The sequence below is a fragment of the Camelus ferus genome, chromosome 18 (genome assembly GCF_009834535.1).
Source record: "Camelus ferus isolate YT-003-E chromosome 18, BCGSAC_Cfer_1.0, whole genome shotgun sequence".
NCBI classification, from domain to species: domain Eukaryota; kingdom Metazoa; phylum Chordata; class Mammalia; order Artiodactyla; family Camelidae; genus Camelus; species Camelus ferus.
The window spans coordinates 18,165,112-18,288,694 of NC_045713.1; the positions used below are offsets into that span (position 1 = coordinate 18,165,112).

At 50.4% G+C, this 123,583-nt stretch overlaps 11 protein-coding genes across 23 annotated transcripts; 6 read left to right on the forward strand and 5 right to left on the reverse strand.

The window, feature by feature from the left end:
* Positions 1–7,165: 7,165 nt before the first annotated feature.
* Positions 7,166–9,084, forward strand: LOC102513340 (apoptosis-associated speck-like protein containing a CARD). 2 transcript variants are annotated; one of them, XM_006181480.3, is made up of 3 exons: positions 7,235–7,508; positions 7,753–7,809; positions 8,166–9,084. In XM_006181480.3, the coding sequence occupies exons 1-3, from the start codon at positions 7,235–7,237 to the stop codon at positions 8,420–8,422; spliced, it is 588 nt and encodes a 195-aa protein (XP_006181542.1). In that variant the 3' UTR covers positions 8,423–9,084. The 2 variants fall into 2 exon arrangements, with proteins under 2 accessions (XP_006181543.1, XP_006181542.1); XM_006181481.3 differs by lacking the exon at positions 7,753–7,809 and having other exon boundaries at positions 7,166–7,508.
* Positions 9,085–14,327: 5,243 nt separating this feature from the next.
* FUS (FUS RNA binding protein) lies at positions 14,328–24,401 on the reverse strand. 2 transcript variants are annotated; one of them, XM_032460395.1, is made up of 15 exons: positions 24,299–24,401; positions 22,704–22,728; positions 22,459–22,613; positions 21,557–21,698; positions 21,173–21,351; positions 20,745–20,955; positions 19,107–19,141; positions 17,584–17,616; positions 16,682–16,785; positions 16,163–16,292; positions 15,809–15,910; positions 15,546–15,669; positions 15,123–15,223; positions 14,835–14,982; positions 14,328–14,529 (listed from the first exon to the last, which is right to left on the reverse strand). In XM_032460395.1, the coding sequence occupies exons 1-15, from the start codon at positions 24,309–24,311 to the stop codon at positions 14,490–14,492; spliced, it is 1,542 nt and encodes a 513-aa protein (XP_032316286.1). In that variant the 5' UTR covers positions 24,312–24,401; the 3' UTR covers positions 14,328–14,489. The 2 variants fall into 2 exon arrangements, with proteins under 2 accessions (XP_032316286.1, XP_032316285.1); XM_032460394.1 differs by having other exon boundaries at positions 21,557–21,701.
* A 10,884-nt stretch (positions 24,402–35,285) lies between these two features.
* Positions 35,286–44,603, forward strand: PRSS36 (serine protease 36). Its single transcript, XM_032460396.1, has 15 exons — positions 35,286–35,337; positions 35,638–35,673; positions 35,863–35,898; positions 36,109–36,271; positions 36,718–36,998; positions 39,114–39,280; positions 40,842–41,091; positions 41,202–41,331; positions 41,668–41,924; positions 42,010–42,176; positions 42,572–42,809; positions 42,915–43,056; positions 43,330–43,595; positions 43,673–43,794; positions 44,064–44,603. The coding sequence occupies exons 1-15, from the start codon at positions 35,301–35,303 to the stop codon at positions 44,340–44,342; spliced, it is 2,571 nt and encodes an 856-aa protein (XP_032316287.1). The 5' UTR covers positions 35,286–35,300; the 3' UTR covers positions 44,343–44,603.
* Positions 44,604–46,782: 2,179 nt separating this feature from the next.
* On the forward strand, positions 46,783–50,968 carry PRSS8 (serine protease 8). The gene is made up of 6 exons (XM_006181552.3): positions 46,783–47,121; positions 47,375–47,392; positions 48,904–49,066; positions 49,358–49,629; positions 49,707–49,873; positions 50,004–50,968. Exons 1-6 carry the CDS (start codon positions 47,037–47,039, stop codon positions 50,322–50,324), a joined length of 1,026 nt encoding a protein of 341 aa, XP_006181614.1. The 5' UTR covers positions 46,783–47,036; the 3' UTR covers positions 50,325–50,968.
* Positions 50,969–51,021: 53 nt separating this feature from the next.
* Positions 51,022–61,076, reverse strand: KAT8 (lysine acetyltransferase 8). Its single transcript, XM_006181486.3, has 11 exons — positions 60,049–61,076; positions 58,692–58,766; positions 58,437–58,612; positions 54,952–55,005; positions 54,686–54,850; positions 53,845–53,934; positions 52,222–52,362; positions 52,037–52,130; positions 51,791–51,941; positions 51,493–51,647; positions 51,022–51,196 (listed from the first exon to the last, which is right to left on the reverse strand). Exons 1-11 carry the CDS (start codon positions 60,257–60,259, stop codon positions 51,132–51,134), a joined length of 1,377 nt encoding a protein of 458 aa, XP_006181548.1. The 5' UTR covers positions 60,260–61,076; the 3' UTR covers positions 51,022–51,131.
* A 1,480-nt stretch (positions 61,077–62,556) lies between these two features.
* BCKDK (branched chain keto acid dehydrogenase kinase) lies at positions 62,557–66,879 on the reverse strand. The gene is made up of 12 exons (XM_006181488.2): positions 66,732–66,879; positions 65,778–66,145; positions 65,583–65,651; positions 65,376–65,486; positions 65,037–65,084; positions 64,839–64,958; positions 64,658–64,756; positions 64,387–64,460; positions 63,923–64,051; positions 63,743–63,832; positions 63,124–63,282; positions 62,557–63,031 (listed from the first exon to the last, which is right to left on the reverse strand). The coding sequence occupies exons 2-12, from the start codon at positions 65,970–65,972 to the stop codon at positions 62,887–62,889; spliced, it is 1,239 nt and encodes a 412-aa protein (XP_006181550.1). The 5' UTR covers positions 65,973–66,145; positions 66,732–66,879; the 3' UTR covers positions 62,557–62,886.
* A 6,513-nt stretch (positions 66,880–73,392) lies between these two features.
* Positions 73,393–75,558, forward strand: VKORC1 (vitamin K epoxide reductase complex subunit 1). Of its 2 annotated transcripts, XM_006181490.3 has the most exons (3): positions 73,483–73,770; positions 74,531–74,640; positions 75,096–75,558. In XM_006181490.3, the coding sequence occupies exons 1-3, from the start codon at positions 73,598–73,600 to the stop codon at positions 75,302–75,304; spliced, it is 492 nt and encodes a 163-aa protein (XP_006181552.1). In that variant the 5' UTR covers positions 73,483–73,597; the 3' UTR covers positions 75,305–75,558. The 2 variants fall into 2 exon arrangements, with proteins under 2 accessions (XP_006181553.1, XP_006181552.1); XM_006181491.3 differs by lacking the exon at positions 74,531–74,640 and having other exon boundaries at positions 73,393–73,770; positions 75,096–75,201.
* A 131-nt stretch (positions 75,559–75,689) lies between these two features.
* On the forward strand, positions 75,690–82,473 carry PRSS53 (serine protease 53). Of its 5 annotated transcripts, none has more exons than XM_032460402.1 (11): positions 75,715–77,376; positions 78,312–78,332; positions 78,439–78,601; positions 78,918–79,183; positions 79,284–79,474; positions 79,617–79,836; positions 80,629–80,779; positions 80,864–81,108; positions 81,195–81,340; positions 81,559–81,775; positions 82,084–82,473. In XM_032460402.1, exons 1-11 carry the CDS (start codon positions 77,319–77,321, stop codon positions 82,101–82,103), a joined length of 1,698 nt encoding a protein of 565 aa, XP_032316293.1. In that variant the 5' UTR covers positions 75,715–77,318; the 3' UTR covers positions 82,104–82,473. The 5 variants fall into 5 exon arrangements, with proteins under 5 accessions (XP_032316291.1, XP_032316293.1, XP_032316295.1 ...); XM_032460404.1 differs by having other exon boundaries at positions 79,320–79,474; XM_032460400.1 differs by having other exon boundaries at positions 75,690–75,825; positions 76,413–78,601.
* On the reverse strand, positions 82,391–91,745 carry ZNF646 (zinc finger protein 646). Of its 5 annotated transcripts, none has more exons than XM_014556553.2 (3): positions 91,645–91,745; positions 84,289–89,687; positions 82,391–82,990 (listed from the first exon to the last, which is right to left on the reverse strand). In XM_014556553.2, the coding sequence occupies exons 2-3, from the start codon at positions 89,603–89,605 to the stop codon at positions 82,869–82,871; spliced, it is 5,439 nt and encodes a 1,812-aa protein (XP_014412039.1). In that variant the 5' UTR covers positions 89,606–89,687; positions 91,645–91,745; the 3' UTR covers positions 82,391–82,868. The 5 variants fall into 5 exon arrangements, with proteins under 5 accessions (XP_014412039.1, XP_014412037.1, XP_014412038.1 ...); XM_014556551.2 differs by lacking the exon at positions 91,645–91,745 and adding an exon at positions 91,317–91,564; XM_014556552.2 differs by lacking the exon at positions 91,645–91,745 and adding an exon at positions 90,926–91,138.
* A 33-nt stretch (positions 91,746–91,778) lies between these two features.
* On the forward strand, positions 91,779–99,841 carry ZNF668 (zinc finger protein 668). The gene is made up of 3 exons (XM_032460399.1): positions 91,779–91,901; positions 97,304–97,970; positions 98,410–99,841. Exons 1-3 carry the CDS (start codon positions 91,853–91,855, stop codon positions 99,620–99,622), a joined length of 1,929 nt encoding a protein of 642 aa, XP_032316290.1. The 5' UTR covers positions 91,779–91,852; the 3' UTR covers positions 99,623–99,841.
* Positions 99,842–113,051: 13,210 nt separating this feature from the next.
* On the reverse strand, positions 113,052–118,600 carry STX4 (syntaxin 4). 2 transcript variants are annotated; one of them, XM_032460416.1, is made up of 11 exons: positions 118,285–118,600; positions 117,995–118,096; positions 117,783–117,882; positions 117,573–117,647; positions 116,753–116,823; positions 115,145–115,253; positions 114,996–115,072; positions 114,623–114,760; positions 113,588–113,698; positions 113,400–113,498; positions 113,052–113,305 (listed from the first exon to the last, which is right to left on the reverse strand). In XM_032460416.1, exons 1-10 carry the CDS (start codon positions 118,312–118,314, stop codon positions 113,418–113,420), a joined length of 894 nt encoding a protein of 297 aa, XP_032316307.1. In that variant the 5' UTR covers positions 118,315–118,600; the 3' UTR covers positions 113,052–113,305; positions 113,400–113,417. The 2 variants fall into 2 exon arrangements, with proteins under 2 accessions (XP_032316307.1, XP_032316308.1); XM_032460417.1 differs by having other exon boundaries at positions 118,423–118,555.
* Positions 118,601–123,583: the final 4,983 nt, after the last annotated feature.

A 123,583-nucleotide genomic window follows, 5' to 3' on the forward strand; every position in this document is an offset into this window, starting at 1 on the left:
ATCTCATTCAGCATAAAAACCAAAGTCCTCACAGGCCATCATCACTCACCCCTCCCCCTGCTCACTCCAACCTCGGCCTTTGCACTCCCACTCCCTCTGCCTGGAACACTCTCTCAGACCCAGTATTGCATGCCTCCCTCCCTCACCTCCCTCAGATCTTTCTACCCTGTGTCACTTTCTCACTGAGGCTTTTCCTAACTCCCTGGTTTTAAATCTCACATCTCCCTGCCCTGCTTTATTTTTTTTCATAACATTTATCACTATCTGACACATGAGATATTTCACTTGTTGGTTTCTTGTCTGTCTCCTCCTACCGGAACATAAATCTTGTTCACTGTCTCCAACTTCAAATAAAGGCACACAGCAGGTGCTCAATAAATGCTCGATGAATGAGTAAACACACAAACTCACTCGGTGCTTCTCTTCTGCCTCTCAGTCACAATCCCTCAGCCTTTTCCTGGATTTGTTCATTTCTCCCTCCACCATTCTCTGCCTCTCTTAGTTTGAGTTTTTGTTTCTGTTTCAGTCTCTTAAATTGCCCTTTGGACCCTCTCTTTGCCTCTCTCTTGGGTTTCTTATGATCATTTTTATTAATTTTATTCCAAATGTGCACACGAGGTGTTCTGGATCAGAGACAGGATTCTTATTAAATACCTCACAGTAAATAGTAAATATTTTGCCCCCCTCCCCGTATACTAGGATGATTCCAAGAGAGCCGGGTCAATTGTCCTATAAGAGTAGCCTGAATCCCACAGGTGAGAAATGAGGAAAAGTTATTTTCCCTGCTTATAAAAGAGAAGGAGGCAGCTGTCCCCCTCCCCTCATTTTTTTATTCTTTCCTAAAATTTTAATTAAAATAATTTAAAGAAATACAGCACACAAAATGTTACAAAAATACAGATTATAGACAAACAATGAATAATGAGATCTTTTTTTAAGAGATACACGATAGGGTATAATGGTTTTTATATATTATTTACACATTAATTAAAAACCATGGCAGCAAAAGCTTTCTGAACATTGGCAAGAAAAGGCAAAAAATTGTTGGTCTTCCTAACATTTTCTTGAAATTCTGCTGGGCATTAAAGATGAGGAGCACTGTCTCACACTTCACGGTCCCTGGCTGCATTTAGGCACAGGGAAAACGTAAATGGGCTCTCAGGATGCTTACGCTCAATATTAGTGAATATAAATTGCAATTTATCACCTGCTGGTCTGGGAGGATCTCCTGGGGAGGTAGTGGGTGGCCATGGCTCACCCTAGGGACATACACGCAGTGGCATCAGGAAGTATTCATCTGTGTGAACCCTCCTTCCTGGAGGCTAACATCTTGCTTGGGTCATTGGCACCAAGACCTGGCCCCACCCAACATCCTGTAGGATCCGCACCCTACCCCACAAAGGTCTCCTTACTCCAACTTTTTGGTAAATGACTCTCCCCAAGAGCCAGCCAGGTAGCTCCTAGCAAGTCTTTACTTCTACAACTTGTTTCCAAGCTCTGGGGCTCATTCCTTCTTAAATGCTTAAAGTTTTCCATACTGCATGCTGATTCTCCTAGGAAGCTGTTCCATGCTTCCTGGCACCTTGGGGGCTTAACCTAGAAACTTTGTTCAGGCTGTAATCACTTGAGCCTCTCAGGAAGAGATAAGAGAAGCTTTATTATTCTTTGGGATCAGAGCAATTAACTATCCTGGCTATGTGAAGAGTCTCAGGAAGGTAGGGCTTTTTATCGGAACCCTGAGAAATCCAGAGGTCGATTGCCCCAAACAGGAGAGGGTTGGGGATGAGAGCACATCTGGATTTGGTCTCTGAAACCACAAGCCACTTCACTTCAGCTCAAAAAGTCAGCATCCGAAAGTAGATCTCACCTGAAGTTTCCACCTCTGCCAGGCTAGGGCTGAAGGTTTTGGTCACTAGGAGTGGGTGCCCAGGACAGGGAGGTGACAGTCAACTCAGTCCCTTACTGTAGATGAGCCAGGTCTGACCTCCGACCCAAGAAGGGACACTGATCATCTACAGCAGGTTGGAGGACGAGAAGGGGCCTGAAACCATGCCCAGGGGAGAAGGGGTGAGGACTAGTGTTGCTGACCCTAAGACAGAGCTCTGTGAGGTCCCTCAGGCCTGGAGCTCAGAGGGAGCAGATTTCAGCTTCTCCTAAGGAGAGCTTCCTAACAGCTGGGGTGATAAGTGCGTGGGAGGTGAGAACTCCTCCTACAGGGTAAATGCAAATAGAAGCCAGAAACCCCCCAGTCAGGGCCACTGCAGAGGCAGGTCCTGAATGCTGGGGCCACAAGCTCCTACTGGTGCCCCCAGGAAGACCACTTGCTTTTCTGGGATTCAGCATCTTCAGCTACAATATAAGGATAGGTAGGCATAATGATGCCATCCCTGTAGGGCTGTTATGAGGATGAAACTAGATAATATACTAAATCAACACCAGGGACAGTGTGCTGGCACCCAAGGGCTTTGGAAGTGGTGACTGCCACCACTAGGTTCAAATCTTGCCTCTGCTCTTTCCTCGCTGTGTGACCTTGGGCAATTCACTTAACCTGATTTTCTCATCTGTAAAGTGGGGATCATGTCAGGATTATTCTCGAGATTATTGGATTGTTATGAAGATTCAATAAGCTAATCCCTATAAAGCTTTTAGCACAATGCCAGACTCATAGAAAATGTTCAATAAATGTTGATAGTGATATTACTACTACCAATTGTTCCAATGAATCTTCCCTACAGCCCTGTAAATTCAATAACATCATCCCCATTTCACAGACTGGGAAACTGAGGCTAAGAAACTTTAACAATAACAAAAGCACCTGCTAGATGCTGCCAGGTCTGTTTCAAGCACTTCATAATTCTTAATCCATTTATAACCTCAGAACCTCTTAATAACCCCCATCATTGTTCCTATCTTATCAGGAAGCCATGAGGCACAAAGAGATTAAGTGACTTGCCCAAAGTCCTGGCAGTCTATGGTCCTTCTGGCCCTGGGAAGTGCAATCTGTCTCCAGCAGAGTTATTTTGGGGAGGGTGGACAGTGGTAGGTCACAACCAGGAAGCATCTTACCACCAACCACTCTGGTCTAGTCCAGGGACCAAAGGTGGGCCTGAGGTGAGACTTGGAAGTTCTTTCCTGCCAGGGATCAAAGCTCAGAACTCTGAGTACTACCCCCAGAAAAGAGGGTCAAAGTAGAAGGGATTACCATGGCTTCCCGGAGAGTTGCCCAAGGCTCTTATTCCCCTCTTCTCCAGGGGTAAAGCTGCACTGCGGTCTCCAGGAATGAGCTGGCTCTGAGCTTACCTCCCTGGGGTACGCTGGACAAGTTGCTGCCCTTCTCAGGGCACCAATTCCCTGTGGCTGGTGATGTGAGTGCATTATTGACACAGGATGCAGTCCCCAGAGAAGGGCTGTGACCTCCCCAAGTCACAAGCTAAGAGGTAGAGGGTCTGGGATTAGAATCTGAGTGGGTCTGATACCCCTCATCTCCTGCTCTCCCCACTATTCCACAATCTTCTAAATTGTGAGTTCTAGAGCATTCTGCAAAGAGGAGGAAGTTAATACTATTGTTGCTATTATTGCAACATCTGCCCTCCTAAGGGTGTGTGCAGACAGCCTGGAGGAGGCACACATTTCCGTATACATTATCTCTCCAAGCCATTTGTCCGTTCTTGAAGACAGAGAGTGGGATTTCTAGGACGTAGGTTGGAATTTGGGACCCAGAGTCAGATGCTTCAGTCTGAATTTCCTCATTTACTGCTAGTACAGGCTTCCAGAGTAATTTCTGAAAACTACAGTTTTCTCCTCTGTAAGGTGAAATAACACACATACCCCACAGGGCTGTTGGCAGAATTAAATGAGACTGTGCACGTTGAGTGTTTAGCATAGTGCCTGGAATCTAGTACATTCGAAAGCTGGAAACTGTGGTTACTCTCATTAGCCTCCCATGGCACTTCCATGAGATTGGGCATCTTTTTAAAATAAAATAGATTCTTCAAAAACGTTGTTCCCTTCTGAGTTCAGAGGCTCCAGTGTGCTCTTGGAGCACATCCACCTGCCAAAAATATGTCACTTGTCCTCACTGACTTCTGGCCCGAAACCTCTGCAGGATTGAGGCTTCCACTTCTATGAGAGGACGCGCCTGCACTGTCAGCTCCTTGTCCCTTCCCTCCCTGTGACATCACACTGAAGTGCTGGTGCTTGCTCTGAAGTGACATCAGGTGGAAAATCACAGCCAGGATCTTGTCTCAGTCTGAACATGTGTGAGCAGGAATGTGACTGGGGTCAGATGCCAGGGGAAAGCTGGGCCCCCAAGAGGAAGGGTCCTGGGTGGTGATTCACAGGAACAAGGAAAGGGACACTGCGTCACAGCATGACACACGTACTCAGCTCCCTCTCCTCCAGGAAGCCCATCTCCTCCTCTGAGTCATGAGACAGTCTCCCAAGTGCAATTTCCTATAGCCCCAAGGTTTCCATGGAAATGTGTGACTTTGGTTTCACTCAAGGCCAAGGCCACCCCATCCGAACAAGCATTCAAGAGATGCAGTCAAATGGTGGCCATATATATGCTCAAGGGGATCCCTGCTCATTGTGGCGTTGAATCAGGCAATTGTTTTTTAAATTGGGATCAAACACCCAAAGCTTCTAAGATTCTAACACATGTGAAAGGAGCAGGTTTCTACGATTCTACATTCTAGGATACTTTTGTTATTCCATAAAGGCTTCTCAAAGTTGGATCTGTGCCAAGCCCTGTGTGGGTGCTGTGGACCTGAAAGGGTCCTCAAGGAGTCCTCAGTCTGGTGGGAAAAGCAGAGTGAAGAGACACACTTATGGTGTGATAAACACTGTGGCATCATAGGGACATCCGGCAGACATGACCAAGGAATAATTCATTTTGCAGAGAGGCTAGAAATCTCAACAGCAAAGAATATCCAGAGGACAGACTCAGGAGCTCTCCAGACAAGCTGTATGATCCCTCAACTCTGTGACCTTGGGCAAATCCTTCAACCTCTCTGAGCCTCAACCTTGTTCCTTGTAAAATAGGGCTACTATTTCCTAAACCAAAGGGATTGTTGTAAGGCTTAGAAAAAATGCATGTGAAGGATCACAGCCTGTATAAATAGGGGCTCACATTTTTATTATTTCTTTAAAAATGTGACTCCTGATGCATGTTGGAGAACAGGCAGGAAATCCCCAAGCAGATCAGGAGGGAAAAGGGGCCAAGCAGAGAGGCAGGTGCCACATATGCAGAGGTCCAGAGGCCAACAGGGTAGAAGGTGCTGCCAAGAAAGTTGGCAAGGGCCTTGAAGGCCAAGCCAAGACACTTGGACTTGATTCTGTGGGCCCTGAGGGGTCACAGGTTTCTGAGCAGGGGAGGGACAGGATCAACGTGTGGGCTAAGAAGATGCAGCCTTCTGGCCACAGTGCACACAATGGAGATTCTGAAAGGATGAGGACCAGTGACGAGGCACAATAAACAGCCATGTGCCTGGGAACACTGGCCGTGGGACCAAGGATGTTGACACACAGTACGACCCAGACGGGATTGGGCAAAATGCGCAAGGATGGGGAGCAGGGCCCTTGAAAACATGTTACAGGCAGCATGGCCTCAGTTATTCGACATTTAGCAGTTCTTCACTGAGCACCTCCTATGTCCCGGGCACTCTCTTGATGCTGGGGATCGTGTGGTGGGGAGATGGATGCCCAGTGAAGAAATGAATGTCCGAAATGTCAGGATCACATCCCTAGAAGGAAAGGTGATTGTTACAACCCAGCTGAGAGGGGAAAAGGAAGGCTTCCCAATACCCACCGAGGAAGGAGATTCGGGATTCAGTCGAGACTGTATGGCTTCAGTCCAGTCTTTCCGCTTCTGGAAGCGGCCTCTTCCTTATATGGAAGGCACACCTTCAGTTCCTGGTATCCCCATTGAGCCACAAGGCCTATTCATCCATTATTGATCCCATGAAGATTTAATGAGTACCTGCTGTAGGCCCAGCACTCTTCCGGATGCCACAGATATAACGATGATCTGGACACGCACATTTACAGACTGTCAGGGAAGACCAATGCTAAACAAATTCACAAAGTTAGTTACAATTTAGTCACAATTGCTATGAGAGCTACAAATAAGTAGGTGTTTTGAACTGGAGGGATTCTAAACCTGGTCTCCTGGAGGAAGCAGCATTTAACTTAAGACCTAAAGCCTCCAGAGTTTGTCAGGCAAAGAGTGAGGAAAAAGAGCTCCAGGCTGAGGGAACAGCATGTTTAAAGGCTTGGAGAAGCAAAGGAGCCTGGAGCGTTTGAAGAACTGAGAGGCCAGTGTGGTTGAACTCAGAGATGGAGGCGGGGCAGGGTGTGGTGCAAGGCAAGGCTGGGTGAGGTCCAGAGGGGCAGACTAGCAGGGCCTTCAGAGCCATGTTAAGAGCAAGTTAAGGATTCTGGGCACAGTCTGGCTTCCAATTTCAACCCATGCCAACTTCCAAATTCTCTTCTGGGCCAAGCCCCCTAGCCCCAGAGTAGCTCTCCACCCATGACTTTCCCTCCAATAGACAATTTTCTCAACCATTGCAAGTGTTTCTTGTCATCACTTCCCAAGGATTTCAGCTCCTCAGGAACCAAATCCTGGCTCTCCCAGGAAGGTTTCAGGCACCATCAGGTAGCCCATGTTATGCTGGTATATTTACTAAGTGGCTCAGTGAAGTGTTATTATCCCCATTTTATAGATAAGGAAACAGGCTCAGAGAGAGAGCACATACACTTAATCTCTACCCTCTTTTTCACACTTCATTTCTCCCATGTGAAATTTGGGAAGCTACATGGTTCTGGCTCTTAGGATTCTATGGTTCTGATTCTATGACATGTGAGAGAGGATGCTAAGCTTTGGGAAAATATGGAGATTTCAGCGTTCTAGAATTCAAAGATTCTAAGCCTTGGCGCTCCAATAAATTAGGTTCCTAGTCTGTCCTAACTAGTGCAAGCCTGGAGAGGCAGGCACCAGCCACAAGCCCTTTTCCACCTGGTCTCTTGGGTCCCACCTCCCGGACCCGCTGAAGGAAGTGGTCTGGGCGCCCCCCGATGGCCAGGAGTGGATGGAAACGAACGGGGTACACCCCAGGGCAATGGGCTGGGACAAAGTTGAGAGTTCAGAGAAGGCGGGGAGTTTCAGGTCCCGCCCTGGAGCAGACTTCCCGCTCGGCAGACACCCGAGGTGAGAGGCACCAGCGGGGATCCTGGAGCCATGGGGTGCACGCGCGATGCCATCCTAGATGCACTGGAGAGCCTGACCGCCGACGAGCTCAAGAAGTTCAAGATGAAGCTGCTCTCGGTGCCGCTGCGCGACGGCTATGGGCGCATCCCGCGGGGAACACTTCTGCCCATGGATGCCATGGACCTCACCGACAAGCTGGTCAGCTACTATCTGGAGCCATATGGCGCCGAGCTTACGGCGCTCGTGCTCCGTGACATGGGCATGCAGGAGGTGGCAGAGCAGCTGCAGGAGACCATGCGCAAGGGTGAGCGTGCCCCACCCCCACCCCCACGTTCCGCAGAGGTCCAGACCCCCAGGGCTTCTCTAGTATCCTGCCTACACCCTCCTCCCAACCCACTCGGGTTCTTTCACTTCCTGTTCCTCCTACCCCTTAATACAAGCTCTTCTTGCTGGGAAAGGAGTCTTCCCCCATTTGGTAGTGACTTTGGCTTCCGGACTAAGGGGCCCCTTACCCCAGAGATTGTAGACATCATTTGATTTTCTTACAGCCCCCGGAGCAAAGCCAGCTGGGATCAAGGCCCCTCCCCAGGCAGCAGCCAAGCCAGGTGAGGCCTTCATAACCAAGATCACCTGCCAGGGCACCTCCCCAGATGCACCCCACTGCACTCCTGTGCAGTCTACCTGTTGTCACAAGGCCCAGAACACCCAGGGAGCATGACACTAGGCCAACCCTTCCCACCAACCCACTCACACACTTCCTGGGGCTGAGCCTGGCTGGGAGAAAGGGAGACAAAGTTACATACTTCCCACTATACCCAGAGCCCTGGGGAATGCCCACCTTGAGCCCTGTCCCTTAGGGGTGCATTCAAGGCAACTTCTGAAGAAAGCAGTGTTCAACAGGGATAGGCCCCAGCACCCACGCCGGGTGCCAGCTCACCTGCTCTCCTCCCTCCTGCCCCAGCACCGCACTTTGTGGACCAGCATCGGGCGGCCCTCATCGCACGGGTCACAGACGTGGATGGGGTGCTGGATTCCCTGTATGGGAAGGTCCTGACAGAAGATCAGTACCAGGCAGTGCGGGCAGAGCACACCAACCCAACCAAGATGAGGAAGCTCTTCAGCTTTGCTCCAGCCTGGAACACGACCTGCAAGGATCTACTCCTTCAGAGCCTAAGGGAAACCCAGCCCTACCTGGTGGATGACCTGGAGCGGAGCTGAGCATCTTCCCCAGCAGCAGCCCTACATATGACCCTTCACTGTTCCATCCAACTTACCTGGAATCTAATTTTTTTTATATCTACAATACATGAAAAACCAGCTCGTACTTGTGTTTTCCTACTTCCAGCCTGAAAGCACACACAGAGCTAAGCTACGTATCTAGATGCCACCAGGGCTCAGGTGACCCTCTACTTCACTGCCCGTTCTCCTGGTGCAGCAGGCTCCACACTTCATCCTTCCTGCCCCAGTCACCATACAATGGTTCCTCCAAATGCTACCCCCAAGGGTCTGCCCTTGAGACAATACAGTTAGCCCTGTGGCCAAGGTCTAAAGGTTAAAACAGAGATATGTACAAAGGATCTGGGACTGTGGAGGGCCAGATTTCTCAAATGCATTTAGAAACAGACTCAGCTACATTGCTTCTCTTTCATTTTCCAAGGGGGAAAAAAACTGTAAAATTAGAGCAACTTTCAGGGGAAGAGACAAGAGTATCACGTATACACAGGACAGAAGAGCACAGGCCACCAAGTGTCACTGTATGGCCTCTTCCAGCACGGACACTAGCAGGCTTCACTGCTCCCTCTGCTCCCTCCCACTTGCTGAAAGGGGTTTCTTTTGCTCAGAAAACATGCCAATCATAAAAGCAAAATTTTAGGAAATGAGTTCTAGTAGTTTTTCTTCTCTTGATAGATTTTTGGATTTTTGGCCAACAAAGGAACATAGTATTTCTCTCCAGAAAACAGCACTCCCCAGGGTCTTTCCAGAGCCCTTCAGGGAACCAGGACCCTAGGACAATACCCTGTGTAAAATAGGCACCTAGCCTGGGCAGCAGCGGAGAAGGATGCAAAGCAAAGGGAGGCCCCCAAGAAAGCCAGCCTACCCTAAGCAGTCAGATCATCAAACACAGGAATCCACGTTTGAGGGTACAAGGTGTGCCATCCACGACGACACACTGGCCCAGAATGAACAAAGCTGTCTGAAGACTCCACCTGGGACACCCTCACTCCCTAGATGCCACAATTAGCAAATGCAGTGTTTATGTACATCCCACCCCCAACCCCCAACCAGCACCACAGTCTGTGTAACATTTCCCTATTCTGGTTACTGGATCACCAGAGCAACAGGAAAAAACAGTGATAGAAGGAAGCTATCTAGGAGCTAAGAACATGACCACTGTCAAAGCTACACAGTCACATGGGACTGCTCCTAATGCTGTTCAGGACTCCAGGAGGAAAGCTGAGCTTCCCGAAAAGTGGGAACAATCCCTAACACTCAGGATCCTGTGGGGGCATCTTCTTTAGCCAGCCACACCATAAAATAAATGCTGATGCTCCCCATTCCGTCCCTTTTCTACCAAATGTTCTTGAGTCTTACAATCTAAGACTTACTCAATCCCTGAGATGAACATTCTGAAAGGACCTACCATTTCCCAAACTGAAGTTGTCTTCCTCTCACCATCCCTGTATCCTGACATATGGCAACAGCAGCAGCCTAACCAGAAAACAAGAAACCCTGACATGTTCCATAAAGCCCAGATTTAGTTCATCCTGCTGATGCCAGCTCTTCCATGTCCAACTGCCTTCTTCCTCAACTTCACAGCTCCCACCTGTCTTATGCCTTACAACAGATCTCTTGACTCTCCCTGCTTCTAGTCAACCACCTTCAAGGGCCTGAGTGATCAAAACTGATCACGGAAATAGACTGTCTCACGTCTAACATTAGGACACTGAGGCTCCCCTTTCCAGCCTGGCCCTTAAGGATCCCATTGAACCTCTCTCATCTGCCTCTTCACTTACCCCACGATCCCAACACTTGCTCACGCCCCACGCCCTAGCACATGCTGGTCCCGTAACTCCAGACACCCTGAAATCCAGCCGTCCCAGCACACCAAGGCGGCCCTCCTCTGCGCTCCAGTGGCACTTCCCACAGGGTCTGTGGTAGAGCGAACCGAACTGTCATGTCTGTTTTCACACAGGACTCTTCCGTTAGAGTGCGCCCCATAAAGATGTCTTTTCAACCTCTGTACGGTGCCTTGGATGTAAAAAATAAGTCACTGTGTATCTCTAGTGTCTAACAGGATTTCTTTTAAAACCACAGGAACCTAATACTTCTCATGGGATGGAGCTACCACTTCCTTGCACTGATTCTCAAGCAGAGCAGCTGCAAAAACCAGTGCAGACCTGAGGCAAAAGAAACGGTTGGAAGAAACAGCTCCCTAAGTTCAAAGGCTTCTTGGGGGCTTTATTTTTCCTTCTCATGGTGGGGCGGGGGGGGGGGAGCTTTAAGAGTTCTATCAGCCACTGCATGGTGGTTAAGGACACAACTTCCACAGCCAAAGGACAGATTCAAATCCCTACTCTACCCCACTCACCCTTAGTTATGAGACTAAGGCTAGTTTGTACCTCAGCATCCCCTTCTATGAAGTAGGAACAACTGGACCGCTCACCACCGAACAGCAACTGGCCTGCAGCAAGTACATTAGTGTCAACAACGATCTCTAGGATGTTTGTGTTCCTAGAGTAACACCTCAAAACAAAAATTGACATTTGTTGCCCAAATCTCCAAGCATCACAAGACAACAAACAATAGTCAGTGTTCACTGGGCCTGTGAGAATTAGAAAACCCAAAGGAGCCAGCCTTCTGTGAGTGACCTTCCTCTTAGCTCCCAGCTCAAACTGTCCACATACAGAATCAAGTTCCCTTTCACAGGGAAGGTGGAGGGGATACAGAACCGGAGTCTCTGCGGAACTTCAGAGCAAGACTCTAAAAGTGTGCTGCTGAAACAGCAAGTGTCAACACCGCCAGAGAGCTTGCCCCTCACCTGGACCCATACACCGAATCAGAATCCACATGCTAACCAAACTGCCAAGAGATTCACGTATGTATTCAACTTAAGACACACTGCTACTGGGAGGATTTAGCTCTGCCACCTCAGACTGTGGCAGGTCTGCAGAGGTCTTCCCACAGAGGGATTTGCCTTGCTTTTCACTCAGGAAGACAGTACACAGGATGGGCTGGCTTTCCCTCAACTTCTGAAAAAAAAACGAAACGAAGAAAATAGCCCATTGGGACAGATCTGACAGACAGGCCCCCACCCTGCAGCCAAGCCCTAAGAATCCTGCACAGAACAGCTACAGGGAATCAGCACAGCTGTGCAACACTGCCACCCTGCGGTGCACGTGCAGGGCGCTGCCTGGAAAGCCCGGCTCCTTCTCCCTTCAGTGATGCGTGCTTGTCTGTTCCCGCCTGAAGAATGTTGGGTATCTTAGATCCAACGGTCTTTGAAAGCCCTTACCTGTGCTACCACCACAGGACTGAGGGCCAATTCCTACCAGCCCTAAAATCAAATCTCCTGGCAAGATCCATCTGACACTACTTCCCTGCCTCTCACGCCCCAGCACCACAAAGATTACTGTCCGCATGGGGAGGTAAACAAGGTGATTTCTGTGGAAATCTTCCAAGTCTGAGTCATTTCAAAATAAAAAGTTAAAGATGAAAGAAAAGAGGCTAAGTATTGAAGGCCCAAAGGTACAAAAGGGAGTCTGAGTTCTGCAGACTGGAGAGGAATGGCTGCAGGTGGGATCCCACACATCACACTGAGTTGAGCATCTGGCAGACTAGTCCAGGGATTGGGGCTTGGTTTCAAAACCCCTGGTGGATGACTGATTGGAGACTGAAGTGGGAAGCAGCACGCCTAGATAAAGATGTGATGTACTGAATCATATGCACTGGACCCATCCATGACTTAACCTCAGCCCTATATCCAAGTTACTGAAATAGATGAAAGACTGGAGAACTAAATCAGGAGGCAGAGATCTGCAGCACACTTCTCCCCATTCACATCCCACCCTCACTTCTTCCTACTAGTTAGCCTGTCTCAAAAAAGCCAGGTACCTAGTGCTCCAACACTGAAGACCATTTTCAATAATTCAGTAAGAATAATGTATTCTTTACAACTCAAGAGATTAGCCTAGGATCCTCATCAGAGAAACATGAGTGGCTTTTTACTGGCCTAGTGCTTACAAGGGAATGCAGCAGAGCAGAGGGCCCAAAATCCAAGCCCTGGGGGGTGAGACGCCTACTTTCTCACCACTGATGAGTTGGCACCAGAATCAATGCCTCAGAACCAACATTCTGTTGTCTTCATCCATTCTCCTGGAAAAGCCCCCCAAACTGGATCTACCCACTAGGTACCTGGGGCCCAGTTTTCTTTTACTTGAGCGTCAGGCCAATCAATCACTGAAGCCCTTTAAAGGACATAAGAACTAAATGCTAACAGTCCCAGTCAGTACTCAGGTCTCACCAAGAGTTTCAACCCCCCTTCACTACTAGCAGCAGGGATGAAGGAAACACAACCAAAGCCTAACCCCTACCAGGTGAACACGTAAAAAACTTTTCAAGAGACATGGATCAAACCATTCAAACAAAACATCGTTATAAGCAGCAGCACATCAACAAAACAGCAGAGGCAGCGTGACCACAACAGGGAGAGAACCACCGCCACAGCCACGTCCTTGGCTTCTCACGTGTACCAAGCTCACTGCGCCTAATCAAACGGCTGCCTGGAGAACGTCAGCCATTCTCCACCTACTCTTGGTAAAGCACGCCTACTCAGCAGGGAGGGGAAAGCAGCTATTCCTTTTGACAAAGCTGCAACTTCCATCTCCAGTCAACAGAGATTTGAGGATGAAATCAACTCCTCCAAAGAGCACACTGGACTATTTTATTAAACAAAGAGAAAAGCACTTCCCAACCAGGGCTCCCAGGTACTTGAAAAGCTGTGCTTCCAACAGCTTAGAGCCTTTTCTTCCGCTGCTGGCTGTTAATTTTCAGTTCTATGTAACTAAAATTCATGCTGCACAACTGATCAGAAGGCCTGGGCAAGTTTTTTAAACAGTTTGAGCTGAAAAAAAAGAAGGGACGGCTGGGGTCAGCAGAAGTATGCAAAGTGGAGGGGCACTATTCTGAGGTTTCATCGGCTCCACCTTTCTTTCTCAAAATACCAATGACAGTCCTCTGTGTATAGGCAGGATGTGAACGTTACCCAACTAGACCATAGTCTCCCTACAGCAGATACCTGCCAAAGGAAAATTGGGGGGGGGGGGGCGGGGGCCGCGAGCCCATTCACCTTGAAACAGAAAAAACTGCCTCTACCTCAGTTTCCCAGATAACCTGCCCCCTTTTCATCTCCTCTCATTCCCAAGCCTCTTTCCCTAAAACCTGGCATCCTCTTAAGGCCTAACCGAACAATGTTTGAGACAGGAGTCTGTCCCCTTCAAAAGAAAGATTTCAGAATGAAATGCCAATGAAAATGAAGTCAGCACAGACTCAATCCAGCATCTACCATTTTCTGATTGAGTCACATAACCCATGCCCTTCGCTTTCTGCCAGGAGTAGAGTGAGCAAAGCCACAGAACACCTACCATTAAGTAGGTGCTCTCCTTCCTGTAAAAAACCCAACTGGCTTAACATCGTGCTCCAGTCAGAGTGAAGCTTGAATACTGCCCCAAAGGAACCCTAATTTGTTTGAGCCCCACCCTCAATAAAGTGTCACAAGAGCCAAGAGTCCTTACAAAAAAACAAAACCACTATAAATAATAAACTCACTAAAATCAGTGTATAAATTAACACGGTAAAAGGAAAACCTCCATGTAGTTGGACAAACCTGGGGCAATACATCGTGTATTTTTTCATTTACCCTTTCATTCATCCATGTTTTTGCCATGACAGGAAAGTTTGATCTCTACTTTCAAGGCTACCACTTGACCTCTTCTCCCCTGGACCAAGTATCGAACACTTTATTCCAGTTCCTGCTAGGCAGGTTGACCTGCAGAGGAAAACTCCCCACATTCTTGACCTGGACATCAAACCTCCAGCAGAGTGAAGAGGGGGAAGAGAAAGAAAATTTAACTAAAATGATGGTTTTTAATGGGAACCAGAGGTATGGTTACAATTACATAGTCCGACACAAAAAACCCGTGGGTGATCAGGAGTTGGAAGGTTACAAAATAATGAGGGTAACACTGGGTACAGGAAGAAAAGCTGCTCCAGAACGTCAGGAGCCAGGCTAATACGGCCTCTCCCTGCGATCCTGTCTGTGCTCACCCCTGCAAGAAAGAGCATCCATTAGGTCTGAGTCACCAACTTCTCCACCCACCCCACCCCCAAAATCCTATCTGCCCCTGCTACCTAACCCCAAGAAATACTTCATCTCTATACGTTATAGGGTGTAAATGGGGGTCTACAGATAAGTTCCCCAGACAATGTTCCTTCCCTCCTCCCCCACCCAATGTGGTTACAGTCTCAGCTTTCCAACCTAGCCCTCAAAACCAAACCACCTTCTAAAAACCTTGCAATCCCATGACTTCTGTTCAGTTGCTCTACTTTCACTTCAATTTAGAGTCTGACTTACCTGGAGTCCATCTTGCCAGGGCCAAAGCCACCTCTGTCCCCACCACCCCGGCCCCCTCGGAAGCCCCCACGGTCCCCTCCTCGGCCTCGGTAGCCGCCCCGATCATAGCCTCCTCTGCCACCACGACGATCATCTCCGTAGTTACCCCCTAGGGAAAAAGAAACAGGGTGTATCACATCCCCGTATCATATCCCCCAAATCCCTCCTACCTTCCCCCTTTAGCCTCCTTGCTAAACAGTAAGGTCTATCTGATCCCAACTCTTCTTACCAGCTCTGCCTCTTCCTTACCCATGTGAGAGCCTCCTGGTCCCCCTCCTGGGCCATCTGGTTTAGGGGCCTTACACTGGTTGCATTCATTCCTCCAAGAGAAGTTCATGTTCTCACACGTACTGAAGAAAATAAGACAGTTAGTTTGGGGGAGGGGGAATAGCCAAGACCTAGAATAAGGAAGACTGCAAGGAATTTAAGGACACACAAGGAAAACTGAGGCCTCAGAAAGGCAAAAAAAGGCTTGTTTCTCAGGAGCAGAGCCAGACAAGAACTGTGGCTTACTGAACCTAGTCCAGTGCCTCTCCCACTATAGCCACCTTACCTAGGTAAGCCTGTCCCCATCAGCGTAGCCTTGACATTTACTAGCTGGAAAACAAATTCTACCATAATATCAAAGAGCACACAGGTAAGAGGGCTGAGAGAAAAAGAAATTTCACTCACGGATTAGGACACTTCCAGTCCCCAGCTCGCTGCTGTCCTCCACCGCCACCACCGCCGCTGGGGAATCCTCCTCGGCCACCACCACCACTGCCACCACCTCCGTAGCCTCCACGGCCCATGGGTCCTAGTGGAGATACAAGTATGGATCTGCTCCCCTTCCAAGTATGGCTAAGCTAACCTTTTCCACGCAAGCCCTTAACACCCACCCTGCCTCCCCTCTCTCCCCATCACCTATTATATGAGCAGCAGAAATAGCTTCTCACCTCCTCGCCCTCGGCCTCCACGACCATTGCCACCACCCCGATTAAAGTCTGCTCGTCGAGTAGCAAATGAGACCTTGATGGGATTCCCAGAGAATTCTTTACCTAAAGAAATAAAGGAGGTATATATTAAGACCTGTGGTTCCAAAAGCACACGGTACAATCAAGGGAAGACCCTGCCTTCCTTTAAGTGGACTTCCTTTAAGTTCATACTCTCATGAGACAAACAAAAATAAGACTACACCAGAATAGTAGAAAGTGTTAGACAACTTAAAGAAATCCTCAAAATGTAGCCTGCTTCCCAATGCTGGTTGCCCGATCCCCCACCGCCACTGCCAGCCTCCTCACAACACATACCATCAAACCAGTCAATAGCTGCTTTAGCGGAAGGTGGGTCATCAAATGATACCGTTGCCTCGCCCTTCAGCTTGCCTGTTTCCCTGTCTGTGTACAGATTAATCATGGGCTGTCCCGTTTTCTTATTTGTCTGAAGAAAGCAACATGAGATAACATCAGTCTTACAGGATATAGCACTACCCACCTTCCACCTCCACAACCTGAGGTCTATCATAACCATACTTCCGTATCTCACCTGTAACTTAAAGCTATCAACTATAATTGTTTCCCACTTCAATATTAAAAGATGAGACTAAAGGTTATAGACTACAAATTCAAGTTTTAGACATTCCCTTTTTATCAACTGGGTCAGTTATGCCTTTTTGGGTTAAAAGGTGATGTCTTTTTAAAAATGGCAACAGTTAATGTTCTTTCCTCAACAAATTATGCAGGCAGCCCTTAAGACTTTCATTCTTACTAAGGTGTGAAATCCAAAAGCCTGCAACACTTGAGAGAAAGCACCCACTGCTCCACAGGTACCTTAATGATACCAATCTGCTTGAAGTAGTCAGCCACAGACTCAATTGTAACATTCTCGCCCAGGCCTTGCACGAAGATGGTGTTGTTGTCTGAATTATCCTGTTCTGCTTGTAGAACGCAGGAGGTAACATGAATTTGAAGAGAGAAAAAAAAAGATAAAACAAGTCAGTGACTCTTAATAACCTAACTTTAAGGAATACTTGATACTAAGCTTTCAAAGAAAAAAATTCTGAAAGCAAGCAATATATTTTGGTTTAAGTCAGACAAATGAAAGAAAGCCCCATTCCTCATGTTCCATTATCTGAGTGCCTGTATGCTAGCCACTTCACAAATTAAAGCTTAATTTTACAACTACCCTTTGAAACATGTTGCTCATTAAAAAAAAAACAGGGCTCAGGAGCTACCTGCCCAAGACCACAAAGTACACCACTGTTTGTCAACTTTCAGTTGAAGAGCCAAGTTAAGAAGCTTATCTTACACTAAAATCCAGTATACAAACATTATTAAAACAAAAAATACACTAAATGTTTCCCTTTATGTCTTTTTCGCTCACTAATTTGGTCATGATCCATGTTCACAAAAGCACTAATTAAACCAGCAGTTCAGGATTACGGTCCACACACAGATGCATCGGCATCTCCTGAGACTTGTTAAAAATGCAAATTCTCAGCTCCTCCCAGGCCTACTTAATTGCTGGGTAAGAAAATCACCCTATCAGTTATTTCTGATACATGCTCATTTATAAACCACTGCTAAGTACAACTACACCTCAACTCTCTTCCCCGCATTTCCCTTCTTCTCTACTCCTGCTTTTTCAGATTCCTTTTTTTAAGTTTCAGAGAACATCCAGTCAAAGTCCTGCTACCAGCTTAGCCATTCTTTCATGCCACCTGTGGACTTACCAGAGTCGTGACGTGATCCTTGGTCCCGAGGGCCTTAAGTGACATGAAAACAAAAAAACAAAAAAAAAAAACAAAAAACAAAAAACAAGGAAAGAGGAGCCGTCAGTCAACAGGTAGAGACCTCAAGAAAAAAGATAACATCAAATCCAAACTTTTGCAAAGTATCGGGTAAGTGCTCACAGCCTCACTCCAAACCCTGTCCTGGGCTGCCCGCCCAGAGAAAATCCTAGGCAGGTCTGGGGAAGACACAGGCCCCTTTTCTTAAGATCTGTATGTAACTTGAGTCCCCACAGGGACAACTCCACACTTCAGAAAATGCTGCCTCCCCCAGCTCAGGCTGGTAAATGTCCTCAGCACAGATTGGGAGGGCCAGGAGGGAGATCCATTGAAGTTAACAAACCAACTCATAGCTTGGCCCTGTTCTCTCACCCGAGAGAAATGGGCTCACCACCAGCAATGTGATATGCGTCCAGTTTCTCCAAACTTTTAACACCAAAGACACTTATCTCTCATGGAACAATTTTTAATTTCATCTTTAGAAACCATTCTTAAAACCATGTTGTTTCCCCCAAAACCACATGAAAATAAGAATCATACATAATAGCTATTGTATTTTTAAGCATGTCCCAGGGAACAGACCAGAAATCTTATTTCCATAATGCAGCCTCTATTTTTTTTTCCAGAGACCATCTTTGACCAAAGTTTATCTGAATTCACCATATATAAGTATTGTACCCACACTCAATGACACCTAAATCATGAACCCAAGCCTTTGGCTTTAAATGTTGAGACAAATCAAGAAACCTTTTGTTAGTTAACCAAACCAGAAAAGTTCCAGCTTACTGGGAGACTTCTCAAATTTGCCATTTTTCCATGAATTCAAGTTTGTGCTGTTATAAGACCTGGTTATTTCCCGTGAGCCACACATGCTCCCAACCTTTCTTGGAAGTAGTGCACACCTTCCTTCCCAGAGCTAGTTTCTATTTGCCCATCTGAGTTGAGTTTAAATACATGTATGTAGAATTGCATTGACACCATTCAGTATTTAACGTATAAATATATACCAACATCACCATCCTCAGGGCAGGGCAATATTTCACATGCCTCGTCCAGAATTAAAACATTTGGAGGTTGTTACACACACACACTAGCCTTGGACACACTGATCAAAAGGATCCTAAAGCCAAGTTGGCACCACGTGTTCCAGCACACTCTCTCCAGTTTCTCGTAACGGTGATCACTAAGTGCCAGGTGTGGCAACACTCCTGTCAGAGGCCTACTAAACGCCTCTTATTAACCTGGGTCAAACCAATTTGGTACCAGATGACTGCTGAGTCTTACCCTTGCCTGCCTCCAGGCTAGCACACATTTGGCAGCAGGTGGCATTCTACCCCACACCTTTCTAGAGGTGTTCTGGACACTTCCAAACCTTTGACACTTAAAACACGCTAAGACATCTGCAAATGAACAATCAGACAAAGCATTGCTGGGAGTTGGGAATTTTGGAAACTCTGTTCACTTACCACCAAATTTATTGAAGCCACCTCGGTCACTTCCGCTGGAGAAGACAAGTTAGAAGAAAGGACATGAAGCTTCCAACGGCTACAAAGGGCGTTTTTTGATTTTGTTCAACATTCCCCAAACAAGGGTAGGTGTTTTGGGAAAATGATACAAAGTGGCTACTAAAATACATTCCCCTTCCTGACCACCCCTTGTCTGACCTTTGAGCATGTCACACACATGTGTGCAATTTCTCAGACACAATTTTTAAGAATTCTTGCTTTAAAAGGTTATATGCCTATTTCCTCTGGAAAAAAAAGACCCGTTTTCCTTGGTCGTTCTTCCGATGTAGCAGATGTTTTTTCCTCTTGTCGCGAGTGGTTGACAACCCAGTAGTTGGTTTAAAAACCCTACACCCCCGGATTTACCCAGAAGACATTTCACACCAGACTGGGGTAGCCCTGAACACATTTTTGTGGTTTTTGCTTTGAAAGCAGCAAGCAGACCCAACCCTATTCCATAAAAAGTCAAAACCAAAGGCAATTTCCCCTTAAAGCGAGACAAACTTAGCTAAGCCCTACCCTAACTACTGAGCTGTTTTTGATCTCTCCCCACCCCCGGGGTCACCCCTTCTACACTGCGAGAAGAGCGGAGTATTTTGCAATGTCACCTTTCATACCTGTGGCACATAAAATGCAGAGCAAGTTAACAGTCACATAACAGTTGTTTTTCTTTTTAAAGTTTTGCATTAAACACACGCACACAACAGAGTTTTCCTCAGTTTTGTACAGTTTTTGAGACTGCCCCCACCCACCTCTGAATACTTACCATATACAAATTCGCTTAAAAAATCCTACTTTTTCCCAAAAAAGAGTAACACACTGACATTCCTCCCCTTCTCAAGGGAGACAGAGTAGGGTCCTTCAAATCATATTTACCAGATTTGATAAATGCTTTAACATCAAATCTAAGGTTTTACTTCAACTTCAGCAGGAAGGGGAAGAAGGTCCAGTTGGACAAGTAACCAGGGGAAGGGGGACAGTGGAGCAAATAGGTGGGATACCACTGTCAAGCATATTGTATTTTGTCCAAAAGGTCTGCACACTTCAGATAGACCCATAAACCAAGTCACACACAGATCATTACTGTCAGTCAAAATAGTGCAAATAAATCAAGCTCGTGGATTCAAGTGACTACAGAATAGGGGAAGAGAGAGTAGCAAATTCCCGGAACCTCAAGTAGGTCAACCATTAACTCCCTTAGAGGACACGTGGGAATACAAGTAACAAGTTTCCCTACTACCAGGAGTGGGATCATCGGTTGCCCTTGCAAAGAAAGAAGCCTTTACTTCCATGTTTCTTGCCTAGCGTATCAATGACTCCAATCCACATACCCCCAGGTTTTTCCTTTTTCTTTAGAAATTGAGATGTCAGTACTCAGGTCTCTATATAGAAGTGTGGGTGTGGAAGCTCAGGCTCCCAAGTTCTCACAAAAATAAAACGGGGATGTATGAAGAAGAAACAGTCAATGTTCCCAAATCAAAGCCCTCAGAAATCCCTAGAATAAGGTTAACCATGCACTAACAGACTGGCTTTAAGGGAGATTCATGCAACCCTCCACACTTCCCACTAATGTTACTCCCTGGCTCACAAGACACCTACCCCATGCCGCCTCTGCCTCCACGACCGCCTCCACGACCTCTGGGTTCATAGCCACCACCACTGCGGTTGTAACCGCCGCCGCCACCGCCCCGGCCGCGGCCCCCACGGTCCTGCTGGCCTCCCCCGTAGCCACCGCCGCCACCACTCTGGTCCTGACTGCCATAACCGCCGCCGCCACCACTCATGGAGGACTGGTCTTGGCCATAGCCACCTGTCAGGAAAGAAAGGATGCTTTAAGAAAAAAAAAGACTGCGAAGTGGCACAAATCAATTCAACAGTGCCTAGAGATAAATGGTAACAGAAAACAATAAGAAAGCTAGGAAACAAGAACGTAAGATTTTTCAAGAACACTTTTAGGGTAAGGGTCAAACAAAACACAAACCCTTACAGAAAACAGGTATGAGAAAAAGCTGAAAACACCTTCTCACCTCCACCACCCCCTCCACCACCGCTGCTGTTGTACTGGTTCTGCTGTCCATAGCCCTGAGGGGGGTTATAGCTCTGCTGCTGTCCATAGCTCGGCTGCTGTCCACCATAGCCAGACTGCTGGCCGTAGCCCCCGCTCTGGGGCTGGCCATAGCCGCTGCTCTGAGAACTGCTACCGTAGCTAAGGAAAAAGAAAAAGAATTATAATGTCAACATGTCCAAAACGTCCTTTCACTTTTGGCACAGTCCATTCTCTGTACCCAATAGAGACCCCTCCCTCCCAATTACTTCCCATGATTACTCCTATTGCTGATCACATAATCATTCCTTGCTAAGTCACCCCTAACCTTTCGGTCCTCTCCTTCTCCCCCCCAACAACTCCTTACCTTCCCGAGGTGCTACTAGGAGCTGGCTGCTGGCCATAGCCAGGGTATGAGGACTGCTGCCCATAAGACGACTGAGAACTTTGGCTGCTGCCGTAGCCACTAGTTGAGCCATAACCCTGGGGAGCTGACTGTGTGCCATAGCCTGCTACAAGGTAAAGAAAAGGAAATCACAAAAGCCATGAGGGAAAAAAAGAGGCAAGGAATGGGTTGAAGAAAACATTATATACGACCTAATGCTACCCATACTTGAAAGTCAGCCTCTAAAAAGCTGCCTGGAAACCCTGCAACTCAGAGTTACCCTTCTCTTCTACCCGAAGCCAACGTTCCAAAGTCTACCAGCTCCAGAGTTCCCATCTCATCCCACCCGCACCAAAGCCATACTCCAGGACCACTAAATCACAACCCAAGAAATCCCTACTCATTAACAGCATTTAACCTCCCTGTTTGTGTGCAATACAAATAGGACAACCCATATTGTTTACACTTCAGGACCTCAGGGAAAATTCCATCTCCTTGTGTTTCATGTAATATACAGCAGTCTAACTTCAAACATCAAACAAATCATTTTCTCCCTTTAAGTATCAAATGCCTAAAACTTTTCTCCCTTTAGGGAATACTCTCACTCACATTTCATTTTCATGCTTAGGGGAAATAGTAAAAGTGCAGCATAAATAAAAATAAAAAGTCAAAACAAAATAAAAGAAAACAATTACAACCCAATTAGGTTGGTTTCCTTTCTGTTTGAAAGGACTCAAACTCCAAAGAGCTTTAAGGGTCATAGACTCGTTAAGGGAAAAACAACATGGGACAGTTTCAACACTTCAGCACTGCTTAGGTTTAAGAAAAGCAACATTCAGAAAGAACAGGAAGAGGCGGGGTGACCCACTAAAAAAGAGACTCACTGTTCTGGGTCTGTCCATAAGAACTACCATAGCTGCTCTGGCCATAGCTTGAAGTGTCCGGTGATTGGCCATAACCACTGTAACTCTGCTGTCCATAGGGCTGATTGCTCTGCTGGGAATAGCCCTGCCCAGGCTGGGTAGGGTAGGCCCCATAGCTGGAGGAAAAAAAAACAGCGTTCTCAGGAAAAGACACTTTAGCCACCCTGGCCCTCTACAAACTCTGGAAGCCCAGGAATGACACTCACCTTTGGGTTGCTTGTTGACTATAGTCTGCAAAAGAAAAATACGATTATATTACCTTCAGCCATCCCTAAGAGAGTAGACTAGAACTAAAGGCCTTAATCCAGCCTCAGGGCTCCCAGATAAGAAAACAAACAAAACTATGTTACCCAAAAGGGCATAAATTCCCTCATGAAACCCTAGTTGAGAGGGGTAAGCTGGCAGACCAAAGTCAAGTTTTCTTACAATAAAGAACCGCAAAGAAAAACTGCCTTTCTAGACAGACCAAGAAGCCTTAAGTACTGGAAAAACCAAGAGTCTTGGTGGACAGCTACAATTTTCTGCAACTTAAACTGATGTCAAGAACTGCACAAATTTACAAGCACTTACTTCTCACACCTGCTCAACGAGGAAGGTGTCACCAACAATCAGGCTGAAGTCACACACATGCTTCAGCAGGACAGGTTTTAATTCTAGCCAGAGGCAGAATTTGGAATGCAGCCTCCACTTTCTCAACCCAAAGAACAAGAATGTCTCAAAAGAGGCCATTCTTCATCCATTGCCAGTCTTGGGAGACCGGAAAAGGGGGCTTTTAGTGCAAAGCCAGCTGATCAGAAGAGAGCTGTTTGATCCCAAACGACAGAGATCATCGTCAAAGCGCTTGCCTCGGGAGGCAAGTTAACCAGTACTCAAGTCCCCGGCCCTATGGCTCCCAACGAGTCCGTTTCTCATTTCCCTTGCCTGCCCCGGAGCTGTGGGGAGACTCGGGGAACCCAAGGTAGCGAAAGCGCTTTTAAAACGCCACATGGAAGACGCACTGACCAGATCAAATCACTTCCTCCGTACAGGAAACGAGGCGCTTCCCCCGCAGGAAAAGGAAAAGGATCGGGAGAGGGTGTGGCCTCAGGCGGCCGTTCCTTTCAGTTCCTACCTCTCCAAGAGTAAATTTAGGCGGGAAAAGCCTCGGGCCGAGTCCTCATACCCACAGGAGGACCCCCCCCCCATGCCGTTAAGGGGGCACGCGGCCCTGATCCCGATCCTCCACCCCCGGCCGCGTGGCAAGCCAGGCGGGAACCAGGCCGTCCCGCCCCTTCCCGAGGGACCCCGGGGGCCAGGCCCACACGGGACGCGCGCCGCGGAGCCTCAAGCCGAGGGTCTCGCGACAAAAAGCCCGGCCTAAACGAGGCGGGAAGGGGGGTTCGCGCCGCCAGAAAGGGGGGAGGGGCTAGCAGAGCGCGTGCGCGCACCGAGTGCCCGGATGCAGCACTGCGACAAAGCGGGCCCAAGCGTGGGCCCGGGGACCACGGGGAGAAAAGGCTACGGGGGCTGAGCATTTCCATCCGTTTCTCACGTTTCCAATCACTAAGAAGAGTCCCTCCCAACCCCCACCTCAAGGAAAAAAGCTGCGAAGGGGGGACCTCCCGCCCCGCGCAAGGCGCCAGAGGGAAACAAAATGGCGACATTGGCCTCCCCCTTCAACCCCTCTCGCTGCTCCCCGCCAGCGACGCGAGAAGATCCTACACGCGATCGCCGCCTGAGTCCCACCGAAAAACAAAAGCCCAAGTGGGAGGGAACGAGGCCCCGGGCCGGCGCGCCACCACCGCCTCGCGCCCTCACCTACCGTTTGAGGCCATGTCCGCGCACGCGCGCACAGGCCGAGTAGCAGTAAAATTCCAACGCTACAGAGCACCGACGCCTCGAGGACTGAGCAACCCCGCCTCCTGCGTCGAGGTTTATGTACGCCTCCCCGCCTACGTATCCCGAGGAATGCACCAAATGCGGAAAGGAAAGGGAGAAGCATGGCCGGACTCCTGCCACCCTTCAGGGAGGATGGAGGATCCTATCAGGGAGAAAGGAAACTTAATAACTAAGAACCTTGCAATAACATACATAATCCTATTTTTTGTCAGAGAACTTAGATTTCCTCTGCAGGACTAGCCTCACGATTCACGTCCACCCCTATGAGGGCATAATGGTACGGACCGATTACCCCCGGGGGCGGGGCGAGGGGCCGAGGGCGTCTGCGGGCGGAACTGTAGTCAAAGCTGGGAGTCGTGGGGCGGGAACCGAAATTCCTCTGGCTGGCTCCTTTCACTGGGCCCCACTTTCATTCACGATGGGGAGCTCCTGCGCTCCATTGCTCTCCCACTGCTTCAGACTCTTCCTCCCTCCGGCGCCAACTCTAATGTTCCTCCCCCGACTACACACACCGACTCTCTCCCTACGTCTAGGTTTTCATGCATCGTCTTTCAGGGTTGCGTCTCCTTAGTCCTTACCAGGGTTTGTGGATTGTGACGTTTGATATGAAAGAAAGCATAGAGTTTAGCCCGGACCCCTGGGTCCTAGTCTGGTCAAGCACTGATCACCCACCAACAACCTCACGGCCTAGCCCCTGAGTAGCCATGGAATGGAAAAACCCAAGCCCTCCGGATTTCAGAGAGCGTTTAGTTTAAATCTGGAATCTCCCAGCCTTTTACTGATAGAGGGCTACTTTTTATTTTCCTGAACCAATATGGAGAGCCACTAGTAACTGATACTTGTATAGGGCTTAAGTTGTTTCAAAATGCATAATTAATTGCTTACCCATTACAGTCTCATGAAGAAAGTAAAGATATCTCCATTTTATAGGTAAGAAAAGTGAGAGTCAGAGAGGCCAAGTACAATCCATGGTTATAGAACAACTAAGGATCAGGGGTCCCAATTCAAATCCAGGCATGTGTGACTGCAAAACATTCCTTTTGTTGATTATATGAACACTTTACAGTGTTCTGAAGCCTGTTCACTTCCTGTGAGAGCAAGGACAAAAAGTGAAATTCAAATTTACTTGCAACTTGCACTCCACTTTCCCACAGGACAAGGGGCAGCTGAAACAAGAAGCAACTGGGCATGTGCGTGCAATTGACCAGAGTCTCCCTTACTCCCTGTTATTCCTGACATGGAAGCCAGTGTCAATTGCCATTAATATCAGCCACAATCACAACCAAGAACTTCAGTTTATACAACTGTCATTGCAGCATTGTCTATATATCAAACTGTTAGAAACCACTTAAGTTCCTACCAACAGAGGATCTGGTTAACTTAGTTATTATACAGAACACGGTATCAATCTCAGCACTCTTGGCATTTTAGACCAGATAATTCTTTGTTGTGGGGGACTATCCTGTGTATTGGAGGATATTTAGCAGCATTCCTGGCCTCTATCTGTGTTAGGTATTTGTAACAATCCCTCATTGTAATAACCAAAATTGTCTCCTGGCTGGAGATGCAGTTACATCATCACCTCAGATTGAGAACCACTGTGATACAGCCATACTATGAGATTAAAAAAATGAGATGGATCTAAGTGTACAGATATCATGAGATTTTTTTTAATGAGGTGGATCTAAATGCAGAGATATAAAAACTATCTAAGCTCTATTATTACTGGGAGAGAGGAGCAAGGTACTACGCAATATGTGTGTAATATGTTATTCTTTGGGTTTTAAAGTGTAGGGGGTAGAGTAACTGATATATATGTTTGTTCATACATAAAATACCTCTGGAAGAAGAAAAAGTTAGTATCAGTGGTTATGTCTGGAGAAGTCTAAGAAACTTGGGACTGAGTGTACGAAAGAAACTTACTTTTCCCTGCATCCTCCTTTATATTTTAATTTTTTACCGTGAATGTATATTGACCAATTCAAAAAGAAATTATCTCTTACAGAGTGGCATAGTGTAGGCAGAAAGAGGATGTTACAGGGTGAAACCAATCAATAGGCAGAAAGAGGATGTCACAGGGTGAAACCAATCAATAGGCAGAAAGAGGATGTTATAGGGTGGGGCCAAGGAGGGCTGATCAGTTTTGCAGTGAGTAGGGTGGGGACGATCAGCTTTCCCTGTAACTGATGTGATGGCATGTCAGCTGGGAGTCTACCAGGTGAACAAAGCATCTGTCAGCCCAAGAATGGCATGAACAGAAGAAGGAAGGAGGAGCCAACTTGACCGCAGGTCTGTCTTCCTGGCACTGTGGCTGGGTCCTTGTCTACAGGGCCCCGGGTTGCTGGGTGTGGGGGAGAGCAGGCAACATCCCTCTTCTCAGGAGCCTTGAGAGGGACAGAGCAGGGACTTTGGGCCAGACCTCGGTACTTCTAGGCTGCAGTGCATTTTTGTATGAATTGGGAAAATGTCCCTTCCTCTAGACTGATGCAGCCCATGCAGGGCCCAGGGCTTAGCAAGTAGAGTGGGAGCTGAATTTCTTCAGCCCCAATTTGGCTCTCAGAGACAACACTTTTGCAGGACAAAACCGACACCACCCTAAGTAGGGGTCCTAAGGTATAAGATGACTCTGCTATTTTATGTCACTCAAAACAAGAATGAAAGAAAGTGACCTTGTAGTATAACATGAAAATCAAATGATATTTCCATCTGCAGAGCATCTGTAACTGGGCTTAGAACATAGTTGCACGATGTCGTTTCCTCTCTCACCTGTCCTTCAAGATGCACGGCTTAAAGTAAGGAATTATTGCTTAATTATTTCCTCGGGCAGCACTCAGGACAGGAAATGCCCCTGGGTGAGGTGGGGGAGGGTGCCTATTCAGGTTTTGTGTCTCTATGGGAGGTTGTCATGGTCAACAGAATCGGGAAAATAAATACTGGGCAGATCATTGGGCTGCACTAAGAGAGAACCTGCTTGGACCAGCTGGACAAGAGCCACACAGTTCACTAGGTCTGACCAAGAATGGCAGAAAGTCTCCTAGGAGGCAGGGCCAGGAGACAGGAAGGGCACGGGCGAGGACTTTGGTGGTCATGGTGAAGCCAAAGGGCACAACTGTCCCGTCATTGTAGCACGTCCACTTCCAAATGCATTAGCGGTTCCAGGGGAACAAACTGGCCAGCCCCAAATACTGGTACCTGGTTCCTGAAAATGACACATAAGCGGCTCTGGTGGCATTTCCACATCATCGCCTGTCAGGGAGGGTCTCTCACTCTGAAGACAAAGGAAAAAGGAGAAGGGCAGAGAAAAGGTAGCAGGACAAGGACTTCCTGAGAAATATGCAAAAAATCTGAAGACACTTATTTGTGCTTGACCTTGTTTATACAAAGACCTGAACCCTAACATGCCAAAGATATACTTTTTCAAACTTATTTGCATATTTTAAGAGGAAGATAGAAGAGGTCTCCTGACTTTGTCTGTGCGGCAACTAAAATGAAAATTACACATATTAAAAAACTTTTAAAAATAAGTGTCTCATGGGAACTATCTACAGCAGTAAGATCCACTTATGTAGTTTTTTAAAAATTGATTTTATTTTATTATTATTATTTTTTTAATAGAGGTACTGGAGACCCAGGATCTTATACATGGTAAGCATACACTCTACCACTGAGCTATACATACCCTCCCCCCACTTTTGTACTCCAAAATTTTCTAGGAGCAACATTTTAATAAGTAAAACAAATCAGTGGGATATTTTACTTTTTTTTTTTGTATTAAGTCTTCAAATCTGGTGGGTCTCCAACATAAGCTTGGCCAGACTGCACACACCAAGAACATATAAACCATCAGACACAGACATGCACACATCTGAAAGGGCTTTTGTTGTAATTTCAACAATAAATTCTTCTGTTTCCAACTAAACAGGTTTGGGATTTTTTTTTTTTTTTTAAGAATTTTGCCCTAAGGCTTCTGCCTCTTAGCTGATTAGAAACCAGAGAATTTAGCAACTCCTTTCTTTATTGAAAGCTGCACATGAAATAACTTAGGAAAAACCTTGCTTTAAAAAATATAAAGTGTGAAAAAATTTTTGAATAAAAAAATAAAAAGTGTGAAAAAAATGGCTTAGTAAGATTGGGAGGTTTGCTTCTCATTTCAGGAGTTTTCTTACCTGATGATCCTTACTGACATTAGAAGACATTTCTCTGGGTAAATATGGCTTTAGTAATTTTTATGTGAAGATGCGTTTCTCCTCTGCGGTAGAAGAAGAAACACATTATCCTGTCACCCAAAACTCTAACCACCAATGAGTGTAAAATTGGAGATAGAGGCATGGTTTATTTTCATCCACAGGGAAAAATAATGTAATTCTGCTCAATATAATTTTTATCTGCCACTTTTTCTATGACAATAGGAAAAACCTTCTGAACCGGTACCAAAATTGTGTGGAAATTTGCTGATAATCATATCAAAATATATCTAACCACAGTGGAATGATGGGGTTGTAATTCACCATGGTCTGTGAATTTCAGAACTTTCTTTTACTAGTCCAAGACAAGAAGTAGTGTTTACAATGAAATGGTTCGCATAAACTCTCTGGGTAAGAGTTTTCCTGTGTAATCTTAAATTCATTTCTAAAACTCTTATTCAGTGGTGTTATCTAAAGAACATGATAAGCATTTGAATATACTCAAGTACCAGAGAGTAATTGGAATTTATCAGGAAAACCTGAGATGCTCAAGGGTCAACTGCATTAGCAAAAGTAAATAGATGTGCAGGACCTACTTTAACTAGCGGTTCTCAATAATTCAGACTGTTACTTTAGCCTCTAAGATTTCTGAGGAATAAGACCTTTAATTTTTAATCTCTGTACCCTGGAAACACTGTATATCTCAAAAAGAGGTTAGAGGACGAATGGGCACAGACCTAAAGATAAAACATGTTCTGTTGCGTGAAATCTGGTGAATCATTACATCGAGATAATAAAATAAAACAAAATGAAGTAAACCTTGTTCTTGAAAGTTCACTTTGTGCCAGTCACCTTTACAAAAGATCTACATTAGAACGTGTTTTTGCTAACCGAAAGACATCCAAAGAGGGTTTTTGCTTTTACAAAAAAAAGGCAAAAAGTGAAAATAGTGTTCAGTGTTTGTTTTGCAGCAAGCTGTTACAAAGGCAGCGTCCACCCCAAACAGTGAAAGTGGCACCACCGAGCTCCTTCCTTGGCAGCTACACTCAGCATTTCAGCATCAAGCTGCCATAGGTTTGAAATGAGTCTGGGAGCATCTGTACTTTATCTGGATTTATTTTGTGCAACTATTAGCAGAATGTGTTCTAAAGTAATTGTTTCTTTGCATTATACCCTAGGGCTGCTCATTTGAGACCAAAGCGATGAGTCCTGGAGCAGTTTTTAGCTCCAATAGGACTCAGTTGATCAGGGGCTCTACTGGGGAAAGGATGAGAGACCCAAGTGGTGACTTTGTGCCACCGTGGCCCCTAGAGATCAGGTGATAGAGGCAAGGGGTGGGGGTGCCTGGCAGAGTAAAATGGAAAGAAGAGCAGTTACTCTTCCTGCCACAAGTGGGAGCTTCAGGGGGCACATCTTGACCATACCAGTCAACTTGGCTTCTGGTACAGAGTCCTGTCAGAATGTGAACCTTTATCAATTGTCTCTCAAATACTCCCACTCAGAGGGTCACTCCATTCAGTAACATGGAATGTGCATTTTAGACCCCACCTCAAGTTATTTTGGAGCACACTCCAGAAAGTCTCATTCTTCTAAGCAGAGAAGCAACAACACAGTAAGACAATATTCTGGCCAAGGGAATAGGGTTGCCAAATTTAGCAAATAAAAATGCAGGCTGTCCAATGAAATCTTAATTTCATATAAACACAAATAATGATTTCCCACTATTGCATGGAACATAGTTATACATAAAAGATTATTCACTGATTATCTGAAATTCAGATTTAACTGAATGTCCTCTATTTTACCTGACAACCTTACCAGGGGTTATATATACTTTTAACAGTTTTCCAAACTAAAATGTTTGGAGCCTTGCTCTGTAATGTCACCCTTTTGGTGTGCATTAGAGCAGGCACCCCAGATTCTTTTCGTTTCCGCACATCCTCTTTTCACAAGGAAATGCAGCACTGTCCAGCTTAGCTCAGGAGGAGTGGGTGTGGCTCTGCCCTTAACCTGTTGGAACTATCTTCTACTCCCTCTGTTCAGTATCTTTCAAAAGCTTGGCTGAGAGAAACAGTATTTTTTAAGGATTATCTCAAGAATGTCCTTTTTTTCTAGGTCAGTGATAATCAGCCTTTTTATTGAGAAAGCCAGTTCAGAAAAAAAGTAACTTGTTACCAAATTTTTTTTAAATTATCTGTTATCAGGAATGTAATAGCAACAATTTTGCTTAAGCATGTTTTTACTGTTTCCCCAATTGCTACAAGACTTCATTCTTTTGGTTAAACTTTCAGAAACTACATAACATGCCTGCTTTGGTGTATCTGATATAATGCTCTACCTTTTATGAAAGCTTGTGGTCTAGGAAAGAATTTTTGGAGCTGTCTCTGTTGTTTTTCCTTAACTGACCCTGGAATCCATTTAACTGGAAAATGTGTTTCTTCCTCTTTTTATTCAGGCGTAACAACCATACAGTAAAAGTGTGCAAAGTGTGCTAACCTTACATCTCAGTGAAGTTCTGCATGTGTATCACCTGAGTAGCCACCACCTAGATCGAGTTACAGGACTTTCCCAAAAAAAAGGAATTTAAAACAAAGCTATAGAACTTTCCTGCACTCCAGCAAATACCTTTGTGCTCTTCCCAGTTAATAACTTCCACCAGAGGGAAATACTATTCTCACTTCTACAATCATTGATTAGTTTTTTCACTTTTTTAAAATTGAAGTATAGTTGATTTATAATGTTGTGTTAGTTTCAGGGGTACAGCAAAATGATTCAATTTTTTATATATATATATATACACATACATACATACATATATTCAATATATATACATATATTCTTTTTCAGACTTTTCTCATTACAGGCTATTACAAGGTATTGAATATAGTTCCTTGTGCTATATAATAGGCCCTTGATTAGCTTTGTTTGTTCTTAAATTTTATAAAATTAGAATCATACAGTATGATACTTACATTCCTTGAACATAAGTTCTGTTGGAGTCGTCTATGTTGATGCCCATATCAGTAATTCGTTCTTTTTTATTGCTGCATAATATTCCATTGTATGAATATACCACAATTTATCAATTTTCCTGTTACTGGGCATTTGTATTGTTTCTGAGTTTGGCTCTTATGAATAAAGCTTCTACAGACACTCTGCTTTGCTCACGTCTCTTGGTGCATTCATTTCTCTTGTGTCTAACCACAGGAGTATGGTTGTTGGGTCATAACACAGGTGTATGTTCAGCTTTAATGAATAATGCCAAAGAATTTTCTACCCACCCTCCCCACCCTACAGCAATGTATGAGCATTTCACTTGCTCTGCATCCTCAGCAATATTTGGTGTTGAACAGCTTTTTAAATTTTAGCCATTCTGCTGGGTGTTTGGTGGCATCTCTTGGTGGTTTATATTTTCATTTCCCCTCAGGTGATCTTGTGCAACTTTTCATATGCATACTGGCAATTGGATATCCTTTTTTTTTTAGTACTTGTTAAAGCCTGAGGTAGATCAGCTCCAAAGCCGACTCCCTCAAGGAACCATGCCTTCGAGCCTTCGTGACCTTTCTAGTCCCCTTCTTTGCTGAAATCTGGGCTAAGCTGTGTCACTTGAACCAACAGAACGTTGCAGCGTGGAGCTGTGCCAGTTCCAGGCCTAAGCCCTAAGAGCCATGGCAGCTTCTGCTTTAGAGCTCTAGGGACTTCTGAGCCACCAGTAAGAAGTCCAGCTACCCTGCTGGAGAGACCATGACTATATCAGAGGAGAGACCTTGACATTGCATAGCAAAGCAAGAAGCCCAGCCATCCCAAGTGAACATCCAGATGTTTCCAGCCCCAACTGCATCTAACTGCAACCACATGAGGGACCCCAACCACCCGGTGGAGCCCAGTCACCCCACATGACCAAGAGAGATAACAAAATGGGTTCTAAGTCTTTAGGTTTGGGGCTGGTTTATTTCACAGCGGTAGATAACTGAAATAAAATATTTTGCCATTTAAAAAAATTTGAATTGTCTTGTCTTTTCCTTAGTACTTCTTAACCAGTTCTCAAATATGGTCTGGGAACCCCCAGCGGGGTCCCAAGACTCTCTCAAGGGGCGCCTAAGGCCAAAACTATTTTCATGATGCCAAGTGTACAATGTAGGTTTCCAAAGGATCCTTGACACATGATATCCCAACAGGCTGGATGCAGAAGCAGATATGAGAATCCAGCTGTATTCTATTCATCAAGACACTAAAGAGGTTTGCAAAAATGTAAAATAATGCCACTCATTTTTTTTTTTTTTTGGTTTGGTTTGGTTTGGAAAATACTTTTCATAAAAATATGTTATTTTACATTAATGTATAATGGATTTTTAATGAGTTAATAATTAGTATTTCTCAGTTTTAACTTCAAATGCAGTAAATGTTGATAGATATAACACACATAAGCAAAAACTCTTCAGATTTCTCAATAATTTTTAACAGCGTAAGGAGGTCCTGAGACCCAAACGTCTGAGAACTGCTGAATTGGAGGAAGCAGTTCATAGGTGAGGACCTTCATGGTATTCATACTTTGCATTAACCACTCTCTACATCTTCTGACTTTTTTTGCCCATTGCCTCATTTTTCTGAGTGTTTGTTGAATAAATTACAGGGTTTTATCTTTGGAGGGGCAAATGCCTACAAATGAGTGCCTGAGAAGGCTTAGAAACCCCAGGATTGTGTTAAAAAGTCTGAAATTGTTGCCCCTGTTAACCTAAAACAATACAACAGCCAGTCATTTCACCAGCAAAATGGATTTATTCACAAGCAACAAAGAATTGCAATTCAGAACATGCAAATATGGCGGCAAACCACATGCAAGCCCGGTAAAGCAAAGGAGAGTTAACTCTTTTACAGAGGAGAGGGGGAAGTTGAGAGGGCTGTTATAAACAAAAAGTTCATTGGAAGAAACTGGGAGTTCAGAGTATAGTGGCTTGTCATTGGCTGAGTTGTGACAGTCTCTCATTGGCTGAGCTGTTGCCAGGCAGGGAGAAAATCTACCTCCTGCTAGGGGTAGGAAAGTAGTGTCACATCCTGCTGGAGATGCAAAGTTCTGTGTCTTCCTGTTGGGATCCGTATTGCCGTTAAGTGGTACGGGCATGAGAGCTCCCCCTGCTGTTCTCCCAACTCCATTTCAGTGAGGTTTCCCTTTACAAATTTTCACATCACCATGCTGACTTTCATTGTCGGTCACAGACTAGCTAAGGTTAGCAAGATTATCATTTGAATCTAGTCAATTGTTGGGTCCCTGTGTTTCCATTTCCTCCCTCCCTAATCACTTCTCTTTTTTCCCTTGTTCTTGCTACCCTGGGATTGTACCTCCCCTCCCAAAAAAGGCAAAAGCATGTAGGCTTTGCCTAAGCTTCTCTTTTCTAGGGAAACTGGGCTAACAGAGTATTATTATTTTTGTTGTTATTATTAGCTCATATTATTGATAAGAAAATAGATATATGTGTGTGGATAGTTTTTGTCTGACTCTCCACTTCCACTCCCCACCTTTCTCCATCCTGATTTGTTCTCACAGAGGGTGACCTTTATGAGCCACATCATGGGCCCCCTTGCACTCTGACTTCTGGTAGTTTTGTTTGCTTGTTTTTGTTTTTGTTTTTGACTTCTGGTAGTTTTCAGATGATGGGAAGAGCTGGCAGTTGATCAGAGGCTAGAAGAAGGGTGATGAGATAGGGTCTTTTCTTTCCCAGCTCCCTCCCTGCTGAGCCACAGGTTGATGAAGGTTGCATTCCTCCACTGAAGGCACTCCTATCGGCTGGCCTTCTCCTACAGCCTTGTATCTCTCTTTCCCAGTTCCAGTATCTGCTCCCTCTCCTTGCCCCTTCAGATTATTGCTAGCCCCCAGGTGCTTCACCATCCCTGTTGGTTTCCCTTGTTCCTGACTACACCTGTGTAAATAGTTCCTTCATTAAACTCTCCTCAACTCCTCTTTGAAGCACCATATTTCTTAAGTAGACTCCTATCATATATGCAGAGGGGTTGAGTGACTTTCCTAAGGTCATACAAAGAGTAGGTAGCAGAACACCTGAGGCTACTTACTCTAACACAAAGAAGGGCGGAGACAGGGCGGAGTCTTTTTCGGCTACCAGCCTGCCCATCCTCCTCCGAGAATCCTATGCCCTGCCCAACTTGCCGGAATCTCTGATCCTTTTGTTGGGATGGGATTGAATTCCCTAGGGCTCCCGTCCCAGACCTGGCCAGCAACTCCAGTAACCAGAGCTGTGTGAGAAGAAAAGGCCAAGCCATTGAGGTAGACGCACCCCAAACAGAGATGAAGTCTCAGGTGAGTCACGCCACTGAGGGACCACCTTCCCTGTCCCAAGGGCCACTGCTGACTGGCAGCCCTGCCTCACCAAGGACCCAGAACATCAGCCTCCCAGCCCCTGGCTGTCCTCTCCCTCCACCTTTGTGGGTTTTCCACTCAACTCCCCCACCCAATAGGTGTCCAGGAGCTGGGACATCTGCCTCCTGCCCCCACCCTGGGCCTCTAGAGATGTGAGATGCCCACAGGGCTCTAGGTGGGGCATTTGGCTCCCTACTTCCTCCTTCCAGCCCCAGATCCACTCAGATTCCCAGAGATGGGCTTCAGCCAGGGTGGGTGGGGCTGTTCCTCAGACCATCAGGAGTCACGGGCTGCCTAGGCAGTGACAGAGCTGTGGCAAGGAGCAGATCTTCACCCATTTCTGTGCCTCCAACTGACTCAAATGCGCCATGTCCCAGCACCTGCTCCTGCCACTTGTGATCCTCGGTAACGTCAGGGGACAGGCGATGGCTGCAAGGGGCCTGGGTCCTAGCATCTGGGGATCTGGAAAGCAGGACTCCTGGTTTTTGCCTGGGAAGTGGGATGACATCAGAAAAAGGTGGGAGTGAGGTGTCAGGAGGGAGAGGAATAGTATATGAGAGGAGGGGGAAAGGAGACCTGCCTGCCATGGAGGGATGGAGTACCTATAAAGCTTTGGTGGCGGGGTGGGGGGTGTGTGTGTGCTGTATCAGGGAGGGCACTGCATAAGTGTAAGTCTCCAACCTCTTCCTGATTCCATATTTCCAGCCATCAGCCCCATCCCTGGAGCCTTCCCAGACTCAGGTAAGGCAGCTGGATGGGGGAATGTCATGTGCAGAGGCAGAAAAGATGGGAGGGATAGTATGGGTGCTGGCAGGGGGGCTGAAAGGGCAGGGAATGAGGAACAAGAAGGTAGGGGGTGGGAGATGGAGAGCAGGAAGATGGGGGCTGGATGTCACCAGTATCTTCCTCTCCTTACTCTCTGACTCCCAGCTTTCAGTCCTACCCAAGAAGAACCTGAAGACCTGGGTAAGGAAGAGGTGTGGTGTCCTCAGATCTTAAAGGAGGTTAAGGCTGGCTAGGCAATGAGGGAGGTAGAAGTGATCAGAAATTCTCTTTGTTCTTTGATCAGAGGGGCAGACTGAAGCAGGGTGGGAGATGGGGCTTTGTCCTAAATTACCTGGGCCTCTGGCATGGGGGACAGGGGTGGGCTATGACTTCCACGGTACCCCATTGCAGACTGTGGTCGCCCTGAGCCCTCTGCCCGAATCATGGGGGGCTCAGATGCACAGCCGGGCAGCTGGCCGTGGCAGGTGAGCCTGCATCAGGGCGGAGGCCACATCTGCGGGGGCTCCCTCATAGCCCCCTCCTGGGTCCTCTCCGCTGCTCACTGTTTTGTGACGTGAGTATTTGCCCACTTCCAGCCCCTCTCCTCTTCTTCAAAAGCCAAGCCTGCACGCAGCTGACCTTGCATACTCAAGGCTAACTTGGAACCTAGCTGCTCCCGCCTCCCCACCCTCCCCCGAAGCCAAGTGCTCTGCAGGGTATCCAGGTTCTGAGTGTGGTGAGGCCGCCGGCCGACTACTCCCACCACTCCACCAAATATCGGAGTCGGAATTCCATCTTTCCAATGCCCCCAATCAACCACCTCCAAATCGGATCCGCTCCTCCCGGTTTTAGAAGTCTGTCTCAACCTCGATGGCCCCAGCCCCAAATCTGGATCGGACTCCGCCCCTCCTGGGTTCCCGCTGACCCCACCTTCTCCCTGGCTCTAAGCTCTGACCCCCACGAGGGCCTGCTCCCTCCATAGGGTCCACCTAACCCCTTCCCGCCTTGGCCTCGGCGCAGGAACGGGACCTTGGCGCCCGCCGCCGAGTGGACGGTAGTGCTGGGCGTGCACTCCCAGAACGGGCCCCTGGATGGCGCACACGTCCGCGCAGTGGCCGCGATCCTGGTGCCGGACAACTACAGCAGCGTGGAACTGGGCGCCGACGTGGCCCTGCTACGCCTGGCCTCGCCCGCCAGGCTGGGCCCTGCCGTGCGGCCCGTCTGCCTGCCCCGCGCCTCTCACCGCTTCGCTCATGGAACTGCCTGCCGGGCCACGGGCTGGGGGGACATCCAGGAGGAGGGTGAGTAAGGGGGGGCGTCCGGGGAGGAGGGTTATTTGAGAACCTACAGAGCCTTCCTCTTTGCTGGACCTCAGGGGCGTGTCCTAAAAGCTGGGCCCTCGGGTGGGAGGGCCCATGGGGCGGGGCCTCGGGAGGTGGAATCCACCAGACCTGGCCTCTGGCCGGGCCTGGAGAGGGGCGCTCTGCTAGGCCACAGGTAAGTAACGTGCCTATCTATCTCCATCTATCTCCTCGCCAACAGCTATCAAACTAAGACTACTGAATCACCTTTCAGTTTTTCTTTCTTGGATTTAGGATCTGGCAAGGGTTCCCATCCCAGCTCTGCTGTTTCAGCCAAAGCACTTCACCGGGTCGAGTTCCTCCTGTGAAAATTGACGAAGAGTGCCCACTTCATGGAGTTGTTGAGTGTATTAAATGAGAAAAAAACTTGTAAAGTTCATAGCACAGTGCCTGACATAGCAGTAATTAATATACTTTAGATATTTTACCGTAGGTCATCTGTGCACTAACGCCCAGTCCTGGGCATATAGTAGGCATTCAGCAAATGTCAGCTTTTGTCCTTTCTTCCTGTCCCTTTTCCTCCCATTCTATCCTCTCCACCATCTCTCTACTCCCTCTGCTCCTGTCCTCTCCCTACTCATTCATTCAGACCTTTTTTCATTCATGCAACAGATATTTCTTGAGTACTACATCATTCCGCACTATGTGAGGCATTAGAAATACACCAATGAACACAAGTAAAAATCCGTGCCTTCTCAAGCTTACATTCTAGTAGGTAGACAGAGAGCCAACAAATAAGCACTTATATTAGAAGGTGTAGGGGGAAACAGACCACTTTTCCATTTCCCATCATCCCCTGCTACCTTCCCTTGTTTGCAAGGCCCCCACAATTCCAAACCTGCTGTGATCAGACCTGCATAGTGTGGGGCTTTGGGGAGGATGCTTCAGGAGGAGTTGCCACAACCTTGGCTTGCAGGGACTCCATCAGGGCAGGAGGTGACATAGGAGGATCACTCTGAGCACTTAGGAAGTCTGTGTGGATGGGGCCAGGTCATCCTGACAATGGGCCCCCAGAGTGGGAGATTCTGGGGACTGTTTGTGAAGAGAGGATAGAAGTTGGCATTACAGGAATGTGGGAGGAGATGGAGGCCATCCTGGGGACCCAGGTGAGGCATATTAGATGGAGAAGGGCCAGGCTGCCAGGCTAGAGTCAGGGGGCAGCAGCAACAGAGACTGCATTAGCTGCTGGGGCAGGTCCATGAAGGCCTCAAGGATAGACTGAGGATCAGGGTACCCCACCAGCTCCAGGGAGCCCCAGGCCAATCCCCAAACCTCCCTGTCTGACCCTCCAGTACAGCCTCAGCTGTCACCTGACTCAGGGTTCTGGATGGGGAAGGAAGGAACTCTGTCTACTTCTCCCACCCCTTTTTGTTTCCATCAAAAGTATATTCACATAAGTAAAGGACTGAGGCCTCAGGTTTAGACACTGGGAGCCATTGATTGTTCTTGGTAAGATCAGAGCTGAGCATTAAAAACATTCCTCTAGCAGCAACAAGTAAATGCTGGGTTGAGGAACAGACCAGTGAGAAACTGGGCCTATTGTCCTGGTCCAAAGTCATGCCTCCTGAACTTTCAGGGCATTTGCCATGAAAATGCCAAGAAGTCACAAATGAGAGGCTTTCCAGACTTGAGAACTGATTGGGGAGAAGATGAGACAGGGGTCAGGGGCAACCCCCAGATTCCATGCTTGGAAACTCAGTATGGGACCACACATAGTTTATACACATCTTTGCAGAAAGGGCTGCCCCTTCAGGGCTGACAGCTCAGTGATTCTCACCCCTACCTGAATCCTTTGTGATACCTTTGTGCAGTACAGGACCATCCATGGCAGATCTCATTGGATGCTTGATGGGGTCATTCTGGAGTTGAGGTTGTAGGAAGAAGGGCAGAGAGGAGTGGGAGGAGACTGATGGGTTTTGGATGTGGTGGGCTGAGGTGCCAGGGGCATCTAGACAGAGATGTCCAGGAGGCAGCTGAAGGGGACCAAGCTGAGCCCTGGGGAACAGGGAACTCCATTCCTGCCTCACAGCATTTCTTATCTGGTTCTGCCCACAGACCCGCTGCCTCTACCCTGGGTGCTACAAGAGGTGGAGCTAAGGCTGCTGGGAGAGGCTGCCTGTCAGTGTCTCTACAGCCGGCCCGGTCCCTTCAATCTCACTTTCCAGCTATTGCCGGGGATGCTGTGTGCTGGCTACGCAGAGGGCCACAGGGACACCTGCCAGGTGAGGGGCCAGGCAGAGCCCTAATCCATTGGAGGCAATATGAGGAATAGACAAATCCCATCTCTCTCATATCTCTGAGCCTCGTCTGCACAAAGAGGACAAGATTGGCAGGGAGGGTACAGCTCAGTGGTAGAGTGTGTGCTTAGCATGCACAAGGTCCTGGGTTCAATCCCCAATACTTCTGTTAAAAACAAAAATAAACAAACAAACAAACAAACCTAATTACTTTCCCCCAAAAAAACAAGCAAACAAAAAAATTTGGTCCCTAGTAAGAGCTAAATAAGTATTAGCTATTATCATTTCATATGCTAGCCTATTGCACAGTACTTGTTACTTAGTTGATACTCAATAAGTATTTTTTAAAATGAACTAATCCTTCAGAGAAGGGAATTTTCCAGATAAGCTGCTGAAGGCCTAAACCATTTTTCCCCAGAAATAGTCTTCAAATGAGACACTTTTTGAGGGTGTTCAAGCATGCATGGTGCTGATAGGGATTCAAGATAGATGGTCTTCAGTGTCCCTCCCAATTATGAGGCTCCAGGACATATGGACATAATCCTTGCCTTCTTGAATTCCAACAATTCAACTTCCTTTAGGCCAGCGCTGTCCAATGGAACTTCCTATGATGATGGAAATAGTTTATATCTGCACTGTCCAGTGTGCTAGTCACTAGGCTTCTGAATATTTGAAATGTGGCTAGTGATTTCAAATGTTCAATAGCCAATGTGGCTAGTGTGACTGATGAATTTCATTTAATTTTAATTAAATCAGCTAGTTTTCTACCATATTGGACAGCACAAATTCTAGATGATTCTTTGTGACCCTCCTCAGGTCACTAAGATGCCTGGCCTGGATTACACTGATATCTTAGGAGCAATGCTCCAGCATTAAATGGCCCCAGAACCATTGCTTTAGTATCTGTTCCTTGTAGTTCTTCCTCCTGACTTGCCTTCAACTTTCGCTTCTTGCTGCTTTTCTATTAGCCTATTTCTTCTTTGCTGTTTTTTTTTTGGGGGGGGGGGATTAGGTTTATTTGTTTGTTTATTTAAATGTTAAATGGAGGGACTGGGGATGGAACCCAGGACATAGTGCATGCTAAGCATGCAGTCTACCACTGATCTAATAATACTCCCCCTTCTCTTAGCCTATTTCTGACAGACTTTTCCTCCTGAATGGTGGCATCTCTGATTTGCTTTAATAAGTTAACAATGAACTCTAACAACTAAGAAACCAAAGACAGGGTTTGTTTAAACTATTTCTTGAGCAAGAATCATTTGGCTCTGAATGAGACTTGCTGCCCTGTCTGGCGGGCATGTCCCTTAATGCATTAGCTTTGTGCTCTTTGCTTCAGCGACTCATTAGCCATTCTGCTTTACAAGACTTTCTTCTGTTTAGAGTTGTAGGAAATACAGAGGACAAAGCACAGCCAACGACAGGTTTCTAGGAGAAGGTGGCTTCATGCAGGGCCAAGAAGAAGACGTGTAGAACCTTTGAGAGGTGGTCCAGTAAAAGCTGGTGTGTCCCTGGGCTGACCTCCTGACACTGAGTTATTTATCATCAGGGAGACTCTGGAGGGCCCCTGGTCTGCGAGGAAGGTGGCAGATGGTTCCAAGCAGGAATCACCAGCTTTGGCTTTGGCTGTGGACGGAGGAACCGCCCCGGAGTCTTCACTGCTGTGGCTCCCTATGAGGCATGGATAAGGGAACAGGTGATGGGTTCAGAGCCTGGACCGACCTTTCCCTCCCAGTCCCCGCAGCCCCAGTCAGTCCTCTCGGAGCCCACGGATGAGAACTGCACCATCGCCCTTCCAGGTGAGGGGAGCAGGACCCCTGGATGTCACCTGGATATGGGAAATTGGAGTTTGTGTAGAAATTGCTGGGGAGTTCAGGAGGCCCCCTGACTCAGGCCTCTCACCCCTCAGAGTGCGGTAAGGCCCCGCGGCCAGGGGCCTGGCCCTGGGAAGCACAGGTGATGGTTCCGGGATCCAGACCCTGCTATGGGGCACTGGTGTCTGAAAGCTGGGTCTTGGCACCTGCCAGCTGCTTTCTGGGGTGAGTGAAAACCCAGTCTCAGGCAGATTCTTGCCCCTTTATTCATCAGTCTGAGACACTAACTGGCCCCATCCCCTTCCCTGGTTGGGGTAGGGATAGTGATGTGGGGTTCCTCTGGGAGGTGCACGATCCAGCTAGAAAATCAGGGTCCTAGTCTCTCTGGGGCAAACAGAGAGGTAATGTAAGTTCGACCCAGGACGTGGGGGTCTGAGAGCACAGTTCTCAGGCCAGGGATGTAGAATCCTGCCAAGAGATTCGGAGTCTAAGCCACAGGCGCGAGGTTTTGAGCTGAGTGTGTGGGATCCGGCCCACGTCCCCAGTCTCCCCATCCCGCAGCCGCATCAGCTCAGACCACCAGCCTGGAGACCTGGACAACTGGCGCGTGCTACTGCCCTCGCGCCCGCGCGCGGAGCACGTGGCACGCCTAGTGCCGCACGAGAACGCCTCGTGGGACGACGCCTCGGACCTGGCGCTGCTGCAGCTGCGCGAGCCCGTGAACCTGGGCGCGGCCCCGCGGCCAGTGTGCCTACCCCACCCAGACCACTATTTCCTGCCCGGGAGCCGCTGCCGCCTGGCACACTGGGGCCGCGGGGGTGAGTAGGGGCCCGCCGTGGGCCTGGCGGGGCGAAGCCGGGCCGGACACCGCCGTAGCGCTGGTTCCCTCCTTTCCCCTCCCAGAACCCGCACCCGGCTCCAGCTCGCTGCTCGAGGCGGAGCTGCTGGGGACCTGGTGGTGTCACTGCCTGTACGGCCGCCAGGAGGCGACAGTGCCACCGCCGGGAGAGCCCCCGCAAGCGCTCTGCCCCGCCTACCAGCAAGAGGAGGCGGTGGCAGGCCGCTGCTGGGTGAGCGGCAGGGGCGGGACCTGCGGGCCTGAGTAGGAGGGAGGGGCGGGCTGGAGGCGGGGCCTGAGAGGGAAGGGGAACCTGGCGCCGCGCTCTGGGGGGCGGAGACCGGGTTAACGCGACCGGAATGCCCTGGGGGCGGGGCCTGGCCCTGGAAGACTTCGGGGAGGGGCTGAGACCGGCGGTGGGGGACCGTGGGACTTCTCGCTACCTCTAGGTTTAAAATGACTCCTATAGCGAGGGCCGACTTACACAGATTAGTATTGGAGCCTGGCTTGGAGGAGATGGGACTTGTTATGTCCCAGTACAGGGGAGTCCAGGAAAGCCCCAGGAGCTTTGGTTTCCCCTCATCAACTTGCACACACCCGTAGAGGCTGGTAACACACTCTCTGCAGAACTACTCTCATCGGAGCCTTCTGTGCCGGGAAGAGGGGACCTGGTTCCTGGCTGGAATCAGAAACTTCCCCAGCGACTGCCTACGTCCCAGAGTCTTCTACCCTCTGCAGACCCACGGCCCGTGGATCAGCCATGTGACTCGGGGAGCCTACCTGGAGGACCAGCTGGCCTGGGACTGGGGCCCTGAGGGGGAGGAGACTGAGACACACATTTGTCCCCCGCACACAGAGCATGGTGGTGAGGAGGGGGACTTAGGGGCTCCTGGGGATGCTTAGATCTAGGTTAGAGGCTTTGGGGGTCAGCCGTGGGGCCCCCACTGAGGGGGTCACCTCCTCTCCCTAGCTTGTGGCCTGCAGCCAGAGCCCGCTCCAGTGGGGGTCCTGTGGCCCTGGCTGGCAGAGGTGCATGTAGCTGGAGAGCATGTCTGCACTGGAATCCTCGTGGCTCCAGGCTGGGTCCTGGCAGCCACTCACTGTGTCCTCAGGTGGGTCTCACCCATCTCCCTAAGGGCCAGAGGAAAGAATTGGGAGATGGACCAAAGAACTCTTATGATAGTGGGATGTTCTCCCTTTAGGGTTCTTATAGCACAGGGAAACTGCTACGAAGTGTTTTGAGACAGAAGAGAGATATGGAAGGAGGAAGAATGAAGGAATTAGTAGAATGACCCTGGAGATTCATTCCACCCTTTCCCCTGGACTGGGAAGGATTTAATCAGCAAGGGGGGAACATGAAGTGACATTGGACCTTGTTCCAACAGGCCAGGCTCTACAACAGTGCCTTATATTGAAGTGTACCTGGGCCGGGCGGGGGCCAGCCCCCTCCCACAGAGCCATCAGGTATCCCGGTCAGTCATCAGCATCCGCCTGCCTCGGCACCTGGGACTTCGGCCCCCGCTGGCCCTCCTAGAGCTGAGCTCCCGGGTGGAGCCCTCCCCATCAGCCTTGTCCATCTGCCTTCACCCAGGGGGTATCCCCCTGGGGTCCAGCTGCTGGGTGCTGGGCTGGAAGGACCCCCAGGACCGAGGTGAGAGCCCTGAGTCCTGGGGGTAAGAAGCAGCTGGATGCCAGCATCCCCAGGACAATCTTCTTTCCTCTTTCTAGTCCCTATGGCTGCTTCTGTCTCCATCTTGACACCGCGACTCTGTCACTGCCTCTATCAGGGCATTCTGTCCCCTGGAACTTTCTGTGTTCTGTATGCAGAGGGGCAGGAGGACAGGTGTGAGGTACGGGGGTGGTGGGGGGCTGTGTATCCTGGGCCAGGGAGGGGAGAGGCAGTGTTAGGCAGCTGGACCCCAGAGAGAGAGCAGGGTTGGAATTCTTGGGCGCTGGGCCCCGAATGGGAAGAAAGCTGGATTTTGAGAGAGACTAGGGATCAAGTTGTCTGAGGATGGCAATAAGCAGTGCTTTGTGACTGGACCCTAGAAAGATGCAGGGGACCAGGGGAAGGGTAAGAGGGTAAGAGACCCTTTTGGCCTTGGCTCTGACACTGCAGGTGACCTCAGCACCTCCGCTTCTGTGCCAGACTGAGGGAGGCTCCTGGGTCCTCGTGGGCATGGCTATTCGAGGGAGCCGGGAGCTCTTTGCCGCCATTGGCCCTGAAGAGACCTGGATCTCCCAGACAGTGGGGGAGGCCCATTTCCTGCCCCCCAGTGGCTTCCCCCTCTGGCCCCCTGAAAGCAGTGACCTCTGCCCCCCAGACATGGCTGGGGCCTCAGGCTCCCCTCAGGCTGCTATTTTCCTGCTGCTTCTGACCCCCCTGATCCAGGGCTGAGGGGGCCTGGGTCCCTGGGCCACCTTACCTTCGTCATCACCTTCCCTTCTCCTCCCCTACCTCCTCCAGCTTTCCACCACTTCCCGCCCAGTGGGGCTGGAATGTGGCCCAACTGGCTCTGTTCTCTTACCCGGAACCTCCAAGGCGCCCCACCCACCTAGACTGCAGCGGCTCTGGTAATCGGGCCTCAGAGCCCAGCTATTTTGGGCCCTGGCATCCTTGGCAGTGGGAGGCAGCAGACAATAAAGGTGTAAACACAGACATGTGGCTTTGTGGCATCGCTGGGGGCAGGCTGAGGGGCCAGGGGAAAGCCCCAGGGATCGGCCCCTCCCTCCTGGGCCTCCGTGAGTCAGGCCTTGGGCTCCCAGGAAATTTGTCCCTGATAACGTGGCAGCTGTCCCTCATTCCTGCCCCAGGGCGGGGGAGGTTGGGCAGACAGCTGGTTCTGTGTCACCCCCTCCTCAGTGGAATCAGCATCCCCAGCACCTGCTGGTCACCTCGGCCCTGCTGCCCCTCCCCCTAGAGCAAGGAAGACTGAGAGTCAAGGTCAGAGGAAGGGTCCAGGAGTCTGGGGGCCTAGCGTCTGTCTGCTGTATCCTATACCCACAGGGAGCCACTGCCATTTACATACCCTATAGATAGTGCTCTAAAGTGTATACCTCCAGTGTCCAGTACACACACGACATTTGTACCCTTCAAGTGTCCACCACATCCTGCCCAGTGCCCCCAGGGTTTGGGCCCCATCAAAAGTCCCTTGTATGTATCTGCTACTACCTCACCCACCACCACTTACCAGGGCACCTCCCTGCATTAATTCAACCACATTCCCTCTTAACTGCTAAGTCATGGCACAGCAGGGGCTTTGACAAGCCTGCAAAATGCTCCCGATATAGTAAGGAACACGTGGGCACCCCTGGCTGGTGGTCAGGAAAAAGTCATAGAGGGGGTGATATCTGAGCATAGAATAAGGGCAGTGGGGACACATCGGGGGCAGGAGGGGCGTGTGGGGTGGAAACCAGCTGGTGAGGGTGGCAGAGGGGTCTCCTCTGGGGCTGGAGTCACCATTTCTGGGTTGAGTAGGCAGCAGTTTGGAGAGGAGAGACTTCAGGGAAGCTGGAAGTTCTAGGGAGAGTGAGATGGACAGAGGTTCTTAAATGACCAGGCTTATCTTTAGCTGCCAGATTCCAAAGAGAATTCCCCTGTACCTATCACCACAGGGACACACACCCCTAACCTGCTCCCCATCCCTGGTCAGTCACTCATATACCACAGACTCTTAATATACCCTATAATCTACACAAGTCCTCTCACAATGTCCAGGGTCTTGCCCCCTGCTCCCCAGCTTAGACCCCTTCCAGAATCAGCCTTGTCCCCTTTCCCACTCCAGGAATTCCCTGCCCTCCAGCCCAGGCCCTGAAGTCCTGGCTTAGAAGGCCACACACCTAGTCTTATGGAAGGTAGGTAGGGAAGTGGGGCTCTTTTTCTAAAGCTTGAAGCCAACATGCATTCTCAATTGCCCCAGATTCATACACTCACAGAGGATGCACTTGACCCCCAACCCAGGCACGTGGGCCTCCTTTCCCTGAACCCGCGCCACCTGCATCCTCCACGTGAGGGCAATTCACCTGGACCACCCTTACCCATCTTTGCCTTATTCTAAATGCACCTCCTGGAGGAGCCCCCCCTTTTTTTTTTAATGGAGGTACTGGAAATTGAACCCAAGACTTCATGCATGCTAAGCACCCACTCTACTACTGAGCTATTATAGCTAACCGTCTCTCCCAGGAGACCTTCTTGATGCCAGCCGAGGTCAAGCTCTGTAAGTGGCTTCTAGAGCCCCCATTCTTCCTCCACCACAGTTCCCAGTTTGAAATTATTCTGTAATTGCTGATGTGATTAGATGATTCAAGTCCGTCACCCCTACTTCACTATGAGCTCAGGAAAGGCAGGGAGGGTGTCTGCTCGGTCTCCTCTGCCCCAGAACATACTAGGCGCTCAGTAAATATTTGTGGAATGATTAGCACTGCCAAACATTCTCACACTTCACCACATGCAGGTGAGGCTGCAGGCTCTACAGAAGGGCCTGAAAGGGCCCTAGCCCGGAGGCAGACCCAGGTGTCCTGGGCTCAAATGCCAGGCCTCCGGAGGGAAGGAGGGAGGAGCAGCTGTGGCCCCACAATAACAAAGTCTGGGCCAGGCGCTGGGGGGCATAACTGGTCCGGGAGACCAGAAAGACAGGACCCAAAAGCAGTTGGGTTGGGAGTCCAGCCATCAGGGTTTCCAGCCCTGCCTGGGGCTGCTCAAACCCCAACACACGCAGACGCACACCAGCACACACAGCCGAGGTGTCTGGAAGGACTCAGGACTTCGGTGGCGGCAAAAGAAGCCAGCCAAGCTGAGCGAGGAGGGCGGGGCCAGGGGAGGGGCGGGCGGGCAGGTAGGTGCCCTTTCCAAGGGAGCTGCCACTCCGGAAGGTGTACTGCAGACCCAGGACGTGCTGGAGACGTGTCCTCACTGCCGGCGGCGGAGACCCCAGCGTTTCCCTTGGTGCCCCGTTCCTGCCTCCGAAGCCAGCCTTTGACGCCTGCTCCCTCTTCCCTCTGGTCCCGACACCTGGATCTTGCCTTCCAACCCCACCCTAGGTCCCTTCCCTTGGGTGCCTGGTCCCTTCCCAGGGCCCCTGGTCCCTGGGCCATGGCCCAGAGGATGCGCCTGGGGCTTAGGTGGCCGGAGGCTGTGGCCACCGCGCTTTTGCTTGGATTATTCCAGAATGGGATGGGTGAGTATGTGCCGGTGGGGAGCGCGGTGTAGGGGCGGGGCTGGGTAGTGCACCGGGGCCGAGGGTCTATCCCTTTTCTGGGGCATATCCCTTTATCCTGGGTTCAGGAACCCCTGGCTTTAGCCTCCCTAGTTCCTGGCCTCTCCCCTCAGCTTTGGCCTCCTGGGCAGCCCTCCAGAGAAATGGCAGGTGCTTAGGGGTCTGGGAACTTGAGACTTCCCTCCTTACCCTCCCTTTTTCTCTTTCCCTCCAGGAGCTGAAGGGTCCGAAGGTGAGGCTGCCGGGGGAGATGGGGGGAGGGGAAGGGGCGGGGCCGCAGACCCAGATTCCCCTGGAGCGTTTGAGTGCCCGACCCTCTCTCTGCAAAGCTGTCTCGCCCACTCCTGTTGCCTTATCACGTTGATCACCCACTGTGGATCAGGTGCCCCTGAGGAAACACAGCTGTCACCTAGATTTGGGTAATGTGGTGATCAACATGATTAGGTCTCCTGAGATCTCTGTGAGGCAGTGATTATAGCCCTCGATCTATGGATGAAGAAAGGGGCAGAGAAGTGATTTGCCCAAGGGCACGCCACCAGTAAGTGACAGAGCTGGGGTTTAAATCCTGGTCTGACTCCAAAGGTGGCTTGTTTTGAGGGGAACAGACCAAGGGTCTCCTTGTTACACTTCCCCACTGCCAGTCAGGTTTGTAATCCCAGCTTCACCATGCATCTTGGTGCCCGAACCCTCACCTCTAAAATGAAGTTGATTCTATCTCCTGGGGCTGTCCAAGGAGTCAGCAAGATAAAGGAAGTGAAAGCCCCTTCAGGGCCTGGCATTGCTAGAACTATTGGTCCCTAAATGGTAGCTATTGTTCCTTTTATGAGGAGAGGAGGAGGAGCCTGGCTGGGCGGTTTTCCCTGCTTCTGGGAAGGTGACTTTTTGAAGGTCATTTGGGTCCAGCTCCAAACAGCGGCCTTAGCAGGGGTGGGGCTGTCCTGGAAACAAGACGTTCACACCCTGAGAGCCCAGCTATTCTGTTCATTTGTTCAACACACATCCGTGACTCCATCTGTGTGCCCAGCCCTGTGCTGTGCTCTGGGGACACAAGGATCTGCCCTAGTCCCTGCCCCTAGGGAATGCCCAAGTAGGTATGGTTGAAGCACAGTCATAACTAGAAACAACCGTGTCTGGGAAGCAGGGGCCCTAGGACCAGGGCTCCAAGGCATCACCTAACTCAGCCAGCAGGGTCAGGCAGGCTGCAGAGAGGCTGATGTCTGAACCATCTCTGCAGGCAAACAGAAGTTTGCTGAGCAAAGTAGGAGTGAGGAAAGTTATTCTAGGCAGAGTGATCTGAATAAAGGTCTGGAGATGAACAAGTGTGTGGCCCAATGTGATAGCAAGTGTTCAGAGGGACGGCTGGAGTAGACAGCACTGCCATGGAAGGGCTGGAATCTCCTTCAAGGGCAGTGCAGAGCAAGGGGAGGATTTAAGCAGCGGTATGACCTGGCCAGGTTTGTGGTTCATAAAGATCTTCAGACTTGTAAGGAATGGATCAGATGGAAGGCGGGAAGTCCTGAGAGGAGAGAAGCTGGATGAGACCTTAGTTAGGTCCTGGGTCGAGGAGAGCAAGGGGGCAGAACTGACCATGACTGGTGAGCCGTGGGATGGGGACAAAGGCTTCTATGAACTCACTTCCCCAGCTCCAAACCAGACCTCCTGGGCTGTGTCGGGAGTGGCAGGGCTAAGGACGCAGTTTGTGGGCCCCAGAGGGCCTGACCCCCTCCCCTTCCTCCCCGGCAGCTTCCTGCGGCGTGGCCGTCCAAGCACGTGTCGCAGGTGGTAGCAATGCAAGCCCTGGCCATTGGCCCTGGCAGGTCAGCATCAACCACGACGGCATCCATGTGTGTGGCGGTTCTCTCGTGTCTGAGCAGTGGGTGCTGTCGGCCGCTCACTGCTTCCCAAGGTATGAGCTGGGTGGGGGGCAGGGTGGGGAAGTCAAAAGTGGGCTGGAGGTGAAAGTTCAGGGGGTCACTCTAGGTCAGAGGTTGGGGTTCTTGGGTTGAGTCGAGGACTATTAATAAAATCTGGAAGGATCTGTCGGGAGGGAAGGCCAGAGGTCACAGGTCACAGGATAAAACTAGGATGCAGTGAGGGACCTGTAAGGTCGGAATCTGAGGTTGGGTGCCACAGGCAACAGGGACCAGGGAACCGGGACAGGTCTCTCAGGTCCCAGCCTTCACCCCTCCGCCTGCAGGGATTACCACAAAGACCACTATGAGGTAAAGCTGGGGGCCCACGAGCTGGACTACTACAACTCTCAGGTAGAGGTCCGCACCGTGGCGCAGGTCATTTCCCACCCCAGCTACCTCCAGGAGGGCTCCGAGGGTGACATCGCGCTCCTCCAGCTCAGCAGCCCCGTCACCTTCTCCCGCTACATCCGGCCCATCTGCCTCCCCGCTGCCAACGCCTCCTTCCCCAATGGGCTCCAGTGCACTGTCACTGGATGGGGCCACGTGGCCCCCTCAGGTGAGGTGGGCGCTGAGGTCTAGAGGGGAGCCACCTCAGGGCAGGAGGCCCTGGGTAAGCATCTTTTGCCTCGACAGTGAGCCTCCAGGCCCCCAGGCCACTGCAGAAACTCGAGGTGCCGTTGATCAGTCGTGAGACCTGTAACTGCCTTTACAACATCGACGCCAAGCCCAATGAGCCCCACGTTATCCAGCAGGACATGGTGTGTGCTGGCTACGTGAACGGGGGCAAGGACGCCTGCCAGGTAATTGCAAGGGGTCCAGGGGAACAGACAAGACGTGTGTCTTGGGAGGTGAGGGCTGGATGGCGCTGACTTGGATGACTAGAGGCCTGGGACCTAGTCCTAACAGCTTTGGTGTGGCTTTTCTCCTCAGGGTGACTCTGGGGGCCCACTCTCCTGCCCTGTGGAGGGCCTCTGGTACCTGGCAGGCATTGTAAGCTGGGGTGATGCCTGTGGGGCACCCAACAGGCCTGGTGTGTACACTTTGACCTCCAGCTATGCCTCCTGGATTCACCGCCAAGTGGCAGAGCTCCAGCCTCAAGTGGTGCCCCAAATCCAGGAGTCCGAGCCTGATGGCGACCTCTGCAGCAACTATGGGGCCTTAAACTCTGCCCCAGCCCAGGGCTGGGGGTGGTCCATTCTGCTGCCACTAGGTCTGACCCTGGGCCTCCTCCGCCCATGGCACGAGCACTGAGCTACTCACTCTGGGAGCCGAGCTGCTTCCGGGACCTCCACATCACACCTGAGGACAAATGCCTGGCCCCAGGATGGCCCTGGCCCTGGGACCTGATGGGCCGCTCCTTCCTCCCAGGACCCTGTGGCAGCTCAGAGCACCACCCTGACCTCTGACCCACTCTTCTGAGTTGTTCTTTGGGACTATAACCTCCACCACAGGAGTTTCCTGCCTGTGGTACTGGTGAGGACCTCTGGCCACCTCCATCTGTCCACAAGCCTACTGGTTGGGCTCCTATGGAGCCCCAAGGACCCTAAGCTATGAAAACAGGCCCTGGCTGCCCACCTGTTTCTAGAAGACTGCCCAGGCGACTGCTGCTGAAGGGCTGGCTCCAGCACGTCCCGTTCTGCCTGATGAGCCCCATCACTGCACCCTCATACTGCCTTCTGGGCTGGGGCTGCCTCTGGGCAGCATGTTTTCAAGGACAGAAAAGGCCCTAGTCTTGCCCCATTGGCTGCCCTGCCCCCCTTGAGCCCTAACTCCTTGACTCCGGAGGACTGAGCCCCCGCCGGAACTGGGCTCTGACTCGCATCTGGGGTTGGGGGCTAGATGAAGCAGGAAGGAGTAAAATGTTATGAGAATAAACTGGCTATGTGTGTGTGACATGAAATGAAGGACATCGGTTCCAAGCCTCTCCCTCCTACCTCCAAAGTCCACAGCCACCAGCAGAACTTACTTTATTAAAAAAAAAATGATGAAACCGGTCTGTACATATTTACAGGCTACGGGGCAAGGAGGCACAGGTCCAGCAGCGGGGGCACAGGCCGCTCACTTCTTGGAGAGTTTGACTTGCTTGTGCTTGGGGGGTGCCCACTTGAGGCAGACAGAGTCCACTGCGGGGAGAAGAGGCGTGAGAGGAGGACTGGGCCCCCGGGCCCGGCCCGCTCACACTGGCTGCTCTGCCCTGGGCCCAGGCCAGGTTTCACCCCGAGGTGAGAACAAGGGCAGGCTGAGTCCTAGCGGGGGCGGGGCAGGGAAGCCCAGGAATGAGTGGCCTGCCCCAGGCTTCGGTCCTGGGAGCTGGTCAGACTGGTTTGGGATCAGGTGACAGCAAAAAGGAGGCCTTGGCTCCCAGCAGTCCTTACACCTACCCCCCCCACACACACACCCTGGGCAGCCCCCCACCCACCTGTTATGGGTGGCTTCTTATACTGGGCACTTTTGAGGTGTTCCTCCACCAACTTGGGTGTGACACAGATCACATGCTGACCCTTCCAATACTTGACCATGTTGAGGGACTGCAGGGTGCTGATGATGTCATTTTGGGTGATGCTCGTCATCTGGCTGCAGGAAGGGAGTAGAGCAGATGCTGTAGGGGGTTCTCTTGTGGGGTTTAGCTGGGACACCAAAAGGGGGCAAGGAGATGGGATCATGGCCAATCTGAGGAGAGTCCTTGCCTCCTTGAGGGTCCAGGATGCCTCTCTCACCTAAGGTCCTTGATGGACAGTGTGCCCCGGAAGTCTCGCAGTATCTCCAGCAGGACCCAGGACCAGTAGCTGCGGTAGCTGAGCTTGCCCAGGTCAGACAGCGGCTTCTCAGGGGAACCTACAGTGCTCTCCAGCTTGGACAGCTCGTAGCCTGGTGGCAGTGGAGATGAGGACCCTCAGGACTCAGCCCCACCCTGGCACCCCTCACCACAGCCACCCTTCCTGGACAAGCCAGGAACCACTCACTGAAAGCAATGAGGAACTTTCCGTAGCCACGGCGCTGGTAGGGGGGCAGGGTCAGGATGCAGGCTACGTTGTTTCCATCTGGAGACTCCTTCTCCTGCAGGGGTGCACGCTCAGGGCCTCTGGGGAGGCTCAGCCCCCACGCAGTCCTCCCTCCCTCTCTCAACCTGGGCTTCCCAACCTAGTACCTTTGAGAAGTAGCCAACAATGTGGGCCCCCTGCCTGTCCACCTCAGTTAAGATGTAAAAGACAAAGGGCTCCACGTCAAAGTACAACGTCTTGTGGTCCAGGAAAAGCTTGGCCAGCAGACACAGGTTCTGACAGTAAATCTGAGGGGTTGGGGAGAAGGAAGCAGGCTCAGGGAGCAGGTACAACTCTCCCACTCAGCCCCATTGAGGCCTGGGCAGGAGCTGCCACCCTGCCATGCAAGTGCCAAGCTCCAGACAGCAGCTGGTGCCAGGCCAGTGAGAAGTAGGCTCCTCACCAGAACTGTCATGTTTAGAATTGGAAGGAGCCTTAGCATGATTTTGGATCAACTTGGTATCTGACTTCTGATTGTTCATAGCTGTGTCTCCAGCACCCAGCACAACGTTAATCATGCATACGTTTGCTGAACTGATGACCCTTGAGCCTGACTGAGGTCTGCGCTGTTGGCCCACTTGGCTCCACCAGGCCAGAGACCAACGTCAGAAGACCTTGAGGTTGGCTCCATGGCACAGACTAAGGACACCTTTCCCATCCACTCTCATTTGACCCAACAATTGTGTGAGCCCAGCATTGCTAGACTCAGTTAGCTTAGGAGGAAATTGAGGTTCTGGGCTGGGAAGTGCTTGCCTGAGGCCTCAAAACTGGAGAGGGTAGAGCTGGAAAGAACACCCACGTCTCCTGGTGGAGCCCTTTCTGCCACTCCCCCCGTTCACGCTCAGGAAGACAGAGCAGAAGGCTCGGGCCAGGCTAAGAATGGATATTCCTCAAGCTATCTATCACAACGCTGGCTGCGCGCCAAGAGGTCACCAATAATAACAAAGGCGCATGCTGACAAAGCCCCTACTGCATGTCAGGTGCTGTGCTAAGTACTTGACTGTGCTATCTCATTTATTCCACTGACCAGCCAAGGAGATAAATGTTACCATGACTTCTGTCTTATAGATGAGGAAACAGGAACAAACAACCTTAAGTAACTTGTCCAAGGTCAGCCAGGAAATGACAAGGGTGATTTGAAGCCAGGAGCCACTCAGAAGCCTGCCCTCTTTGTCTCACACTCCGCTGCCCTTCCAGGGGAAACTGGGACACTTGGGGAGACCTTCTGAGACTGACTAGGCAAAGGCCAAGTTCTCAATGACAGCAAAGTAGGCCCCAAAGGCCCCACCCTGCCCCACTGAAGTGTCTCTCCAGGAACAAGGAACTTGGCTGTCTGAGCCACTGAGCTCTCAGGCAGGAAATCTCACACAAAGCAATTCCCTCCCAGGAAAAACAAACACCTTTTCTTTAGGCAGAAAGAGAAAGTGCTTTTAAGAGCAGCCTTAGGCAAGACAATCTCCACTCTGGGTTCCAGATCTGCCCAAACTAAGCTACCCCATCAGAAGAAAGGTCCCCGGGGACAGAAGGGAAACCCTGTGCCCAAGGCTGGCACCACAGGGCCACGTGTTTATTGCACACCTGACCACAGGCTGAGTGCCAGGCCGAGTACATGCCCACAGCCCTCTTCTCATGCTAAGGCTGGCCTCTACCCTTTGGCGACAGTGAGGATGGTCAGGAAGTGCCCAGTGCATCCCCTCCACCTCCCACAGCGCCTCCGCCGTGTGGCTCACCTTGTGGTCTTTGCCATCCACCTCGTACACAGAGATGTTGCTCTTGCGATAGATCTCCTTCCCTGGTGGCTGCCGCCACTGGCACTGGCCCTGGGGGTGGAGATGCAGAGACACAGGCATAAGGCCCGGAGGTTCCCCGCGGGGGGCTGATGCCACCCTGTGTGTCTGGAAGCAGGCCTCTGCTTCCCTCTGCTTCCCCAGCAGCAGACACCAGGCTCCACCCTTTACCTATGTGGAGTAATTCTCCCAATCCTCCCAGCCTTCTGAGGAGACATCCTATTTCACAGATGGAGAAACTGAAGCACAGAGAGGCTAAGTGTGTGGCTCGAACAGCACACAACTAGATGGTTTTAAGTCCAGATCAGAGTGATTGTAGAGGACTCTGGAGGGCTGCCATCCATGACAAGGCATTTCCTAAACCACATGCATTGGCCGCAGTCTACGCTTTGGGAAACACCCCACTGTGCAGCCCTGGCGGCTCCTGTGTACCAGTGCTTCCCTCCGTCCACACCCTGTGGTCCCACTGCTCGGGGCTGGGCTTCCTTCCTCTTTTGCACAGAGGAACCTGGCCCTGGTAAACATGTGCTGAAGAGCCAGGGACCCCAGAGGGTCCCCATCCCACAGAAGAGGAAACTGAGGACCAGGACGGGTCAGCAAGTGGGCCAAGGTCACTCCAGCAAAGGCAGAGTCAGGCCTGGAACCCAAGTCTCCCGCCCCGGGGGCAGCCTGTCCTGGGACTCAACAGCTCAGGTCTGATTCTCCTCCCCAGCGCCACCGCCTCAGCCAGCCCTCAGCTTTGACGCCCACCCAGCTCACCAGGCCCGGCCCAGCCCAGCCTCACCAAGTGGAAGCGGTAGCTCTTCTCGTATTTCATGTACTTGAGGCAGTACTCGCAGAGCCAGAGCTTGGGCTGTTTCCCATAATCTTCAGGGAACGGTGAGAAGTACCAGGCGTCAATTTCGTAGTTCCCAATGTGGATCTTGTCCACGTACTTCACCTTAGTGATCTGTGGGTGGGGTGGGAGTGGCAGGCAGTGGGTGGCTCAGTTTGGGCAAGGAAAGCAGCGAGGAGGGGGTGCCCACAGTTAGGACCCCTTCCCCTGCTTACCGCCTCGTGTTCCTTCTCCAAGGCTGCTGTTGTGGGATCCATCTCTGCATAGGTCTGAGCAAGAAAGAGCAGTGGACAGAGGTGAATCAAAGTGGTGGTCAGGCTACCCCTCCCCTGTCCCACAACCCAGTGCATCCCTCTTGTCTTCTAGACCTCGTCCCCTGAGTGACAGTAATCACCATACAAACAGCACACTTGTTTTACATGGTTTTAAAGCTAGCTGGTCCAAGTCCTCTCCCATCTGCCCACCCACCCAGACATCTCTGATGCCCCAGTTTGGACCTTTTGCCGGGTGAACAGGGCCAGGATCAGGAGGCTGGGTTCCAGTCCTTGGATTCAGCTGTACAATGGGATCAATCCAGCTCTGCCAAAGTTGTTGTGAGACAGATGAAATAATGGATCTGGTCTTCTACACCCATTGCAGGAACTGGTACAGACTCCCCAATGTGCCTGGACCCCTTTCCTGCCATGGGACTGCTTCCAGAGGCCCCTCCTACAGGCACATCAGACTCTAGGTGTCCAGAAAGGAACTCGGCCATTCCTCCCTGCAAACCTGTCCATCCTCCTGGGTCTCCCATCTCACTGGGAGCATTACCCTCAGTCCAGATGCCCAAGACCAATAAGCCTAATCTCAGGACTCCTCCTCCTCTCTCAGCCTGTCATTCGATAAATGGTCATGTCCTGTCGACTCTACCTCCTTGTCATCTCTGGAATCAGTCCCTCTGCCCCACTCCAAATAGCCACTGCCACCATCTCAGGTCTGGACAGTTGGCCAGGCCTCTGCAAAGACCCAGCCTCGAGTCTTAGCACCTTCAAATCCACACCACTATCAACACTCCTCTTTCCGGTCTTCATGCGTTTGCATATGCAGTTCCTTCCGCCCTGAATGCCCGTCCCTCTCCTACTGCTGCCAGCAAATGATTACTCAGCCTGGCCTAAGTATGAGCCAGGTGAGTGTGTGATGAGGCAGAGCTTTGCAAGCGATCACATGTAATTGTTTTTACAGTGCTCTTTCCTGTCCTTCAAGGCCCAGCACCATTCCCATCCCCTCCAGAAGCCCTCACTGGATTCTTCCGAAGCAGAATACATTCCTTCCCAAGTCAGGAATGTAGTGGTCAACAACAGTGCCCTCTGATTGCCCCTCCTTCGTTTCCCCTATTTTCCAAGTCCTTGGAAGGCAGGGACTACAAGTCACATTGCACTCACAGGACACCCTGTTCCTAGGTCAGATGCTGCAGGAGAAACCAAGTCCAGCCTGACAGTGGAAGGCCTATAACCTCTGCCAGAGTAGACGGCAGCCTTGCCCTTAAGTTGAGAAGGGAGAAAGGAGCCAGCATTTTACCCAGAACCCTCTACATGTAGCACTTCACCTGGATGGCCTCATAAAACCTTCTGGGCAACACTGAGATACAGCATTCTTATTTCTATTTTACAGAAACGTAAACAGGCAGGGAGAGGTGAGGTCACTTGCCCTTGGGGACTAGCCAGCTGCCATTTATTCCGAGTGCCAAGCACTCACTCCAGAGGCATTACTTAAGTTTAGTCCTCAAAACGAGCCTGAGACAGGAGTGCTCATTATCTGCACAGCACAAAAGAGGATGCTGAGGCACAAAGAGGTGTGGTCACAGAACTGGTACTCAGCACAGCTGGGCCTGGGGCCCTGGTCTGTCCAACTCCAAGCCTAACCCCTGCAAAGATGAGGAAAGGAAGATTTCCCTCCTCACCTGTCTCTTTAAAACACATTTTCCAACTCACAAAACACAATCCTCTTCTGCAAATGCGGTAAAGAACTACAAAAACACTACTTTTCTTAAATGCTGCAATTTATTTAGAATTAAACATTAATTTGGTTTTGAACAACTTGGCTAATTGTTAACTCGCTGATTATTCATTCTTTGATTTTATCACCACTGGCCCATTGTCCTCCACCCTGCTGACTGCCAGCTTAGGGGTATATCTTTGATACTGAATTTGTCAGTGCAACCTGGTTGGGGAGCTAAGAAAATCTTAGATCTGTGCTGTCCACTAAAGGAGCCACTTGCTATGTGTGGCTACTTAATTTAAGTTCATTTCATTCAAATAAAGTTGCACTCGTAGTCATACAAAACACATTTCAAGTGCTCAACAGCCACACGTGGGTAGTGACTTCTGTACTGGACAGCACAGATACAGAACATTTCCACTGATCACAGGATGTTCAACTGGACAGTGCTGCCTAAGATGTTAGAGATCTTTCTAATCCAGGGCATTTCAATTTTTTTTAAACCACAGCACTGTAAACCAATGGGCATGTTGATACATACACACACACACACACACACACACACACACACACACACACACGTATTTACGTGGGAAATAAAAGGTCCTGAAAATACTTACCTTTAATAAAGTACAATGCACTCTGATATTTTCTGTCCTATTCCATTTTTTCCATTTTTGAAATTTAAATGGTCACAACCCACTGAACTAATGTGGCAACCTAACAGTTGTGCCCCACAGTTTGCAAACCTTTGCTGCAAAGCCCATGATGTACATTCAGACGAATGAAATCGCAACCTGGTTGAAAATGACTGGGTGCCTTGAGAGCTCCGTGAATCCTGTTCTCATTTGCACAGGCCATTTCACAAATCAAGAAACTGAGGCTCAGAGTGGGAGGAAGGTAACCCACCAGGGGCACGCTGGCTTCATGAAAAGAATCCAAGTTTTGGAAATAAATGGCAGGAGTTTTTCTAGGATGTTTCAAAGTCACAGTTAAGTGCTTGTGCCCCAAGGTAGGATGATCTAGTTGGCAAATTTAATTCCCGACTGGGTTCCTAAAACTATTTGTTATCTCCCTTATAAACTGGGGATATAGAATGCTTACTGTGTGAAGTTACTGTGAAACTTCAATGAGATCATGTATTAAAATACTCAGCCTAATACTGTGACTCACAAGCCAAGAAACATTTGCCATTATTATTCTTATTTTGGCCCACCCCTTTACTAGCTGTGTGACATTGGGCATGTTACTTAACCTCTCTGAGCCTGCTTCCTGCTTTTCTCACAGAGAAACAATGATCCCTGTAGTGTTGAGTTGTCAAGAAGGATCTGTTGAGCTTACACACATACAGTAGTCAGCAAGCTGCTTAGCAAAAGCAAGTGCCCCAAATCACTTTTTCTCTTCCTCCCCTTTATAGACTTCAAGTCGATTTATCAATGTGGCACAGCCAATAGGGGGGCAAAAAAGGTTATCGGTGCAGGAGGCCCGAGTTCCAGTCCCTGCTGTGCCATTTCCTGGCCATGAGACTGAAGCCAAGCCCCTGTCCTCTCTGAGCCTCAGTTTTCTTGTCTGTGAAGAATACACGAGAAGAGGTGGTAAAGCCCCTGACATGCTGTAGGAGCTTAAGAAATGGAAGCTGCTGTGGTTCCAGCACTGGGACCCAAGGGAGTTGGCAGAGGCAGTTAAGCCTCCTGGAGCCCTGGGGAAGGGGAGGGACCCGGACCTTCTGCACATGGTTGATCTCATCGTGCTTGCGCTTCTGGTTGCGAGTGATCTTGCGCTCAGGCTGCTCAGCCAGCTCACTTAGGTACTTCTCTGAGTTCTTCTGCACGGCATCCTTCACTGTCTTGGTCAGTGCCAGCCGGTTCTTGTCCACCCATTCGTCCAGTCGCCGGTTAACTGTGAGGATGGGCCATGAGGGGGCTGCCCTTCCCCCTCCCCTCCTCCCACCCAGACCTGGATACCCCAAGTCACTCACAGCCCACATAGTGCACGTAGAATTCCTCTCGGCCCTCCTGATCATTCACTCGAGACTGGATCACTTCAGCAGAATCTGTGAAGGCAAAATGCTAGGATCACCAGGAAAGAAGGCAGGGCTGATCCTTCGCACTCAGGAGCAGTTTCCCAGATTCCGGGGCCAAATGTAAGCAAACTTCATCTGCCCATACCTGCCAGTCCCTTCAATCACTGCCCGTGAGATGAGCCAGACTGGGGCTGTTATTCTTACTTTAGAGATGAGGAAACTAAGGTTTAGCCAGGCTCATCTATTTGAAAAGTGTTAACAGCTAATACTTAACTGAGTTTAGGCCTGGTTCCAAATTCAATGCTTGTTTTACTTTACTCCGTCGTTCATTTGTTCAGGGGTTACAAGGGCTAGCTGTGGAATCAGAGAGCCCCACTTCCTAACTGTATCTACCTGAACAAGTTATTCTGGCTTTCTGGGCCTCAGTTTCTTCATTTGTAAAATAAGGATAACAGTGTCCACCTCAAACGGTGAGTTAATGCCTCTAAAGCTTTCAGTATAGCACCTGACAATTAGCAGATCACTCAATAAATGAGTGTGGCAACCATTGCATGTGTGACCCTGTGCTGGGTTGCTGCTGGATACAGAGGATGGATCATGAGTGGTCCTGCCCTCCAGAAGTTCCCACGGTGATGGGGTAAGTAGGACACAGACAGACAACAACATAATGGTACATATACTGTGGCTGAGGTATGAAGAAAATGTTGCAGGAACATACAGAAGGGAACAACTCACTTTGCCTGAAGGGAGTCAAGAATGGCATCACAGGGGATATGATGCTAAATGCATGAGCGGGACTAGCCAGCTGAATAAGGAGAGACAGAAGAAAGGGCATTCCAAGCAGAGGGCATCAGCGATAAAAGGCATATAGTCTTTATAGGGTGTAGTGTGGTCTGGTCTGGCAATGACCTTTGCTAGGGTTGCTAAAAACCAGAGAAGCCACAAAGATCAATGCCATTCTAAGGAATTTGGGGTTTATGTGAAAATGAAGCAAAGCAACATAGGGAAGGGGAAGCTCATTTTCGTGTTCTAGGAGGTCCTCTCCGCTGGCGACTGTAGGAGACGGACAGAAGGGGAAGTCACAGAGACAAGGGAGACCAGTGAGCAAGCAGTGTTAACAAGAAAAGGGAATCAAGCCTAAGATTGGGCAAGGAAGTGTAATGGGAGCTCTGGATACAACAGGAAGAATTTGGCGAACGCGCGACTGGTGGTGGGGTTTGTAGGCGGAGCGGGAGAGAGCCCGCAACTCCCGGTTCTCCCTACTCTGGCCCCGCCGCCGCCCTTAAACCCCGCCCCCGGGCCCCGCCCTCACGCCAGGTGCTATCCGGCCGCCGGCACAGGTACGTTTCTCCGATCTCCACGGTGACTTCCGGCTCACCACGCGCCGGGGTCGGAGGAGAGACGCGGCCAGGGGATGGAGCGGTCCCCTCGACCGCCACATTCTCCCCGGGCCCAGGCTCGCCCTCCCCCACGACCCCTGAAGTCGCCGCCGCAACCGCCGCAGCTGCTCCCTGCGCCGCCATCGCTGTAATGGAAATGACGCCAGAATCCCGCGCCGCGCAGTGTCTTTAGCTCCGGGTCAGCTACGCGTGGAGGAGCCCGCGGCAGGCTGGAGGGTGCGGTCTGTGACGTGGCAGGAGCTCATTGGCTAGTGCGGCAGTCTCCGCGGCAGAAGACGTTGACTGTGCCAGTTGTCCTGAAGTTGCTCGTTTTCCGTTTTGAATTACGGCTGCACCCTAGAGTTGAAAACAGGAGAAAGGCTTTCTTGATGTGATGCCTCAACTCGATCTTTTTAAGGCCTTTGTGCCTGAGGAAGCCAAGGTGTGCCAGTTATCAGGGGGCGCTGCCCCTATTTTACCGATGCGGAGCCAGAGCAGCACCCCTGGAAGCCTAGTGTTAGGGCGGTGAGCCTGGAATCAACACCCACCCGGTGCCGCCCATTTCCTTCAGCCAAATACAAGTCACCCCGTTTTTGAAGACTGAAGAAACTGCCCTCCTTGTTCGGGGGGGGGGGAGGAGACATTTGGGGTGTGGGAATCAGGACTGAGTGTGTACTGGGATAGCCAATAAATAACTCTCACAGAATCAAGCCTTTCTAAAGAAAGGACCAGACTCCAAACCAGATGTCCCCTGAACAGAAATCAGCCTAAGGCAGTGGATATAATGGAGAGCGTCTTAGGCTTAGTGAATGAGGAATCCCTGGTTATACAAGTGTGTCCATTCCCAGAGCATCGTTAAAGGTTAAACTGTGTATGCCATATAACTATATAAAGGTGAAACCATATATGTATCTATCTCTTATTCCTATAAAACAAGTGTATTGCACAATGCCAGACAGGGGACACCTCCAATAAACATTCCTTTTGGCTACTCTGAGTCGTCTTTGACTTGTAATTTGGTTATTGGGCTTGGAAACAATTCTAAGAGGGGTGGAATGCTCGAGACCTAAGGATGAGGTTACAGATGAGGAAATATCTAAGTTAAGTATTTGTGGAAAATGGCAGTGCTGGTAACTTGGCTTTGGGGAATAAAGGAGTTGGGAGGGGACAATAAATGCCAGTGGCTGGCAGCATATGAAACAAAAAATTAACAGAAGTCAGGCAAGAAAAAATTAAAAACTAAAATTATACCTTCTCTCACTCTCCACCCACCCCTAGAACTATGATGATTCACTCAGATTCCCCAAAATCTTTTGTTGTTCCTTCTTTGTGTTCATGTAACCTTTGATGTGCTTTAAGAAGCCAGCACCAGAGACTTATTTGGCGAAGTGCCCCTGTGGCTAATAGAGCTGTTTTGCCTCAAAAGAGCTGGAAACAAGTTCTCAGCCCAGAAGTTTTCAGTACCTCTCCAGCCCCACTCAAACACAGACATTAAACCAATGATTTTCAAGTGGAGGAGTTCATCAGTGACTATGGAGCTTAGCTCTCTCGCCAGGCCTCTTGTCCTTCCCTTTCTTGCTTCCCCTGCTCCCTTCTGGGAGCACTCTCTACAAATCACCTGGACACAAATCCTCCGCTTAAGGGCGGCTTCTAGGGACTCCAACCTGAAACCTCCCTTCCTAGCTTAAAACCCTTCCATGATCCCTGATGCCTCCAGGATAAAACCCATGCTTCTTGGCTGTGCATTTAAGGCCTTTCAGCCTTGCTGCTGCCTACCTCTCCAGCCTCTGTGCTGCAGCCAGCCAGATTTTCAGCCTGGCAAGTCACAACAGTCTCCCACCACCTGGAGTTTGACCTCCAGATATAATCCCTGTCTCCCCTGAATCCTCCACCTCCATCACCAGTCCTACCAAGCAGGCCCTCAGGCCTTCTCCTTCCCTAGCAAGGTGCGCAGGGAGGTTACTTCACCACCTGCTCTCTGGAGCCCTTTCCTTTTGGCCTCCCTGCCAGGGCGCAATCTTGTGTGTTTCTTTCCTTAGCAGTAGCAGGCACAGCTGGCAGGCAGCACTTTTTAACCGTACTCAGCTTCAGGAATCAGGTGGCTCAGAAACTTGCTCAGTCTGCTGACCTTCACCTCCACAAACTGTGACTACCGGGAAGGGAAGTGTCAGAAGTGCGACCTGAAGCTGGGCCAACCTGGGCCCTTCAATATTGTCCGGGATCCAGAAACACTTGGTAAATGAAATGAATAAAAGGTCTTTGCACAACCTGCCCAAGTCATCCCAACTCCCACCAAATCTAATGTGCAAGAGACTCGGGGCCAATTTTATTCCTGGTCTGACAGGCTCTGAGGACAGTTAGAGACTGGGACATGAACTTGTTAAACCCAAAGGGCCCAGGGGACCTGAATGGGGGCAGAAACAAAAGCTCACCTGCCTTCCTCATATGTGGGGCCCAAGAGGGCATTCAAAATGTGAACTTTAATAACAAACAGCAGGTCAAGTTGGGGGTTCCCCAGGAACAAGAATAATGGAGCTGGTGCTGGAGACCTCAAGGGTTCTCACTTCCTCCCCTCTGAGGTCTGGAGGCAGGGAAGCAGTGGATCCCATTGAGGAGGGTGGTACCTGGCTCCATGTAAGTCCATCTGTTTGGGGCCCTGAGACCCCAGGTGCAGCAGTGTGTGGAGCAGGGTGGTACCCTGCCTGGCCTGGAAGGTCCTGGCAGGATATATGACCCAGCCCAGGCAAGCAAGCAGGCCATGGGCTATGGGGTCAGATGCGGAAGCTTTCCTCCCGGCCATCGATGTGACGGAGCCGCAGGTAGACATCTGTGCCAATGCCCTGCAGGGACTGCAGCCGAAGGGAACCACCGAGGTACTCTGCGTAGGCCCGTGATGTGGGCAGCCCGAAGCCAAAGCTGGGGGTGGGCAGGGGGATAGGACACGGGCTTCAGAGGCTTGAGTCTCCTGGGGCCCCCCACCCCTCCATTCTGGCCAGGTGGGGCCTCACCCGTGCATGGGTCCTGACTGGCCGCCACTGTGCATGTCCAAGTGGCCGAAGAGGGGGCTGATCCGGGGGTCCTGGGTGCTGGCCTCAGCTGTAGTGAAGTGGTAGTCCATAACCCGGTCCAGGTCTTTGTGAGCGATTCCCCCGCCCCGGTCTGAAATCCTGGCAGGATGACGATAACAGGCTTGGCTCAGCTTCGGTGGGGCTCACCAACCCCCAAACAGACAATGCTAGGTCTACCCTGCTGTTCAAATGTGGTCACCTAGACTCTTGGGCCTTGATTTTTGTAAGCTGTTTTTCCATCCTCACCTCTGCCACTGACTAGTTCTAACTTCTTGCAGGACTTGACATTTATTCTCAGCCCAGCATCACAGATTGGTTATTTCTGACACTTTGCCTACTCCAAGCCCCTACATTACTGACAAAGACAAGCCCCCAGAGCCCACAGCTGGCACCAGATTCATTCATGTCCAGCTCATGGCAATCTCAGGACAGCAAAATATCTTGTCCAACCAGAAACTAAATCTCAGAGTGGGGCAGGTACTGGCCTGAGGTCATAGAGCAAGTCAGAAACTGCCTGGAACCCCTGTCTACCCCACCTCAACTCCCAGTCAGGGCAAACCTGATGACGAGATCGATATCATTGTTGGCGATGGTGATGACCACGTCTGGGACATTGTAGGGAGTGTCTAGGTGACTCTCCATTGTGGCTCTATGCAGGGGGGAAAGACCAGTAGGTGGTGGTACCCCAGTCTCACCCCAGTTCCTGTCTGCCCCCTTCCAACATATCCAGTCAGCCCACCTCATGGCGTTCTTGAGCAGCTCGGGCAGGATGTAGTCCAGTGGCATAGGGATGAAGGGGAATCGGGCAGCCACGTGTCCATTGATGCGGACTCGGGGGGCATTGCCGTACTTGTGCTCACACAGGCGTCTGCGGATAGGAGCAAGGGTTCAGCCCTAAACTAGTGGTTCTCAGCTGGAGATGACGCTGTCCCCAGCCCCCCAGGGAAATTTTACAATCTCTGGAGTTGTTTTTGCTTGTCACGACTACAGAATATTACTGGCATCGAGTGAGTAGAAGCCAGAGATCCTTCTGAACATCCTAACAAACATAGGCCAGGCCCCCACAAAAAAGAATTATCTGGCCTCAAACATTAATAGTGCCACAGTTGAAAAACCCTGCCCTAGACCATGCCCTAGGCAAGGGCTCAGACCCAAACCTTCACTGCCCGAAGACGTCCATCCCCTTAGCTGTTTTAGCCTCACCTGGCAAAGTCCACCCACTTTTCAATAATCTTCTTTGGTGAGAGGCGAGTGCAGATGATGCCAACAAAATCAGGCTGACAGGAAAAAGAAAGTCAGGATCACCTCCATCCATACCTTGGCCACCAAATGCTTGCCACCTCTGGACTACTGAAGCAGCTCCAAGCCTCTCCCCAGGCCCTCAACCCAGGTCCCCAGCCCAAGGGAGCTCCAGGCCCAGTCCCCTCTGTCCCACTTGAGGTTCCCAGGTGGGCCTTAGGTCCCAGTGCCCCACCTTGTCCTCATGTAGCGCCAGATGATGTGTGGCCAACATGCGTATCCCAAGCCTTGAAGTCAGTGTCTTATCTAAGAAGTAGCGGACGAGCTTCTCATCCTGTAAAGAGTGGGGCCTCAGAAACCCTGTGCCCTTCCCAGCCTCTCCAACAGGCCTGGGCCCCCACCGCGCTACCCCTGACCTCTATGTGTTTCCGGCTCTCACGCAGGCCCTCAGCTAAGAGGGTCACCACATCCTTGTGGTCGTCCAACAGCTGTCGCACCAGCTGGCAGTACTGGGCGTCGTCTGCCTGGTCCTTGATCTGCAGGCCAGAGTCATGAGCGTGGATGGTCCAGCCCTGACCTCTCAGCCCCTCACCCTGCCCTGGCCCAGCCCTCACCGGAGGGAATTCTGTCAGCTTCCGGAAGGCACGGATGTACAGTTCATGCTGCAAGGGAGAGATGTGGGAATTCACAGGGATGCTCTGGGCACTAGGTAGAGAACAGCCACCCATGCCCACCTATGGGGATGGCCATTCATTCCAATGCACTTGGTTCAAACCCCATCATGGCCTCTCAAGCCTCCATGAAGGCTTGGGTCTGAGTCCTCTAAGGCTCTGAAACCTTTTGGTAGGCAAGTCTCTACCATTCTGGTTCCCCATTTACCCCCTGGGCGGTGAGCACACTGATCTAAGGTCTTCTCTACTAGAGGAACCTATGTCCCCTTGAGGCCAGCTTACCACGTGCAGTATGGTGGGGTTGCAGCCAATGATGAAAGGAAGGCTGCGGAAACCCTTGATGCGGTGCGCGATCCTCACCGGCAACTCTTGCTGCAAGTACCGGGCACTTTTCTAGAAAAAAGAAAAAGAAGGGAAGTTAGGGACTGGACCTGAGTGGCTGGGTCAGAGGTCCAGGGGCCAAGAGAAAAATATGGGCAGGAAGCTTACCAGAAGGTGGCTGCCATCCTGAGAGCGGCCTGAATAGAGCATCATGGTCGGAGTGAGGCGGACTGAGGGCTGGAGGAGCAGAGGGGCCTTAAGCACTAGATCTCCAACATCCTGCCCCCACCACATTAGCTCCACCCCTCCCCTGGACACTGCCCTCCAGCTAGGGACCCAGGCCTCACTGCCCTAGCTGCGCACCTTCTCTGCTGCCACGTCGATGGCCGACTGGTTGTAAAAGGAGGTGACGGTCTTGGAGCGCTCCCGTGCCATTTCCACGTGGTGGGTATCGGTGGCTGATGTGGAGCGGGCCCGGAGCGAGAGTGCGGGACCCAAGAGAGGCCAGAGTGGTGGCCCACCCCGTGGGCCGCTCCCCAGCACCGATGCCAGTATCATTCTTCTGCTCCTTTGTCGGACTGGGGGGCCACTCGGGCTGCAGACCCGATAGATGGAGGCGACCCCAAAACGGGGCAAGAGGGGTGCGGGGAGGCAGGGGCTCTTCTCTGACTTCAGGGGCACGGGTCGGTCGAGGATGCTGACAAGCTCAGCCCCCAGGGAGCAGCTCCCATCTACCAGGGCGGGGTAAGGAGGAGTTGTGAGGATCTGAATCTGCAGGATCTCTCCATGTGGGCACTGGTATCCTCAGACCTGGACAATCTCTGCCCACCCCTTCAACCACGTCCCCAAACACAGGCCAAGCCTGGACAACCTTGCTTTCCAGAGCTTTTATTCTTCAACCTGAAGCTCTATCCGGTAGTCTGGAGGATCGGGGATCCTTAGAACCAACCAGCCTAAAAACCTCGCCCCTGCTCCCTCTGGTCCCAAGCAACCCTCGTTCAGGGGGCGGGGCTGACCCCTAATCCGGCGCCTTCAGACCCGGGCTGGAGCCTGGCCTGCGTACGTGCATCACACAGTTGTGCACCCGAAGTCGGCTGCGTGAAAGCAGGGGCTTGGGAGTCCCTGTCTGGGTCCCCTCCTCCGCGGGGTCACTTGGTTCTGCCCGGGTCCCCTCCATATGGTAGATGCCAGTCCCCCCACCCCCACACCCGGTCCACGCGCGCTCCAGCGATCCAGCGCAAGGGCCGCAAGGGCAGAGGCTGCGGGCGAGAGCTGCGAAGCCTCTGCGGGAAGATCTGCGCGGGTCGCTCCACTTACCGCGGGGCCAGAGCCAGGGCCGGGGTCCGAGCGGAACGGCCCAACAGACTACGGGCCGGGCTAGCGGAGCCGCCTGCGCCCTAGGCGGCCGTGACGTCGCGTGGGCTATAGGAGCCCGGTGCCTCCTGGGAGTTGTAGTTCGGAACGAAGCACTAGTAACCCTGGCACCAGCCCACCTGGGCTATGACCCTGCTCCAGGAACCCCCCCCCCCCCCAAATAAATACCACAGCTCTCTCCACAGGGCTCCCGGAGTTATCTGGTCTCTCTGGGCCTCTGTCTTCTGCTCTATAAAATGGGCTCCCTGGGAAACAAATGGGAAAAGACCCTTAGATGCAAAGCGCACCTGGATTCCTCCTGAGGTCCAGTCCATTTCCTTCTAGCTCTTTGATTCATTTGCGGAAAACCAGACTGCCTGGTTCAAACCCCTGCTCAGCCACTTATTATCTGGGGCAAGTTACTTAAACTGCTCAATACTTGAATTTCCGTATTGGTATAACGAGGATGTATCAAACTTGAGGTTGTGTGTTTACATGTGTTTATATATGTAGAATGCCTAGAATAGTGCCAGGCATGAAATTAACACTTATTATTATTATTATTATTATTATTATTATTATTATTATTATTATTATTATTATTATTATTATTATTATTATTATTATTTCATTCATTCTGGCAACAAACACTGATTAGGTGACTTTTCTATGTTAGGAGAAGAGATTGGGTGTTGAATTAAGCAAATAGACCCTGCCCTGTCCCAAAGAGGAAGACAAATTCTGTGTCATCAGTCATGCTAAGAGCAGCACAGGAGGCCATGGAAGCATCAGTTGGGGACTGGGACATTGGTACAGATGCAGCATGAGTAGGAAGGACATGGCAGGACAGAGAAGAGCCTGGAACCATGTGGAGTCTGGGAGGAGAAAGACTGAATGGAGTGACCAGAACCAGGTCTTGAACAGTAAGGAATCACATTTGTCCTGAGGGATTAAGAAGCCACTGAAGGGTTTTGACTGGATAGATCTGCTCCTTAGACAGAACACTCTGGCTGTAGGGATTGGATCAATGAGACCAAATATAGAGAGATCAGTGAAAAGACTTTTTCCAAGCAGGAGATGATGAGAGAGAGACTTTTCAGGGGGTGTGTGTATGTGTGTGTGTATATGGACTGACTGGGTTTTTCTTTACCATGGTTATGTGTTTTCTAAGTATCTTTTTTTAAATTGAAGTATAATCGATTTACAGTGTTACATTAATTTGTGGTGTACAACAAAGTGATTCATTTATACATACATATCTATGTATATACTTTTTCATATTCTTCTTCATTATAGGCCATTGTAAGGTATTGAATATAGTTCCTTGTGCTATATAAATATCTTTAAATTTTAAAATAAAGGGGTAAGTGAAGCAGGCGGTATCTCTGGAGCCCAAAGTGATCTTTAAACTTCAGCAGAATTAGAACCTTCACCACTAGCTAGCCTGCCTGAGGAATTGGGGGAAAGTCTGCATAGATTATCAGGAAGGGGATCCCTGAGTGTCTTGATTTTCTCTTTGCATACCATTCCCACCCTTTTCCCCCCACATCCTGGCAATATCCTGGAGTGAAGTTGGGAGGCCACTCTGCTCTGGAGGCGGCTGGGAGGCAGGCAGGGCTTGAAGCAGCGGAAGAAGGAAGTGGGGCGGGTGCTCCCGGTGGGGATGCCAGCGTGCGCAGAGAAGCAAAGGAGTGCTTGCAGCGTCCCAGGACTCTAACGCCCACGTGGCCGCGGTGTGGCGGGGAGTGCGGGAGACCGCGGCTGTGGCTGCCACAGAGGCGGCAGGCATCCAGCAAGGGCCTCACCCCATTCGACCCTGCGCGCTGGACAAGTACCAGACGGGGACTCGCTGCTGCCCCCCGGCGGTGAAGATTAGACATGCACTCCACGAGTCCACCTCCAGAACACTCACCGTTGATCAGGCACTCTTGTTACAGGTATTCATTCCATCTTCATAACAACCCTCTGAGAGACGTACTATTATTATCTTTATTTCACAGATGAGGGGATAGAGGCCCAGAAAGATTTAACGACTCATCCACCTCTTTCCTTTCCGTCCTTACCCCCCATACTCCTGGCTCCAACCACACTGGCCCCACTGTTGTTCCCTAAACATAGCAGACACATTCCACCTCAAGGCCTCTCACTGGCTGTTCCCTCTGCCTGAAACACCCTTCCCCTAGATTTCCACATAGCTTACTCCCTCACTTCCTCTAAGCTTTTATCCAAATGTCAGCTGAATAAGCCCAACCTGATCATCCTATTTAAAATTTGCAATCACCTCCATTCCCCTCACTCTGTTTTACCCTTTATCTGTAGCAGTTATCACTAGCAATGTACTATATACTTTTTGTATTTATTATATTAACTGCTCTTTTTTTTTTCCTAAAATGAAAGACAAGAGTATGAATATCTGTCTGCTTTACCAATTAATCCTGAGTTTCTAACACAATCCCTGGAACATAACAGGTGCTCAATAAACATTTGTTAAACAAATGAAAGAAATTTGGGGCTTTTTCCTCTGAGCTATTGAAATGGGATGCTATTGAAAGGCAGAGTGACAATACTACATCTTTACATTTTTAAAGGAGCATTTCAATTGTTGTATGGAGAATGTATCTTGAGGTGAGGGACAAATATATCTGAAAGACCAGTGAAGAGGCCACTGCCTTTATCTAGGTGGGAAGTGATGATGGTGACCAGGGTAGTGGTCTGCATAGATTACAAGGAGTAAGAGAGTAGTCCAGGAACAGTGACTTGGGTGGATTGGGGTGGGGGGACTTGGTTAAAATGGGAAACCCCAGAGAAGGAACGGGGTTGGGGAAGGTAAGGAGTTCAGTTTTGGGTGCATTGTATCCCATCTGATTGGTCTGTGAGACATTCAGGTGGTGACGTTTAAGAGATGTTTCTACCATCGGGTTTGGAGCCCAGGAGAGACATCTGGGCTCAGGTCAGAGCTCAGAAGCTGTGACCTGTAGGGAGTAAGAGAAGACATGGGAGGAAATAATGTTGCCTCATGTGGCAGTCTGTATTTTCCAAAGATGCTCCACCTCACATGAACATCTTAGAATATGACTTTGCTGCTTCTTGCATCAAGAGGTGGAGTTCTGAATGAATGTATGTGTGTTCATGTAGAACTGAAAAATTGTGCTTTACACTGGAAACTGACACAACATTGTAAAATGACTGTAACTCAATAAAAAAATGTTAAAAAAAAAAAAAAAAAGAAGTGGAGTTCTCTGTTCCTTTGCATTGCAACTAAGCAGACTTGTGATTACAGTGGAGGGACTACTATATGATAACTTCTGAAGCTGGATCATAAAAGCTTCCACTTGGCTCCCTAGAGCATTTTTACTGGGGCCCTGAGCTGCCAGGTAAGTAATCTGACTGCCCTATATTAATCATCTATTGTTGTGTGGCAAATTACCCTAAAAATACAGCAGTTCAAAACAATAAACATTATCTCACACAATTTCTTTGGATCAGGAATCTGGGAGCAGCCGAGCAAGGTGTTTCTGGTTCAGGGTCTCTTATGATGTTGCAGTCAAGATGGTGCCAGAAACTACCTGAAGCCTCAACTGATGTGAGAGAATCCACTTCCAGGGTGGTTCTCTCATATGCCCAGCAAGTTAGTGCTGTCTGTTGACCGGAGGCCTCACTTTCTCACTAAGTGGACCTCTCCCTAGGGCTGCTTGAGTGTCCTAATGACATGGCAACTGGCTTCACCCAGAGGGAGTGATCTATGAGGGAGCAAGATGGAAGTCACAATATCTTAATGACTTAGCCTCCAAAGTCACAAACCATCATTTCTTATTATCCTATTGGGTCAGGTCAGTCCTATTTAGTATGGGAATAAACTACACAATGGTATGGAGGTGAAAATCATTGAGGACAATTTTGGAAACTGCGTGTTGTAGCCTGGGAGGGTGCCATGCTATGAGGAAACCCAAACTAGCCTCTATCAGGATAGAGAGGCTACATGGATTCACGAATAGCCCTGAGACCCCCAAGGAGAGAGATGCCAGGTTATCAGTCTCCCATTGTTTCAGCATTAGCCATCATCTGACTGCAGTGATATGAGCCAGAACTACCCAGCCAAAATGCTTGTCCCAAATTTCTAATCCATAAAAACTGTGAGAGAAAAGAAAATAATTGTTTTTGTTTTAAGCCATTATGTTTGTGGTTATTTGCCAAACACTAATAAATCCTCAATGATTCCCACCTCTTGGTGGGCTGTATCACTCTGAAGCCTCTTCCCACATTGAACAGGGCTGACCCAACCCAATAGGGTAATAAGAAGTGACAGTGTAACTTTTGAGGCTAAATCATAAAGACACTGTGGTTTCCAACTTGCTCCCTCTGAGATCACTCATTCTGGGGAAGTCAGCCATAGATAAAAGCAACATTCCAGGAGACTGTGGGAAGAGGTAAGAAACTAGCCTAAGTCCTAGTCCTCTGTATTAGCTTCTTATTGCTGCTATAACAAATTACCACAAACTTAGTAGCTTAAAACAACATGAATTTATTATCTTATAGTTCTGTAGTTCAGAAGTCTGGCATGGGTCTCGCTGGGCTAAAATCAAGATGTCAGTAGTTCCTTTCTGGAGACTCTAGGGGAGAATCCATTTCTTTGCCTTTTTCTGCTTCTAGAGGTAACCTACATTCCTTAGCTCATCACCCCCTTCCTCCATCTTCAAAGCCAGCAGGCATTGAATCTCTCAGTGATTTTTTTCTGTAGTCACACCTCCCTCTGACCCTTCTGCTGCCCTTTTCATTTTTAAAGAATCTTGTAATTACATTGTTTTAAACTCAGCAAATTAGTAACCTTAATTCCATCTGCAAACTTAATTCCCATTTTTTCCCCATCTTTTTTTGGGGGGGGGGATTAGGTTTATTTATTTATTTTTAGAGGAGGTAGTGGGGTTTGAACCGAGAACCTCATGCATGCTAGGCATGTGTTTTACCACTTGAATATATCCTCCTCCCTTAATTCCCATTTGCCATGTAACATGTTCACAGGCCCCAGGAATTAGGACACAGACATCTTTGGGGACCATTATTCCACTGACCACCCTGTCTGGAAGAAGAGGAGTGGGTGTGAGGAGCAGCCAGAGAGGGAGGAGGGCCAGCAGGAGAGTGAAATATCACAGAATCCAGAAGAAGAGAGAATTCCCAGGAATGAGTGGCCAACAGTGACTAATACTGTTAATAAAAGCATGATTAGAACTGAAAAATATCCACTGAATTTAGCATCCTAGTGACACTGAGACAGGAGGGAAGGGGGCAGGGTGCAACCATTAAAGGAATGGCACAGCAATTGAAGATTTGGCTTCCAGTAGAACTTGAGGTTCATTATACACTCATTGTAATACATTAGCATGTTAATGGCACTCCCACAGGCGCCATGACAGTTCGGAGGTCCATAAAAGGTCAAAAAGTGGGTGGTGGCGCAGTTCCTGGCAATCCCATCCCCTTCCCCAAAGTAGTTGGAATAATCCTCCCACTTGTTAGCATATGAAGTTACCAAGCCCATAAAAACTAACAACCCCGCACCTCCTCTCTCACTCTTACCTTCTGAGATAGCCTGCACGCTGTCTATGGAGTATCTACTTTTACTTCTACTTTTACTTTAAACTTAACATCCCTCCACGCTTCATGGCCTCTTTGGCCTTCTGAGACAGCCTACATTCTGTCTATGGAGTGTGCATCTTTCTAAATAAATCAACTTTTACCCAACTATGGCTCGCTCTTGAATTCCTTCCTGCGTGAAGCCAAGGACCCTCATTTGGCAGGGAGCATCCCAGAAACCTGGGACATGACCATCCTCTAGTGCCCCATTTTCCCTATATTAACACCAGCTATTAGTTGTCAGGAGAGTACTAGGGGGCAGGAGCTAGTTTATGGTGTGCTGGGCAGCAAGGAAGTGAGGAAGTAAAGGATGGGAGCGTTAAATTTTCCTCCCAAAACTTGAATGTGAAAGGGTATTTGTGGCAGCTTCCAAAATGGGGAAAAGTTTCGATGCAGATGAGAAGGAAGGAAAGGTATGGGTGAGATGGGTCATCAATAGATGCGATGTCTGTGAAGGGGAGAGTTCAGCTAGCTCACGGAAGGCTTGGAAAGAGGGACAGTTGGGTTGACCAGGGCTCAGGTTTTGCCAGGCGCCACTTCACTGGAACACAGGTTATGATACCCTCAAGGTATGGCCACGGTGATGGAGCTGGGAATGCAGGGGAGAAACAGAGAGAGAGAGAGATCGGCCAGCAGGAGGCGCTGATGTGGCAGGAGGGAAAGGCTGAGCAAGCTAGGCTGATTGGAGGTTATAGCCGTAGTAGTGTCTGATAATAATTTCAGGGGAAATGCTAGGTTCTTGATGCGATTACAGTATTCGCTAAATTCCCTGATCCGCTGGTCTCTAGGTCCTGATGTTCCAAAGTCAGAACAAGGCTTGGCATAGAACAGCGTTATATCCTGTTACTCTGAGATTAATATAGTTTTTAAAACTCCAGAAACTCCATTACCCTTGAGGCATTGCGGCCGCTCTGACTACAACTCCCATCATTCCCGGCAGGCCGCCAAAGCCGTAAATACCCACGTTTCTTAAGCTGGTTTTCCAGTCCCAGCATTCCTCAACTGTTTTCCTACGCAGGCAGCACGCCTGCCAGGTCCTAGAAACAACCAATTGGATCAGGGAGTGCGAGATTAGCAGGCCAATCGCCCAGTCCGAGTGGCGGGAGAGGCCGGGCCTGATTTGGCAGGTTCCCTTCTCGCTCCTGGGGCCTGCTCCGTGGCTGGTTCCCTTCCCGCTGGTGCCTCGGGTGGGACCAGACGACATGGGGACTACCTGGCGGAGCCCTGGATGGGTGCGGCTCGCGCTGTGCCTCGCGGGCTTAGTGCTCTCTCTCTACGCGCTGCACGTGAAGGCAGCGCGCGCCCGAGACCGGGATTACCGCGCTCTCTGCGACGTGGGCACCGCGGTCAGCTGTTCGCGCGTCTTCTCCTCCAGGTTTGCGCGGGAGAGGAAGGCTTAGGGGGAAGCAGCTACTCGTAGGAGCGGTGCAAGTGGACCAAGTGTGCATGGCGACCAGGTTGCCAGATGATTCTGGAGTCTGAGATCGGGGTGCCCAAGGAGCTGACCCACGGGGGCCTGGCTGCTCAAGGGGGCGTGGCCTGGCGAAACGGGTGTTTCTGAAGTATGAGTGTGGGGAAGGGGGGCAGGTGGTGCTGGGAACTGGGGTTATTCAGGGGAGTGCACATGGATCCTGATGACAAGGAATAACAGTGACGGGGCAGGACAGGGAGCTGGGGCCGTATATAGGGACTGATGATGTTCTTAAGGATGGCCGCCGTGCCTGGGGATAGGGTGGCCAGGTCAGGCTATGCTTGAGGGTCCTAGGTAGTGGGATGACCTAAAGCAGAGGAAGGGAGCAGGCAGCGTCCAGGCGAGAGAGATACTGCCCTGGTTTCCCAGTGTCTGGTAACTATGCAAAGCAAAACATCTTAATTATTGAAGGTCTAGGATGAAAAGAGGGGCCTATGGGGGAGCCAAGGCCAGGCCTGAAGTGGGGATAGGAGCAGTGACATGGAATCCTGACGTGGCCAAAGGGAGGCTATGTCAGGAGGTCATTGATCCTTGGACTCATGGGGGTTGGGGGAAGAGGGAGAAAGGGAAGGACAGCCCAGGTGGCTTCTTGGAAATCACCGTCCCGGGACAAGGCTCACGGCACTGTATTGACACTCCTAACCTGGACCCTCCCCTCTACTAGGTGGGGCCAGGGCTTTGGACTGGTGGAACACGTGTTGGGCAAGGACAGCATCCTCAATCAATCCAACAGCATATTCGGTTGCATCTTCTACACAATACAGCTGTTGTTAGGTGAGTGGCCCCCACCCTCTCATGACAGGCTCCCCCCCTCCTAGCCAGCCCAGGCCCATCCCTCGCAATCTTGGTGACCCAGACATCTGACAGCCAACTGCTCATCAAAGAGCACCCTGGAGGCGAGAACTAACAGGAATCTTTACTGTCAGAACCAGATGGGACCTTAAAGACTTCCTAGGAGCCCAGTTTTGTGGAAAAGACTCAGAAGTTCCTTTCTGGGGGAATCCAAGGATTGCTTGTCTTTCATTTCATGTAGAGCTCAGCAGGAAAATTCACTATTTGGGTCCCAGGGTTTGGTAAACAGATAAGAGAACCAAGGCCTTGGCAGGGCCTGTGGGAGCCTCTCATTTTAGAGACTCTTCCCCAGTAGCCCTGGCTGTCAGGGAGTCATGGCAGTGTTCTAGAGGTGGCCAGTCCCTGAAGCTCATGACTGACCCCTTTCTGCCTTGCAGGTTGCCTACAGGGCCGTTGGGCATCTATCCTCCTGGTACTGAGTTCCCTGGTGTCTCTTGCTGGTTCTGTCTACTTGGCCTGGATCCTGTTCTTCGTGCTGTATGATTTCTGCATCGTTTGCATCACCACCTATGCCATCAATGTGGGCCTGATGATGCTCAGCTTCCGGGAGGTCCAGAGACCCCAGGGCAAAGTCAAGGGGCACTGAGCCCTCACCCCAAGCCAGGCTGATCTCATTTGCTCTGCTTTGGCATGTGACCTTTGCCCAAGGGGGCCAGGTCTGGGTCCTTAGAAGAGTCTGCACCCTGCCCTCACCATATTCCCCCACAGGACAATGGACCAATCATGCCACACTCTTTCCTCCATGTTAGTGCCTTTGGCTCTGTCCCCAAGGGCTGATTTCTAAAGCTCCTGCTGTTGCCCAAGGAGGGAAGTTTCAGAACAATAAAATTTCTTAATTAATCAAGTCTGAGCCATCTGTTGGCCAGGGACCTTAGCGTTGGGCCTTCTCCAGTCTTTCCTCCTCTGGGACCAGACCAGAAAATACGAGTCAGAGGGAGAGGAGGGCCCACCTGGGAAGGATGGTTAGTCCCTTCTCCAGGATGTGGAGTCAGCAAGACCTGGGGTGCCATCAGCCCCCACCCCCAGGAAACAGGCTGGCAGCTTGTCCTTGCTGCCTACAGAAGCCAGGCCTCGTCTTCTGGGAGGGCCAAGCGTGCATTTGCAAGGGTGAGCTGCGCTTCTGATTCTGTGCATGCTTGCTGGGAAATTTTTCCTATAGTCTAAATTTAATCCCTCCAGCTGCCTTATTTGCCACCTCAAGCCAGTCTTGATGGCCCTAGAGGGCCAGGAGCAGGTTGTGAGTGTTTTGTTTTGTTTTGTTTTGTTTTTCCAAATGTGTACTAAGCACTCATCCACATGTGAAGCATTGTTTAATAACATGATATGTGTCGACTCATTCAATCCTTATAGCAACGGAATGAGGTAGGTATTATTATTAAAGTCACCCCTTGGTATCCACAGGGGACTGGTTCCAGGACCTACCCACTCCCTAAACCAAAATCCAAGGATGCTCAAGTCCCTTATAGAAAATGACATGGAATTTGCATATACCCTGCACACATCCTCCCATATACTTCAAGTTATACTTTAAAGTCATCTCTAGATTACTTACATCTAATACAATGTGAATAGTTGTAAATACAATGTAAATGCTATGTAACTAGTTGCTGGCATGCAGCAAACTCAAGTTTTGCTTTTTGGAACTTTCTGGATTTTTTTTTTTTTTGATCTGTGTTTGGTTGAATCCGCCACAGATGCAGAACCTGTGGATACAGAGGACCGACTGTATCCCTATCTTGATGAGGAGACTGAGGTACAGAGAGGCTAAGTAACTTGCCTAAGATCACACAGCTTGTTTTGGGGAGGGGGTTAGGGAGCCCTCAGGACTTGAATCCATCAGGGCCATCTGGCTTCAGTATCTGTACTCTTAATTGGAGCCACAGCTGCCTCTGGGTTGGGGTCAGGGTTCCTGAACAGTCTGGGCTGTCCCAAGTTAGAAGCCAGGAAGGGAGAAAGGGTGCGCCAAGTGTTCTTCCCTCCTAATTGAGTCTTCCAGCACCTATGAGGTGTAACCCTGTCTCCCGGGAAGGTGACAGAGAGGCATTGAGATTTGCTGGTGTCATACCTAGCAGGAAACAGCCTTGGCACCTCGATATAGCCCTGCACACCCTGCCTCTGAAGCAACGTAGCAGGGGAAGGTATGCAAAATCCAGTTGGACCCAGGCCTGGGAGAGAGGCAGGGAAGCAGAAATGAAAAGTGAGAACTGGGAGGGTCCTTCACCTGTTCCTGGGGAACAGCTTCCATGCTGGGAGCAAGTTTACTCTGCCAGGCTTCGGTCTAAACATCTTTATGTTCAACAATTCTGAGTTTTTCAGATAAGGCACAGGCAGGTTAGCTGTCCAAGGTCACTCAAGTAGTCAGTGGGGGACCTGGGATTTGAACCCAGTCTGGGCATGGCAGAGGCTCAGGGAGAGGTGGTGAAGAGCCCAGGGTCACAACCACAGCCCCAGAGCTAGGAACTGCTGGCTCCCTTCCAGCCCAAGAAAAGCAATGACACCTGAGTCGTAGCAAGTTGGGGGTGGAGCAAAGGTGGAGCTAGGAAGACCCAGGTGGCTTCTCCAGGAACCAGAGCACAGGCGGCAGAGTGCCCTGGAGCAGCATGAAGCAGAGCTGGGGACCAAGGCTGCTCATCCTGGGAATGGTGGTCCTCGTAGAGGGTGAGTCACCCGTATCTGGGTGGGTGGGAAGTGGTATGGGGTTCACAAGCCATCCTCTGCCCCAGCAGCCCCTGCAGGTGTGTGAAGGGAGCCTGCCTGTGGGGTGACAGTTTGGCACATAACTGTGTCTGGCTGTGCATGGGGAGGTGTATATGGCCACCTGTGTCCAAAGGGGTGTGACTTCCTTGAGCTGGATTACAGTCTACATGTGCGGGAACTGTCATTACGCCTGTGTGCACCCTGTGCCCCCGTCTACCTCTCTACTTCCAGAATGGCATTAGGCAAGTTCTGGGGCCCTTTGGCCTCAGTCTCCCTGTCTTTACCTACTACCCACCTCTCCTGGCTCAGATGTTCAATGGGCATGTTTGTGTGTGTCTGTGATGGGGAAAAGGCAGGGCAGGGAACCCTTTGGTAGAGTCTCTGGCAGATTCTGGAAAGGTGGGGGAGTCTGAGTTGTCAGAACAGGGGTGGGGTGAGTCTCAATCTCTCGGCGCCCTCCCCAACTTGGACATGACGCAGGCCTCTAATCCTTCCTCTTAGGCCTCCACAGCCAAGGGCACAATTAAGCTAATGCTCTCCACATGCACAGGTTGCCTCCCTGACTCAGCAGCAGGGGCAGGAGTTGGGGGTTCTGAAGCCTGGAGGAGGGCTGGCCTTGCCCCAAGATGAACCCCAGGCCCTGCCCCTCGGGCCCAAGAGTGCTGAGCACAGCGAAGAGAGAACTAATTACTGAGTGTACACTCTGAATAGGTTCCAATAAAAACTGTTTCTTGATCTCATATAAATATTTTCATTCTGGGAGGGGCTGGTGAGGTAGCCCCAGAGTCATAGGCAAGGACCCAGGCAAGTCCCCCAAACCTGTCCCCTCCACCAAGGCTGGGCCAGGCAGGTGAGGCTCCCTCCCCCAAGTCTCACCTGTGTCGCTCTCTCCCCAGGTCTTCTAGCAGCTCAGCGTGGTAAGCTCTGGGGCCATGGGGCCTGGGTCATACTCGGGTCTGGGTTGGGCCTGGGGTGAGGGCAGAACAGGGGCCTGCTGTCAGCCTGACCTACACCTCTCCACAGCATGCGGGCAGCGTGGCCCCGGCCCCCCCGAGCCTCAGGAGGGCAACACGGTGGCTGGCGAGTGGCCGTGGCAGGCCAGTGTGAGGCAGCAGGGGGTCCACATTTGCAGCGGCTCCCTGGTGGCGGACACCTGGGTCCTAACTGCAGCCCACTGCTTTGAAAAGTGAGTCATGGCTGCGGTCAAACAGGGTTTCTGGCTTTCAGGGTGGGTGATTTGTCCCCAAACCCCACAAGACTGAGCCCTGCCCCTAGAATAAAGAAGTACCATTTATTAAAAACACGCTGTGTGCTAGGTACATACTATCAACAACTATTAACAACCTTTTTGGTAGAAGCCTTACAAATGAGAAAACAGGTTGGGAGAAGGGTAGACTTTGCTTAAAGCCACAGGTTTTGGCCCTTCTTTCACCTACTTTGTGCTGCCTCCCATGGTGTCCCCCTTTGCACTCAATGCCTGGGTCTTGTCCCTCCCCTTCCAGGGCGGCAGTGACTGAACTGAACTCCTGGTCAGTTGTTCTGGGATCTCTGCAGCGTGAGGGGCTAAGCCCAGGGGCTGAGGAGGTGGGGGTGACTGCTCTGCAGCTGCCCAGGGCCTATAACCACTATAGCCAGGGCTCAGACCTGGCCCTGTTACAGCTTGCCCACCCCGTGGCCCACACACCCATCTGCTTGCCCCAACCTGCCCATCGCTTCCCCTTTGGGACCTCCTGCTGGGCAACTGGCTGGGATCAGGACACCAATGATGGTAAGTGCTGGCCCAGACTACAGCCCAGAGAGGAACTTGCCCAGGGTCACACAGCTTCAGCTGCCAAATGTCCCTGTTCCCTGTCTCCCTTGCTCCACAGAGCCCTCTCTGGTCCCAACCCCTTCTCTTTTGCCAGCTCCCAGGACCCTACGGAATCTGCACCTGCGTCTAATCAGCCGCCCTACGTGTAACTGTCTCTACAATCGGCTGCACCAGCGGCTGCTGGCCAGCCCGGCCCGGTCTGGGATGCTGTGTGGGGGTCCCCAGCCCGGGGTGCAGGGGCCCTGTCAGGTCTGAGGAGGATGACAGGGGACAAGAAGGGGAGGGAGCCTAGCCTCAATCCACAGGGACGGGTGGGAGGACCGCAGGTAGAGGGTGTCCACCCAGGGTGGGTGCTCAGGTGTCTGCCCTTGACAACACTGCCTGGCTCCAGGGAGATTCCGGGGGCCCAGTGCTGTGCCGCGAACCTGATGGACACTGGATTCAAGCTGGGATCATCAGTTTCGCATCAAGCTGTGCCCAGGAAGACACTCCTGTGCTGCTGACCAACACGGCTACTCACAGCTCCTGGCTGCAGGCTCGAGCTCAGGGGGCAGCCTTCCTAGCTCAGGACCCTGAGACCCCGGAGATCAGTGATGAGGACAGCTGTGTAGGTATGAGCAGCAGGTGTTAGGAATGGGACATGTGGGGACCTTCCCCAGGCCTGCATGAGGACTTCCGGGCAGTGAGTGGAAGCCACAGTGGAACAAATTTCAGCTCAGAATAGAGAACTGGTACAGGGTGTCTACACACTGCCAGGGGCTAATGAAGAGGCTTTTAAGGCCCCTTTCCACCCCTAGGATGGGAAGAGCCCCGTTGAGGCTAAGAGGCATAGACGCCTTGGAACTTTATCCACTTGTAGTTTGGGTAAGGAGGGATTTCTGAGATCTGATTGATGGTTTAGGGGTAAGCTACATATTTCCAAGCAGGGACTCAGCAAGATTGGACAGGGTAGGGCTCCTGCTCAGTCGGGCATTAATTTTGGCATTAAGTGACTAACATGCAAATTGCATGTAAAGTAATTCCCAGGAAGGAAGCTCTGTCTTGATGGTAAGAGAAGCACTAATGAGCCAGGAGTTCTGGGGCCAGTCCAAGCCCAGAGGGGTGCAGACAGGTGGGGTGGGGGAAGGATGAGCAGGCCACTCCCATGAGACTGGACCATCGGGGTTAAAAGCTTAGGCCCTGGGTTTTGAATCCCTAGTCGGCTACCTGCTGGTGGTTACTGAGCTGGAAAGTCACTTAACCTCTCTGAAACTTTGGATAACTTTGGTAATGAGGGTAACAAATATTCAGCTTAAAAGGACATTGTGAGGATATTTGATAGCACGTGGGAAACGCTTAGCTCAGAGCCTGGCATGCAGTGAGCACTTAGCAAGAAGGCAGATGATGTAATCTGTCTGTTTCAGCCTGTGGATCCTTGAGGAGAGAAGGCCCTCGGGCAGGAGCTCCCTCCCCATGGCCCTGGGACGCCAGGCTGAAGCACCAAGGGAAGCTGGCCTGTGGTGGAGCCCTAGTGTCAGAGGAGGTGGTGCTGACTGCTGCCCACTGCTTCATTGGGTGAGCCCTGTCTCCCTCATCTTTGTGCCTGCACCCTTGCCGGCAGCTCTGCCACCCAGTGCTGTCAACTCTGTCCTTGCACAGGCGCCAGACCCCAGAGGAATGGACTGTAGGCCTGGCAGCTGAACCAGAGGAGCGGGGCCTGAAGCAAGTCATCCTGCATGGGGCGTATACCCACCCGGAAGGGGGCTACGACGTGGCCCTCCTGCTGCTGGCCCAGCCCGTAACACTAGGTCCCAGCCTGCGGCCCCTATGCCTGCCCTATGATGACCACCGCCTGCCTGATGGGGAACGCGGCTGGGTCCTGGGGCTAGCCCGCCAAGGAGCAGGTATGTAGGTAGGTCAGGGCCACCAGCAGCTGTGCATCCAGTTTACAGGCCATGGAGGCAGCTGGGTCTTCTCCCTCGTCCTGCAGGCACCAGCTCCCCTCAGACGGTGCCTGTGACCATCTTGGGGCCCAGGGCCTGTAGCCGCCTGCATGCGGCCCTTGGGAGCGACAGCATCCCCATTCTGTCAGGGATGGTGTGTACCAGTGTTGTGGGTGAGCCGCCTGGCTGCGAGGTGAGCCCCAGTCCCCCAAACCTCACTCCACAGACCCCTCACGCTGCCACTCATGAACAGACCTCCTGCCATGCTCGCGCTCAGACCCACCTTTCACCTAAATCAGCCTTTCTGCCATCTGGCTCCCAAGTAGCCAGAGCCTCAGCCCAGGCCCCTCTGCCCCCTGCAGCTACCTGGGGAGAAATGGAAGTCACTCAGTGTCCCTTAACCCCTGACAGGGCCTGTCGGGGGCACCGCTGGTGCATGAGGTGAGGGGCACGTGGTTCCTGGCTGGGCTGCACAGCTTTGGCGATGCCTGCCAAGGCCCTGCAAGGCCTGCTGTCTTTGCGGCGCTCCCCACCTATGAGAACTGGGTCAGCAGTTTGGACTGGCAGGTCTACTTCGCTGAGGAGCCAGAGCCTGAGATTGAGCCTGGAAGCTGCCCTGTGAACACGAGTATGTGGCCCTGGGGCCTCCCTGTCAACATCTGCCTCTCCAGATCGCTTCTCCCTCGATCTAGGGCAGGATCTGTCCTGACCCACCTGGAGCTTCCCTGGGTGGGGTGGAGTAGAGGACAGACCTATCTGGATTCAAGTCCTGGCTCTTCGTCTCTGTTTGACTTGAAGCACGCCTCTTGACCTCTTCAAACCTCACTCTTCCCATCTGTCATGGGGCCTAAGGAGCACTGCCTACCTCTTCCTTGGAGGGAGGGAGGGAAGCTGTGAGGACAAGATCAACCCCACCCTCCTTCCTCTCCTTGACAGGCCAACCAGCCGGCTGTTGACAGGTGGCTCTGGGACGCCGCAGTTACAGGGAAGCAATTCCCACATCTCTTTTCCCATGCTCTTACCCCATCCCCCTGACACACACACCCAGGCAGGCCCAAAGGTGGGCACAATGGGCTCTAGGAAGGAGCCTGCCCCGACCCGCAGCTGCCCCTGCTCCCCACCCTGCAGGACAGGGAGACGAGGCCTGTGGGTGCTCCCCCACACCCAGCTCTGCAGTCCGACGCAGGCATCCCCAGCTTTCCCTATTCCTCATCCCCTCAGAAACAATCACACCAGCCTCATACTTTGAAAATTTCTTTTTTGGGGGGGAGCAATTTTCCTGTTTTTTTTTTTAAACTTAAATAAATTGTTACAAAATAGATTTTAGAAAATAAGTTACAAATTGTAGTAAAAGGCTCCCCTTCCACAGGCAACATTCCCACCTGCGGCTCTCTCTGAATCTGCCTCTCCCTGGTGTTGGAATCTGGCTGGTGAGGGGGGCCCAGCATCATGGCCGAGCCTGCCACTGGGTTACTTGCAGAGCTGGTCACAGGGAAGAAGGTGGTGACAAAGGCTGGGGGAAAGGGGGTCCTTCAAGGACAGGACAGGAGGAAGACCTCACCCCCTCCTTGGGAAAGAAGCCAGATCTGGGTCCTCTTCGCCAGGTGAGAGGAGAAAAGAGCTGGGGATGCCCAAACTACTCCTGAGCAAAACAAGGAGATCAAGCCTTTCCCTGCAAACCTGCCCCCCACCCCACATTCTGATCTTTGGAGAACTGAAGTTCAGAGGGAGAAGCTTAGGTCTGCAGGCCACTGGGGTGAAGGGTCCAGGTGTGGGGCTGTGGGGGTGGGTGGAGGGGGCAATGACAGGTCCCCTCTGCCTGCCGCTGGTGCCTCTGGGGATCCTGGGGAGAGAGAGAGGAGGTCACTGACTGAGGGGGCAAACTCCATACAACTTGTACCCCCATCCCTAGCCCCGCAGGCCACTCCCCATCGCCCATGGCCCCTGAGGCCTGTATGAGAACTCCCAATTATCTTCCCAGACCTGGCTAACTAGCTCCTCGCTCGTTCCCTTAGGGTCACAAAAAATCTTTTATCCTGAAAGTCCTCTTGTCAGCGCTCTCAGGGGCATCTCACCACTGTCCCCTCCTTCCCTGACAGTCTCCCTTCAAGGGCCCACCATCTTAGGGACACCCACCTTTGGTGGCCACTAAATGGAAGGGGCCCTGGGAGAAGGGCTACGGGCCCCTAGAGGAGGTGGAGAGCGAGACCAGGACCTGCTGAGGGAACAGGCTGTCCCACTCCTCCACAGCCTTGTGGAGGCTGGGCCGAGGTGCCTTTCGTGGGGAGTCCCCTTGATAGAGGACAGGAGATAGGGGCTAATGACTGCTGTTACTACAGCTGAGCCTGGCTTCAAAGAAACAATTATCTGTGACTCAGTTCCAGTTAAAGGTGTGCTGATGGGGAGCAGGGTGTGCAGGTAAAAAGGGTGATTTGATTGGATCATAAAAAGGAAATATGCAGCAAAGAAAGAAGAGGAGGATTGAAAAACAGGAAGGAGAAGAGACGTGGGGCAACATAGGTGGGAAAGCGCCAAGGGTCTAGTTGCCAAGAAAAGAGGAGGTGCAGAGATAAGACGCAGGGAGAGGGACAGGGAGCTGGGTGCCAACTAGCCACCCAGTTTCCCTGACCAAGTCGGCGTGGAAGCCACAAAGCGGTCCAGTCTGGGGACTCCCATGCCCTGTTCCTCATTCCCTGCCTCCTTGCCTACTCTAGGAAGGAGCAGACCATAGACCATCTTTTCCTCTGGAAGTTATTACTTAACTGGCTGGTTCAGGAGGGTTTCCAGATATAGCAGCTAGATGGTACCCAGCTACCTCCCCTCCCCAAACAGACCATTCCTCTTTGGCTCCAGCAAGGCAGAGGAGCCTGGGCAGCTCCTGACCACTCCCTGCCACCCCCAACTGCCCCAGCCCACCATGCTATTCGCCTGACCCAGGGCTTCAGATCTCAGCCGCTCAAAAGGTAGCATCCTCAAACTAGCTTTCTCCATATCCCAGCCCCCTGCCACTCCCTGGGACCCATGTGATCCTCTTGCTACTTGCTTCCCCCGCACCTTGGGACCAATTTTAACCCTCCACTGTGTCCCCACCTCCTCTGGGACCCTTCAATCCTATGCCCACACCCTGTCATGCCCCCGTACCAGAGCTGGCCACTGTCCGTTCCTCCTGGTGCTGCTGCTGGTGCTGCTGGAAGCTGATGCGGCGGCGGAAGTGGCGAGGACAATGGGAGCAGGTGAAGGGCCCCTCCCGGGGTGCATGGACCCGCCCATGGCCCTCCAGTCGGGCAGCTGTCCGGAAGGCCTTGCCACAGATGCTGCAGCGGTGGCGCTTGGGGTCCGTGTGGGTCCTGCCGTGGTTCTTAAGGGACAGCAGGTTGGGGAGGAGTTTGGGGCAGAGGGAACAGGGATAGAGTCCAGTCGTGTGGGCCTTCTGGTGGTTCAGCAGGCTCCCAGCATGGCGGTAGGAGCGCCCACATTGGGCACAGCGGAAGGGCCGCTCCTCATCCTCAGCCCCTGTGGACTTTATGCCTTGGCCTCCATTAGCTCTCCCGGCATTCTCTCCTGGGGCACCAGGGGGTTCTGATGGAGACTTCTGGGCTTTCCCTTGACCAGGGAGATCCACTTCATCCTCCACAGCCCCAGCTCTGGGACCTCTGGCCTCCTCTATCTGGGGTGGCATCTGACTGAGGCCCCTAGCATGAGTCTGCAGGTGACTGGCTAGTTCATGGTGGGACTGAAAGACCTTGCCACAATCAGGGCAGGCAAAGGTCTGGTCAGCTATGTGGTTGTGGCTGTGATTCTTAGTGGCCACAGGATTCAGGAACTCCTTACAGCAGAGCAGGCAATAGTGATGGTCTGTCTTGTGGGTGTTATGATTCAAGGGGCCTTCCGACTGGCAGTAGGACTTGCCACAATGGCTGCAGGAAAAGGAGTGGCTCTCTGGCTGGGGCTGAGGGCTGCTGTCTCCACTGTCCCAGCTATCCATGGGAAACAGACTAGGTCCATTGGGCTGGCTGTTGCCAAGGTGGCAAGGACTCCTGGGGACACCGTACCCTGACTTGTCTTCTGGCTTGGTCAGTACGTGACCCCCAGGAACCCAGTCTCCATCATGATTCACGGATCCCCCGTCTCCTTGCCACCCATCTGCTTTCCCTGGGCCCCAGGACATTGGATCTGTGGCTTCTGAACCTGCTGCCCTGATGGGGCTCTGAGTCTGCTCCACTGGCCTTGTGGCTACATCCTCCAACTGGGGCACCGAATCAGTACCACCCAGTCTGTCTTCTAGTCCCTGGTCACCACCCTCTGGGCTATTTGGGCCTCCCTGACCACCTTTGGTCTCCTCCTCATGCTCTCGCAGGTGTTGCTCCAGAGATCCCCGGCCAGGGAAGCCCCGGCCGCAGAGGGCACAGCGCACAGCTGCCCGCCGGGACCGCCCAGCACGCCGCCGCCGGCTCTCCGAATGCAGCCTCTGGTGGTCCTTCAGGGCCATGCGGTTGGAGTAGGTCTTTGGGCAGGTGGGGCAGCTATACTGGCCCATCTCATGGCTCCGCCGGTGGTTCAGGAGGCTGCCGGCGTGGCGGTAGGTCCGCCCACACTGCCCACAGCGAAAGGGCCGATCTTCCCGAGTCAGCTTTCGGGTGCACCCACCCCCACCACGCTCAGCATGGACTCGCTGGTGGCTGGCCAGCTGTTTCCGCAGGCGGAAGGCCTTCCCACACTCGGTGCAGCGGAAGCGCCGGGGATCCGCGTGGATGCGCCGGTGGTTCTTGAGGGACATGAGGTTTGAGAAGCCTTTGGAGCAGGCCTGGCAGCCAAAGTGGCCGGTCTGGTGGCTCTGTCGGTGATTGATGAGGCTGCCAGCGTGCTTGTAGGACCGGCCGCACACCTCGCAGCTGAAGGGCCGTTCAGAGCTTGCCTCGGTCTGGCAGCCCTTCTCTGCGGTCTCCAACCTCGGCTCCATCTCCTCCCCCTTCACAGTGGTCTCCTCCCAGGCCTCTTCTTTCACCCTTGCCACCTCCTCCAGGGGCTCCACTTTAAGTTCTTTCTGGAACTTCTCCACTTCAACCTGCCCAAGGCCCTCCTCTGCCCTGTTCTGGGGCTCACTGCTGCCTCCTGCCTCTGGGATGGGGCCCACCTGGGGCTCAGAGCCTTTGCAGCGTGGGTGGTTTCGCAGGTGATTACGGTAGGCAGCCAGGTTGGGGTAGCAGCGGGAGCAGACGGGACAGATGAAGTCTCCGGTCTGATGGATCTTCCGGTGGTTCACCAAGCTGCCCCCATGGCGATAGGTCTTGCCGCACTGGTTGCAGCGGAAGGGGCGGGGCTGGGCCTCCAGAGAACTTTCTCCACCCTGTGCACAAAGGCTGTCTGCAAGCGCAGCACCTACCCCCTCTCCAGACTTTGTGTCTTCACCCTCCCCAGAGAGAGAGGTCACCGTGCCCTCAAAGACGCCATCTGCAACCATCCCTGTGGCATCACCTGACTCTCCCGGGTGATGAATGAAGCTGGGAACCTCATCTGTAGTATTTCCAGAACTCTGGCTTTGGTGGTGACGCTCCAGGCTCCCTAGGTCATCATATGTCTGACCACAGCAGCCACAGATGTGTCCATAACCGGCTCCATCCAGTGCCTCCACCTCCCGCTGCAGCTGATTCAGCAGCTCTGCTTCCGAGAACTGCAGTGGGGGGCTGTGGGTGGAGGCTGCCCCTGCTGCTCCTTCCTCTTCCCCCTCTTCCTCCGAGCCCTCAGTCATGCCAGAAGAGTCATGAGCCTGGCGCCGGTGAAGCCTGTAGCCAGCCCGCCCAGGGAAGATCATGCCGCAGAGGCAGCAAAGGAAAGGCTGTGCTGAAGCTGCCTCCCCAGGCCCGTGTTTCTGGAAGTGGCTGCGCAGGGCAGGCAGGGAGTCAAACTCCTTTGGGCAGAGGGAGCACTGATAGATGCCCGGTGGGTGACAGGGCCTGTGGCTCAGCAGGCTGGTGGCATGGGGGAAAGAATGCCCACAGTCAGAACATGTGTGGGAGACCTCAGCCTGCCAGCCATCAGCGGCTTCGGCAGAGCAGGGAGGGGAGCTGGACTGGCCAGTGGCTGGTTTCTGATCTTCCTCTACCCCAGGGAGGCCATCACAGAAGCGAGTCTCACTGCTTTCCTCACCGCTTGGGATGTCCAAGTTGTCAAGGAAACAGGCCTCCTTCCTTTCCAGGCCTTCCTCAGTGCCTCTGCTCTCTTTATCACCCTGGAAACAGGCCTCATCCCTCTCAAGCCCACATTCGTCCCTTTCAGCTGCAACCGGCAAACAGCCCCCATCACTTTTCATGTTGCCTTCGACTCCTCTAGGACTTTCCCCCAGAGGGTCTCGGGGACAGTCCAGGCCCTCACTGTCTTCCACCAGCTCTGTTGCCCAGTTTCCACCTGACGGGAGTTTGGCTTCTCCCCCACTGCCGCTGGTGCTGCTGGCCCGCCTCCGGTGCCGCCTGCTCCGCCGTCGACTGTGGCGACGCAAGTGGTTCTTCATGGCAGCCATGGTGTGGAAGTGTTTGGCACAGGCCCCGCAACTGAAGTCTCCTGTCTGGTGGGTCTGCCGGTGGTTGATGAGGCTGCCTGAGTGGCGATAGCTTTTTCCACAGTCTCGGCAGGCAAATGTCCGAGGAGGCGACACCCTGGTCTCCGTCCTGCTGTCCTCCCCATTGCCGTGGGTCTGGCCATGACGTTCAAGGCTCTCAGGGTCTTCAAAGAGCATTCCACACACGCTACATATCTGTGGTGCAGTCCGATCTGCTGCTGGGGGAACATCAGTGGTCGTCCCTTCATGTTTGCACCCAGGCCCCTGATCTGTGTGTGGGGCTGCCTCTGCTCCCATTGGGTTGGGCGGGAGTTCCACCTTAAGGTGGCTGGGGGGACCTTCAGCCCCTGAGCCTGCGCTGCGGCGGGCAGCCTTGCAATGTACCCGCACGTGGTTGCGCAGGGCCATAAGGTTGGGGTACTTGCGGGGACAGAGCGAGCACTGGTACTCTCCTGTCCGATGGCTGTGGCGGTGGTTCACCAGGCTCCCCCGGTGGCGGTAAGCCCGACCACACTCAATGCACTTATAGGGGCGGTGGTCCACAGTGGTAGGGGGTACATCTTTCTCTTGGTGGGTGGTCTCAGCCAGGGGCAGGGGAGCTGGCAGCATCGATGGCTGCCCATCCTCTCCAGCTCCTTGCTGGGGTCTGTGATGAGCCCGCACATGGTTTTTGAGGGCAGCTGCGTTGAACAGCTGCTTAGAACAGATGGTGCAGGGATAGACACCTGTCTGGTGGCTCTTGCGATGGTTAATGAGGCTTCCAGCATGGCGGTAGGTACGGCCACAGTCCCCACAGCGGAAAGGCCGGTACTCCTCCAGGCCGCTGTCCTCCAGCTCCCTGGAGCCATTCAGCATCCGTGTACCAGGGAGTTGGTCCTGGCTGCTCTCGTCTGTGTGTCCATTGGTGGTGGGCATCCCTTTCTCCTCCCACAGCCGCTCTTGACTTTCACCCTCATGTGACTGCTGGTGTTCCAGCAGCTCTCGGGGGAGCCGGAAGGCGCGGGGGCAGTGGGGACACTGGTAAGGCCGATACTGGGCATGGAGTCGGGAGTGGTTCTTCAGAGCCATGAGGTTAGAGAACTCCTTGAAGCAGATGGCACAAGGGTAAACACCCAGGGTGTGGCTCTGGCGGTGGTTGGTGAGGCTCCCGGCATGTTTGTAGGTCTTGCCACATTGACTGCACTTGTACCGCCGCTCCTCCTCAGCAGGAGGGGACTGGGTGGGCTCCTGGACCCCAGTGAAATTCACTACTGATTCAGCCAAATACTGTTCCAAATTGCTAAGAAGACTGCTAGCTGGGGTGGGGAGTGGTGGGTCTCTGGCAGAGTTGGTGGTGGGCCCCCAGCCCTCTGCGCCTTCCTCAGGATCTGGCTGGCTTTCCCAGCCTTCTCCTAGTCTGGAAGGTGGATCCTCCCAAGTGCCCAGAGCTGCCCTAGGGTCAGGCCCAGACTCAGAGCCAAGTGTCTCTTCAGTGTGTTTTTTCTGGTTTTCCCAGCCTTCCCTAGGGCCAAGCCTCTGGCCCCAGGAGTCAGTGGACATTGTCTCCCCCTGGAGGTGTGGAGTGGCTTCCTTGGGGCGGGGGGGCCTGCGCCGGCGGCGGCCTTCAGGAGCATGAGTCCTCATGTGGCTTTTGAGGGCCATGGGATTGGTGAAGTCCTTGCCACAGGTGGTACAGGGGAAAAGACCAGTCTCGTGGGTTCGGCGGTGGTTGACCAGGCTCCCTGGGTGACGGTAGCCCCGCCCACACTGCTGACAGCGGTAGGGCCGAGGGATGCTGTCGACCTCCTCACTGTCTTGATTAGAAGACGGATGGAGCAGTTCGCGGTGCCGTGACAGTTCCGGGAGGCTAGGAAAGTGGCGCTGACAGTCTGAGCAACTAAGTGAGGTGGGCGTGTCCTCCATGGGGCAGTGTGGCAGAAACCTGGAGGTTCAGGAAGAGCAGGCAGGTGGCAGCAGCATCTTCCTCTGGTGGATGGTCCAAGGCCTAGGAAGAGGAGGTAGTGGTCAGAAAGAAGGCTTGAGTTAACTTTGCCTCTTGGTTCTATGAGCAACAAGTTCACCAGAGGTCACAGAGAGGTCCCCTATGCAGCAATGCCCAGAGACTGGCTTCCTACTAGATCTGTTCTGGAAGCACCACCATTTAAAGCTTCCCTGCACACAAGCTCCTCAAATATGGAAGCTCCCCTAGACCTAACTCACCCCTAGAGAGAGGTATAGATGAGGAAACTAACATCTAGAGGAATGAAATCTATCTCTGATCACAGACCTATTCTGAAAAATGTCTTACTGTCCCTAACTCTCTGCTCTCTGTAGTCCTGAAACAAACAACCTATCTTCTGTGATGTCTTAAAAGGAAACCTGAGCCTTTTCTAGGATTTTCAATAAGATAAGTCCAAGCCTCCCTTCTTCATTCCCCAAATAAACAGAGTAGCCTAGAGGCACTGAAAAAGCAGCTTCTTTCTGCAGTTGACAGCTGAAGGAACTGAGCGGTGAGGTTAGGAGGCCACCTTCAGAGGAAGGGCTGGCTTGTTTCCCAACCTCCCCTACTCCTTTCAAGGCCACAAAGTCTCCTTTCTGAAAGATTCTCTTGGGTTCCCTGGATCCCAAACTATTTTCCATCTTGGAAATTCCATCCATTTCTGGTTCTTCACCTCCTTTCTTTCTCTTTCTCATGCTTTACCCCCACCATCCCTTCTCATTTTTCCTTCTACCTCCTCTCATAATACTGATGACAACAGCAGCCTGTGCTACCTAAGCATTACCAAGTGCCAGGCACTATGCTAAGTAAAGAATATCCGTTGTGTCAATCTTCACAACACACAGCAATTGTCTCTGTTATCTCAGTTTACATATGAGCAAACTCACTGACTCAATCTTTCCAAAGCCCTTGCTCTTTCCATAACAGGCCCCCATGACTCCTACATCACCTTGGCCTTCTCTGACTCTGACTCTTCATATCCATGGGTCCCTAATACAACTCCTATCTCCGACTCTAAACCCCTTACTGAACCTGCTCCCATAATTCTCACCTCACAAAGGTCCTTCGTTCAAGAGTCCCCTCTCCTAATCAACCACCAAAGAGGTCCACTTGCCTCACTTATCTCCTTGGCCAATTTTCTTTTAGGACCCCTACCTCGCACCAGTGGCCCCTTCTCGTTCCCGCCGCGGGTGCGTCCGTTGGGGACCGCGAACGGGAGTGCGCCTGCGCACTGGGACCCTCACCCTAACTGCAGCCGCGCGCCCCAGGGGTGGCTGTGGGGGTCTCTCGCGCTCCCACACACGCACTCTCCGCCAGGGCTCCTGGGAGGTGGGAGGAGAGGTAAAGAGGGATAAAAGAGGGAGAGAAAGAAGGAGGTAGAGGAAAGAGGACGCAGCTGGCACGAGCCAGAAGTCTACCCCCAGCTCCGCGGACACTTCCTATTGTTACTAGGAAACAGGAAGTGTCCTGGCCTCAAAAGCTTCCCCGCGAAACTTCCGCCTTGAGAATACTTCTGTCCCGCCTCCAAGCAGCGGTTCCACACAAACACACTTCCGGCGCTGGGTAAAAAGCCGCTGACGCGCGACTCTGACCCCGCCCACGTAGGTCAGAATGCTGCGTTGTTTCTGCACTAACCTTAGCCACACTTCCGGGAAGAGCCGCTAAAATCGTTCCGGTGCATGCTGGCTGAGCGCAGAAGAGGGGAAAAAAAGGGTTCTGCAGACCTGGTCTCAGTAATTTAGAGACACTGCACGAAAGTGGGGGGCTGCCTGAAAAACTTCCCAAGACAGACGTAGGAAGCTTCAGTCACTCCTTGTTCTTAAGGGAAATGTTGTGGAATATAAGCTGATTTCGGTACTACAAATCTTGAACATGGCCTTTCTGTCCTCCCACCTTCTAGTTCATGGAGATCTAGCCCCAGGCTAGCAATAGCTGCTGCATCCCGTAAGCCTGTCTGGTGTACCTTGTCATTAGCACCCACAGAGACCCCCTTGCAAGCTGTTTTTCCGCCACCTTCAACTGGGAGTGCTTCGGAAACTTTGCTTTCCTCCCTAGCCGGGAAAGCTCCCTTCCACTTCCGCTCGCCGGCCCCGCCTCCTCTCCCTCACCCTCCACCCCGCCCGCTGGGTCCTAGCGCCTGCCCCTCCCTGGTTGTGTCCCGGGATCCGTCGATGAGAGGAGCTGCCGCTGACGCCACGAAGCCAGCCCAAGTCCGTTCAGGTAGGAAACGCTGGCGGGAAGCCGCAGGGACCCCCGGGCAGCCCCAATGCGGACGCAACCCGAGCGGGCCTCAGTTTCCCTGTGGGTGCAGAGGGCGGATGGGGTTGTCCTGGCGCGAGCGGCGCGGGCGGGGCGGGAGGAGTGCGGCCCCGGGAGGGCGCGGGCGGGCTCTGGGCCCAGCGGGTCCTAGAACCCGCCGGCTGTCCCGGCGGACCGGCTGCAGCGGACGCCTGGCCTCCGCCGGCACGGCTGCCCGCCTTGCGCGTTGCGGGCCCGGGGGTCCTAGAGCACGCCATGTTGCGGGCTTTTGTCCCAGGCGCGCGGCCCGCCTAGCACGGTCCTCGGCGCCTGCAGCCCCCCTCCCCGGCCGAGGTCCTGGCCGCCCCTCCCGCGGTCCTAGAGAACGCCATCTTGCAGGCCTTTGTCCACAGTCGGCCTTTGGTCCATTCATTTGTTCATTCTGTCATTCTTCGTTCACTCCTTCTTGCCACAGTCTCCGATGAAGGGCCTTCTTCGAGAAGAGTCAGCCAGGGCCCTGCCCTGCGGGGCTGTCTGTCTGGCGGGGGCCCCGACAGGGAACGAGAAGGGCAGGGTTTCCGCAGCTCTCGACCCTAACGCCCTTCAAACTCCTGCATCCCTCAGAGACCCCAATTTACTGATAAGGAAACAGGCTCAGAGTGCCGTGGCGCCCTTATCTCTACTGCCTATTAAGTATTCCTGAGGGCACTGGGGAAGCAGGTATTTGAAGGATGCAAATGAGTTTTCCCACGGGAGAAGGCAATGAGAACTACCTGTGGAGATGCATTTAGGTGGGGAAGTTTTAAAATTGTGCCTGGAGCTAAGGTCGCTGTCAGGAGCGGCACCCTGCCGCTGGAGGTGAGGCTGGAAAAGTAGACTGGGATTAGGTTGTGGACTAACCAGATTGGATGCCTAGGAGATGATTAGCTGTCATCTCTGCATAGTTCACAGTTCCCTTCTGCCATCTCACCAGATCTCTCATGGCCTGTGAGACCTATTGGTGACTACTTGTTTAGACATGGGGAGACCGAGGAACAGAGAGGATAAAAAGTGGCTCTTCACCTCATCCCTGCCACAGGGTTCTAGGCTAAACTCTCTGGGAAGTAAATCTCTGCATCCCTGGCATTTAGAGCCTATTCAGACAGCAGGACGTCGTTCCCCTCATAAGAGTCCAATAGTAAACCAAAGACAAGTCTCCCTCACTAAAGCAATGAATCCATTGTGGGATACAGGGGGGATTTTTGGACTTTGTGAACTGGGAGAGGCAGAGAAATTCAGTTAATAAATAATTGTTGACCGACATTCTCACAAACTCCTACTATGGGGGAGGCAGAGGCTATAGACTTGGGTTCAAATACCATCTCAGTTTGTTTTGGGGCACCAAGCATGGTTCTGTGTGTAAAGGGTACAGAATAATAAAGGTTCTTGGCTCTTTGCCAGCCTAGACTCTTGGGCTGGAGACAGAGAATTAACAACTGAACCACAAAATGTCTAAGTACTAGCAAAGTGATAATCAGAGGACAGAGAGCAGATGTTTGGGAGGCAGACCACCTGGCTTTGAATACTGGCTGTGACCATGATTAGTTACTTCACTGCTGTGTGCCTCAGTATCCTTATCAGTAAAATGAGGGGGGGGACCTCTTTAACTTAGTCTGGGCTACCACAAAAACAACAACAACTCCCCACCAAAAAAACCATAACAGACTGGGAGACACAGCAGACATTTATTTCTTATAGTTCTGGAGGCTAGGAAGTCCAAGATCAAGGTGCTGGCTAATTCAATTCCTGGTGAGGGCTCTTTTCCTGAATGGCCACCTTGTCTCTAAGTTCTCACATGGCTTTCCTTCCATGCATGCGTGTATTCAGTCCATAACAGACTTCCAGACGGTTGTGAGGCTTAGCTTGAGTAGTACACATAAAATGCTTAGAATGATACCTGGGCCAAGGTAAATTTGCAAGGACTGTTATCCAGTTGAACAACATAAAGGAAATTAAAGAGGAGGCGGATACAGAGTGATCAGCAGGAGTGCAGATAGCATTAAGAAAGGTGGTCAGCAAAGCCTTCTTTAAGGAGGTGGCAGGGAGCTGAGACCCAAATGAAATCAGAGAGATAGCGACATAAAGATAACTGGGGAATCGTTTTTCTAGCAGAGGAAACTCCTAGTGCAGAGTGCCTGAGATGGGAAGGAATTTAGGTCTTTGACGGAAAAAAAGGGAACCTGTGTGAGTGGAACGTAGTGAGCCAGGCGGAGAGGAGTGGGAGGTGAGTTGTAGTTCAGAGCCTTGCTGGCCACGGAAAAAAGATACTGGTCTTTGTCCCCAGGAACAGTGGAAAGGCTCATGATTTGGCTGATAAACCTTAAATAAATGAAGGCTAGTAAAGAAAGAGCCCATCCCAGGGACCTGAAGACTTGAGTTTGAGTCTGGGCTCCTTGACTAGTTATGTATCCTTAATGCAAGTTTTTTCCCCCTTATGGGGGCCTTAATCTCCACATCTGAAAAAGAGACTTAGTAAAAATGCCTCTCTCCTAGAAGCTTGTGAAGACCTAAGGATGTAACTTTGGTTCTTAAGTGTTAAGTGTTGGTTGGAATGACCCAGAGAGTAGATTTCTGAGTCCTACCCCACACTCCCTGGATGATTATTGTCACGCAGGGAGTTCACAGAATCACTCTAGGGAGTGGTGGGTGGGTGGAAGATTCCTTCATGAACAGTGAAGTGAGGAGTTGATGGTGGGGTTTTGGACAGGGCCCTAACCAACCTGGCCCTCTACTTCATGGAGCTGGGGCCTGCTGGGACCAACCTGGGACTCCCCTACCATTTCCCCTAGGAAGTGCCTTCAGAGGAGGGATTTACCCCTTCAGCTATCTGGTTTCTGGCTCACAGGTAAGAAAACAGTGGCCCAGAGCTCAGAACCCATGGGTCCAGCCCTCTGAGAGGAAAACAGAAACATAAAGATGGTGGCTCTGGTTTCCAGGCAGTTCTATGGGATGAGAGAAGACAAAAGTGTAACCTGAAGGTGTATTTGAAGGATGCAAAAGAGTTTTCCCATGGGAGAAGGCAGCGGGGAAACCCTGAAGGCTCAGGGTTCTAGTCACTGTGGGACTGGCCCAGGCAGCAGACAAGTCTGGGAGGGCCCAGTAACGCCAGGCAAATTAAACACCTGGATTCAAGTCCCAGCCGCATGACATACTAGCTGTGTGATCATGGGTTAATCACTGACCCCCTTGGAACCTCAGTTTATTTGTAAAATGAGGACAGTAATCCCTATCTCAGGAAGCTATGAGAGAATAAGGTAGCACACTCAGCAGAGTGTCTGGCTCTGAGAAGATTCAGTAATTGAGAGCAGTAATTATTCTTATCTCACTCAGCCCTCACCCGACCCTGTGAAGTAAGTACTATTATTACCTCCATTTTTCAGATGAGAAAACTGAGCTCCTACGGCGTGAAGGAAATTACACAAGGTCACAGCTTTTCTGTAAGGGAGGTGAGATTGGAAGCCAGGCAGTTTAGCTTCAGAGACTGCACTTAACTACAATGCTGTATTGTTTCTCTGGGCCTCAGTTCCCTCATCAATGAAAGTGAGTGATAATAGAACTTTTCTCATGGTGCTGACATGAAGATCAAGTGGGTTAATACATGTAAAGACTCAGGATATAGCCTGTTATTTAACAGGTAGGTGCTCAGTACATGTGAGCTACCATTTTTATTGAGGAAAAACTTTATCTGTCAGATTGTCCAGAGATAGCCTGGAAGGGAGGTAGTGAGGGCCTCATCCAGAGATACAGTTTCCCCTAGAAACTGTAGGGGGAATTCAAGCCATGGGGAAGGTTGGGCCTCAAGCCCTTCAACTTATCTTCCAGCCTCAGGATTTAGTAGGAAAAGTGAAAAAAACAAGCTGAGGGTAGAAAAGAATTGTGTGGGAAGGGGACCAAAAAACCAAAGGAGAAAGAAGAGCTTCTTTTGGGAAGTGAGGCTCAAAGGAAGGATTTGTAACAGCCAGGAAGGGCCTGGAATCTTGCGTGATAAGATGGTGCCATGGAAAGTTCTTGAGCGGAGGACAGAGCATCATCACATGGTACTTCAGGAAGAAGACTCTGGCTGCCTATGCACAGTAGATTGTGTGTGTAGGGGTGGGGGACTGAGGCAGGGCCACCAGGCAGAAGGATTTTGATTCTAATGATACAGCCTTTGCCACTCACCCCAAGGGCTCCTGTGTCCTTCCTGGGTCATAACTTAGAAGCCACCAACCCCTGATATGTACAGATGAAGAAACAGGCCTGAAAAGGAGCACGAGAATCCAGGCCTCATGCCTCCCAGCTCAGCTTCTGGGCACACCTGGCTCCCCTCCCCTCTCTATAACACTGACCTTCCCCCCCACCCTTCTGCCCCCAGCAGCTGCTGCAAGCACTCCTTAAGTGGATCTGCCATAATCCTCTTCCCTTCATCCCCTAGGGAGGATGAGCTGGTGTTAAGACTAATGCAGCCGTTAATCCTATTTCCTCCCAGCCATGATCCCCAGGAGCAGCTGGGTGGAGGGTGTCTGGGCTCTGAACCGAGAAAGAAGAGGCCTTAGCTAGGGCCAGTGTCCCAGGAGGCCAGGCTAGAGCAGATGCATTGAGTATGAGTCAGAGGCTTCTAACTTCTGCTAGCAATGGCTCAAGCTGCCTTGAGAGTAACTGAGCTCCCCATTACCAGAGCTATGGGAGCAAGAACCATACAGCCATTCCACAGCAGAGGGTGGACCAGGATTCCTATCTGGGGTGGAGTACCTTACATCTGTGCAAGGCCAGAATTCTGTGTGAACAGTTGCTGCCTGTGAAAGCTAACCAACCAGAAGGAAAAGACAAAATATACACACTAGGGACCTACCCCTTCCAGACAGATGGTGCTAATCACTACATTTAGCCCACTGGCTCTGCCCTTTTCGGGACCTACCTCTGTCTTCCCTGGGCACTTGGAGACCTTCAGCCCAGATCCACATCTGGGTAGCCTCCGTGTCTGCATCCTTGCATAGGTCTTGGCCTCTGAACTGAAGAAGGAAGATGGTGAGATGAATGGAGCCTGGGCCTTCTGGGAATGCTACAGGGTTTGGAAAAGCCTAGAGGCTGGGGAGGGAAGTTCAGGTGAACCTTCTGAAGACACCAGCCCCCTCTCTTAGCTTCTCTGAGGTCACCTGGTGGAGCTTCTTTCATCAATGAACAGACTGGAGAGGAAACTTGAGCTCAGAGAGGCAGGAATGTTTGTAAGGAAGGATGTGCATCCTGTGTGGGGAATGCAGATAAGACAGAGTTCTCTCTGAGGCCTCAGAGGGCTTTGGTAAGGAGATCGGCCTTGGCGAATGGGAAAGGGGTGTGGCTTCTGCCTAACATTGCCTCTCTCACAGAAGCCCCGCCCACCAAGGCCATGGAGGTAGAGTCTGTGGAGGACCGGTCCCCAGCCCCTGGCTATAAACGCGCTGGCCGCCGCTATAAGTGCCTGTCCTGTACCAAGACGTTTCCGAATGCACCCCGAGCAGCACGCCACGCTGCCACACATGGGCCTGCAGACTGCGCAGAGGAGGTGGCCGAGGTGAAGCTGAAGCCAGAGACAGACCCCAAAGTGGAGGATGCCAGTGGGGACAAGGTGTCAGGTGCAGCGGCTAAGCCTCGGCCCTATGCGTGTCCGCTGTGCCCCAAGGCCTACAAAACGGCACCTGAGTTGCGCAGTCATGGTCGCAGCCACACAGGTGAGAAGCCCTTCCCTTGCCCTGAGTGCGGCCGGCGCTTCATGCAGCCTGTGTGCCTGCGGGTGCACCTGGCCTCCCACGCCGGTGAGCTGCCCTTCCGCTGTGCGCACTGCCCCAAGGCCTATGGCGCGCTCTCCAAGCTCAAGATCCACCAGCGAGGTCACACGGGTGAGCGGCCCTACGCCTGTGCCGACTGTGGCAAGAGCTTCGCCGACCCCTCGGTGTTCCGCAAGCACCGGCGGACACATGCCGGCCTGCGGCCGTACAGCTGCGAGCGCTGTGGCAAAGCCTACGCTGAGCTCAAGGACCTTCGCAACCACGAGCGGTGAGGGCGTGGGGCTGGGTGGTGGGCGGCTGAAGGGGTTGGGCTGCGTGTACCAATAGGGTGGAGGTATTGAGTTCCACAGAGCAGAATGAGCCAATAGGAAGATGAGTGGGGCGGAACTATCGGGGAGGGTGGAACTAGGGTCTGATTGGCCTGGGTTCCTGGACCACAGGGGGCGGGGCTTGAAGTTGGGCGGCTCAGAGGGTCTCTAATGGAGTCCAGGAGGAGCGAGTGGGGCCTGATGTGTTGTGTGTACAGATGGGTCTGGAACCTAGACGCCCGGCCTGAAGGTATCTTACTCTGGGGCACAGCCCTGTGGCCCTTAGGGGATTAGGCCAAAGCCCCAGCGATGTTAAGGGGCCCTAACTTACCGTGCAGACAGGTAGCGGGGTCAGGTGATGGGCCGCCACCCTCATGCTGGGCCTCCGCCCTTCCACAGGTCCCACACGGGTGAGCGCCCCTTCCTCTGCTCAGAGTGCGGGAAGAGCTTCTCCCGCTCATCCTCACTTACGTGCCACCAGCGCATCCATGCGGCGCAGAAGCCCTACCGATGCCCGGCCTGTGGCAAGGGCTTCACTCAGCTTAGCTCCTACCAGAGCCACGAGCGCACTCACTCGGGCGAGAAGCCCTTCCTGTGCCCGCGCTGCGGCCGCATGTTCTCCGACCCCTCGAGCTTCCGGCGTCACCAGCGGGCGCATGAGGGCGTGAAGCCCTACCGCTGCGAGAAGTGCGGCAAGGACTTCCGGCAGCCGGCCGACCTGGCAATGCACCGACGGGTACACACTGGCGACCGGCCGTTCAAGTGCCTGCAGTGTGACAAGACGTTTGTGGCGTCCTGGGACCTCAAGAGGCACGCGTTGGTGCATTCGGGCCAACGGCCCTTCCGCTGCGAAGAGTGCGGGCGGGCCTTCGCGGAGCGGGCCAGTCTCACGAAGCACAGCCGGGTGCACTCAGGTGAGCGCCCTTTCCACTGCAACGCCTGCGGAAAGTCCTTCGTGGTCTCGTCAAGCCTAAGGAAGCATGAGCGGACCCATCGAAGTAGCGAGGCCGCAGGGGCGCCCCCACAACAGGAGCTGGTAGTGGGGCTGGCGCTGCCCGTCAGCGTGGCAGGGGAGGGCTCCACGGCCCCGGCAGCAGGGACGGGGCTAGGAGACCCTCCAGCTGGGCTGCTGGGGCTGCCCTCAGAATCCGGTGGTGTGGTGGCCACCCAGTGGCAAGTTGTGGGCATGACAGTGGAGCACGTGGAGTGCCAAGATGCTGGGGTTGGGGAGGCTCCTGGTCCCTTGGGGGCGGCAGGCGAGGTCGGGGGTGAGGAGGTGGACGAGAAACCACCACAGTTTGTGTGCCGGGAGTGCAAGGAGATGTTCTCCACGCTGACGTTGCTGCGACGGCACGAGCGTTCACACCCAGAGCTCCGGCCCTTTCCCTGCACACAGTGCGGCAAGAGCTTCTCAGATCGGGCTGGGCTGCGCAAGCACAGCCGCACCCACAGCTCTGTGCGCCCCTACACCTGCCCTCACTGCCCCAAGGCTTTCTTGAGTGCCAGTGACCTGCGCAAGCACGAACGCACCCACCCTGTGCCCATCGGGACCCCCACACCCCTCGAGCCTCTTGTGGCTTTGCTAGGAATGCCTGAAGAGGGGCCAGCCTGAGGCCCATGCCCCCTCCGCCACACTCCTGGGAGCTGAGCCCCTACAGGGTGCCTCCCGAACATCCCTTTGTCCCAGCTCGCTCTTTAGACTCCAGATCCATCTCTGCACCCCAGGCAGCTAGCTCACCCTCCTGACAAATAGCTGGGGACAGTGGAGGCTGGCAGCAGCTAGTAAGAGACATGGCTCTCTGAGCAGCATTCATTAAAGTATTCACTTTGACATTGGGTTGTCTTCTGTGTTCTGGTTGGGGCTAAGTGAGTGGGAGTTTGGGCATTAGATAAGGTTCAGTGGAGATCCCTGGACTGACAAATTAGAAACTAGAAGTGTCTTTGGGGTGCATCATTTTCTCCAAATATGTTTCAGAATGTCTTGTGACAAGGGTTTCATGGTTAAGTAAGTACAGGAAATTCCTGTACCCTTCTTGGGGATTCTTGGTAATCAAAGTAATTAAAGTCACTGATAAGTCCTGTAATGAACAAATCTATCTAACTTTGTTGAGTCCATACTTGACCTTTTACTAAGTACTTCTACTTTTGTCCTTTTACAAATAATAAACGGAGGCCCAAAGTTAGTATATTTCCTATAAATTGCAATAACAAATTAGGAAATATACTTGCGGTCCCATTCACAATAACAACAAAACCCATAAACTACAAAAGACTAAACCTCACCAGAAAACATGCAAAATCTATATGAAGAAAATGCTATCTCTGTCCTGAAGGATACAAGACCTAACTAAATGAAGACATATCGTATACCTGAATGGAAAGATTATTAAAAGATGTTGCTTCTCCCCAGTTTAATCCTTAAATTCATTGCCATTCAAAAGGACTTTTTAACAGAACATAAAAATTCTAAATTCCTGTACAATATGTTTTTAAAAAAAACAACAGTAGTGATGATGTATTTGACACACTAGATAATCAAACACCAAAGCACTGGAATAAAAGGAAAATAATGACAGAAGAGTAAGTTAATCAGCCAAGTGAGGGAGAGGCTTCAAAAACAGCCCTATTCCTGGGAATGTATTTTATGATAAATATGATTATTCAAATCAGTGGGAAAAGGATAGGCTGTTAAATAACTTTACAGTTATATCCATACTCTGGATGGCTACATACCTTGCAAAGTAATTTTTCAAAAAACAAAAATGAGGCCCCACATTTAGTATAAATTGGTATGGCTTCTTGGGAAGATGATTTGATGTTTATCAAAAGTTAAATGCTTCATGATGTATGTAAGTTAAATCATTATGCTGTACACCTTAAACATACAGTGCTGTGTCACATCCCAATAAAACTGGAAGAGGGAAAAAAAAGTAATCAAACACACATTTTAAAAAATAGTTAAATGCATAAACTCTTTGACTCAGCAAGTACACCTCAAAGAATTTACACCACAGATTTCTTTTCCCACTTCTGTGACAAAACTGAAGATAAAAGATTGTTCGGTGCAGCAAAATTTGTGATAACTGTGAACACCCCATATGCCCACTAGCAAAGGACTAACTTAATGAAGCCACTATAAAATACATTACTTAACTGTTTTTAAAAAATGAGGCTTATCAATCTGTCTTGTTGAACAATATCCAAAAAATATGTCAAGTAAAAAACTGAAGTGCAAAGTACTGTAGAGTATGCTCCTATTTGGGTTGAATTACTCATAAGTACTCAAATTCCTATAGGATATTTCTGGAAGGATACCCAAGAACTGATTCTGGACTATAAATTCCAGCCACTAGGGCCAAAACAGAGCCAAAAATCAGAGTGAACCATATTCTCCTTCCCATCCTATTATCTGTGGACTTGGAGGCCACTAAGTTGGCAGCCTTAGGAAGTGTCCATGTGCAGCCCATCTCCAGATGCACATGCCAGTCATGGGGGACTCTGAAGTACCTGGCCATAGCCCAGGACTGGTACACCAGGTAGCACCTGGAGCAGAAGTTGGAGGTATCCCCTTGGTGTCAGGGGCCTCACACAGTGTTGTCATGTCCAGGCCCTCATGCTGGTTCTCCAAAGCAGAACAAGGTGAGAAGTGTGCACATGGCAACAGCAGGGACGAGGGTGTCATGGCTGCAGGAAGAGGGCACCAGTTTGACCAGGGACACTCACTGCTCATACCCATTCCCATAGCAGGACAAGCACAGACCCCAGGCCTCCTTCCTGTCCAGGTTGGGACCAAAGTCTAAAAGTAAGGGCTCCAGGAGAGAAACAGACACCAGACTGGGGGAGTGGTGGTTGGAAGCAGAACTTTTGTTTACTACTGACTTGATTTTTGATTTTGGTCCCCCTTCTCTGACACCATCAGCATCCCATACCCTAGTTCCTGCTCCCTGAGAACTCAGTCTGACTTTTTAAAAAATTAACAGCATTATTAAAATATAATTCACATACCATACAATTAACCTGTCTGAAGTGTACAGTTCAGTGGTTTTTAGTATATTCACAATCTAATTTTAGAATATTTTCATTTCCACAAAAGAAACTCCACACCTATTAGCTGTCACTCCCTATTGATTCCAGTTCCTCCCCAAACTCCTCTCTCAACCTTAGTCAATGGCTAATCTACTTTCAGTCTCTGTAGGTTTGCCAATTGTGGACATTTCGTGTAAATGGAGGCATACAAAATGTAGTCTTTTGTGACTGATTGTTTTACTTAGCATAATGTTCTCAAGGCTCATCCATATTGTAGCCTGATCAGTTCTTCACTCTTTTTTTTATTGTCAAACAACATTCCATTTTATGGATATACCACCTTCGTTTATCCATTCATCAGCTGATGGACATTTGGGTTTCCATTTTTTGTCTATTGTGAGTAATGCTGCTATGAACGTTCATGTGCATTTTTGTGTGGACATATTTTCAATTCTCTGTGTATATATGTAGGAATGGAATTGCTGAAGCATATGGTAGCTCTATGTTTAACCATTTAAGGAACTGTCAGCCTGCTTTCCAAAGTGGCTGCATGATTTTACCTTCCCACCAACAGGGTATGAATGTTCCAATGTCTCCACATCTTCACCAACAGTTGTTATTATCTGTCTTTTTTCTTATTATAGCCATTCTAGTAGGTGTTAATTTGTGGTTTTTGATTTGCATTTCCCTGATGGCAAATAATGTTGAGCATCTTTTCATGTGCTTATTAGCCATTTAGACACCATCTTTGGATAAATGTCTATTCAAATCCTTTGCCCATTTTTTAATTGGGTTAAGTTTTTGCTGTTGAGTGGTAAGAGTTATGTATTCTAGATGCAAGTTCCTTATGATTTGCAAAAATTCTCTCCCATTGTGTGGGTTGTCTTTTTACTTTCTTGATGGTGCCCTTTGAAGTACAAACATTTTTAATTTTGATGATGTCTAATTTGTCTATTTTTGTTGTTATTGCTTGTGCTGTAAGAGCCATATCTAAGAATCTATTTCCTAATCCAAGGTCATGAAGATTTATGCCTGTATTTTCATCCAAGAGTTTTACAAACACTTAGAAAGTTTATAACTTAGTTATTAATGTATAAGTGTAAAATGGATAAAAGTTTTTTTATAAACTATGAACGTTTTTAATAGCTAAAAGCTCTTACATTTAGATTCTTGATCCATTTCAAGTTAATTTTTGTGTATGGTTTGAGGTAGAGGTCCAGCCTTCTTATTCTGCATGTAGATATTCAATTGTGTCAGCACCATTTGTTGAAAAGGCTGTTCTTTCTCCATTGAATTCTCTTGACTTCCTTGTTGAAAATAAACTAACTGTAAATATAAGGGTTTATTTCTGGGCTCTCAATTTTATTCCCTATAGATAGATAGATAGATAGATAGATAGATAGATAGATAGATAGAGATAGATTGATTAGATAGATAGATAAATCGATCTTCCTTTATGCCAGTGCTACATTTGTTTTGCTTACTGTAGCTTGGTAGTAAATTTTAAAATCAGGACCTGTGAGTCCTCCAACTTGTTCTTCTGTTACAAAATTATTTTTGTTTTTCTAGATCCTTTGTATTTTTGTATTAATTTTAAGATCAGCTTGTCATCTTTTGCAAAAAAGAAAAAGAAAAGGAAGCTAGCTAGGATTTTGATAGGAATTGCATTGCCTCTGTACATCAATTTGAGGAGTATTGTCACCTTGACAGATAAATCTCTGACCCATAAACATTGGGTGTTTTAAATTTTATTTAGATTTTAATTTTTAACAGTGTTTTATAGTTTTCAGTGTATAAATCTTACATTTCTTTTGTTAAATTTATATAGAAGTATTTGGTTCCTTTTGTTGCTATTGTAAATGGAATTGTTTTCTTTCTTTTTTGGATTGTTCATTGGTAGTATTGAGAAATACAGTGGATTTTTCTACATTATTCTTGTATTCTGAAACCTTGCTGAACTGGTTTGTTAGCTCTAATCTTTTGTGTGTGTGTGTGGGTGTATTCCTAAGGATTTTCTATATATAAGGTGATGTCATCTGTAAAATGAGATAGTTTACTTCTTCTTTTCCAGTCTGGATGCTTTTATTTCTTTTTATTGCTTACAGTGTTAAATAGAAGTGGTTTAAATAGAAGCAGACATCCTGATCTCAGGGCAAAAACATCCAGTCTTTCACCATTTAAGTATGATGTAAGCTGTGACTTTCATGGATGCCCTTTGATAATTAGCAAAGTAAGAATATTCCCTCATACTCCTAGTTCCTTAACCTTTTTTTTTTAAAGGAAAGTTGCTGGATTTTTGGTCTCTATTGAGATGATCAGATGGCTTTTGTTCTTTATTCTATTAATATTCTTTACTACATTAATTGATTTTCAGATATTTAACCAACCTTGCATTCTTGAGATAAATCCTGCTTGTATAAACATTTTTATATATTGCTGGATTTTGTATGCTAGTACTTTGTTGAGGATTTTTACATCTATATTCATAAGAAGTGGTGATCTGGAGTTTTCTTTTCTTGTGATATCTTTGTCCCATTATATTATCTGGATAATGCCCAGATAGTCTGACTTCTGGCCCTCACTTTTCTTCTGTCCTGATTTCTTTTGATTTTCTGCCTCTCTGCCAGGACTGTCCCAGGTAGTGAGTGCATCTTGAGAATGCAAAATCATAGGCCCCACTGCTGGGGCCATAGCTGGCATCACCACTTGGTTTGTACCGTGGACTGCAGTGATCATCCCCTCCCCAGTCAAATGGCTGGATAAGTTGAGACTTCTCACAGGAGAAAACTCCAGGATCAGGGCTGAGGAAGAGGTAAGGGAAGGCAGTAGGTGGAGCAGTCATTCTGGATTCAACCAAGGAGATTCGGGGACTTGTTCTCACTTGTTATGCACGGCCCACTCTCAAAATCTCTTTCCCTCAAGCCTACCTTCCATTCAAGTCCTCTCCTAGCTCTGACCTCATCTCTTACCTACTCCTTACGCTCAGCAGGGGCCAGCCATGTTGGCCTCCTGTTTATTTGTTTCTTCCTAGTCTTGGAGCCTTTGCACTTGCTCTTTTCTGGGGATGTAACCCATGCTCTAGATTTGCCTGTGACACTTTTCAAGTTTCAGCTCAAATTTTACTATATCAGGTTTCTGCTGCTGCATAATAAATGACCACAAACTTAGTATCTTGAAAACAACACCCATTTCTCACCTTATGCTTCTGTAGATCAGAAGTCTATGGTGACTCAGCTGGGCCCTCTACTTAGTGTCTCACAAGGCTGAAGTCAAAGTCTCAGCCTGTATGAGCTCTTATCTGGAGGCTCTGTCACATCCAGAATCACCCTGGTAATCAGCAGAATTCAGTTCCATTTGGCTGTAGGACTGAGGTCCCCATTTTCTTTGTAGGCTGTTGGGCAAAGGTTGTTCTCAGCTTCTTGAGGCCATCTACATTCCCTGGCTGGGAGCCTCTCCATCTTCAAAGCCAGCAATGGCACATTGAGTCCTCCTGCTTCAAATTTCTCTGACTTCTTCTGCCTTACTCTTCTATAGCTAGCTGGAGAAGCTTTTCAGCTTTTAAGAGCTCATATGATTACATTTGGCCCACCTGAATAATTCAGGACAATCTCCCTATCTTAAGATCAACTGATTAGTAAACTTAATTACATCTACAAAGTCCTTTTTGTCATGCAACACAGAGATTAGGGCATGGAATCTTTGGGGGGCCATTATTCTCCGTACCACAGTTCACCCTCTAGCCTGCAAAGATTCATGTCTATCTCCCATGCAAAATATATTCACTTCCTCCCAAGGTCCCTAAAATTCTCATCTCATTACAGCGTCAAGTCAGAGTCTAAAAAGAAAAATCTCATAGAAATCTCATCAAACCAAAAGCCTCAAATTTCATTATCTAGATTAGATGCATAGGAGGCTCTGGGTATAATCCATCCTAGAGCACAATTCCTTCCATCTGTGGACCTATGAAACTAAAGAAATAAGTGAGGTGCTCCAACATGCAAGGCTGGGACATGAACAGGATAATAGTTATACACATTCTGGTTCAAAAAGGGGGGAAATGGAAATTCAGAAGGAGTCACTGATCCAAAGCAATTTCAAAATCCAGCTGAGCATATTTCCTTGGGGCCTAAAGATAATCTTCCTTGGCTCTGTTCTGCCTTCTGAGCTCTCAAGTTCTGCCCTTTGGATTAGTCACCTTCCCTAAGAAGCCATTCCTGACTACTGTTTAGAACAGCCATCTCCAACTCCTTGAAATTTTTTGTCACAAAACACTGCTTAATTTTTCAATAATACATGTCATGGTTTTAGAATATCTTAGCTTTTTCCTTACCTGTTATCTGCACTAAAATATAAACTTCATGAAACCAGAAGACCTTATCTGTATTTTCACCTCTATTTCTCCAGCACCTGCCATAATGCCTGGTACATAAGTCTTGCTCAATAAATATTTTATGAATAAATTGGTTAAATATGGATTGGGGTCATGTGGTATGCTGAACAGTGGCCCCCTAAATTGTCCACAGCCTAATCCCTGAAACCTGAGAATGTTACCTTTTTTTTTTTTTTTTGAGGGGGGAGGTAATTAGGTTTACTGATTGATTGATTTAAGTGGAGGTACTAGTGATTGAACCCAGGACCTCGTGCATGCTAAGTATGCATTCTACCACTTGAGCTATACCCTCCCCCCAAAGAATGTTACCTTATGTGGCAAAAGGGATTCTGCAGGTGTGATTAAGTTAAGGATGACTTAACTTAATGAAATACGAGATTATCCTGGGGTATTTGGATAAGTCTAAGGTAATCACAAGGGTCCTTATGAGAGGGAGACAGGAAGGTCAGAGTGAGAGGAGGTGGTATGATGATGGAAGCCAAGATTGGAATGATGTACTTTGAAATGGAGGATGGGGCCACTAGCCAAGGAATGAAGGCTTCAATTAGAAACTGAAAAAGGTAAGCAAATGGTTCCTCCAGAAGGAGCCAGCCCTGCCAACTCCTTGACTTTAGCCCAGTGAAATTAATTTTGGATTTCTGACCTCCAGAACTGTAAAAAAATAAATATGTGTTGGTGTTGTTTTAAGTCACTAAGTTTGTGGTAATTTGAGACAGGAGTAATAGGAAACTAACACAGTTGGGGACTGGGCTAACACTTGTAGTACGTGGCTGCAATATTCCATCTTCCAGAGTGAGACTGCTTCCTGGGAATAGATTCCTAGTTGACCTAGAGCTTTTATCTTGGTAAGAAGCTGCCCAGAGTAAAGATTATATTTCTTAGCATTCCTTTCAGCTGGATGTGGCCATGCGACTACATTCTAGACAATAGGATTATGGTAGAAATTATCTGTACAACTTCTGCAGTCCAGGGTAAGGGGCAAGCCATCCCTTCACCTTCCTGCTTCACAAGGGCTAGACTGTTGATAGTGGACCATCTTGGACCCCATGTGGTTGAGGGCAGTACCCCAGGGATTGAACAGCAAGAAGATAAAATCATGATTTTTAAAAATTATTCATGGGGACTGATGACTTTATGCGAAGATCCACCATACTAAGTTGGACTTTTATTTAAGAGAGAAATAACCTATCTCCTTTAAGCCATGGTTAGTTTGAGTCTTTGTTTCATGTAGCTGTATCCACACAGAAACTAATATAGAATTTCCACTTACTATCCATTATATTGGTGCTTCTTAGAAGGGTTGACATCCTTGCAATTAAGGCAAGTTTTGCTTTCTCTCTCTTTTTTAAAAATTTTTGAAGTATAGTTAGTTACAATGTGTCAGTTTCTGGTATACAGCATAATGTTTCAGTCATATATGGACAAACGTATTTATTTTCATATTCTTTTTCACTATAGGTTACTACAATATATTGAATATAGTTCCCTGGTGCTATACAGAAGAAATTTGGTTTTTTATCTGTTTTATATATAGTTGTTAGTATTTGCAAATCTCAAACTCCCAATTTATCCCCTCCCACTTTATTTCCTCACCAGTAACCATAAGTCTGTTTACTATGTCTTTGAGTCTAGTTTTACTTTCTCTTGGCAATGGTGCCATCGTGGTCTGAAGATGTGTGTGAGACTGACATTTACTAGGTACCAAGAAGATGCTAGAAGGTCTGGGGCCCCATCCCCCTAGATGTTTTTCTAGTTTGCATGAACTACCACTAGTTGCCAAGAACTGGGAAGAATCAAGAAGGCTCACTGGATCTGAGGGTAAATTTCTCTGAACAGTGGGCAAAGGCTCAGACCTCACAGCAACGCCACAGCTCATTTTGGTACAACGCTTGTCACGGTGAGTGACAGAAAAGGAGAACTGAATAGAGAGCCTCTGCAATATGGAGGGAGCTTTAACCAATCAGCTTGGATCAAGTTTTACTGCAGTAACAACCACCTCCAAATCTCAGTGGCTCACAACAACAAATGTGTTTTTCTCATCCATATTCCATGTCCTCCATGGGACAGCTGTGGCTCTGTTCTACATCATCTTCATTCAGAATCTAGTCTGAAGGAATAGCCTCAGTCTGGAACTTTGACTCTTAAGACATAAAGAGAAGAAAGTTGGCAGGTCCCATGACGGCTCTTAAAGTTTCTTCTTGCAAGTAATACATGTTACTCCCACTCAAGTTCCTAAAGGAAGCCACACGCCCACTGCTAATGCCAGTGGAATGGGGATATATAATCTTTTTGTATGGTGGGACCTCATAGGGAGGGCCAATGAATGTTTTTGAACAACTGTCAAATCTTTCCCAGTCTGCCCTTTTTGTCACGAATACTGCCTTTTGTGTTTCTTCCACATGCAAAATAAATGCACCCTCTTCCCAAGGTAGATAACCGAAATGACCCATCTAATCATGGCATCAGGCTCAAATGCAGAACCTCTAATAGTCTCTATATCAGGTCCAGATGTGGCTTCTCTTGATCCAGAGACCTATGAACTGAAATAGATAGGTAAACAGATAACTAGATAGATAAATAAATAGATCAATCCATTAATCACAGGTTATCTCTCCCTCTTCTCCACATCCACCACATGAAGTGGAACAGGGACAGGATAATAGCAGTAAACACTCTCATTCAGAAAGAAAAATAGGAGACAGAAGTTACAGGTCTACAATAATTCTAAAATCCTGCTGGACAGATGTTGAGAAGGCTCCCCTCTTTTCCCTGGAATTGGGACTTCTTCCTGGGGCTAGTTCCCTAGTTCATTCTTCTCCATGTCCTTGGCTCTGCCCTAAGAATGGCCCATCCTTCTCTTTTTATTCTCCTTGGCCACATTTGCGAAGATTTGGAGGTTATACCTTTCTGAAGTAGGGCAGCTTTCTTGGTCTCCTTCATGCCCATAGAGATTTGGAAGCCCTCAAGCTCACACTAAGTCTTGAACACGCATGGTCTTTTTAAAATCCAAGCTAATGACTTTTTTTTGTGTGTTGGGGGAAGGGGGATTTATCTATTTGATTCCAGTCAGTTCCTTGGGCCAACCACCAAACCCCCAATTTTTTCAGACATGCCTCTCTTTTTAGACTTAGTTGTAGGCAAATGGAGTGTTACACTCTTAGTCTCTTTTCTGAGTCATCTTGTATAACTGAAAGGATTTATTAGGAACCACTTTTACCAATTCAGACATTTTAACAAAAGTCATGAGAGCCATATACTTGATATGGTCCTTGCCACAAAGGTGAGTTTTAATCACTGGTTAGAAACATGGATCACTTGCCTGGTGTTTCTATATTCTCTTCCATTTCTGCTGAAAAACTGGCCAATTATTTTCTGAGTTGTCTCTTTCCTACAGTAACCTGTCAAGTGCACCCAACAGCAACCAAGGCATGCTACTAATATTCTCTTTCCCCAAGTTTTTGCCTAAAGCTCTAAGCTCTTTTGGACATTATTTATATTCTTAGTTCTATTTCCTGCTTACAGTTTAACCAAATGCTTCATTACTGCATAACACACATCTCCATCTTTCCACCTTCCAAAGGTAGTGGAAGCCACTGTCCAGCTCCAAAGCCAATGCCCCCAAATTCAGGGGTTTTTTAAATTATAGGAGCACCCCACTTCTGGGTGCTATTCTGTAACAGTTGAATTAGATTTATTATGCTGTAGTAACAACCAAATTCCACGTATCAGTGGCTCACAGCCAGAGAAGTTTCTCACTTCCATTACACATCATTTTATCAGTGGGCTACAGCTCAGCTTCATGTCCTCTTAATTCTGGGTTCCAGGCTGAAGAAATCTTGATCTGGGAATTGCCAGGTTCATAGCAGAGGGAAAAGAGAAGGGAATCTGTCAGCCTACTCATTGGTGCTTAAAGCTTCTGTTTGGAAGTAGTACTTTCATTTCTACTCACATTCCATTGGCCAAAGCATGTTATATAGCCAAGCCTATTGTAAGTGGGACAAGCATGGATGTATAATCCTCCTAAAGTGAGGGGCCCAGTAGGAAGGACACCATATATTTGGAACAGTAATATAATCTCCCACAGGGCTGCACCAGAAATGTCAATCACTGCATCCTCCGTTCTTCCTTCATACACACTGCTGCAGCATTTTGTACCACATAACACCTCACGTACCTCTTGGTCAAGGGTAAATCTTGACTCAAGGTAGACAATTCATAGGTAGGTCAATGTAGCCTGACCTAGACCAATCAGGATCCTCTTCTTAGGAATCTGAACCATGAAATGTTCAGTGGATGAGGGAATTAGTGGAGAGGGCTGCAGCTGAAAGGTTGTGATGAGAAGTGGATTTAGAAAAGCCACAACTAACACAGACTGTGTTCCCTGAAAGTTGGGCTGACAGCAGCCAAGCCAGGATTTTAGTGCAAAACCTGCCCCTCACTCAGGTCGGTTTCCCACAAGGAAGTAGTATACACAAGGGAGCCTAAGAAACCTCCAGTGCATGGCTCCACTTGTCTGCTAAGTCTGCTCCAAACTTCCCACTCACCTGTTCAAAAACAGCCCACGGGAAAAGTTCAAAGTACTGAGCCCAGCATCCGAGCCCTCGCTTGGCCATCTGGCCGGCTCTTCCGGTAGGTGCTGGACGGCTTCCTGGGTGAGAAAGTAAGCAGCCTTGCAGGGGTGGCGCTGTCCAGCACGGCCAAGCAGAAGGCATGCGCTACACGTGGACCCCCATCTAAGTAGATGTGGCACAGTCTCCGCGTCGGTCTTATAGTCTCTATCAGATCCCAGTAAGTGCCATGGGTTGTGCAGTTCGGTTCTGAAGGCAGAAAGATGAGGGAGTGGACAAGAGGGGCCCACAGGGCAGGATTCCTCTGAAGAAACAGGACGCAGGGGAAGAGATGGAGAATCGGGCTCCAGAGGCTGTGTCCAAATCAATCTTCCACAGGGGCAGGATCCATCCGACTCCGCAGTTTCCCGTAGGAAGGACATCCAGACTGCACAGTGCTGAGAATTAGGGGCTCCTTCCTGAAAACGTCTAGAATTTCATCTGTACACAGGATACAGAATCTTAAACAGCATGAAGGCGTGGGTACCCCTCCCAGACTTGTGCAGTTCAAGTTCAAGCAGCTAGGGAGGGAGCGGGACCCGCCACGCCTTCTCGCCTTAAGTCCTGACTCCCTACCCCTGCCAGTCTCCCGCAGGCCCGCAGCATTCCGCCTCTTGGAGTTTTGATCAAAGCGCTTTGCACTCTGTGATCCAATCGCTTTTGGGTGCGACTGCGGAATCGCTCTGAGGCCCGCCCACATCAGTCTAATTGCCGTTTAATACAAGGAGCTCACTGCTTCAGGATGGCCTACAAACCAATCCCAATGCTCTTCAGGAGCAACAGTTAGGTCCCCTGGCCAATCGTTTTCCAAGTTGCGACCGGGCCGCTCCCTCAGTCACGCCCCATTCCTTCGGACCTGGCGCAGGCACGGGGCAACCGCCACTCCATGGCCACAGGGGGGCGCTGCAGGAAGGCGCGCAGCTGCTACTGGAGGCGGAAACAGGCGGGGTCGCGCATCACTGCGGCCCAATCCCGCCCTCCAGCCCCTCCCCTAACCCGGGTCCAGGGGCCGGGTCCGAGACTGAACCAACGAAAAGGCGTCCAACCCTTCCTCTTCGCATCACCCCGGCACCCAAATGTGTACCCCACACCCGGCGGCCGAAGCAAACGGTACTGCGGCCAGACGGCCTGGGCAGCCAGGAGCAGCAGCGGCGACCTGTGGGATCGAAAGTGGGGTGGAACGGGGCGGCTGGAACCTGGCCCCGAGATCTTGGTCGGGGTCAGGTGCCGCCCCACTCCCACCAGGCTTCGGAGCCAGGAGCCAGCTTACCCCTGAAACCAAATGTCTGGGGACAGGCGTCACATCCAGCCCCAGAAACTAGGCATGGGACTTGGAACTCCTAGAAGTTTAGAGGCGGGGCCTGGAGCTCAGGTGAGTCACAGAAACCGGGGGCAGGCTCCTCTGCCGCCTCTACCCTCTTCAGCCACATGACCCCTGAGAAACCAGGTGTGCTGACGCAGTGTGGCTGGCTCTCTAACCTGAACTGTCACATAAAAGGCAATGCCTTTTTCTGGGCACAGGGCCTGGCCTGCTGAACCATCTACCTGGCCACCTCTTCCCCGATTCTTCCCACAATTGGCCCCTCCTCATTTACCATTCCACTCAAATATCACCCCCTTTGAGACAGGCCCTTCCTTGTCTACTGTATCCAAAGTAACAGCCTCAATTACTTTTTCACAGTGCCTCTTCTTCTTGGCCTCAGAAGTGCCCATGGATGCCCCCCTCCACACACACACACACATCTCACCTGTGCCCCAGCCTGGCCTGGCCCAGCCTCACTGCTCTTTCCCCAGGGACAGTACAGAGCCAGATGTGGACGATACCCCCTCTTGGCCCCACCGGTTTTATGGGAGGGTAGTAGGGCAGTGCCAGCCTGGTGTGGTCACAGCACCTAGGACAGTCTGATCTGAGCCTGCCTGGGCAGGGCCTGTCCCTAAGGGTGGCCAGGAGGTGGGGATGCTGGATACCTGGAGACCCTGGACCGGCCTTTTCAGGAACACAAATGCAAAGGAGAATCTCCAAGTTCTTTTTGTTTTTTAATTTCTTACAAAACCACATGTCCCAGCCAAACAGGACACTGCAGGCCCGTCCCCAGGCATTGTGGCCTGATGGGGGAAGCCCTCATGGATGGGTGGCTGCCAACCCCAGAAGAACCGTCTGCCCTTCTGCCCAGGGCCAGTGTGAGGGAGGGGTCTGGCTGGAGGCTCTGTCCTGCCCACCCCCAGCTGCTGGGAGAGAAGGCAGACCCTGGGTCCCTGGTGCTGTCAGTGCCTGAAAAGGAAGGAGGGAGAAGACGGTTTGAGGGGGGAGGAAAGGCTGGGGTCAGGGACAGGGCAAGCCAGGGGGCAGGCCCACAATATCTCACCTAGAATATGCGATGCTATCAAACCAACGTGGAGACGCTAATGATGACCACCAGAATGAGGACAGTGACGGACAAACAGATGGCAATAAAGATTTTCTTCTGTGGGAGAGGAGGGGGTGGGTCAGGGAAACTCAGGAGAGGAGGGAGGGTGGGCCACCCAGTGCGGGGGATGGGTGGGGGAGGCTCACCTTCCTCGCCTTCTTCTGGTTCTCCAGGGCCACCTTGACATGTTCCTGCCCACGTTCCACATAGTCTGCTGAGCTCAGAATGTTCTTCTCAATTCGGTTGATCATCTCCCCCTACTCAGAAAAGGGGGTGGTTCAGGCGGGTAGGAATGACGGGGGTGGTGGGCCCAGCAGCAACTCTGTCTGCCCACCCCAGCCCCAAATGACTAATGGACGTTCCTGGCAGAAAACACTACACTAACAAAGACATGGAGGCAGAACTACATCTGACCAAAGTTCACACTCCAGAAGGTGGCTTCCAGGCCCCCTGTGCCATGCGCTCCCTCTGCCCTGCTCGCCTGCCCACTACAACCTCTACTTGCAGTGCTGGCTGGGAGCTGAGTACCTTAAATGGCTCATACTTTTTCACAGAGGGTGAACTTCCATCCCCTCATGAATCTGTCTGAATTCAGCCTGTCTCCCAGCTGCTGTGAAGCCCTCCCTATCCCTGCCTCCTCCTGGCACTGCCAGCCTTCAGGTCCTGGTACTCCTACTGAAAGAACTCTCTTCCCCACAACTCCCAGCTGCAACAGGGCACTGGCTACAGCCCTGGGGGGTCAGTCCTCCAGAACAGGGCTAGAAGCTCCCCTTATACAACCAGGGCCAGGGGAGGAACACCACCTCCCACCCCAACCTTCTGCAGAATTCAGGAGGCATGCCCTCTGGGGGCAACTCTGGAGCTCTTAGAGGTATAAGAGTAGATTCTGTTTGTGGAGGAGGAGCCAGGGTTTGGGTCATTCCTGGGGTGGGCTCAAGTTGGGGAGGTGGGGCGCAACGTATAGAGGAGCAGCCATCTGGGCAGCTGCTGAAGAGGTTGCAGTTGGGGGCACAGCTAAGGAAGGAAGTAAGGGCCGACCTGGAGGCATGGCCCAGTCTGGAGGGAAATGAAAGCCTCAGAGAGGGTGGAAGGGGGCTGACAGCCACGACTGGGGTTCTGACTGCACATAGTCTCACATCGAGGGGCCGGATCAAGCCCGGCCAGCTGCTCGCAGTGCCCACCTGCATCTCCACCTCAGTAGCCAGAAAAGTGAAAATCTCATGAAGTTCACGGATACTGCGTTCAAGCTGCTGGATCTCACTGTGCCGGGCCGAGATCTCATTGAGGGCCTGTCGAGTCACCTGCGTGTCCTTCAGTATCTGGAGAGTGGACAGGAGTGGAGGAACAGGTCACAGGGAAGCCAGCAGCAGGTTCAGAAGTTCCTGTTGAGCTTCAGGGCAGCCCTCAGACCTAGAACTGGGCCAGGGCCCTGAAGAGTGAGTCCAGGCATGCTAATTCGCTCCCTGATGGGCCTCAGGATTCCCTCCATCAAAAAGGGGCCAGGACTCAGAGGATGGGAGGCCCGGCAGAGGGAGGCTGGATGCGGCTACTCACATTGGACACAAACACCTCACTCTGCCCGCTGTCCAGCATCTGCTCCAGCTCCTCATCCGACACCATTCCAGCATTTGCTGTGAAGGAAAAGGCCAGGTTCAGAGCTGGGTCAGATCACCTGACCCTGTGGGCCGGGTGCCATGACTCACTGATCTTCAGCTGCCTCCGAATCCGCTCCACATTCTTCTCCCGGTATTCGGACTGCATTGAGTTGCACTTGTTGATGAGCTCCACGAATTGCTGGGACAGGACCCCGTGCTAAGGATGGAGAATAGAGGCTGGGCAACCCTGGGAGGATCCCTGCCCGGTCTGGGCCTCAGCATCCCCATGGGTACAGTGAGCACAGAGCATAAGCTGTTTTAGGTTCCTGCTGCCTTAACCACCTTGAAAAGCTCCCCCAGTCTCTCAAAGTAAAAGCTGAGGCCCCTACCAGGGCCTACAAGGCCCTACAGGACCCATCCTCCCCACTTTCCCTCTGATCTTAATCTTCCCAATCATTTCTTCCCTACAGAGTGGGCTCCTTACTCTTTTCTGAACAAAGCACACCCCACCTCAGGCCTCTGCACTCACCGCTCCCTCAGCCTTGAAGGCTCAAGCCCCACAAAGGCCTTTAAGTCTTTGTTGTGATGTCACCTTCTGAATGAAGTTTTCCCCACCTTATTGAAACTGCAACCTGCCATCGCCCAGTGTTCTCAATTCCTCTTCTGCTCTTTTCCCTTAATGAATACTATGTTCTAAAGTAATTTACTTATTTATTATGGTGATTGTCTCTCCCCACTGGAATGTAAGCTCCATGGGGATACGGATCTTTGGTTCATGGTTGTATCCCAAACATCTAGAAAAGGGTCTGGCACACAGTTAGTCCTCAATAAATATTTGTTGAATGCTTGCTGAACACCAGCCTCACTGCTTAGACAGAGGTGTGCCAGTATGCTTGGAGGTCAGCCAATTGCCCAGATTTTACAGGTCTACCTGGGTCCTCGGCCTCTCACACCAATGACCATCACAAGCTCCTGAAACACACTCACAACTTGTCCATTCCCCTGGTGTCTAAAACATGCTCATTACTTGGAGTTCCTTCCTCAGAGACACATCTGCTCTCCTGGCTTCTGCTGCACTCTTTCAGATGCTTGAAATGCTCCATCTTCAATCTGGGGTCTTTGCTGAGCTCTGAGCCTACCTACTCCAACTCTCATCTCCAAGAACTCCAAACCACTCCTCCTCACTGGGCACCCAAAGGAGGCATCTCAAATCTTCTTACTAAGATGTTGATTCAGTGACCTCCCCCACCAGGGAAGTTCCTCTTCCTGACTTCTTGAATTCTTCCCCTGGGGCAGAGGATGTCCCTGTCATATGGGCAGGGAACCTCCCAGTCATTTGACTGCTCCCTCTTCTTCCCTGGGCAGAGCCATTAGCTACCAAGTCCTACCTGAGTAATGTCTTTGTCATCTGTTCAAGTTTAACTCCCCATCTTGGCTTCTAGAATGTGTATCACCTACAGCCAAGGCCAGATCATGTCAGGAGACTCAGCAATGTCTCACTGAATGGAGGAGAAGGCAGGGTGTTATCATGGATTGGAAGTCAGGAGACCTGGTTTCTTGACCTTGGGTGAGTCCTTTTTCTCTCTGAGCCTCAGTTTCCCCATTTGAAAAATCAGGTTGGACTTGATCTCTAAGGGCCTTCATTCTTACGTCTGCCATCTAATGATCTATAAAACACTTGCTGAAATGTTCTGGTTCTGGGAATGACAAACCCACCTGGGTTTTTCTCATTCTTGTGTTGACCGAGTTATAATTCTCATCAGCTTCCTCCTTCTGGGGCTCTATGGCTGTGGGAAGACACAAAGGTATTGGTGGAGGAAAGGGTTAGACCTGTGGCTTCTGAAATTCATCTGGGGACTAACACACAGGGCCACATTCATACCCCAGCCACCTAGCCATACAACAGAGAATTGCTTATCTCCATAGGATTTTTTTGGAAGTATAATTTATCATAAAATGACTAATTCTGAGCCTCTGAAAGGAGAAAGTATATTTTTCTTTGCAATAAATACATCAGAGAATTCCCACAAGTATGCAGAGGCCTCCTAACAAAACCTCCATCTGCCTACCCAAAGAATGCACACTGGGCAGCAAGAATTGTAGGAGTACAGCTGATCCTTGCACAACATGGGTTTGAACTGCATGGGTCCACTTATACCTGGATTTTAAAAAAATAAATGCATACTCAGTACTACACAATGCATGGCTGGTTGAAACTATCCACACAGAACCTGGGACTTGGAGCACGGACTATACAGTTATATGCAGATCATGACTAGGGCAGGGGAGTTGGCAACTCTAACCTCCACATTGGTCAAGGGTCAAATGTAAATGGTTTCACTATAAATAGGGGAGCCTGAGAGGCAGGCATATGTGGAAAGAAATTAGGATTGGAAACCAGAAGATGCAGATTCTAGATGTAGGCCTATTGTGTGACCTGGATATATATCACTGGCCTCTCTGGGCCATACACTTCCCAGATATACCAGGAGCTGGGCAGGACCAGAGGAAAGTATCTGAGGTCCTAAGAGCTTACCCTTTAGCTGCGCGCGGATGTCCCTCCCCAGCTGTTTGATCTCGTCGCGCAGGTTCTGCAGGTCCTGCTTCATGCCTGAACAAGAGAAAGCCAAGTTTCCCAAACAGCAGCCTGTACCTCAACAAATCTCCCTGGCCACCATCTGCGTGGAACTACAATCCCCACAATCCCTCTGGCTAAGCATGCGTTCTGCACCGGGTTTCCACTCACTCTCCTCGGGAAGGGGCGTGGCCAGGATGGTGACCTGCTGCTTCTCCAACTCTCGGACTTTATTCTCCAGCTTGACAATAGTCTGCCGAATTGTCCGGACCTGGGGGTAATGACCGAAAGGGCAGAAGGAGGTATAGGGGTACTCCAGACCGCACTGCTTCTTGAGTCCTCCAGGCCCCTCGTGAATCCAGGCCGAGACCCCAGCCTCTTACCTTCTGGAAGAACTCATCGTCCGGGCTCCCCAGTCGTGCCGTGCCCGGGTGTACCACCAGCGCGACGCGCTCCTTGTCCTCATCGTCCGAGCTGTCATCCCCCTGCCAGGGTCGGGGTCACTGGCATCACTTCCTTGCTGTCGCTCTCGCCCCGCAGGACTCACGGGCTTCCGGGTCTTTCCTTACTAGCCCACAGCTACCCCTCCCTGCCCCGAACACCAGGAGTCCTGCATTCCAGCCAGACCCCACCCCATCCGCCCGTCCCCAACCCTGCTGCGCCGACTTCTCACCTGCCTCAGTTCGCGGGTCCTGTCCCGCATGGCGGCCCCAGCTCCCTCTCCCCGGCGCCGGAGCCGGGAGGGCCTCAAGATTTTAAGTTTGGAACTCCCGTACCCCACTCACACCCTGACACTCCCCTCCGCCCTCACCTTGCGGACCCCAAAGCCCCCAACCAGCCACCAGAGGCTCTGTCCTTGGCACCATTCACAGTCAAGGGAAGGAGCCGACCTCGGGGACCCCCAAGTTTCCACAGGTTGGAATTCCCTTTTCTTTCCCCCCTCCCGCTCCCGTAGCCTCGGCCCCGCCCCCTCTGGGATGACTGGAGCATGCGCATGGGGTCGCGTCTCTTCCCCTCTCGAAGGAAAGGCGGAGGTCGGAAGCCACAGTGCCCTGAACGGAAGCGAAATTGCCAGGACGTGAGAACCCGCCCCCTTTGCCGGAACTATCGCATCTTCCAACGGAAATCTGGTTGCCAAAAGGGGTGGGAATGCGTCATTGGTACGTAGTCTGAGAGGCCCCACATCTCACATCACCCCATAGTGCACCCCCCCGCGTCACGTGACCAGCCGGGTACCAGCGTCTCCGACCATAGAACGTGACACTTCGAGTGTCACGTGTCTCGGCTCTGTCAACTCTGGCTCTGGAACACCTATCTCCCCAGTGTCCTCGGCACCCCGCCGCCCGCGTTACCCACCTTCAGCCCCCACGGGGCGAGGAGAGGGCACTGAGTATCCCCAGAGACCTTTTGAGGCAGTAGGTGGTAGGACCCTGGCTGAATTCGGCTTTATTTCTTTCGGGTCTAGAGGTGTGGGCAGACTGACGCCTTAGGATTTGGGGTTGTGAACATCATGAGACCTTGAAACTCAGAAAATAATAAGATCCAGCGTCAGAGTGTTGCAGGGTTTTGTAGGCAGAGAATCTGGGGGTGGGAAGTGACCTCACCCGAGGCAAAAGTTTCTCCCGCATACTCCTGGCACAGCTTCTGACAGGTGGGCGGCTGGCACCGGTTTGAGCACTGCAGTCCCGCCGCACTCACTACCTTCTGAGCAGTGAGACCATTTCAGGGCAGCTCAGGCTGGAAGAGTCTGTTATACTGAGCAGCAAGTCACCTACACCCTGCCCTCTGCCCCAACTTGCACCAGGTCTACCCTCTGGAGTCCACCCAAAACTTCCACATTATAGTGGCCTGTGTGCTCTTGAGGTGAGGGCATGACTTGTGTGGTTCTCACCCGAATCCCCAGCACCTAGTTCAGTACCCAGCACAGACTGGGCCCGCAGTAAATACTTGTGGACAGAATTTTAGCCTTTTTTCTGAAGATGAAGCTTATCATTCCCTAGTCTTCTCTTAATTTAAGCTTCAGGCGCTCACGGTGACACTTCCGTAACCCTGACCCTCTAGATGTTCATTCCATTCAGTGGATATTTATTGGGCACTTACTATGGGCCAGACACTGTTCCAGGAGCCGGAGATACATCGAGACGAAAATGCCTTAGACTTTTGGAACCTACATTCTATAGGAGGAGGCCCCAAGGCTACTCAGTGAGTTTCAGCATAGCCGGAATGAATATTAGGTCTCCTGGACCCCAGAACTCTGGCCAGGGAGCTTATATGAAGGTCAAGCAAGGGAAGGAAGGACCTCTCTCTAGTATGTCCTGTTAAGGAAGCCTAGATTTCTGTGACTGAGTTGCTGTGGACTTCTGGAAAGTCACTTCTTGTCTCTGGGCCTTGATCTCCCATCTCTACAGTGGGTGGCAGTAGGGGGGTGGAGAGATAGCCTTTATGGGTATTCCCTGCTCTAAAGTTCAATGATAATGAGGTTGGAAACTGTCAAGTGCTGTCTAACTCTGTGTGAGGGGCTTTGATCCTTCTCCTCTTCCCTTTAGTCTCCAGCTGCCTGGGGCTGGGAATGAAGGAGAGAAGCTGGTGCTGCTCCAAGTAGCCAGAGAAGGAGTGAAGATGAGGGGGTTAAATGAAGGGCTCAGGAGGCCCAGCTCTGCCCTTGGGGGTCCCCTGGAGATCATGAGGAAGAATTTCTCTGCTCTTGGGTCTTCCATCTCAGCCTCTGCCTCCCTGCCCCACCTCCTTTCTTTCTCTGTCTCTGTCTCCATCTCTAGTCTCTCTGTCTCCCTTAGTGGTAGAGTGGAAAGGCTTTTGGACATCTGACTCGTAGCCCTGTGTGTGAATAATTCATTGTTCCTCTCTGGGACTTAGATTCGCCACTGGACCACTTGGTCTGGTAATTTCTGTTTTGCCTCAGGTAAGAACTGAGCAATATCAGGTGAGGTTATGAAAGGGTCTTGTAAACTGTTAAGGGTACGCTCCTCTGCAGGCCTTTACTATGTGGGTTCCAGGTTTCTCTGGACCCACCAGTCCCATCTTCCTCTCTCCATTTCTTAGCCTTTTGATGATCTGCCTTCTTGGTTCCAGCTATGATCTGGATTTGTTGATGCCTTTGTTAAATTTCCAAGAATTATGATATTCATCATTTTATTTGTGGTCTCTGGGTGGAATCACAGGGCTTCAGGATGGTAACTTAAGGTCATAGCAGGCTGGGCTCAAAGCCTCACGGAGGAGAAGGGGAGCAGAGGCCATCTCAGGAGAATGGCTCTGGGGATAGAACTTTCCAGAGCTGAGCCTTAATCTCTGTTTCATGGTCTGTTTTTACTCCTCTCAGGCCCTCTGAGTAGCCTCGAAGTGTGCATTAAGTGTATTGAGCCTTAGATGTGTGGCTGTTGGGGGAGGGGTATTTTCCTTTCAGTCTGGGTGAAGGTTAGACCCTACTTGATCATGACACTTGTCAGTTTGTCCTGTCCTCTCCATCTGCAGGTCCATCCTACCCACACTGGAACCAGATGACCTGGTTGGGAATCCCAGCTCATTCACGAGCTGTATAAGCCCGTAAGGCAAGTTACTTAACCTTCTCTATGCCTCAGTTTCCTCATTTGAAAACTGGTAACAGTAACAGTACCAATCTCAGGGGGTTGCCTTAAGGATTCAATGTGATGATGTGTGTAAAGTGAAAAGAACAGTGTCTGGAACTGAACAAGTGCTCTATAAGTGTTTGCTGCTGTTACATGACAGTGATGATAATGATTGTCACTCTGAGGATGTCAGCAGCTCCAGTGTCTCTGTCAGGGATTCCACGCTACTGCTCATCCAGGGTCTTCCTTCCTCTTCCCATCTCCTGAGCCCCCTGTGCCCCAGACCCTAGGCCAGGGGCCTTACCAACTCCTGCCCATCTCTCAAGTCTCCTCTTGGATCTGCCACAATATAGATGTTGCTTATTCATTTCATGTATTGTCTGTCTTCACCCCTCCTCCTCACCCTACTAGAATGTAAGCTCCATGAGGACAGGGATTTTCATCTGCATTATTCCCTGCTGTGTCCCCAGTACCTACACCAGTGCCTGGCACATAGTCGCTGGTCAATAAATATTCATGAGGGAATGAAATGATTTCTTTTTATCTTAATAGTTACCTAGCATTTACTATGTGCCAGGCACCAATATAAGAACTTTGTAACTATTTACTTATTTCATCCTGGTATCGGTTCTACGAGATAGTTAACATTATTGTCCTCCTTTCATAGAGGAGGAAACTGAGGCAGAGACGTTGAGTAACTTGCCCAGAGTTATACACTAATGAATATGAGAGCTAGGATTTGATCCCAGAAAGTGAAGCTCCAGACTCCGCTCTACATGAAAAAATTCTTCATGACAGAAAAAAAATCAAAGCAAAATCAAAAGACATCAAACTGGGGAAAAATATTTGCCATTCTTATCATACGCAAAGGGCTAATCTCCCTGTTGTTTAGATAGCTCCCACATATTGATAAGTAAGACCAAGGGTTCAATTAAAAAATGGACCAAGAACATGATAGACAGATCACAAAAAAAGACAATAAGGGCTTAAACACATGTGCAGGTGTTCATCTTTGCACATAATTTCGAGAAATGAAAAGATAATACTGAAGTATCATTATTTACTGCATTAGCAAAATTCATATGTCTGACAAAACACTCTTTTGGCCAAACTGAGGGGAAACCGGAATTTTCACTCATTGTTGAGGGGGTTGCAAAGTGATACAACCCAGATAATATTTATCAAAATTCTGGACGCAGGAATCCCACTTCTGAAAAGCTGTCTGAAAGGTAAATCGGTTCGCTCCTCCTTCATGAGAAACCACCCCAATACTCACCGGCATAAAACAACAAGGATTTATTGTTTCTCCAGATTCTAAGGATCGCTGGGTGGTTTTGCTGCTGGTCTTACCTTAGGTTACTCAGTTGACGCGGTCAGCTGGCACTGTGGCTGGAGTTGGATGGCCCATGAGGGCCTCTCTCATACGTACATGTCTGGGACCGTATTTCTTTTTTTTTTTTTTTTTAATTTATTTTTTATTTATTTTTTGAAGGGGGAGGAAACTAGGCTTATTCATTTATTTATTTTTAGAGAAGGAACTGAGAATTGTAACCCAGAGCCTTGTGCATGCTAGCATGAGCTCTCCCAAGTGAGCTATACCCTCCCCCGCCAGGACCTCATCTCTGATGGCCCAGTTGGTTGGGACGATGCCTGCACCACTCTCTCCTGGGTTTCTTCATAGCATAGTGGCCTCAGGGTTCCAAGAGGGTGAGAGTAGAAGCCGCAAGATCTCATGAGGCCCTGCTCAGAAGTTGCACAACATTACTTCCACCATATTCTGTTAGTCAAAGAGACTCACAAATCCATAAGGGCTGCAAAGAGTGAAGAAATGGATGCTGACTCTGGTTTTGATGGAGAGAAAGGCTAGAATGAGCTCCCTGGGAGGCACATACCGGTTGACCAGGAGAATGTTTCAGTAATCCAGGGTTTCTGCCTGGATTGAATCCCAGCTCCTGTCTTCAGTATGTTACTTAAACTCTTCACTTTGGTTTCCTGATAAGTAAACAGAGGTAATAATAACAGTAACCCCACATGGTTGTTGTGAAGATTAAATGAATTAACACGTTTAAAACAGAGCTTGACACAGGATAAACACTCTGCAAGAATTAGTTATGACTCTCACTATTAGTCGTAGTGTTATTAACATTATATTCATTTTAAGGGTTCAGGATGATTTGAACAGGCAGTGGAAATAGTGAGGAGAGGGATGTGTGACCAAATTCCAGGGGCCTAATGAATATAACCTGAAAAATGGATTTGAGGGATGGAGGAACAGGAAGGGGCACACACCAGAATAACAGTGCTCTTTCACATCTGCTTGAATTGAGATTTTCAAGTTCACAAATGGCTTTCATGCTTGTTTTCACAGTAAATCTCCTGCTGTGCCTG

Bases quoted from the DNA above. Each gene is read 5' to 3' on its own strand.
- PRSS8 (XM_006181552.3), top strand. From the start codon at position 47,037: ATGGCCCAGAGGATGCGCCTGGGGCTTAGGTGGCCGGAGGCTGTGGCC. The intron at 49,067-49,357 runs GTATGAGCTGGG...CTCCGCCTGCAG, and splicing joins GCCGCTCACTGCTTCCCAAG to GGATTACCACAAAGACCACT. The intron at 49,630-49,706 runs GTGAGGTGGGCG...TTGCCTCGACAG, and splicing joins GGGCCACGTGGCCCCCTCAG to TGAGCCTCCAGGCCCCCAGG.
- PRSS36 (XM_032460396.1), top strand. From the start codon at position 35,301: ATGTCCCAGCACCTGCTCCTGCCACTTGTGATCCTCG. The intron at 36,999-39,113 runs GTGAGTAAGGGG...TTCTGCCCACAG, and splicing joins GGGGGACATCCAGGAGGAGG to ACCCGCTGCCTCTACCCTGG. The intron at 43,057-43,329 runs GTGGGTCTCACC...TTGTTCCAACAG, and splicing joins GCCACTCACTGTGTCCTCAG to GCCAGGCTCTACAACAGTGC.
- LOC102513340 (XM_006181480.3), top strand. From the start codon at position 7,235: ATGGGGTGCACGCGCGATGCCATCCTAGATGCACTGGAGAGCCTGACC. The intron at 7,509-7,752 runs GTGAGCGTGCCC...ATTTTCTTACAG, and splicing joins GCAGGAGACCATGCGCAAGG to CCCCCGGAGCAAAGCCAGCT. The intron at 7,810-8,165 runs GTGAGGCCTTCA...CTCCTGCCCCAG, and splicing joins CCAGGCAGCAGCCAAGCCAG to CACCGCACTTTGTGGACCAG.
- STX4 (XM_032460416.1), bottom strand. From the start codon at position 118,314: ATGCGGGACAGGACCCGCGAACTGAGGCAG. The intron at 113,699-114,622 runs GTGGGCACTGCG...TTTTCTGAGTAG, and splicing joins CTACTGAGGTGGAGATGCAG to GGGGAGATGATCAACCGAAT. The intron at 113,499-113,587 runs GTGAGCCTCCCC...CCTCTCCCACAG, and splicing joins ACCAGAAGAAGGCGAGGAAG to AAGAAAATCTTTATTGCCAT.
- BCKDK (XM_006181488.2), bottom strand. From the start codon at position 65,972: ATGATACTGGCATCGGTGCTGGGGAGCGGCCCACGGGGTGGGCCACCA. The intron at 64,757-64,838 runs GTCAGGGGTAGC...CACTCTTTACAG, and splicing joins AGAGCCGGAAACACATAGAG to GATGAGAAGCTCGTCCGCTA. The intron at 63,032-63,123 runs GTGAGGCCCCAC...GCCCACCCCCAG, and splicing joins CAGTCAGGACCCATGCACGG to CTTTGGCTTCGGGCTGCCCA.
- FUS (XM_032460394.1), bottom strand. The intron at 16,786-17,583 runs GTAAGTCCACAG...TTCTACAAGCAG, and splicing joins AGGATCACGTCACGACTCTG to AACAGGATAATTCAGACAAC. The intron at 15,670-15,808 runs GTGAGAAGCTAT...TATCTCCACTAG, and splicing joins TGGAGGCCGAGGGCGAGGAG to GACCCATGGGCCGTGGAGGC.
- KAT8 (XM_006181486.3), bottom strand. From the start codon at position 60,259: ATGGCGGCGCAGGGAGCAGCTGCGGCGGTTGCGGCGGCGACTTCAGGG. The intron at 58,767-60,048 runs GTGAGGGCGGGG...TTGCCTTCACAG, and splicing joins GCGGCCGGATAGCACCTGGC to ATTCTGCTGAAGTGATCCAG. The intron at 54,851-54,951 runs GTAAGCAGGGGA...CCCCACCCACAG, and splicing joins TGGAGAAGGAACACGAGGCG to ATCACTAAGGTGAAGTACGT.
- VKORC1 (XM_006181490.3), top strand. From the start codon at position 73,598: ATGGGGACTACCTGGCGGAGCCCTGGATGGGTGCGGCTCGCGCTGTGC. The intron at 73,771-74,530 runs GTTTGCGCGGGA...CCCCTCTACTAG, and splicing joins TCGCGCGTCTTCTCCTCCAG to GTGGGGCCAGGGCTTTGGAC. The intron at 74,641-75,095 runs GTGAGTGGCCCC...TCTGCCTTGCAG, and splicing joins CACAATACAGCTGTTGTTAG to GTTGCCTACAGGGCCGTTGG.
- PRSS53 (XM_032460400.1), top strand. From the start codon at position 78,348: ATGGGGCCTGGGTCATACTCGGGTCTGGGTTGGGCCTGGGGTGAGGGC. The intron at 79,837-80,628 runs GTATGAGCAGCA...TGTCTGTTTCAG, and splicing joins TGATGAGGACAGCTGTGTAG to CCTGTGGATCCTTGAGGAGA. The intron at 81,776-82,083 runs GTATGTGGCCCT...TCTCCTTGACAG, and splicing joins AAGCTGCCCTGTGAACACGA to GCCAACCAGCCGGCTGTTGA.
- ZNF646 (XM_014556553.2), bottom strand. From the start codon at position 89,605: ATGGAGGACACGCCCACCTCACTTAGTTGCTCAGACTGTCAGCGCCAC. The intron at 82,991-84,288 runs GTACGGGGGCAT...CTCTCTCCCCAG, and splicing joins ACGGACAGTGGCCAGCTCTG to GATCCCCAGAGGCACCAGCG.
- ZNF668 (XM_032460399.1), top strand. From the start codon at position 91,853: ATGAGAGGAGCTGCCGCTGACGCCACGAAGCCAGCCCAAGTCCGTTCA. The intron at 91,902-97,303 runs GTAGGAAACGCT...CCTCTCTCACAG, and splicing joins GCCAGCCCAAGTCCGTTCAG to AAGCCCCGCCCACCAAGGCC. The intron at 97,971-98,409 runs GTGAGGGCGTGG...GCCCTTCCACAG, and splicing joins GACCTTCGCAACCACGAGCG to GTCCCACACGGGTGAGCGCC.